This window comes from Suillus bovinus, assembly GCF_016758785.1.
Source record: "Suillus bovinus strain UH-Sbo-P2 chromosome Unknown EDB93scaffold_93, whole genome shotgun sequence".
Classification (NCBI taxonomy): Eukaryota; Fungi; Basidiomycota; class Agaricomycetes; order Boletales; family Suillaceae; genus Suillus; species Suillus bovinus.
In genome coordinates, this window is record NW_024542149.1 from 1 (window position 1) to 131,464 (window position 131,464).

Sequence of the window (131,464 nt, forward strand, 5' to 3'; positions counted from 1 at the left end):
GCCTACAAAGAACTGGGTCAGGCGAGTATTTAGGAAAGATTAAAAAACCGACCAATTCTTTCGAAACACGATTGAGTTGATCATGGAAGAGCTGACTCTCTTCCCTTCTCCATTCCTTCAACTCTCTTGTGTATCCCGGAATGTATCTGATTATTGGGAAGCGTTCTACCATTAACGCACCGGGTCGCATGAGATTTTGGAAGCGCTTGAGCATCTTGTGGATGACGATGATCTCGGGAGCATCTATGGCGGTGGGCGTGGACTTTCCATACATGACACGCAAGATGACCGAAGCAGCATAGCTTGAGTTGAATGCATAAGTAGTCATGAAATCAGCCATACAGTAAAACATACCGATTCGCAGCTGCTTGGTGTTCTTTAGGGTTATCAAGGATGTCAAGGATGACATCACGGGCGGCGTGCATCTGGATGGGCGCATATGATTCTGCGGCCTTTGCTTGAAGATGAGTGTGTGCGGCTCTGAATGATGTAACTTGAGCAAAGGAGCTGTAAAGAGAAGATATGACGCAACTTGCGAAGTCTCCGGAACTGCTCTCCTGCAGGTGCGAGGATCATACGTAGGCCGCCAGACAGAATCTCTCCTGCTGCGACTGCGCGGGGGCGGTCCGCTAGAAGACCACCTTCCTTTTCCATGATGTCGACAGATTCCTGTTCGTTCGTGTGAGTATGTAATTTAGCGTTAGTTCGGAGCCATCTTACCTGGTGTCTGCCGATGATAATCATCACCTTGGGCCCGACTCGAAGTGAAATAATCGAACCATAGGTATTAATCCATTCAGCGAATTGTTGAGATTGACTGTGAATGCGTTCACTGTTAGTGGGAACGAAGAGTCGGAGAGTATGTGCTCACTTTTGTCTTGGGAAAGCGGTTCCGAATAGCCAATGTCCAGGGGGTCCAGGGGGAAGAGGCAAGCGTGACTTCGATCGTATCTTATTGCGGAGTATACCGCCTGCTATTACGAGAGCGACTAAAGCACCTAGGGCCTTGAATCCAAATGTTAAGTCGGACATAACTTATAAGGGCAAATACAGTAACTTAGTGGAAGGGGAGGAAGGGAGGAGGGTGAATGTGTAGAACAGAGACTAGTGTTTTATCTTATAGTCGAGGAGCGGGCAGTCGACCATCCAGTGCTTGAGCACTGGTAGTTGTGCTAATTAAGTTAGACCAAACCTAAAGAGTAATATATATAGGAGGCCCCCAGCCTCCACAATTTTATCCATGTTGATTTTTCAAATCCCGACGTTTCTGATCATGCAGCATTGGTCTAGGACTGTCAAAATATGCTTCAAGTTTATCACTCACTTGGAAGTTTGAAACCGGTAAAATTCTATTGCACAAGTCCGCATCGTACATGAGTCTACCGTTAACCTCTATCCGGGGGGCCTGCGATAGACTAACCGCTAGTGCGGCTTTAGCAAAGGCGTAGCGCTAAGCCAGTTGCCATGCACGTCAACTAGTACATATACCGAATCGCGATGCAAGTCGATGCGAAGTGATCCTCCGCGGTGTTCGTAGTAGATATATACGTCGAGTCGAAGGTCTAATCGTCCTCACTCAAGTCTCGTGAGACGCAGACTTAGGAGGATTAGCCAGCAATTCGAGGACCCCGTTGTGAGGACAAGGGGTCCTCATGGATTCGAGACACCGAACTCGAAACGTACGTAAAGTACAACGCTTTAAAGTACAATAGAACGAAAAGGGTGGGAATAGGGAGGGTGCGCAAAAGTACTGCTATAGATACGAGTAATTCGAGTGAGAAGAGGCAGAGAGTCTCCTTTCGAACCGGTCCACTAAAGGAGGTGGCAATGAGGATTGCGCAAGTCATATTAGTCATGACTTGAAGTGCACGGGGCAGTAGCCTGAGGAGGCAAAAGGGGCAGGCCCTAGACCAAGGATCGGGAAATTTTTCGGTTTTAACCGAAAAACGAGTCTGCTGAGGAGCACGCTCGTCCGATTACCCTGGTATAAATGAAGTTAAACTCGATTAAATAGCGTGTCTGAGAGACTATTACCTAATTGGATCTGCGAAGAGCTTCGAGTTTGAGGCGTGCTCGCCAGCCTAACAAGACGCATAGACTCGCAGTGGTTGGCTCTGCTCAGATGAAGGATGATAGGCTGCTATGCATATGGCCGCTCTAGCTTCCTAGTACAAACTAGTACTTAGCGTATGTTAGTTGATATGGGTACCTATACTAGTATTCGCAAAGTTCCCACCCTATATATTTTAGTATCACACCGCCACCTATGTTATTTGGAATTCTACAGGTCCAGGTGGTCGGTGTTACCAGGTGTGCGGAATGAGTCGAGCATGTCCAGGCGTCGCCGAGAAGTACTAGTGATCAGGCCAGGACCGGCCTAGCTTTAGCTTTTGATAGGTATCACCATCATCATACCCGTATCTGGCATATCTTCCAAGTTCCCACCCCGGTCTGAGCATCGCAACGCCGCGGTGTACGTGGGTTACCTTGTTTACAAGGTCACTAGACCTGTGGCTGAAGAGAACCAAGACTTATGGATATCTACGTCAGTAAACAAGGTTCCTGCCGATGAAGTTCGGCTTTATCCTTTGAGCGAAAGTGAACTCCCTCCACCCGAGTCAGGGATGATCAACCCCAATCATGTAAGCTCCAGGCTCCAAGTCGTTGACAAAGTTTGATGAACGGACCTGACAATCAACTCTTTGTGACCGGTATTAGTAATTCAGGCTTGGTCATGCCCCGAGTCCATCATTCGAGCAACCATACGATTCAGTGCAGACACCAGACTTGGATGTTTGCTCATTGCTCTGCTAGTTGCAACTGAGTCCCATGAAGCCTGTCCCCTGATCAGCAATGAGTCTTCCTCCTAGGACGTAAATGGAACAACTTGCAAGACGATATCAATGAAACTGGCCTTTTAATATACGAAGGCTGTAAGAAAATCAACACAGCGGTTGTCTTCGGTAACAGACACTAACACTCGTAACATCAGCATCCGTGGGTCGCAGTGCATTGCAAGCAACATCCAGTCTAGATCGCGCCACGACACGAGTGAAACGAGTCTGACTTCGATTGTGACTTCGTACCGGGTGGTCATCCATCTAACGAAAGATTTTTTTCTTCTATGGAACCTCTCCGAGTCGCAAGAAACCAGTGATCGGCCCAATATACGTTAACCGTACGTCCGTAGATTTAAGAATAACAGATTACGACCAAATTGCCGTGAACAGATAATTGCGGCCGGACTCAGTCGAGTCTCCACCAATCACTTGTACCGGGACCGCTGCCCCACCGGAAAACAACGTAAACGCATAAGTAAGCCCCGGGGAACTAGTTTTGGCTGATACAACATACGGTGTGAGTCAAGAGTCCGACGAACAGCCTACGCACGGCAGACCGTACGTGCGCGTGAAGAGTTAAAGGTTGAACGTTCTGAACCTTCGCACAAGTAAAACACGAGTGAAGGCTTCTATTGTGTTTAGTTATAACGTTACTGCCCGCCGGTACCGGCCGTGGGATTATAATTTTTTCATTGATATGATAAGATATTTAGTCACTAGTAGTGTAAGGATTCAACGTTGGGGTGAAGGGTGATCTTGTCGTGGGCTACTAGTGGATTCGGGAACCTTCTTCCGTGTCGCATATACGGTCCATGATCCAAAGAAGGCCAGATTCTAATATTAATGTCCTGGAGTTCCTGCTTGTCCTCATGAACGCCGGGCCTTCCCGCGCGCGTTTTGCTATCGAGTAGAAGAATTCACAACGATTGCCGAAAGTCCCGTCTCCATGTCCGAATGTTCGATTCAATATTCAATAGCCACAACGATCGTAAACCTTGTTTGACATGTCGCGAAGGTAAAAAATTAAAGTAGAACTTCACGGATGGACCAAGGTGGTTTGAAAACTTCGACAGCATTCATCCGCCAGCCTGTCAGGGTCTCCCCATGCAACCACGCTGAAGAAGCTTTTGCGAAGCTTCGATGAACCATGCGGTTACCTTTAGATATGCATTTTTTCATTAAAGTTGATCTTCGCCGTGGTAGACTAACCGCGGTGCCTATATCATTTATGCGACTTTGCCGTAGGTCCAAGTTGTACTACTAGTACGGCGTTTTGTGTTATTGAATCCGAGGGTGGACCCTTGAATTATTTTTCACAATCGAGGGTAGCATTCAATCGAGAGGCCACCTCAGTCTGACAGAGGCCCTCAGTATGAGCTATCGAAAGGATAGTCAAAGGGGTTTAAAATAACTAGACCATATTCTAGGATTTGTGGCCTGATGATGATCAAGCCTCTGGATATAAGTACAGCATCTTATCTCAGCCAAGTTTCGGGTAACGCTTACATACAGCAAGGGTTCAACAGCGTGTGAAATATCACTGGGGCACAGTCAGGATATATAGACGCCTTACTTAGTTCCTTACTACCTTCAAGATCTACGAGCCACAAACTTTTATCCCTCCCTTTCATTCAGGTCTCTCTCTCTCCTCATCCTGTCCGATAATGCGCTTAGTAGGCAGTCCAAAGATTGTCCGTCAGATCCGTGGTTTATTGACAGCGATATCCTCAAAGGTCCATGCAAAACGGTAAGTGTTTCATCTCCTGATACGTCCCATAACTCGACCCAGGGCAGATCGTACGCCCTCGGTAACATCGAGCAATCACCTGTGTACTTTGTTTCTCTTCTCAACTTTCTAATGTTTCTTTTTACAGGCTAAACAACTTCTGCGACAAACCACAGACATCATTCATTCATTCACCCGCACTCGACCTTCCCTATCTACCAACCGAAATATGGCTCATGATTCTGCGCGAAGCCACAACTATGAACTCAGACCCCCTCGACATCTCCCTTGGTCTATCATTTTTGGAAACCCCATGCGAAGTCGCAGAATACCATGCTGCCATGAAGATCAAGCAGGACATATCGCTCGTAAGCAAAGCATGGAATAGATACATGCAGGAATACCTCTACGAGTTTGTTTGGATCAGTCGAGCCAGCCAAGCAAAGGCGCTAGCACTAACCTTGCTTACCCAATTTATCGAGGGCAAACCTTCGAGCGGCCACTACATTCGCCGATTACACATGGAAACACCCGTCCTCATGCGGTGCGCCACGGATGATATCCGTACCATTCTCGATTACGCACCCCATCTCGTCATCTATTCTGATCATCACTCAGTGAGATGTACGCGTTACTCGGAGTTTATCGATGTGCGCTGTTCCCCGGAACAGATGGTTTCTGTTCTTGCGAGTTCGAATAGCAAACTCCGAAAACTTTCTCTCACAAACTATAGCGATGACCCATTCCCAAAACATGTGTCACCGCTCCTCCGGCGCACTGCAGCTAACCTCGAATACCTGGAACTTTCATCGTCCACTATACCCCTTGTTTCTGGTCACCTCTTCGCATCAAAATCCCCCATTGTTTCTCTTCCTGTACTTCAGTCCCTCAAGCTGACCCTCGACAACACAACATTCGCGGTGCTTGCGGCATGGGACATGCCAAATCTGCGAAATGTGTCAGTAGTCTCTTCAGATTTTGGCTACGCAGGTCCTGGATTCGCTTATTTCTTCGCCGCCCATGGCAAAAAACTACACCAGCTGGAACTGGGACATTCGTCTTCGCTCGTCGTCGAGCACTACCTATCACTTCGCCCTCGACCTGTGCAACAGATTCCATTAGCAGAGTGGTGCCCCAACCTTAAAGAGTTCATTTGTTCTGCGGACGCAGAGTGGAACTGGCAGAACCCAGATTGGATAGCGCCGCACGTCCTCCTTCCTGGGCACAAGAGCCTTGAATTCATTGGCATCCGAGATATAGATAAGCGCCTCATGGATGATGCATCTGCTTTCCCTGCAGATAGGGAAGATGAAGCGCCATTTTTCCCATTGGTGGAGCAAATCTCGTCACTACTCTTCAATGACGCCTTCCCATCTTTGCGGTACATCCGTGACTTGAGTCGCGCATCCCATTCAATGCGCGTTGGACAGCGTCCCGAGACGCGAATCTTGAAGTTTTGGGCCAAGATTCTAGCTCGTTGTGGTGAGCGGAAGGTCTGGCTTGAGGATTTCCGAGGCGTCAATATTACGTTGCGGGATCTGAAACGGGTAGGGCTCGACCGTATGGCAGGTGCTGGTAACCTCGCCTAGTTTTTTTTAGTTTCATTCGCTTCTGTGCTCTCTACATGCATACCCTCCTTTCCTTATCTTCCACTTTGTGTCGGTATCTATCTGCGTCACTGTCTGTTTATCACTGTATCAACCACTCGTACATGCATTCCTGATTCCCCACATAACCATACATACTACAAATACCACAGCACTCCTTTCTTGGCACTCTTCACCTTTTCCATTCACTCTGCGTCCCTCCTAGCATCTGCCCGCGCACACCTCTCTATCCTTGCTTTCCGGTTCGTGGAGTTGGACGCCTTTCCATTGGACAGTCTTTTTCTTGGTCGAGGGTTGTAGCATATCACCGCATCACATCACATCATACATATTATCATACGCCCGTTTCGTTGTCGTTCGTTCATTTCTTTTGCTCATTGGTACTAGTAAGATGGAAATAAAACAACAATTTTGAAGATTATTTTAGGCTTGGTAACTTGAAAATTAAGTCACCTAGATCTGAGATCTGAGATCCGTGAATTACTCCACACTCATCGTCAAGACACTCGTAACAATCTATTCCATCCGGCGCATTTCGTCTAAACAAAATGGTAAGCACCTTTTACTCATATCCACCATTCACTCATCGTCCTCCAGGACGCTGACATCGAGCACCTGGTCCTCTCAGGCAAGCTCTTCGGTACAAACTCACGCTCCTCCTCACCCGAGCGCAGCCCCTCCCCAACCCTCTCCTTCGCATCCGCATCCTCCGACTCCTCCCACCGCCAACCCGATGTCCCCCAACCCGAATCCATCGGAATGGGTCCCGGACGCACAGGCGTCAAAGGCGTCATCCGCGATCAACACGAAGCAGCTGCGCTCCAAGCCGAACGACGCGCGCGCGAGATGGAAGAAGTGCGGTGGCGCATGGAGAGGGCTAATCTGGGCGGGAAGACTTTTTTAGAGGAGGAGAGAGAGAAAGAGGCGTTGGATTTGGATTTGGATTTGGATCTTGAGAGGCGGACTAATGCGCTTGGTCTTCGTAAGACGGGGAGGTTTGGGCATCTGAGGGAGGTCGGGCGTGGGGGGTTTGTGAGCGCTGTTGAGAGGGAGGATAGAGGTGTTTGGGTCGTCGTTCATTTGTATGAGTCGGTGAGTTTTTTTTTTTTTGTTTCTTTGATGTGTTTGTGGTGTTTGAAGTTGATGGGTTTTTTTGGGGGGTCGTAGTCGTTGGATCGGTGTTTTGTTCTTGATGAGATGTTGGCAAGGCTTGCGAGGATGTATCCTGAGACGAAGTTTGTTCGTGCGCGGGCGGCTGCGCTTGGGTTTGCGTCTACTGCGTTATCGTCTTCGTCTTCTCGGGTGCGGTCCAAGGCGAATAGGATGCCTGGGCGATTTATCGATGAAGATGAGGAGGACCCGTATGCTGACGGGGTTGATGAAAAAGCTTATTACGATGACGACGACGATGAAGGAGAACAGGAAGAGGACGTCGATACCGACATGCTACCGACACTCCTGGTTTATCGCGACGGTGAGCTCGTGCATAATTGGGTACGCGTAGACTGGGAAGCGGGACAGGCGGGCGTCGAAGATTTACTCGCAAGGTGACTGATCTTATTCCCGTATCTCATTTCTCATTTTCAGAACCTCACGCATCGTCATGTTTTTCAGACGAAATGTTATCTCATCGTTCAGGTCGACTGGCAATTGCGGTCTGCCGGATGATGACGGGGATGATTTGATATGGAGCGACGAAGATGATACTAAGGAACGATGACACGCGAAATCGGGGATCTTGCTGTTCAAAAATATGGTACCTGTCTTAATTGCGTCTCCTAGCTTTGGTGGACCGATTTCCTGGTATTGATATCGGGTGCATGTGACCTGATACTTCAAGTGAGGACATTTCATGTACGCAGTACTGTAGTCTGTTCCTCAGGACTCCACGGCAGTGCATCGCTATCATGATGGACGCGGACAATTGGTTTGCTAGGACCCGGTGTGGTTGGTACTATGTATATGTAGTATTGTCGGTATCTGCGAAATCGGTATTTGACTACTAGATGGATCTGAATATAACTGTCCGTTCCTTGGATATATTTCTGGCTTCGGCGCATTTTAACATAGCAATACATGTTTGCGCCAGGTCATGCATCGAGGACTTGTCCTAGCCCGGTGCCTGGCTGATGGAACGTGCCGCTGGAGGGTTTTGACGGTTCCTGATGGTATTTGCGGTTCACACGCAGTCGGCAACCTAGATAGAATACACAGATGTGAGTGCACAATAGGAATAGGATCAGTACTTAGTGCTTACCAAACTCCAAGAGCTCCAAGTCTCGATGAGTCATACTTAAATTAGTCTGGGCCTGTCCTATTAGTAAGCCATCCCACTCGGCTCGTCACATCTTCATTTCAAACACCAAATACACGGAGACCCTCACAGTATCCTAATCATAATGCTGTTACCCACCCTGATTCATCACACCTCTGTCCGATCCATGAATGTTTGATGCGAGTCAATCATCCAGACAAACATAATAGTAACGGTGACAAGCACACATCCCTCCGAGTCAGTTCTGAAGACGACGTTCGCGAAAAGCCCTCATTCAGACTCGAGTCAAACTCACCCGAATTCGCACTAGAACTTGCGCCTGAAAATAACCATATCTTGCAAGATACAGACTCTGCCGCGGGCGAACTTTGATATATAGGGCTCACAGTAGCAGTTGGGCGCTGCGCACATGGACCCTGTCCATCCGAGAAGCAAGTAGTCTTTTTTTGATAATGACGGTGGTTTGCGCACGCTCTGCATTGCTTACTGAATGATTCTCGCGGTGGCCGCTCAGGCCATTTCTAATGACACTACTGAAATTGTGGAGTGCTCGTTGCAGATAGCGCTGAGGAGCTGCAGGGCACACTGCAGGAACCCCCTATCCCAGAAGCCATTGCAATGCGTCATCGTGCTGGAATGAAGCTCTGGATTTTCGCTGGATTTTCGCAGGACATGTAGCTATGGATGGATCGAGATTGATGAGTGTTTTTTCTGCTTTCGTTTCGCGTCTCCCAGATCATAGTTCAGCTGCAGCCTCCTAAAGTAGGATATGGACGTCATGATTTCATCTGGCGACACTCCTGAAGGCATTGGCAATTGCTGCGGGGCCCCACCTGCCTCGGAAACAGTGGAGTGCAGCTTTATCTTTGGCGCTGAAGATTCCTGTAAGGTTCGTTCACCCTCGGAATCTTGTTGTAGCAAGTTTGTTCACGGACAGAATGCTGCAAAGCCTACGTGATCCCCACCCGCAAATTCGGTAGGCATCCTAAACACAATTCTTTTTACTCGGCATCTGACGTGTGCCTGAACAGTGATGAGGTGTTCATGCAAGATTATTTTGTAGTTCAGCGCTACATTGATAAGGCGTTCGCAACTCGGCAGTGTGCATTAGTCTCCCCTAACAGATTATAGACGAATGAAAATATCATTTCTCCGAACTATGAGTGTGCATGTTCATTTATTGTTTTTGACGCGTCTAACCAACTACTATTACAAGAAATATTATCTTCAACAGCCTCGACGCCTTGACTGGTGCCTGAATCGAGAGTCCGTTGTCAGTCCATCGATCTATGCTTGGACCTCTAGTAGTTGGCGTAGACCTCTTCGGCTATTGTTGAGAGGATTCGGAGAATCAAAGGCAGCAAGCAAAGCAAGCACCCTAAAGCTCCTCTCCATGGCTGGTGAGGCTTTGACGTGATGACGTGAGCAGCTATGCGCTTATCTTGCTTTCAGCGATTTTGCAGCGAACGCTGTGTTGTAAGTACTCTACATTCAGCGAAAAACATATCATTTTACAGTGATGATGAACAATAGCCATGTTCCAAGTGCTAGTGGAACAAAAATGTTATGTCAGCTATTGTCTACAACGAAGCAGCCGATCGAGTCAATGGCGCTATGAGCTTAATGACTGGACGCTACCACAGCAAAAGACCTGAAGACCTGTGGGTCTGTGGACACTATTGGTTATATATAAAGGGTCATCCAAATGGTCGAGGGATACCAACAACTCTCAATCATGCATCACGCTCTGAAAGTCAACGATATCGTCTACGAGATCCTGCAATATGTCAAGCACTCCAAGTCGGACTTGCGAAGTATGGCAATGACCTGCTCCACGTTCTCATCACCTGCTCTCGACATGCTGTGGTGTCAACAGGACAATTTGATACCCCTCGTGAAGTGTCTCCCGCAAGACACTTGGAATGTCTGTGATAATGGCGCTATTGTGAGCGATGTCTTCCATTTGAGCCTTGACAAGACGATGCTAACCGCACTCCAATTTTTAGATTTTTTCACGCGAACCGCTACTTCCGGAATGGGAGCGCGTCAGAATCAATGCGGCAAGGATACGCAAGCTTATGGTCACGCAGCACGATCGTTCCCTGAAACTAAGTGGCCCTGTCCTACGGCAACTTTTCGCGCTGTTCCCGCCCGCGATGCTCTTTCCTAGATTGCGCACATTGGATTTCAAGGCGGTGTCCCTGGATTGGCTAGACGTTGGTCCAGCCTTCTTCTTATCTCTGCTTCGCCAATTCTTCTCGCTTCAACTGGAAAACCTCCAGTTTGAGATACCGAACGGCGTCACAACATACGAGGTACAGCAACTTCTTGGTGATCTTTCTACAGACGCGTCTTGCTTGCGACAATGGGCGATACATCAGCCCCACCAGCTCCTTCCGTTTATAGTCCCTAAGCTACCGAAGTTAAATGGATTGACAATTGGCCGAATCCCCACGAACCTGATGAGGCAAAATATTGCCAATATCCAGCATTCGCGTTGTCTCCAAACCCTGACTTTAAGCATCTATGGATCAAACAATATGGAAATCCAACCACCAGGCGATATCCCATTTGAACTCGGTGCCCTCACACGGCTCAATCTCTCTGGCGTCCGCTTGGCAGATTGCATATCCTTCCTTGATCAAGTTACCATGCCGCAATTGATAATCCTCGATATTTTCTATTACAGAGCTGCTAAACCAGCCGAAATCACCGGGCTCATCAAATCCTTATCTACGGCTTGCAACACATTTGCATCCCTGAAAGCCATTGCTGTGGTCTCCCATTCGTATCACAACTTGAACCTTCTTGAGCCTGACGACCAACTCCATTCCGACATTTTCCGGCCTTTACTGAAGTTCAGAAGCCTGCACAGTGTTCAGTTCACGAACGTCGGAGAATACTACCTTGATGACGAGTTCCTCGAGGATATTACTGTTGCGTGGCCGGATCTTCATATATTGAGATTTGCCGCAGGACCGCATGCTCGTGGTCGGGTCACCCTTACTGGAATGCTTTCGTTAGCGACAAAGTGCAAGTTCTTGCGATTCCTGCAATTATCATTCGATGCAAGGCATTTTCCGACACTTCCCCGTGCGTCGGATGGAAACCTGGAACTTTGGACCACGCAAACAACCTTCCGCTGGCTGCATGTCGAATGCTCGAAGGTGTCGGAGGCATCGCATCTTTATCTCTTACTGGCTGTGCTGTTCCCAAATCTAGCTTGTCTCTTCTATCGTCCCCATTGCTCAGGCGCTGATCCGGCGTGGGGTCGATTACAAACTGCATGGAAAAACCTGAAGATTCGACGAAAAAATTATCCAGACGATGCAGTCTCCTGGGCAAACACGCTCCTGCAGATACAGCCTGGGTTGGATGGCGAAATGAGAGATGAAGAAGAAGAAGGGGAAGGGGAGGAGGGGGAGGAGACCGATGACGAGAACTTACCTTGAGGATCAACAGGAGGTCTCAGTGTGACCAGCCGAGACTGTTTATGAAATAGTACGAATTGTATATTCCTTTGCTCTGTATGTATATCAATATCATGATGTTCCTGGTGTTTGTGCTTCAGGCTGAAGGTAGCAACGCTGCGGTTTGTCTACTGTCCAGAATCACTGTTTGCTGTTTATATGTCTAGTCGCCGCTTTCAATGAGTAAATCTGATCGTTTTTCTGTGGTTAGAACGCCATGCAACATACACTCAGGGGTCTTCGTGCGTATATCGGTTGTCAAAACTGATCAGCTGGACTGAGTTTATTCCCACGGCTTCTAAGTTCTGACACCACTCATCTGAATGCTAGCAAATACGGCGGGCGCAGGACGTCGCCTTGTCTTGTGGGTCTGTGCTGTTTGTGAGCTCAGCGCTAGCGCTCAACGATGGCATCAAGATTCCTGTGCAGTTCTGTACGTTACGCATTCAATCATTGACACCCAGCGTCACATGCACTGTTTATCTAGGTTCCAATTACTCGACGTGGCCTAATGAAATCAGTCATTATCGCAATTCATCGCGGTCTTGATCGTGTGATTTGTGGCATGTCCGAGTCGCAAGTCCCCAATGAGCGTAATAATATCGTTGGCGTTTCACTTGTGTAGTGCAGTTCGATGGGGAATGAGTCGGGAGTTTATTCACTGAAGCTGCAGAGAGTTAAGACCGACTTCATATCTAAGTGAGTACAAAGGGAGTTCCATAAGTAGTACTACTCCGAACCGGTATAAGGGAATTCCATGGCCAGTGTCCGTGGCCTTGGCTGAAGGTCATAAGATGAAGCAGTGAACGGCAGCCTGAAAGTAGTCCTCCTTCATATCAATGTCTCATCCAATCCTGTCAGAATTCGATATAGTTTTCGCTGGAGGTAAGCGAATATCATCTTGTGGTAGTTTTCCCTTTTCACATATCATTTTGTATAGGTGGTACTACAGCCTGTGTTGTTGCAGGTCGCTTAACTGCATATGATCCCTCGCTGAAGATCTTGATTCTGGAAGCGGGTGAACACACCCTCAATAAACCTATTCACGTGCAACCCTACCAATATCCCTTTAACCAAGCACCGACGAGTACCACAGTCACATTCAACATCGGAAATCCATCTCCCTATCTCAACGGCCGTGCACTGATAGTCCCTTCCGCTCGTTGCGTTGGTGGAGGCTCATGTGTGAATTGTGCGTCGCATACTTGCAACAATGAAATAAGTCTCTGATAATTAGACAGCTATGGTATACACTCGTGCACCTGCTTCAGACTATGATGATTGGGGAGCCGATGGCTGGGAATCTAAAAATTTGATTTCCCTCATGAAGAAGGTCTCGAATGCATTTCAATATTCGTTCGCATTGCTTATATTTTCAATTTATAGCTGGAGACATATGAAGTGCTGCCAGATCGTCCGACTCACGGCTATGATGGACCTATCAAGGTGTCCTCTGGTGGGTGTAATATAGGTATCTCCGAAGAGTTTATCCGGGTTGGCACAACCTATCATAAGAGGCAGTATGCCGACGATACCAATGATTTGGAAACATGCAATACATATAGTGTGAGTTACGATGTTCCTTCCATAATGGCAACCACTAACCAAACGTGCTTCAGCCATGGCATAAGTGAGTTCCTGTACTCGTAGGTTATCGTCAATCTTTGGCTCATGTATAAAAGGTATATAGATGGGACAACCGGAAGGCGTTCGGATGCCGCTCACCATTATGTCTATAATCAAGCTCACAACCCAAATTTACAAGTCTGGGACGGAAAACGCGTGAAGCGTATCATCTTCGAGTAAGTGGGCACCTAAGGTCGCAGCAAACCATTGACGACCTTTCCAAATGAAAGGGACAAGCGTGCTGTAGGTGTCGAGTTCACCAGCGACACAGTGTCTTGCCCAGACGCGGATCAGTCGTCGAGTATTGTAAGAGCATTGAAGCTTGTCGTTGTCTCTGGTGGGGCATTCGGTTCCCCGGCCATTCTGGAGAGGTCCGGGATCGGTGCTGAGGCGGTTCTCAAGCGGTGCGGTATCGAACCATTGGTGAATTTGCCTGGCGTCGGGGAAAATTATCGAGGTGCACTTTATCTGTTCATTTTATGAGCTTGACTTAGGACAGTCAGATCACAATATCGCCTTTGTTCCATACTTGGCTGCTGACGAGGTTGTCACTATGGATGCTCTCTGGTATGGGGAGAGTATCCTACAGGGTAAGCATGCTCTCACTATGATTTCAGCGATTTACAACTACCAAAATGTAGAAAGCCTTGCGCAATGGAACAGCAGCGGCAAATCATTGATTGCACAGAAGTTGGTGCAAGTCATTACTGCTGGTATCATGCTGATTGATACCCCAGTGGCATCGATTCAAAAATCAAGTGGCGTCCTGATGACGAGGAATTGAAAGTCATGGATCCAGTTTTTCAACCACGCTGGAAGGAGTTCTTTCGGGACCGCCCAGACAAGGCCGTTGCACTATTTGGTACTCTTGCGGGGTGCGTGCATATTGGCTGACTATGATGATATGACAACACTCACGAAAGCTAGATATGCGTCACAGATTCCGAGGCCTTCCTCGAGTATCCTTCCTCCTCGCAACTACATGAGCACCGGTTATTACACAGTACTGCTCTCCAACTGTTTCATAGTTTTTTTCTGAATCTCTCCAATAGCTTTACCCCATGTCCGTCGGAAGCGTTCATATCAATGTAACAGAGAACGACAAAGAAAGAATGGACTTTACTACAGGCTTTCTAGACGAGTGAGTGGACGCATTTCATTTTCGGGCGCTTTGTGTAACTCCGACACTTCGCACAGTCCATCCGATATTGCCCCTCTTGACTTCGGGTACAAAAAGACACGCGAAATATTTCGACGCATGGCTTCATACAGAGGTGAAATTGCTGCTGGACATCCTAATTTTCCAGAGGGAAGCGCTGCAGCCTGCAGAGAAGCGTCCGGGCCAGTTGACATCGATGCACCTGACATTGTCTACACTGCCGAAGATGACGAGGCGATCAGTCGATTCCACCGCAACGTCGGTGAGTCCTGACTTTCCATCTCCATTGTCGCGGTAAAATACTGAATCGGACATCAGTGCAACCGACAGGGCATTCAGTGCGTGCAGCTGAAACTTTGATTATTTCATACTTGATCTTTGTATTTGTAGCTCGGGACTTGTGCCATGAAATCAGAGGCAGATCAAGGAGTCGTCGACGCTCGGCTGAATGTATATGGCGTGTCAAACCTCAAGGTCGCAGATATGTCCATCTCGCCATTGAACGTTGGCACGGTGAGTACTAAACAAGGGATTGTTGATGTGCGATCTAACATTATATACAGAACACATATTCGACGGCACTTCTCATTGGAGAGCGGGCTGCAATAATCATTGCCGAAGACTTGGGTATCAATTGCGTTTAGACAGACTTATGTCGATAAATTTATGGTGGTGCTCGGCCAAAAGTTCCACGTGAGCGTGCGTGGTCTCGATCTTTGCCCTTTCGAGCCGGATTGCTGCACGAACGGCGGTCGTGACAGTTAGCAAAGCAAATGCGCGGAGTTTGTATACGAGTCTATTCTCGCGTGAACCGATGGACTCGTCCCCCCTTCAACAGCGCACCAACGAAAAGCTCATGGCTCACGATGTTGAATCTGCCCAATGATTCTGCATTGCACTACCTATGTATATAGGTAAGCCTGTTGAGATGGTAGACACGAGCACTGAGCATGACTCCACGTATCTTGCGCCAGTCTTCACATTCAGCCGGAATGCAACAGCTGGATCATGTTGATACTAGACAGCGTTAGTCCTCAGTCAGATAGAACGGACTGATATTGGCAAATACCTAGACAGCGTTAGTCTAGGAATGACAAGTAAGTTATGTATGTATGGCGTGATAACGAAGAGCGGCTTACCCTCAGTCAGATAGAACGGACTGAGGGAAGGAGGGAATGAGGCATGAGATATATATATACATAGTCCGTGTTGGTATTCCAACTATCAACTCCGCCAAGCGTGATTCGTATCGTATAAGGCACACTGGCGTCAATACTCCTCCTCGATGCGAATCACGAGAGAACTCCTCCTCGATTGCATTATCGGAGGCCAAGGCATGATCTAAGGTGCTCGAAATCTTTTCGTGGTAAGGGTTTGGTAAATATGTCGGCGGTGTTTTCCTTTGATTTCACATAGTGCAGTTTGAGACGACCTTGTTCAACGTGCTGTCGAATGGAGTGATGCTTGATATCGATTTGTTTGACACGCGCATGGAATGATGAGTCTTCGGTTAGAACAATACTGCCATTATTGTTGCAAAGTAAGGGAGTAGCGTAAAGCTGTGGGAAATTGAGTTCTTCGAGCAGGGTATGCAACCACTTGAGTTCGGATGCTGCTTCAGAGGCGGCGACATATTCAGCTTCGCAGGTGGAGAGAGAAACAGTCTTCTGCTGACGTGCGCTCCAGGTGATCATACCACTGCCTAGGGTGCAGCAGTAACCGCTGACTGATCGGCGTGAATCAACACAACTCGCCAGATCACTGTCAGTGTAGCTGAGTAAGCGTGCAGTGTGCTCCCCTCCAAGAACAAGCACAGTATCCCATGAACCTTTCAAATAGCGTACAACACGCTTCGCAGCTTCCCAATGGACGCGACCATAGCAGTCCAAAAATTTGCATAGTTGCTGAACTGTGTATGCGATATCCAGACGAGTGCCGATCGCCAAGTACATTAATGAGCCAACGAGGGAGTGATAAGGGGTGCAGGCCATTAGCTCACATTCTGCATCGGAGGAAGGTGCGTGATATTTGCGTGACAATTGGAGACCAGGTTCCATGGGTGTAGAGACGGGTACGGTGTCTTTCAGACCAAATTGTTTGACAATTCGATCGATAAGGGCACCCTGAGAGAGACTGACTGTGCGAGCAGCGCGGTCACGTTCAATAGCGATTCCCAGACAGAATCGGGCAGCACCAAGATCGGAGATGGTCCACTTAGTATGGAGCTGTTCCTTAAAGCCAGAGATCACTGCCTTGGAACTCCCGATAGTGAAAAAATCGTCAACGTGAATTGCAATGAGTAGGATGCCAGCATCGGCGCGACGGTAATAGATGCAGTGTTTACACTTAAGTCAGGTGAATCCCCAGGAGAGCATCACCTGATTCATAGTGCGATTCCATACCAGTCCGCCCTGCTTCATACCATAAAGGCCCCGTTGAAGTTCCCAGATGTGGTCTTCAAAACCGGGCTCTACGAAACCTTCAGGTTGTTCCATATAGCATACTTCATCTGGATCAAGGAGACCATAGAGGAAAGCCGTTTTAATATCGAGTTGATCGATCTCCCAATCGAGTGCGGTGCCCAAGTGTGCGAGGACTCGGAAAGATTCTAGCCGGGCGGTGGGAGCAGATGTTTTCGTATAATCTTGACCCCAAACGGCAGAATACCCGCGACAGACATATCTAGCTTTAAAGTGGGCAGGCGCACCATGTTGATCACATTTTAGTTTAAAGACTGGGTGTTCCTTCATAATCTTTCGTCCACGAGGCACGGAGAGCTGGGGCACGAGCTTGTACACACCAAGTTCGCAAAGTGAGGAGAACTCCTCCTGCAGGGCTGAAGTCCAGGCAGCAGCATCGGCAGATGCCATGGCTTTGGAATAGGTCGATGGATCATCGGGGTGCTCGTTGTCGAGATGATCTGGCATGGCTGAAAAAAGTTCAGCAAGGTGGGCGAGTTCTCCCTCTGACACCATTGTGGCTAGGACATCTTCATCGGGCAGGCAAGAGGGCATTGGCTTGAGTGCATGCAGACAATCAGCTGCAGCCATGGAGGCAAGGATCGCACACTGAGTCGCGGAGGTATATGGTAGGTCATTGGCAGCCTGTAGACGCTCGGACGGAGCAGGTACCTGGGAAGACCAATGAGGTAAGATGGGAGGGGGGTCACCAGTGTCAGTTGCGTCAGTAACGGTTGTCCGTTGGGACAAAACTGCACCAGGCGCAGGAGAGCTCTCACTAAGTGTTGGGTTACTAGCAGTGGGTGGTCCAGGCACATCAACTGGGACACTGCCGGTGGGTGGAACAACGTTAGTGTCAACAGGTGTGCCCAGAGTAACTCCTGGATGCAAGGGAATGTCACTAGCTTGGTGAGATTCGATGAAGGAAACATGGTAAGAAACAAACACTTTATGAGTTGCCCGGTGATAGCAGCAATAAGCTTTGGAGTCGAGGGAGTAGCTGATAAGGACGCATTCAACTGAATGATCGAAAATTTTAGGATTGTGTCGATTTTGAATGAGGACGAAGGCGCGACAGCCAATTTCTCGGAGATGTGAAAGGTCCGGCTTATGAGCAAACCAGCGTTCAAACGGGGTGTGTCCTGACTGCGAGGCTATGGGTGTACCATTAGACAAGTAACAAGCAGTGAGAACAAACTCGTCCCAGTGATTGGGGGGCAAATCACATGCAGAACACATAGCATGGGCCTTGCCCATAAAAGTATGATGTAGGCGTTCAACACGGCCATTCTGGGCAGACGTGTATGGCGCGGTAAATTGATGTTGCGTGCCGCGGGTAAGGAGCCAGTCACACATAGACGCAGATTTGAGCTCGCCGTTATCGGATCGATAAAGCCCAACCTTAAGACCAGTTTCAAGTTCGCAAGCGTGCTCCCAGGCAAGGAGAGCAGGAAATGTGTCACTCTTAGCAGCAAGGGGAATGGCCCAGGAGTAGGAGGAAAAGTCATCAATAATGTTCATAATGTACCTATTCCTTGCAGCGGACATTGTATCTGGGTGATCCATCAAGTCAACATGCACAATACCAAGCTTTCTGCTAGCGCGATCCCCCACCCGAACTTTTGGAACATTAGACTTGGTCTGTTTGCCAAGAACACATGTGTCACAAATGGGTGGCTGGGCAGAAAGATCAATGGGCATACCGGTTGCATTGCCTGAATGCGCAAGGTCGTATACTGCACGGTAGTGCGCATGACCTAGGCAACGGTGCCAGGATTGCAAGGTAGGCTGGCATTGAGCGAGGTAGGCATGGTCCGTGGACAACTGACTGCCGGACAGCGCATACAGATGGCGCGAAGTAAGATTGCCCGTAAGCATGTGAGTGCCACTGCGGGCCTGAATCCAGCAGGATGAAGCATCAAATGATGCAATGCACCTGTGGGCAGTGCAAATGGCAGACATGGAGACAAGACGTACAGTTGCAGCGGGGATGAAAAGGACATGGTCGAGTGTGAGATGAATTCCCTTCGCGATGATGAGGTGGATAGAGCCGATACCGACAGCTTGGATGGAGGAGCCACCAACTCCGCTGACTGATCTGGGAGGTACAGGTCATAGGGAGTAGAAATCGGACTCAACATTACTGATATGCACAGAGGCACCACTGTTGAGGAAGAAAGGAACAATGGATGGGTCAACAACGGTGCGTAGACGCTGGTTGGGAGCCTTATAAGTGATGCCGGCGAAGTCAACACTCTGTGAGTTGACGCGCCAATCCACACTGGTTTGAAAGTCACCAATGGTAGCGAATAGTGCATTGTACTCCTCATCATCAGAGCCGGGGAGCTCATTGATATACGCGGATGGGGTGGGATCAAACACAAGGCCCACAAATTCCTGTGAAGTAGAAGGTGCGGAGGATGGTGCAGCAGAGGACGTGGCCATGTAGATGGCTTCACTGGTCTCCCCATCAAGCAGGTACGCACGTCCCCCTTGGTCATAGCACAGACCGCCAGGCTTACCAGTGGCTGCAGCCTTGGGAACAGGCTTAGCAGTAAAAGAACCTCCCTTGGCAGCTGCAGCGTCATGGGCAGCGCGTTTTCGCACTAGCACTTCATCGTGTTTGCCTTCCATGGCCCCACCTTTGCCGAAGCAATCTTTGGCGAGATGACCCCAGCTACTGCAAGTAGTGCAGCACGAGGAGTGACCAGCAACATGGCATTCTGAACAGATCTTCCCCAGACGCGCGTTGCGACCGTTGGAGCCCTTGGTGGTGGAAGTGGCCATAGCCAAGTCTGCAGACCCCTTCATCTTCTCCGTGTCGAGGAGCTGCTGCTCGACATCGAGACAGGAGCGAATATTGGAAGGTCCTGTAGACAGAGGTGGAAGTACTGGTGGAAAGTGAGTCCGTGATGTGGTTCCGGACATGAGGCAAATCGTCGGCCATCGCGTTCAACATCATAATGGTGAGAAAATTGTCTTCCTTTGGTATCCCTATAGCATATATGCGCCTGATGAGGTCGCCAATCTGAGTACCGGTGGTGGAAAGCCGTTCAGAACGACGATAATGAACTGCCAGGGCTTGTTGGATAAGGAGGATTTGAGCAATTGGTCCGACTTTCTCGTGGCGCGATTTGAGTGCAGTCCATGCTAGGAACACGTTAGTGAAAGGACTGGAGAAACTCTTGCTCTTCAGAGCTGGAACGAGTACGAAGCGCAGCAATAACACAGAGGTTATTGAGGTCCCAGGTGGCCGCACCTGAAAAACCAGTGACGGGATCTGGACAGGAGATGACGCCTAGAAGGTACCCTCCACCGTGCTTGAGGAGTAGGTAGTTCTGTAGTTTGTCAGACCAAACCCCCCAATTGTTCTGACTGCGATCGAGAATCTCGATCTTCTCAAGATCTGTCTGACTAAGGGTGATGGCGGTAATCAAAGAAGGCATAGCCATAGTATTAGGTGTTGCAGTTAGGGAACTCTTAGATCGAGTATGGGGTTGCAGCTTATTGGCTCTCGACATTACCAGTGGTGATGGATCGAGAACAAGGGGGGAGAGAGACGTGAGGTGCCAAAATGGGGGTTTATCCCTATATATATAGGGGAAGGACGTGCGCGTATATGCGTCTGTGCGCGCGTATGCGTCTGTGCGCGTGCGTGCGTCTTAGTTAGGAGTGCTTGTCGCCCGAAAGGGAAAGCAAAGCACGATAAATGAACTTCTCAAAGTGAAATAGGTGAACGACGATGCACGCCGATGACGTGCGTGTTCGTTACGTGCTTCTATTTAGAAGCGACTGCGTCTAGAAGGTTTCCGCTCGCTCGTTTATGAGTGAGCAGGGCTCATAACCTGTTGATACTAGACAGCGTTAGTCTAGGAATGACAAGTAAGTTATGTATGTATGGCGTGATAACGAAGAGCGGCTTACCCTCAGTCAGATAGAACGGACTGAGGGAAGGAGGGAATGAGGCATGAGATATATATATACATAGTCCGTGTTGGTATTCAACTATCAACTCCGCCAAGCGTGATTCGTATCGTATAAGGCACACTGGCGTCAATAGATCACGGTTGGAGCCAGGAAAAAGACCATCCCAAAGTCTTGACTTGGATATCTTGCCAAACTCCTTGGCTACACGGTAGCCGCCGGGGGAGTTGTTCATCTACGCCCCCTATACAAGTGCACGGTATGGCAGTGATAGCATCCTTGCCACTGAAGAAACCAGCAACACAGGAAGTATCGAGACGGAAGGTTTTAGAATCAGTTAAGACATGTCAGGAATTTTGAGTTTGTTATCAAGTTGTCCGTCATTATAATATACTGCGGGCGGCTCCATTGCATGTTTTGTAAGGAATGTCACTCTGCTAGCCACGGACACCAGCTATATGGAATTCCCTTTGTACCGGTTCGAAGTACTACTTATGGAACTCCCTTTGTGCTCACTTACATACAAATAGTCGGTCCCTACTTTCTATAGCTCCAGTGAATAAACTCCCCCTCACTCATTCTCTCTTGGTCCGAATCATTCCCCGTCGAACTCAATCAATCAGCCTTACAGTTTTAGAACCGGGAGGCAAAATAGCCCTTGCTGAAAGTTTGTGGTGGCGAGCACAGTCAAACACTCTGAACCCTTATCACATCCGAGTGATGTGGGCTTGAAGCCCTCTCCTGATGGCAGTACCAGCGTTAAAAATCAATGTAGAATTTCGCAAAGACGAATGATCATGTTTCCGTTCGAAGATGTTATACGATCAGGTCGCGAATAGTTCGTCATGTGGAGCGCTCTGAACCTTGAACCCTTCTGATTCTGTGCAGCATGGATGTCAAAGCTCCCCATGTGGTATCCATGCTGGCACTAGAATATGATCCTGTAAAAGCGATCAGTCCACAATCCCGACTCAAGCCAATGTTTTATTTTGCTCCAGCTTCGTCTATCGCAAATGTGTTCAGGTCAGAGACGACTGGGAACCTCAATTTGGCAGAATTGTTATTGCTATTGGCAGAAATTTCATCAGGTGACCTGCAGCCTGGAGCGTGTTCAATTGATTACGACCATTAATTATTTATAACCTGCCGTTGCTGGAGTCGTATCATGTTTTAGTTCACGATATGTGAGTTCTCCCGCATGATTTACCCGCGTTTAAATTCCGAATCCGTCTTTTGATGACTTGACACTGTGACAGCACTTCCACTTTTTACAATTCGGAAATCAAAATTGCTCCATTTATGCAATTTGCGCTGTTAGCAAAGAACTTTTTTTTTTTTTCATTTTCTGCTCCCTCATTTCTGCCGGCCATACCTGCCGCGGATTTATTTTTTTCATCCTTGTTTATTGTCCGGTGGAGCGGGGCCCTATGCTGGACAGTACCTATAGTATGTATATGTATCTAATATAGTGTGTGCGATGGCGTCTATGATATTGGTCCAGGCTTTCGTGAAGACGATAGGCGCCGTCTAAAGGCGTGAGTTGGGTTGCGAGTGGCTTTCCAATCATCACCCTCTTTCTCTCCGAAGCCTCTCCGAAGATGTTGATGAAACGGCGAGTGCGAGCGATGAACGTGAATACTAGGGATTTGATGCATTCGTCGACATTCAGTAGGTGTTTCAGTTGCTGTGCTTTGGGTCCGACTGCCGCGGGCTTGTGGCTTCGCTAATCGAGGCTTCTGGCGACCCAAGGCCGGGTCACTGACGCGTCCTTGGTATGCAGGTTCTGCCGAAATTTTTGGCACAGCAATGACGATTGTGCTCATAAGTATATGCAAGATATAAAAGCTGGCAGTCATCGTACATTGTTCCCCATCCTTGAATATATCGTTCGAGATCCCCTTGGCAAAAAGTTCCATATCGCCTCGCAGAAAATGCGTTTGTCCTTCCTCACCGTTGTCATTGCTTTGACAGCATCTGTGTTTGTCAGTGCATGCGGCATGGCGTTTGACGATTGCAAAGCAAGTCCAAATGGTTGTTGCAAAGACTTTGCTTGTACCGAGCATGTCGTGAGTATGAGCAGGTCGCTGTGCAACCAGGATTCAACCATATGACTCACTTGCGCGCCTTAGGATGGAGATTCGTACTGCATGGCGAAACCGGTTAAAAATTGAGCCGGCATCCTGAGCAGCACGTCGTGACAAGTAAGTCATGTTTCCGCTTTCGCTTTGGTATCATGGTTGACGGTGCAATATGTTGAGTTCGTAGCCAATCAATAGTCGTTTTGGACAGGTGTTCATGCTCTCGAATAATGTGGATGTTTGAAAAGGGGTGTGGGGGCTGACTGGTGGGTCTTCAGTGAACGTTTGAACCTGCGAACAGATGAGATTGGTATTGGAAGCAATATATCGATACTGCTGTATTTGACATTTTCGGGCCTTTCACGATGACAAACCTATCGTAAATGTGAATACCCGCTATAACGTGGTATGCCAAAGCCAACTTTCCGAGAAATGGTATGTATGCCTGCGAAATATCGTAGTGCAAGTCACGTCATTAAAGCTGTCTGGACAATCCCTTTACAGCACCATCAAAGGAGTGCACACTATACTAATGTGAGTTGCAGTTGATGCTGGACTGATGAAGGGTGTGCTCACATCTTGGATATCCCATGTCTTCACAGCGGCTGGTTAGCAATCAGCCCTGCATGGTAGTGCGCACCGGCCTATCTCACAATACGAGATCACAAGTGCACCAGAGAAAGGCGAATATCGCAAAACCGTGAACGTAATGCAAATGATTCCCTCACTTCCGTCCCCAGGTCTATTAGACCTACAAGAAAAATTAGCACTGATATATGGGTGGTTGGTATTCAGAATGCAAGGTAATCATAAATCTGGTGATACATCAGAGCCGTTATGACGAGACTGAAACGATACAACTTACTAGAAATGCTGATACAGCAGCTTCAGAATAAAAGAGAATTGTGAATAACGACGAGCATTGTCATCGGCCGACCTCGTCGTTAGTCACTTATACTATGATGATTAGAGGCATTAGAGAATGAATCTGAAAGAGCACAAATAAATTTCTAATTACCTAGTTTGGGTAATTGTAAACCGAAAGTGTCCGAGTCCGAGACTAACATTTTCGAGTGACACAACAGGTGAATGACAGTCTGTAGCTTAGTGAGCAAGCTGTTGAGAATAAGTACTGCGGTATGCACTGCAACACAGCTGTGATCATGGATGGCATGTAGCAACGACGGTGAGTACGAAGGCGATCGAACTGATGATTATCTGATTCCGAAGCGCTGGGTAGAGGCACTGGGAAAGATCCGGGTGAGACGCCCTCTGGAACACGAGAATCAAGGTACTTATGCCTATGGGACGAGTGCCAGTTGACGGATTGAATGAAGTGTGGTGGAAGGCAAAAATTAATTAAGATTTTTCAGAATTGGAGCATGTCGTTGACCCGTTGACCGAGTCTTCCACAGAAATATGTACAGTGGTACTGTCACATGCACATGGGAGCAGCTGCCTGTTCAGTGCGCTGCGCTTCTCACGGTCGTCACATTGTGACGGGCCATGTCACTGCAATGTGTAGTTCAACCGTCGACGATAGTACACGTTCGAAACATCAAACGATATTTCACAAAGACATTTCACAATCAGTTAGTGCACTTCACATCCGGTCACGAACAAACCAAATCCTTGGCGCAAAGGATGCTTCAACAGTCCCATGGGCATATGGCAACTCACTCTCATAGTAACGGTGTAAGGTGGCCTCATGTACACTTTGCCCCCAGCGGGTAGCTCTTGAGCAGTTGCATTCGTTGAACGCGCATGTGACGCCGCAGTTGAACGTTGAAGTCTCGTTCCGAGTATGATCTAATACACTCAGGTTCATGCCAATGACTCGCAATTGTATTCATTGGCTCAATCGATGGCTAGCACTCAGGCGTTTAAGGGACGGCATGCGCGTTGCCCACTCCTACGGATCTGGCACTTGTGACTTAACACAGATGTTCCGTCACTTCCGAATAATCAAAATAATTTGGGCATCTGACTCCTCGTGTATGCCTCATGTGTCCACAGCTGCGTAAACCCATTGCCCAATGAATCTAGATCATCTAGATAGGCCGAGTTCACACACTGCAGTCATCGTTATAAGGCTACAGCAACGCTTCCGAGTCTTCATCACATTTACCTTCTCATGGATCCTTCAGAGATAAGACAGAGAATCGACCGCTTTCGAGCCCTCGTTATAGGAAGAGCGAATGCAGGAAAAACTACTATGTTGCGGAGAGTTTGTAACACACGGGAGAACCCAGACATATACAACAGCGCCGGGGAAAAGGTATGCATCTCGATGCCAGTAGGAGGAAGGTACCGAGGACTGAGCAATGAACATCAGATCGATCCGACAGTTTTGATGGCATCCAGAGAGGTGGGGTGTGCTTTCAATAGATGGTGGCATGAACTGATGCGTTCTCAGCGCGGAGAACATGAGATCGAGAATGAACTGGTGTTTCGAAACAACCCAGGTTTTATCTTTCATGATTCACGGGGGTTTGAAGCAGGCGGCGAATCCGAATTCGACATGGTTAAGGCATTTATCGCGCGCCGTTCTAAGGAAACAAGATTAAAAGATCGACTCCATGTCATCTGGTAATTGCAGGTGATCAATTGCCACATGCGCTACCTCACGATTTCAACACAGGTACTGTATCCCAATGGACCAGGCATGCAGGTCATTCACCCAAGGCGAAATCAAATTCTTCTCTCAGTGCGACACCAGCAACAGTAAGCTTTTGTATCCGACCGTCGTTGATGTTCGATTGATGCGCAGAATCACAATCCTCAGTTCCAGTGATAGTATTGTTCACAAAGTTCGATGCCCTCTACGATGAAGCATACGGTCAGCTGAGATCGATGGGAAAATCGATGGAGGAGGCTGAAGAACTGGCACCGAAGCACGCGGAAGAGTCATTTGCTAATGGGCCACAATTGAGGTTTCTATACCACTCCGAAAAAATTCGACACCCTCCAAAATGTCATGTATGCCTGCCTAGTAAGCTGCTGATCGTCGACTTATTAATCTGATGCATCATGAGGCTGATTTGTTAGACATGGATAGGGAAGATGCAGATTGCGGGTCACTCATGGAACGCACGGCTGAAACTCTGGACAATGAAGTGCTGAAGCAATTATTCGTCTCGACCCAGCAGACGAACCTGGAGATCTGCATGAAATATGCAGTTCAGATGTAACTACCCATAGTCTCATTTACCTGCCGCGAGCGTTAGCGACTGACGTCGTCCAGATCACTCCTGAAACGTTTGGGCTCTGCTGAGACAACAACATCTGGGGATCATGAGAATATGATACAGATATTGGGTGACTGGTTTCCACATATTTTGGTAAGTCTACTGGAAAGTTTCGAGGTTGACCTTATTCATGTTGAGCAATTATTTGCAGGCAGTACGTATGTTAATCCTCCTTCAAGCTCGAGTCATGCTGATCCGAGTCGTCGCCCGCTCTTCGCAGGATGTGAGTCTGTCGATCCTCCTTCGAGCTCGAGCCATGCTGATCCGAGTCGTCGCCCGCTCTTCGCAGTATGTGAGTCTGTCGATCCTCCTTCGAGCTCGAGCCACGCTGATCCGAGTCGTCGCCCGCTCTTCGCAGGATGTGAGTCTGTCGATCCTCCTTCGAGCTCGAGCCACGCTGATCCGAGTCGTCGCCCGCTCTTCGCAGATTGTGAGTCTGTCGATCCTCCTTCGAGCTCGAGCCATGCTGATCCGAGTCGTCGCCCGCTCTTCGCAGGTTGTGAGTCTGTCGATCCTCCTTCGAGCTCGAGCCACGCTGATCCGAGTCGTCGCCCGCTCTTCGCAGGCTGTGAGTCTGTCGATCCTCCTTCGAGCTCGAGCCACGCTGATCCGAGTCGTCGCCCGCTCTTCGCAGGCTGTGAGTCTGTCGATCCTCCTTCGAGTTCGAGCCACGCTGATCCGAGTCGTCGCCCGCTATTCGCAGTATGTGAGTCTGTCGATCCTCCTTCGAGCTCGAGCCATGCTGATCCGAGTCGTCGCCCGCTCTTCGCAGTATGTGAGTCTGTCGATCCTCCTTCGAGCTCGAGCCACGCTGATCCGAGTCGTCGCCCGCTCTTCGCAGTATGTGAGTCTGTCGATCCTCCTTCGAGCTCGAGCCACGCTGATCCGAGTCGTCGCCCGCTCTTCGCAGATTGTGAGTCTGTCGATCCTCCTTCGAGCTCGAGCCATGCTGATCCGAGTCGTCGCCCGCTCTTCGCAGGCTGTGAGTCTGTCGATCCTCCTTCGAGCTCGAGCCACGCTGATCCGAGTCGTCGCCCGCTCTTCGCAGCGTGTGAGTCTATCGATCCTCCTTCGAGCTCGAGCCATGCTGATCTGGGTCGTTGCCTACTCTTCGCAGCGTGTGAGTCTATCGATCTTCGAGCTCGAGCCATGCTGATCTGGGTCGTTGCCTACTCTTCGCAGCGTGTGAGTCTATCAATCCTCCTTCAAGCTCTAGCATTCCTGACCAAAGCAATTGATTATCGATCAACAGGAGGTCAGTCTATTGATCCTCTACTGACCTTGAGCCACTGACCGAAGAAATCACCGATTCGTTGACAGCTTGTGGGTGTGATCATGTTCCATCGACATCGTGCCTTCTTCACTGATGTAATTGTTGCTCTGTTGTCAGGGTGTGAGCATATCAATTTGCCATCGTCCTTGCGCCATACTGATCAATTACATCGCTGCTCCATCAACAGATCGTGAGTTTGGTTGATACACTACGAAGCCGGAGTCATACTGACTGTAGACACTGCCCATCCAGTCACAGTATGTAAGTGCATCGATCCGCAGTCGAATTGGAAAATCGCTGACCAATAAAAATGTCGATCTCCGTTAACAGTTTGTGAGTGTGTTCATCTGCCTCGGAGCTGGAGCGTTGCTGATGAACGACATCGCTGATCCATCAATTGATAGGACGTTAGTTTCTTCATCCTTCTTTGATTTCGGGCCATGCTAACTGAAGATGTTACACATTGGCAGCATGTGAGTGTATCGATTCTCAGCAGAGGTGGACAATTTTCAAGTTTCTATCATGATTTAACCAGCTTGATGTGGAACACGCTGCAAACATGCGGTCTAGGTTACTCTCTGTGGTATGTCCAATTGGTCGCGGATTGTACACACATTTCTGATGTTAGGAATGTGTCAGGCCTCTGGCTCATCAGCCTTGGAGAACATTGTTCAGCTCGGTTCTGGTGAATTTTGAGTTACGTTGCGATGAACCTTCTTATTATTGATCATTTAGCCGTTGTCGTTATCTTCGAACACTCTTTCTACATTTACGACAAGCAGCGCTACCTTCAGGACCAGCAAGAGTCCGTTCGCTCTTTTGATGTTGCTCTGGAACAGTATATTGCATCTTCGCATGCAGCCGCTGTCAAGGAAGGTGTGAGCGCTGCCGTCAGAGCATATGAAGAACGCGTGAGGACTGCTTCCCACGCACATCAAGGAAACTTGCCTGCTTGGACGGCAAAGTTACCGTTTGAACGCTTTCAGAGGAAGGCAAAAGCTTTGCGCTCTCAAGCAAAGGCGGACTTCATGGAGACTATTCTTGAACTCACTTTAAATCATCGTCTGCGTATGTTTTACTGTCATGTCGTCGCGACAGTCCCGCTGATGTACTTGTCTTCAGCGAGACCTTAATTCTGGGAAATGCACACAATGTTCCGATTCGGAGTGGATCTGAGGTGTCTTGGCGGTTTCTTAAATGGTCTGTCGAGGTAGATTCTTCAGAGTGTGGAATTGTACGACATAGCTATATGACCACGCCAGCCTCGTATGACGTATACGCAGATCGGGTTCATGACTATTTCTTTGATATTTTGTTGATCCTAGGGATACATACAAGTAGCTACATCAGCCAATGTCTGTTTTTCTTTTCTTCCCTCTCTTGAATCCACGTCAACACTTAATCGGTGCAAATCCTTCCGAAGATCCGGTAGCAAAACAACTCGTCTGAAGACGTGGCCCATCCGAGTCATCGTTGGATAAGAGGCTATGCAATTGATCATCGCCCATTTTTGGATAGAAAAGCCTCGGTCAAATCCTAGAGGATGGTTAACATGAGTGTAACTCCATATCTAGTGCGCATTGATTTCGAAAGGCGCGATACCGGTGCGTCTCTAGATCAACTTTAGGCTGCAGCGTGTGACGAATTGAAGGAGGCCTAAGAAGACACCATCAGAAAAGAAATTATTATGAGAGATTGAAAATATACCCATATAAGACTGACGTGCAGGCACGCGGGGTGGGTTTTGACATGGCGCAAGTAGTAAGTGTGGAGGGTGGCGTTAACACGGGGGCCGCGAAGATGTTGAGGTGAACCTGTTGTGATATAAGTGGTCCTTGAACGAGCCTGAATAGGTTTAACACGGCACGGTTGGGACTTGACACGGTAGTACTGACTTGACAACTTAAAGGTGGGGTCAAGGCTTCACACCGCTTTTGAAGCTTTGAAGACCAATATTCAAATCAGATCGTTACTTACTTTCATTAATATATTCCAAATTCCGAGTAGCACGAACGCGGAGGATAAGCGCCGTAAATGTGTTGAGAGGTGAATGCAGCAGTCTGAGAGATGGACATTCAGATGTTGATCGTTGACGAGAATTCATCGAATTGATTCCGAGCAAGATGGGCCTTTGTGACAGTCACGATCTCACATAATTGTATCCGTACGAGGAACAAGGAGGTCGACGAGGACGTGATGTTTACATAAACCCTGGGTCATACATATCTTTGATCTTTGGCTGTGGGCCGGAGCGGAACCTTGTTTGCAACCAGTGTGAGAATCGGGGCGCTTATCAGAGAAGTGCTGCGTTTCAAGCAATCAGGCTGCCCAGCTAGCTGCCCTTCCAAATCCGAACAACAAACCATGTCTGCAGGCTATATGCCTCTCCCTCAGACCAGCACCCAAGGTATTTATCATAAAAAAAGATGTATTTCCGCTCACAACCATACTTCAAGCACTACACGACGACCGTAATGATTGTTCGTCTGACGCCGACGAAGCATCAGTATATGAACCCCTAGTCCGTTCAGTCCTCGCTCCAGAGCAGGACGCACATGCTGGCGTCAGGAAAGTCGAGGCTGCACAGCGTGTATATGGCCGTTACTCCCGTTGGTGTCTCTTCGTCGGGTACGTGTTGTCCCCCCGTGGAAACCACTTTCAAGTTTCACCTCGTACAGCACGAGCATCTAATAAATTGCTTGCTACTTACAGTCTTGGACTTGCGTCATATATATACTCCCTTGACGCATCGACAACTTATGCATACCTTACATTCGCTACTTCATATTTCGGCGAGCACAGCCTTATCAGTTCGATCACCGTCGCCCAGTCGCTCATTGGTAATTTCTCCTTATCATCCCCGACCAATTATCGATCGAACATTCACAGTTGCTGTTGGTAAACCTGTAATCGCTAAAGTCGCAGACGTCTCTTCGCGAGGCACCGCTTATGTTAGTGTGTGTAAGTGCGCACTGTATTTATCAAGCGCTCGTTTGACGTCGTGCTTCTAGTGATCTTTTACGTTCTCGGTATGTTGTTTGTATGGAACTCACTGCAATTGTCGTTGATATCGTGGTCTACCACTGCTAGGCTATACCGTAATAGCTTCTGCCCCTAATGTTAGTGCCATAGCTGGGGGCATTGTACTGTACGCCGTGTATGTGTCAATTCTTGTCTTCTTATCATATTTTTACTTATCTTTCTAGTGGATACACGTGAGCATGGGCCGATGACGCCACTATTCTGGAGATTAATATTCTTGCCCCAGCGGATTGCAACTACTCACACAGATTATCATCGCTGACATCACCACCCTCGCATGGCGTGGACTTGTCGTCTCCCTCGTCTCAGCACCATTCCTAATCAATGCATTTATCGGCTCAATCATATCCTCTGCAGTCCTCAAGAGTATTGGTTGGAGATGGGGCTGTAAGTCTGGGGCATTATTCCACCTTGTCACCTTCTCAATTGCATGGTGTGATGCATAGATGGCATGTTTGCCATCCTTGTCCCTGTCTCCCTTGCGCCCCTTATTATCACTCTTCTGTGGGCAGAACGTAGGGCCAAAAAGCTTGATATTCTCGACTCCTCAAAATCACGCAGTCGTAGCAACTCAAGACAGCCAAGCCTCCCAGATAGTTCTGGATCCATGATGGCTCACTTCCTTCGGTCCGCTGAACAGCTTGACCTAGTCGGACTCGTCCTTCTCGGGCTCGCAGTTTCACTGACCTTACTTCCATTGACAATTAGTCGGACTGGGGCAGGATACTGGAAGAATGGTGCGTGGTCAATATCTTATCTTCTCAGCCAGGGATTTACTAGTGCGCACGAAACGTAGGCTCGATCATTGCAATGCTTGTCATGGGAGTTGTGCTTCTTGCCGTGTTCGCAGTCTGGGATCTACGTTACGCTAGTAGGCCCGTGATCGCTCCGCGGTTTGTCAGGAATAGAAGTGTTGTATGTGCGGCGTTCATCGGCTTTTTTGACTTCGTAAGTATCCAGTGGCGTCATCGTTTATTGGTGAAACTAATTATTCGATGTTAAAGATGTCATACTACCTCACGTATACGTATCTGTATTCATTTGTCCTAGTAGTGAAACCTTGGTACCTTTCACCTTCTGCCTGTGAGAGTACGTGTTAACCTAGCCTCTGAAGGTCCCTCGTAAACGCGACGTACTTCATTCAAATCCAATCTGTTGCACTGACATTCTTTGGCATTCTTGCGGGTATCAGTATGCGTTTCCTCCATCGCTACAAGGTATGTCGCTATCATTCATCCATTCAATAACCCAGTCGAGCTCAACCTCACGCGGTAGTATGTACTCGTCATCGGACTCGTGATCCGTCTAGCGTAAGTCTCAATCATTCCAACCAAAATTCCTGACCTACGTATTCTTGTCAGGGGTGTTGCATTGATGATCCATTCGCGTGGTGGCAATGCCTCAGATGCTGAGCTCGTATGGACCCAAATCCTTCAAGGTTTCGGCGGAGGTTTTGCCGCTGTCTCTTCACAAGTAGGAGCACAAGCATCCGTGTCTCACGCAGACGTGGCGATCATCACGGCGGTCGTCCTCCTAGTGACTGAGATCGGGGGCGCAGTTGGGAACGCATGCGGTATGTTCACTCTCATGCGTATCTGGTGTCGTTGATTAGACGGGAACACAGCCGGTGCGATTTGGTCGAACACAATGCCATTCAACCTAGAGAAGTATCTGCCATGGTTGACCAACGAGGAGCGCGCAGAGCTATATGGGAGTATAAAGTTAGCAGCGTCTTATCCGCTTGGCCATCCCGTACGTGAGGGCGTCATCAGCGGTGCGTTCGAACTAGTCGCGATCAATGCAAGTGCTCACTGATCATATTTCAGCTTACGACGACACGATGAGGATCATGGTAATCGCAGCCACCGTATTGAGCGTGGTGCCTATTTTGCTCGCCCTCGTCATGCCGAACTGGTACTTGGGGGACAAGCAGAATGCGATTGATGCTGTTGATCTTACTGGAAGGTCGGAGCTCGAAGATGACGTTGAGGATGAGGAAGAGTTGTAGTCTTAGATTTGTTGGGTAAGAATATTCTCAGTACTTTTATCATATGCAGGTGATTGTCGTTGCACGGCTCTACTCACTCCTGATTATTCTTTCTGCTTCTATATATCGTAGTCGTCTACATAACATCGTACATGGGTTTACTGTTAGAGAGAGATGTTTATGTTAGGAATGTTACCTTCGAACTTCAGAATTCTCCGACTTCGGGACAGTGGGTTCAAACGAAAATTGTCTGCAAACAATACCTGCGAACTTCTTTCCCAATTTGGCATTTTTCGCTGTAGCTTCTCACTTGAAAGCTTGATGAGTCCTCTCTCTTGCAAGTAGTGTCGCAATATCACTTGGCGTCCTCTACATGTCAGTATCTTTTCTGTCCCATTAATATCGTCTGATTGCAATCTGGGTCACCTTTCTGCAGGCCCTTTATTATCAAGTTTCCATGCCGCGCTCCCCGAGTGGTTGACACTCGTCGGGCACACCTATCCTTGTTCCTCACGATAAACTGCTTATCCTGTCACTTTTAAAATCCTAAATCATTTCGCACTTGACTCATGATGTTTCTTCAACATCACCACCCTGTTTTTTGCCTGCGTCGCATTCGATGGCGTACCCGATCAATACAATGTCCCCTGCTGAGTCTGAAAGCCCCAGTTATCAGCACACTCTCGCAAGATTCCTCCCTCCATGCATCGTGATTGGAACGGTATATGTCGCTGTCCTCGCTCTACGACACGATGATGATATATACATCCTCTCAACCTTTCGTGTCCGACGGGTCACGGGTTGGTCGTACCCATGCTTCACGAGGCGGGCGTATTTGTTGATGGCTTTGTCTTGGTATCTGTTCAGTGTGCTGTCTCCCTGTCGCAGCATGACTGCATTTCGCACCGCGCATTCTCTACTGTCTCCCATCTTCTAACCTTGCCGGTGGAGGATGCTATCTATTGCTTGACTGTACGCTTTTTAGTCTTAGGATCCATCTCAACCCAGAGTGTTTCATGGCGATACTAGTACGTGTGTACATGATATGTACATTGACAAATGTGTAATTAGAGTATACAGAAGCGTCAAGTCGACAGCGAGAAAATGACGAGTCGGCATGGACTCAAATCAGAGCTACTAGCCTGTATGTTCTGTGATTAACTGTCCTAACTGATCACCACACGACGACACAGGGAACATTTTATGTAAGTCACAATTGTATCGTGATAAAGTAGAAACGTTCAGACTCGACATAGAGCTCTTGAGCCATGAAAAAAGTTGGCGATACTAAGTAGAGATGACACAAGGAATGCATTAGCTGCCCCATTACATAGATGATACAGGTATAGGCTATACAATTACACAAACCAGTTCTCACAGAGTGATCCGTGTTTGAACTCCGTGAAGAAAAGAGATACTATCCAAACCTCCGTTCAAATTGAAGGGGTGATAGGGTCAGGCACAATCGAGAAGCTGTGCATGCGAATCAGCGTATGCCACGTGATCAGTCGAAAAGCAAACTTACGCGTTGCTCCTCCATTCCTTTCCCTCCTTCGCCTTCTCTTCGCGTTCAGTCGTTCGATTGACCCACCCGGATGGATGTCCTTCTTGAATCATCGAAGCACGTTTGTTATGGACAACTTTGAAATGAGACTTGCTCTCCGACGTCTTGATCGATCCAGATTCTTCCTTCTTGTGCTTGAACAGCTGACACTATAGTTAGCGGGATAGCTTGGAAAATCTGTCAATGCCCACATCTTGTAACACCTGACGGCGACTCGATTCCTCCTGTGTCTTTGTCTCCTCCATGCGATCCCTCACGGTGACAATCTGTCCGTCAAGATATTCCAGACCAGTCCTGATTGCCTGTGCAACCGCCTTCTTAATATGCTTCTTGACTTCAGCTGTCACAATAGGTTTAAGGGTCGTATAGAAGAAACTGTGCTTCGCATCGCGGATGCTAAACTTCAGCGAATCCACCTTGACGTGCACATCCTTGACTTTGAAGACGGAGCTGCGATCTCTGTCGGCAGAAACAAGATGGATAGTCACTGTCATGCCTCGTCCACCGAGGACAATGTCCGCTAAGCCAGAGTCCCTTATTTTGGCGAATCCGGTCTTCCTGCGGTAATAAATAGCAACGTCTCGCATATCCGCCTGGATCTGTGCAAGTGTGATTGTGAACTCGTGATGCCGTTCATCTTGAATAGCGTCATGCGGGCTGAACTTGAAAAAGTTATATGCCTCCATGGAAATAATGTTGGGGAACATGTTGCGTCCTTGAAACGTGAGGTTTTCAACAACAAGATCAAGCGCATCGTCCGTGTATTCGACACGCGGAATAGGCAAATATCCAACCTCGAGTGCCAATCTTGTTAACTTCTTGCCCCAGCAGCTGAAAGGTGACGTACCTCGTTCATCATCATAGGTAAAATGAGGTTTCTGATATCGCTCCAGAGGTCGGCCTTAAACTTTAAACTACCTTCGCTATCAAACAGCAAGTCACGCGTTAATCGAGCCCAGTCTTCGCCGAAACGTTTATTCAAGGGGTCTTCTCCCATTGCCGAGAACCACTTTCCAATAGCATCAAAGAGGTTGTCGAAGTGCTCTTTGTACTTGTGGTCCCAGAAATGACGACCTGACTCGAGAATCCCGTTGCCCTCATGGTTGCAATCATCTTCCAGCACGAAGCCCGCCTCAAGTAGGACCTACACTGCCGTGAGTATGTCATCCTGTGTCCATAAATGGCACTTACCTTGCGGATGTACGTGTTCAAACGATGAAACCAGTTCCTAAACTCGTCATCGCGACGAGCATCATCGATGAGAGCATCAGAAGCGTCAAAAATACTACTCATACTGCGACCGTTTGCGAAGCGCTCCAGCAGGGTACGAAGCTCAGACATGGCAGCATTAAGTGCTCTATCCTTCGTGAGGGTTAGGTGGAGTCGAAACATTTACACCGGTACACACCTGCGTGATGGCACTGCTGCGTTCTTTGCCGTGACCAGCAGCAGTTTTCCCGTAGGAGGCATATCGCTCAACTTCGTCGAGGAGCCATCTGATGGCGTCCTGGTAATCATCGTGCTTTTGGCATTCAATTATGACCTTCTTGCCACGATAGATGAACTGATCACGGCGCTCCACAGGGAAGTACTCCTCTGACAGGAACTTGCGTCCTCGCTCGAACTGTTCAGAGGCTTTTTCTCGGTGCTTCTGGGGGACACGTTCAGACATACCACCCTACGACAAATTCATCAGAATAGCGACGCAGATGAAGAAAGTATCAGCATACTGCATAACCGCGAATGCGTTCCTTAAACCCCCGTTTTTTGCTCTCGTTATCTGAAGATGAAGTGTCAAGTACAGCGGGTTCCACGTTCCTTGAGCAGCGGATGAGCACACGACCTGGATCAAAAAGAGCTACCCACCCTTGCTGACGAGTTTGGTCTACTTTTTCTTGAGCGATATCCTGAGCCTCAGACGCTTTGCCTTTGGCCTCATCCTTGACAACATCAACAGTAGCACGGCCCTCGTCAACGATCTGCTTCCCAGATTTCTGCGAACCATCTCCTGTTGTTACCGTGACATCATCAGCGCGGGGGTGATGTGTAACGACTGTGTCAGTTCCGGGAACTTTCGCCTCCAGAACTGGTGTTTCATCGGGGCCAGCTTTGCGTCCGCCCCTGGTAACGAACTCATCTTGGGGAGCAGCCTCGTCGATATGGGAAAGCTCTTCTTCGCCGGGACGTAGGCTCTCGGCGACTTTCGACGCTGCTTTGGCAAGTATGTCTCGTCCAATGACCGAAAAGTCAGAAAGCAACTTGCGGACTTCGGAATTGGTGAGGACAAGGGAAAGAATAGTGCGTAGATGGCGAACAGCTAGCAAAACATTGCATTAAGTACCGCTTCAATAAATCGTGAGCGCACACGCACCAGTCTGGCGATCTTCGTCAATTTTTGGGCGATCGGCGGATGCGACTGCGTTGGGGTCCATCTTTGCACTGTCAAGAGAAATATCGCGAGTATTCCAGATAAAATTCTGGAAAAGTTCATCGGCATTTTTCTCGGCAACTATGATACGCGCAGTTTCAATAATTTCACGAAAATCTTGAACAAGTTTTCGCCCGTCTGAGGACAACTTGCTCTCGTCCACTGGTGATGTCTTCAGCAAATACCGCAATGTTTCGTCTATTTGATGATTATCTGGCATACGCCCTTGGCGAAATGCTTCAATCACGCCGTAAAGGTTGATCTGGTCGACGAAAGCATTGAGCAAAGATTATTACGACTATTTCAATAAAAAGCCACCTTTCTGGAGACATCAGCCTCCTTAGCAGCCTTGTCCGTTGGTGCGGCAACAGAGCCTGCCTTGGGGTGTTCTGAAATATCTTGGGTTGTTGGCGGGAGAGACATGGTAAGGTAAAGAGGATTTATTGGAGTTCTGGCTTGTGTTCTCGACTGGTTTTATCTAGCTTGAATGACCGCAACGCGACGTCATTTAATTCTGTTCATGATCAATCCATGACGTCACTTCTCCTCAACATAATTTCCTATTCTGGATGACTTCTTTACTCGTGTAAACAAATAACAACAAAGAGGTCAATACAAGGTCAATAACATCTTTTGTTTAGAGTGCACTCATCGAGTTCAGGACCTCAGTGTTTAGTACAAATCAACAGGCAGCGATGAACTCAAGCTTCCATATAAAAAGTCTGCAAAGTGCCAAAGACCCATGCCGCATGAGCAAATTAGAGGCAAATGAAGGCTGGCTTGCTGCGTGGGATTCGAATCAACAGAGGACTGGATGTGGTGGTGATATGAAGCAGGGTATTCCTACCCAAACAATGATGGGCAGTATCATAGGAAAATTTGGGTCTCAACAACGCACTGGACGGAGGGCTGGACGGGTGGAGACACTTCAAAAAGAAAGGTAGATTGCCAAATTGCGATACACATGAAATACGGGTGACCAGAACAAAGGAAGCAAGACGCCAGATGAACGGAGCGTCAAGAAGCCAGGTAAACACGAGACAGTGTAGCAATTCAGCAGTGAAACAGTGCCAACCCAGAAAAAGATCGGCAACTTGACAAACATGAGAGAGCAAGAAAACATTTACCGTAAACGCAACCACATCAGTGATGGATTGCGAGAAGATACCAAAACACGGCATGGATGGTGGGGAAGATGACCTAACGAGCTACTGCCAGCCTGCCAGGGCCCTGGACGGCGCAAGGCAGTATGCTGACGATGTTGACGTAGTAGAACCACCCGCGCCACCGGGTAAGCGGTGTAATTATGGCTTAGCTTCATAAACAGTAAGCGTGAGCTTCAAGTTGCTTGTCACTGCCTTGAGCCTAACGGTTAATGGCCTAACGCTTAACGCCCTGGATTAAAAGGATTCTAGAATATCCGGATCGTACGGCGCTAGCCAACCAGGTACAAGGTAATAGTGAAAGCCGAGTGTAGCGGAGCGCTGCTGATGTCTTTTTTAAAGACCCGAAGCTTGGAAGTGTTGCCAAATCCGGCGCAGGAATGAGTGCCGTATGGAAGCCCGGACACTCGTGCTCACTTACCTCATTACAATTACTGCTTATGGTAATCGGACCTCGAGCACCCCACTTTTGTATTTGTAAACAATGAACCTAGGGTTACGCACATCTGCGCTCGACATTTGTGTTTGTGGACAATGAACCTAGGGTTACGCACATCTGCACTCGAGAAAAAGTCCTTATACATTGTAACACTAAGTGTAGCCAAAAAATATAAGCCAAAACAAAACACATAGTGTGATCGATCTAAGCTACTCCGAGTCCTTCCCCAAGTGCCTTAACTGCTGCGAGTCCTCCCCCAAGTGTCTTAAGTCCAAATCCTGGCCATTTGCAGAACTCGTTGCAAACATGGCGTCTCTCGAATTCATTCACCGCCTTCTCAATATTCCCCCCCCCCAAACATATCTTTGCCTTCACTAACAGATGAGTGAGTCATGATCTGAGGGTCAGTCAGTAGTGATGTATTGCCTGTTTGATCAATGGCGTTGAGAATATAGAATACTGGGTCATGGAACACATACCTTGATAGTCGGATATATACACCAGCCCACCCGTCTTCGCGTACTGGATATGTTGTGTGAATGCCAAAAACAGCGCAAAGTCATACCCATCCTGGTCTGGGTCAAGCAGCGGGTCAGGATCCATATTATGGATAAATTTGGTGAAATCTTCGCCCTCAATAACCTCCTCAAGGAGGAAAGCTGTGCGTGTTGTCCCTGTCTTTAATGTAGACTTGCTGTTGCCTTGAGAGTAAGATAGCACAAGACCGGCTTCAACAAACCACACTTGTGGAATAGCGAATGGCGGAGGATCAGATGCGTCTGCAATGGCGTGGTTGATGAAATCATACACAAAACCTAAAAGCGCCTTCGCCCAGTATAGGACGTTGGCCTCTCTGAACAGCTTGGCGAGCTCGTCGACTGCCGCAAAGCGTCCAATTCTGTAGTCGATGCTATTGCCTTGGGGGTACACTTTGTGGAATGGTCGTTTCACAACAACCTTGTGACTCGCGCGTGACCCCAGACCTGAGCTAGGAGGTACCGTCAGTGTTAGCCATCCTCGGTGCGCTGTTTTAAATCCGCCTATTCCAATACGGCCTTCGATGGATGGGTCAATCGTGACATGACCAACTGACGAGTCGGCATTATCCACCGAGAATGAGTGGTAGCGAGTACACATCAAGAGCTCATTGAGGGGTCGCGTGGGGATCAAGTAAAAGTGAATGTTCTCATTCTGAAACTTGGAGACTAACACGAAACAGTGAGTGCATTGAATAAACCAAACGAACTAACATACTTTGTTTGACATCCAAGTCGGCACGTCCGCCAATCTTAAGGGCCTCCCTGAGATCATTGCGATCAGGAGACAATGCAGGAGGTACCCGTAATTTGTGAGGGGGTGAGATTGTGCCAGAACTGGTTGCACGTTCATGCGTTCGTTTGCCGGTACTAGTAGGGACCAGTGAGTGGGGCTTTGATGGGGCTGCACTGCTGGCAGCCGTGTCCTGTGCGTTGAGTGATGGGGCTGCGCTGCTGGCAGCTGTGTCCTGCGCGTTGACAGCCGTGTCCCGTGCTGAGTCGAATGAAGGGATTTTAGTGCTGGCAGCCGTGTCCCGTGCCGAGTAAAATAAAGTGTCTCGGCCTGCCGAATTCTGCACTGAGTCAAACACCGCATCATCTGTCGTGTATGATATTGAAGTGTCCTTGTCCTTGCCCTTGGCATTAGAGGAATGACTTAAACGCTCGGTGTTAGAGGACCGACGTGAACGTGAACGCTCGATAGCCTATAGAATCAAGTATAAGTTAGCATAGACAACGAGTGTGCAATACATAAGCGCACCATCTCAGTATCGTCTTGCCAATTTTCAAACTCTGTCCATTGATGCTCTGGAACGACTACCACTGAGGGTAAATTGCTTCGTCTTGAATGTAGGGCCCTTGATGGAACCTTTGGGACCTTTGCGGCCTGGCTGCAGGCACTGTGAATAGAAGTACGGTATTAATGACTGGTGTGTCGATAGGTCCACCCATCCCGAGTCTCGCACAATGAATTCTTCGTCACGCCATGAAAATACGCCACCAAAAGCACGTAGCTTAGGGAGCACAGTCTTCAGAGCAAGGTCGATAAGACCTGGAGCATCAATGCGGGCATCTATGTCTTTCTTGCCTTCACAAATGTTCTAGATGAAAATACATTAGCACGCACTTAAGAGAGCATACTAAGGAAAGAACGTACTCCAATTGGTACGCCTCTTGATTTCTTGCGCCCCCCTGCTTCGTGAACAGGCTGAAATCTCAAGCGATATGGTTTCGGCCGCCAGCGCAGCACCAGGGGTAGCATAGGCAGCTTTAGCCCATCTGAGACGTTCTCCTGCATATAATCCGTGGTTTGATGAATAACCGACAGCGCCAGTGAGCCTTGATGGTACCAGTGGAGCTGCTGACCCCTGCCAAGATGTAGGGATAACTATATCAGGGCCAGTGTTTGAGCGGTGACGAGGGATAGTAGGTGGTGGGCCCATAGCGGCATTAATCCAGTCAGGAACTGCAACAACAGGAGGAGGATTAATGCTCGCTATTGTGGTAATGTCAGTGCAAGTCCTGTCCTACGAAGGTTGATGCAACTTACACTTCCTTTGGGCAGCATTCACTGACTGTCTGACCATCTGAGGATTAGGCCGGCGATCGCCAGCTGCAGTAGACGGCGCACTAGATGACTGGATACCACGGTGCTGCCAGCAGTTAGAATTATTATTATAATAAAATGCGCATTATTGACTCACCTGTGGGTCTCTTCATTGACGTCACAGACTTCGTCTGATAACGTGCATAGCAGGCTGCACATACATGACAGCCCTGCTTTGCCAGGTTCAATTGTATGCACATAGTGACAAGGTTGGCCTTTGTTGATCTGGGCACGACAAGAGGGCCGCTCACAGATCCGATCTTCGGCAGCGAAGGCGTCTTCAGTGAACTGACAGACAACATTGTCAGGGTTAGCCATGAGAATGAATAGTAGTAATAGCGCAGAGCTGCATGGCTTAAATACTACTCACCCAGTCAATTGCTAACAGTTTTCCTCGGACCAGGTAGAATACTTGAGATACTGCGATGGCTAACAGGCCAATCCTAAAGGACCGGGAACATTGACCACCGGGTTTCATGAGCTTGGCACAGTGAAATAGGACAGTCTCTCACCCAGTCAACGAGAGACTCTCCAAGACTCTCCACGCAGGAGGAGCGGCAATTAGCAACATTGAAACACGATTGCTCTTTTCCTCGGCCCAGGTAGAATACTTGAGATACTGCCATGGGTCTTACCAAAAACCTCATATCTCTTCCTGAGCCCCTGTCCAGCACGAGGCAAAAGGGATCCAAATCCAGTAAAACGGTATTGGTGTGCATCAGCAAGGTATCGTTCTCCACTGGATGAGCTCTCTAATTCAGTATAGCTTTGGCAGGAAACAGTGTTGGTGCGTCGTACGACATTGTTCTCAATTACTCAATGGAGATAGTATTATCTATTCCTCGGGTGACGCATCCGACTCTATCCGACTCGGAGTTGGAGGTACATACCAATACTCAGCTTAAATACCCTGCCGTGCCCTCATCGCTAACATCTTGCATCTCCAGTGCCTCCAGTGCTACTTGCATCTCCAGTGCCTCCAGTGCTACTTGCGTCTCCAGTGCCTCCAGTGCCATAATGCCAAATCAGTGGAAGCCCACACGTATGTCCTGTTGTTCTAGATCAATGCTGCTAACTCCGAACATCAAATTAGCACCTCTGGATATTATCCAACCGCACATACTTCGCCTTTGGAAGGCCTGTCAAACGGACAAGCAGATTGTTGCAGAACTGCAGAAACACTTCAACACACAACGTTATGGTCTAGGGTAAGCTTTACTTTCACTGTCCCTTTAATGTATTCTGACACCATGCTTAGACTTACCAAATTTCTCAAGGTTCGCGAGGGCATGGGACTTCGACGAGCACGCCAACAACATCATACCGTCGAGACCATCCACGAGGCTATGGGTGAACTGCGTCTGACATATCCGAATGCCGGAGCACGTGAGGTGGTAAGTTTATTGTTTCACGAACGAAATATGAGTGTAGCCAGGTAATGTAGTATTTTCATAATTGACTTGTCTTCATCGCTAACTATTGTATCTCTTATGTCGCAGGAGTGTGGTGACATCTTACTTCAACATATACGAGTGTAAGGATGCCATATCCTCTGCGCCCCGACCACTGCTTCACAGAAAGACTTACGGACCTTGTGTCCCGTCAGCCACGTGACTCGAAGGATGCAAAGAAACATCACGCTTCGCATCCGAGTCACGCGGACACAATCCTCTTTCTTACTCTCATTAGCTCATTGTCGTCAACATCCCGCTCGGTCTTTCATCCATCGTTATACGATACCCTTACCATTACCAACTTGTGGACCCTTTTTTCTCTCGTTATATCTTCATATTTCCACCTCGCCGTACCCAGAGCGGTCAAACGAGCTACGAAACTCTCGTCACTCCTGCGCAAACCTTCTTGCTTACGAGCAACATTCATTCAATATTCTCGTACTCTCTTTCGCATTCCTTATTTCGACTCTGTCAGGATCGCCGCCACTCACTCTCCGTCTCTCCCTTTTCGGTTTACGCATACCGAGGACCCTTATCGCCTCATACCTTAAAAAGCACTCATGTACTTTGCCTCAGAATGATAACTTGTCGTCCCCCCATTGATTCAGGCAGTCGTTCGCTATAATACTCTAACCTCTCGTCCTTATAGAAAGATCCTACCGTCACTAACGTATCCTTTTCGTCTCACACCCAAAGCACACATTCCCCTCAGAGCTCGAACCAGCCTTACATATTGGAGCCCACCGCGAGGGGAATTGTCTTAACACCCCTTCGCACTTCGAGTCGGATTCGCTGATCTTCACTGATCTTCTAGTCTGACTCGTCCCATACCCGGTCTCTGGACCACGCTTATCATAATTATTTCAAAGTATTATCACCCTAACGCGCAAATTCGCCGCAAGAAGCAGCCAACTGCGCTGGCTCCCAAGAAGAACAGATCCCGCGCAAACACCATTGACTCTCCTTCCGCCCCATCCTTAGCACAACCGACAATTCTCACCCTTCCTCAGACCCCAGTTCGCCACAGATCCGTTCATACGAACGCAGATACTTCAGAAGGACTAACTGAATCTTCACTATCGGACGACGATACCGTGGGACTACTCCTCCAAACAAATTCCCCATTCCCCGCCATCCCTCAGCCGACTTTCACCTTAAGACCAGCCGTATTCGAAGCAGAAACCCCCACTGCTCCTTCCCCGAACTGAAGGCGTACCCCCAGCGAAATCCCTCCCTCCTATTCCCAAACCTGACTTCCTTCGCGCTCCCATACCCCCGCCAAACACTCCTATTGCCAAAACCACCATGCTCCCTAGCGTCCAAAACATAGTCCCTACCACACCCGCACCAGCTCATTCATCATGCAACCCCACTACCTGCAGCACCTCCCGCCTTACCGAATCCTTTTGCACATCCCGCTCCTAGCACCATTACCCTTCCTATCACCCAGGTCATAGCCCCTGCTGCACTCGTACCATCGCAACCATCACACATCTCCATCTCCGCAGCACCTTCCACCTTATCGCACCCTTTTGCGCATCGTTTTCCCACTACCTCGGTACCGTTAAGCATGTCCAACACATCCAGAGGCATTAACGCTATGCCAGGGGCCAACTCCACTAAAGCCCCATCGTTCAACGGGGAGACCTCGGAATTACTCGAGTTCTTCGAGCTTTTTGAGGACTTAGCGGATGCTTGCACACTTACTCCCGCAGAAAAATGCAAGACAATCGTTCGATATGTGGACATTCAGACGAAACGTTTCTGGGTGACATTAACGGGCTATGAAAGTAAGGACTTCGATGTTCTTAAAGCTAGCATTCTAGCTCAGTACTCCGGTGCCGACAAGGGTCAACGCTATACCATACGTGACCTAGAACACGTCGTAATAGGCAATGTCGACAACGATATATCGACCGAGACCGAACTCCTTCAATATTACCGGCAATTCCGCCCTATCGCGCACTGGCTCGTGGCCAATGGCAAAATATCTACACAGGAACGCGACAGATACTTCTGGCAAGGGTTACCGGCCACTACCCGACGCGCCATTGATAGACGCCTTGAATTGAAAAACCCGACTTATTCAAGGACGGAGGCCACTGACTTCGAAGAAGTACTCAAAGCTGGCCGATTTGTGTTTTCTGACGACGCCTTCGATGCCGATCTAAATGAGCCCATAGCTACCCGGATACGTACTATACGAGAGGGACGTACGGTTAGAGCTAGGGTTTCAGTTCCGTGGGACTCAGATGAAGAAGACGAGAGGAAAGATGCTAGGAAAGAGGTGCAGACTAAACGAGTAGCCTTCGCAGTTCCCCCCACCCCTCCAGCAAAATCTACCATCGACGAAGTGGAAGATCTCGCTCGAAAGATGCATGGGTTAGATATCGGAGATGTCGCCTATTCCGGATGCTACACTCGCCTTGTTTGCCTCGCACCAGCAGCAGCGCATGCATGGGCCCCTCCCAAATCACGACAGAACCTCCCCAACGCTTCCGTTCAGCCCGTCTTACCGTACCTCCCGCTACCACCCATTCATTCATCCTCGGGTAACTCGTCAACTCCAACATGCTTCTTTTGCGGAGGGCCACACGTTATGCGTACGTGTTCAATAGCTGGAGATTACTTACGGGCAGGTAGGATTATTCGAGACGGGCCGTACTTCGCGTACCCTGATCACTCTCGCATACGACGATATGGAGAAGAGACATTCAAGCAGGTAATCGACGCTAGATACGCCTCACCGTGTTCTCCAACGCCTGCTACAGGATCGAATTCAATCCCCCTTGATACTCCTCGCCAAGATCCCATACCCCAAAACACTACTGCGGATATCCCTAGCTCTGCTTTCGTCACCGAATCGTACTTCCTCCAGTGCCAACCGGTCGTCGAGAACCATGCAGTAATAGTGGCTGTCGAGGAAGAAACAGATGAGCAAGCAGCAGAAACCCTTGCGGTGACTAGGTCCAAGTCCAAAGCAGCAGTCACCCAGGAGACTCAAACCACCACACCCCTCTTATCACCACATTCTGCTTCGAATCCAGCTCCTGCACCATCTACCGTCCCTTCATCCTCATCACGCGTCGTACCCGTCGAAACTGTCAAACCCGTTGCTCTCGAGACCAAGAAAGAGCCGGCATTTAAGTACGAATCAAAGGCTGCCTCACCCAACGCCGCTAAACGCCTCTACGAGACCATCCTCAACATGCCCATCCAACAACTGACGATAGCCGACCTATTATCAATCAGCCCGGATCTGAGGAAGGAGGCGGTAGAATACTCACGCACTCAGCGAGTACCAACGCCTGCCACCACACGCGTCGAGAATGCCCTGGCATCAAGCCTAACTAACACCCCCCCCCTCCAAATCGAACATGCGACGCCCCTGCGAGAAATTCGTGTCACACTGAACGGAACTCATTCGGAGTTAGGGCTACTGGACGAAGGGTCAGAGATTGTCGTTATTCGAGAAGATGTCTGGAGGAAAACGAACGCGCCTATCAATCAAGACGTTCACATGCACATGCAAACGGCAAATGGAGGGTCTCAGGAGATGGCTGGATGCTTAGAGATGTTGGAAATAGACGTCGAGGGAATTAAGACATGGGCCCACGCATACGTAGTACCAGACGCTCCCTATCGTCTACTCTTGGGACGACCATGGCAACGATTAGTTCGCCTCTCAAAAGCCGAGGACACTAACAATGTTCACGTTTCAGTACACGACCCTATGGACCCAAATATCACTAGGACCGTCAAAACCACCCCTCGTCCTTGGCCTCATCCTTCCCTTGCCTTAACCGCGGCAGCGCTTCTTTCCATACCATTCCACTCATCATCATCGGCTCTACTCACATCTTACACCCCACTAACCAGCTCGACGGACATCTACCATGCCATCAAATCGTTTGGTGACGTTATCGCTGGTTTCCCAACACAGCGCGACCGAGAGAACAAGATCGAGAGAGCCAATGACCAGTATTGCGCGAATCTCGGTATGAAGATCAATGCCAAACTTGGAGGCGTTAATTCACTACCAGATCCGAAACAGGTCCTGGCGATTCTGCCGACAAGCTCGACGGATACCTATCATACCCAAAAGGCCCCTACTCCTACACATATACCTATACCTATCCCCACCTCTCGTTTCACATACTCCTCATTCTCCGAATTCCTTCTCCAAGCGCATTTCGATATAGACCCCCTTCGCCGCTCCTTTGCCTATAAGAAAGTCGTTAACAAAGTCAGACCTGTCCCTACCACCATGCCAGCGCATGCGCGCATCATCCGTACCTTTCCAGAAGACCCTCTCTTGTCCCTTCCTACCCTCACTCCCACACCCCCAGCATTCTCTCCTGGCAAACGCCTAACGAAGGAACGCATGGACGACCTCGGTGTACTCTCAAACGAGTTCCTGTGGCCGGAAGAACGAAACCTCGCCGCACAAGTCCTATCCAACAACGAGGTAGCTCTCGCTTGGGACGAAACGGAAAAAGGACGTTTCCGTGACGACTATTTTCCTCCTGTCATTATCCCAACTATTGAACACACTCCCTGGGTTCATCGACAACCACCCATTCCCCCCGGCATTCGCGAAGAAGTCATCAAACTCATTCAGTCGAAGATAGCGTCGGGAGTTTATGAAGCGTCCAATAGCTCATATCAGTCGAGGTGGTTCTGCGTCGCAAAGAAAAATGGATCCGTACGTATTGTGCATGATCTTCAGCCCTTGAACGCAGTGACAGTCAAGGATGCTGCAACCATGCCCTATGTCGAATTGTTCGCAGAACAATGTGCAGGGCGCGCTATATACTCGATGATGGATCTCTTCGTCGGCTTCGACCACCGCGCGCTTGCAGAAGAATCGCGCGACATCACCACGTTCCAGACCCCTCTCGGAACGTTTCGTCTTACAGTACTCCCTCAAGGCTGGACCGACTCTCCCGCGGTATTCCAAAATGACGTAGCATTTATTTTACAAGCTGAGATAGAGATCGCCCCCAACTTTCAAGACGACGTAAACGTCCTCGGTCCCCGAACTCGATACGAAACACTTAATGGATCCTACGAAGTCCTCCCAGAGAACCCAGGTATCCGCAGGTTCATTTGGGAACATTGCCTTGACGCCAACAGAGTCCTCCACCGTCTCAAACACGCCGGCGCGACTGTTTCAGCAAATAAACTATTCCTGTGCGTCCCTCAAGTTCTTGTTGTAGGGCAACTCTGCTCCTACGAAGGACGCACACCGGACACAGCAAAAGTTGCCAAGATTCAGCACTGGCCGCCTTGCAACACGCGCACAGAAGTTAGAGCCTTTCTAGGCACCGCAGGTACCATTCGCACCTGGATTAAAGATTATGCTCGCATCACCCACCCGCTAACCAACCTTACCCGCGCTAATGTTCCCTTTGCGTGGACTCGCGAGACGCAGCAAGCCATGAATGAACTCAAAACCGCCGTACTCACCTCCCCTGCCATTCAGCCTCTCAACTATCACTCTTGCAATGAAGTCATCCTCGCTGTTGACTCCTCCTACATCGCGTGCGGTTGGATATTATTACAACTTGATGATGACGGTCGTCGGCGCCCCGCACGTTTCGGTTCAATTACTTGGAACGAACGGGAATCTCGCTATTCTCAGGCAAAAATCGAGTTGTATGGTCTTTTTCGGGCTTTGCGTGCGGCCAAAGTATGGCTTATCGGACTCAGGACATTCACCGTCGAAGTAGACGCCAAATATATTAAAGGCATGTTGAATAACCCGGACGTTCACCCCAACGCCGCAGTCAACAGGTGGATAGCGGGAATTTCCCTCTTCAATTTCAAACTCCGTCACATCCCTGGCAAACGACACAATGGTCCAGACGGTCTGTCTCGACGACCACGAGGAGATGAGGACTCTGACGATGAAGCCCCAGAAGACGTAGATGAAAGTATTGACGAGATTTTGGACAGTGGGATATGGGTAGCAAAGGAGTTTGACTGAGGGACTCGTGGATACGACGAAGAACGCACTGGTTATCACAATTTCAGCACCCACACCTAACGACACCCAGATCCCCTCTGATAACGTCTCTATGCAGCGCGACGAAGACCTTCGCATCATTCACTCCTTCCTCGACAATCTCTCATTTCCCTCGACTCTGTCAAACGCAACTCGTTCTCGCCTCACCAAGCGTGCCCACCAATTTTTCACACGAGGACGACGACTGTGGCGAAAAGAGTCAAGTGGACGCCATCAGCTGGTACTATTCAGTCCCGACAGACTACACATCTTGAAGGAGACGCATGACGAGTTAGGACACAAGGGTTTTTACTCCACTAGACGCACCATCTCCGATCGGTTCTGGTGGCCCGCACTTGATAAGGACTTAGCGTGGTACTTGAAGACCTGCCATCAATGTCAAACGCGCTCAGCCGAGAAGGTCGTCATTTCACCCACTATCTCCATTCCCGCGACTCTCTTTCGCAAAGCATTCACAGACACTATGTACATGCCCACATCACACGGATTCTCCTTTATCGTCCAAGCACGCTGCTCATTATCCAGCTGGCCGGAGTTTAGAATGCTGAGAAAAGAAACTGGACGCACGTTAGGTGCCTTTTTGTTTGAAGAAATCCTCTGCAGGTGGGGATGTATAGAAGAAATAGTAACGGACAATGGGACTCCCTTCATCGCAGCGCTAGATTGGCTCGCGCAGAAATATCACATCCATCATATCCGCATTTCGGCTTACAATTCTAAAGCCAACGGCATCGTCGAACACTCTCATCGCACGATTCGAGACTCACTCGTCAAGGCATGCAACGGTGACATCACCCAATGGCCCACGCTAGCCCACCATGTGTTCTGGGCAGATCGCGTCACGACTCGTCGATCCACGGGATTCTCACCATTTTATTTAGCCCATGGTATTGAGCCCTCACTTCCCTTTGACTTCGTCTTTGCCACCTTCACAGTTTCCCGATTTCACATGTCTCGTCTCAACACACTGAGCTTATCGCAGCCCGGGCTCAACGACTTCTCAAACGTGAAGACGATCTCCAACTAGCGCACATACGCCTTTCAAAAAGCCGCCTCGCATCTGTCAAGGATTTCGAACGGCTGTTTCGCAAATGTCATCCGCAATTATGCCTTTCAGCCTGGAGATTTAGTCTTAGTCCTCAACAAACGAATTGAGGCTGCGTCCAACGCAAAATGCAAACCTAGGTACTTCGGACCTATGATCGTCATCTCACGCTCGCAAGGAGGATCCTATCGTCTCGCCGAAGTGGACGGCAGCATATCAAAACTCAAGTTCGCTGCTTTTCATCTCATCCCATATCACCCTCGCTCCCCCTTGTCCATCGAAGTCACGCAGTTTATCGACCCTCAAGCACTCGCCGGCAATGACGACGAACAGACTTAGATGTGTTGCCTCATTTTATTTTTTCTATTTCTATCCTATTTTTTCTATCTTACTATGCATTACATCATTTAGTTTTATTGTTGGTAGATCGACCGAGGACGGTCGATATTCGAAGTTGGGAGGGGATGTAAGGATGCCATATCCTCTGCGCCCCGACCACTGCTTCACAGAAAGACTTACGGACCTTGTGTCCCGTCAGCCACGTGACTCGAAGGATGCGAAGAAACGTCACGCTTCGCATCCGAGTCACGCGGACACAATCCTCTTTCTTACTCTCATTAGCTCATTGTCGTCAACATCCCGCTCGGTCTTTCATCCATCGTTATACGATACCCTTACCATTACCAACTTGTGGACCCTTTTTTCTCTCGTTATATCTTCATATTTCCACCTCGCCGTACCCAGAGCAGTCAAACGAGCTACGAAACTCTCGTCACTCCTGCGCAAACCTTCTTGCTTACGAGCAACATTCATTCAATATTCTCGTACTCTCTTTCGCATTCCTTATTTCGACTCTGTCAGGATCGCCGCCACTCACTCTCCGTCTCTCCCTTTTCGGTTTACGCATACCGAGGACCCTTATCGCCTCATACCTTAAAAAGCACTCATGTACTTTGCCTCAGAATGATAACTTGTCGTCCCCCCATTGATTCAGGCAGTCGTTCGCTATAATACTCTAACCTCTCGTCCTTATAGAAAGATCCTACCATCACTAACATATCCTTTTCATCTCACACCCAAAGCACACATTCCCCTCAGAGCTCGAACCAGCCTTACACGAGCCAGAGCTTGTCCTCCAGCGTAAGGTCAATCGCCTTCGAAGGAGGCGCTTTTGGGCTGCGGGAGTTAATGACATTTTCGCTGTCGATCAACACGACAAGTGGCTAAGGTATGGTCTCGGCCTCCATACAGGCATCGAACCGTTCTCCGGTAGGATTATGTGGATGTGGGTATGGCACTCAAACCGGAACCCACAGCTGATCCTCAGCTATTATCTCGACACACTCGACACACTCGGGCGTAAGTACTCCCCCTGCTTTGTTCTTCACTGACATTAATCTACTTGCTGCTAGATATGCCCATGGTGACGCAAAGCGACCCAGGGTCGGAAAATTTCGGCATTGCTAATGCACACACAACGCTCCGCCAATGGCACGATCCCGCGCTACAGGGCACTTTGCAACATCGCTGGATGCGACATAAGAAGAACGTCATGCCCGAAATAACGTGGTCTCAAATGTGACGCCGGTTCACACCAGGATTCGAGTCACTGTTGGACCACGGAGTCATGTCAGGTTGGTACGACAGCAACAATATTCTTCAAATGTATGTATCTGATTCGTTCATCTCACTCCGAGTCTGATAATTGCTTTAGGATGGTGTTTCGATGGGTTTTTATACCTTGGTTGCAGCGGGAATTGGACGCATACCAGGACCGAGCCAATAACACCCGAAAAAGGCGAGACCGCAACAAAATTCTCCCCCATGGCGTACCAAACCTTGTCTACAATTCACCCGAGGATTTTGGTGCCTTGAACTTTAAAGTAGGCAACACCACGTCTGCTCGTTTTGTTTGTTCTTACTGTTTTTTTTTTTCACAGATCACAGTTGAACGCGAGGCATTAGATCACGTACGGGATCTCTACATCAATCCTTCTCACGTGGTATTTGACCTCGTTCCACAACCGCTCGGGACGCTCATACAGCGCTGCTATGAGGAACTTGGGTGCCCATCAGTCACAAGGCAGTCTGCTTGGGACATGTATCAGGGTTTGCTCGACGTGCTGCAGGTTCATGAAGAGATACCATCTGCAATATCTGTATTTGAAGATGTCGAGGAAGATCTCCCGCTGTTGGAGAACCAGCAGGACCTACCCTATCGCGAGGAAAACAACGGTACCTACTATATGGGTGGGGTGGGTGGTGGGCTCGGGCTCGGTATGTCATCTGCTCATGGCTATGTTGAGCACAGGGGAGCTGACATTTGCAGGTGACGGACATTTGCATCAGCTAGATAAAATTGCGCGGGAAGACGAGCCTGAAACTACGACTACTATTGATGAAAACATCGTCGGACTAGATCACGATGGTCTAGTCATATGGGAGTTTTCCGATGACTCCAACGACAGTGACGCAGGTGTGGTAGATGAATGGTGACTTACTTTTGTTGATATTCTTTGTTTTCTCGGACACTCGTGCTCTAGCCAGTAAGCTTGGTGTAGCAGTACGAACAGCAATTTTTTGATATACATTGGTTCAATATACGTGGTACATAATATTATTTCTTATCCACGTTGGCGGTATTCGTGGTCCTGCAGAAGCGTTGCCTGTATATGGAAATTTTTTATGAGGTAAGCGAGCACGAGTGTCCGGGCTTCCATAGTGCCGTAGGTTTACTAAGTGCCAGTGAGCCCTGTGAGGGTCAGCTAACGGTGAACGTAAAGAATAACAGAACAAGGCGGGAATATATTTAACAAACGTAGGCCCATCCATACCAGAACGTCAGGCTATGTAATACTGACCGGTAACCGGGAGTCCCACCCTGAAACATTTAGTTCACACACTGTCACCACTGCAAACCGTGTTCTCACCGGCTGGCGTACTGAGTTCTCATGTGTACTAATCATAAGTACCCGTCGCCCGACTCTTCATGAAGATTGTTTTGCCATAGTACGTTTCAATTCAGAAACATCAGAAACACTAATTACATCTTCCGCTCTCACCACTTCTTTACTGGTAGATTATTTTTTCCCAAATCGTCAACGCGCAGTTGCAGGGACACACCGCCTATTAGGTTGTCCCATAGGAATCAAACTGGGTTATGTCACTAGTAGCTTTCGTTTAATTTTACTCATCCTCCCTTCATCTCATCTGGAACCAGTTCCCTTATCTCTTCTCTCCGAGACAAAGCGACGGCCAAGTAACTAGTAGCGATTCACAGAATTCCGTTGCCAAGACCAAGTAGAACCCAAACACAGCAGGCGAATGGTGAACTGGACGGATCCCAACGTCATGCTGAAATGCAGCACTATTGTAGAACACACTAATTTCGTATGTCTTGGTCTATACGCGTAGGTATTGTTACTTCTCATGTTCAAGAGCACCTACTGACGGCTATGACCTGCAGGTGGGAGTATGCAAGATCGTGGCAAATTGAACTTGCCTTGGTATGCAGACGCATACCACCTAGATGGCCTCTGGTAAGTAACAGTTCGTATGCTTGTGTATTGTCACAGAAGTTCCAATCCTATCAGCTGCCATACATCATCGGTCGTATCCTTCTTCTGTTGTCCATGATTATGATGTGCGTATCTTATTCATCGACTGTTGCAGCAGACTCTCATGAACATTAGTTGCTGGCTCAGCAGTCCGACCTCCGCGAGCGTGAATTGCCACAGTGAATACTTCGTTAAATTTTAATCTACTAGACGTGTGCTCACGTTCATCATGACAGGCGCTTTTTTGGCTTTTACTGTGAGTGTGCTATGATGTATCGCCGATTCATCATCTTAATTGTTGTGAAAGTTTGCAGCAAATTCATCCATTGGTTGTTCTTCTCTTAATTTGATGTTGCGACCGTGAGTTTCAGTGAAATTTTTGATTGTTGAAGCCCTTCCTCAACATACACAGATTCATAATCTGGAGACCGTTCAAATTTATCCGTATATTTCTGGTATTAGCCACGATTGGCCACTGGATCGTCCTATTACGGGGTGAGTTGTATAAAGCAATACTGTAATTCAATCCTTAACGCCGCCATCACAGTAATGGTTGCATTCTCCGTCATGAAAATGAATGGCAGTTGTGGTTTCATGGTCATTGATCATGATAATATGACCACTATATTTGTCTACAGTGCGTTCCAGAGGCGTTGTTCCATTCCATCCCTGACGCCTTGCACAGCGATGGGTTATGATATACTGGCGCTTGTTTTGACTATAATCGGCCTCCGAAATATACCATCGTCTAATACAATGTGGGCAATGTTGCGTAAACAGGGGATAAAATATGTCTTGATCACCTGCTTTGCAAATATCATACCAGCCGTACGTGCTACTGAGCAGAATCCAAGATCCATCTGATTCAGTTTCGTGTCTCACCCAAAGGTTGTGGCTTCATTAAATCTGAATAGTAAGTGATGTTCTGTCATTTTTATAACATTTTGAAATTTATAGCACACTAGCTGCTATGAACGTTGTATTTGCGATGCCAGGTAAGTCGTTGCAGAGGCCTTTCAATCACTAGCTGATCATCGTCATCCCAGCATCTGCCATCAGGTCTGGATCTACATATGTTATCATGCTCGCCGTTTATTCAGCTACTTTATAGCACTATCGCATCCAGTCGAATAATTGTCGCTTTCCTAGACCTACAGTTGAGGTACGAGTGTCAAAATGATTGTTTTCAATCATATTCTCAACATTTCCAGCTCCTGCGTGGAAGAGATAAATAGTAGAGATGTGCCACTTACCACCGTGGTGACACTGCCCACGTAAGTTCTTGCTTTGAATTTTACCTTGATTGAATGATGGACATGGCACGCAGCACATCCTCTGTGGATATCCCAGACCTCGTATGATGTTTAGGACACAATCGGTCCATCAGTTTCTGATGACAAACTTGGGGAAGCGGTTCCTTGACAGTAGGGTATTACGGCCTTCACAGAACTGGCCACCCATAGACTGGGTTTTGGGACAGTAAAGAAGGCATCAGTAGACTTCGCCTCTTCCTCGTGCACTAGACTCCATTCTCTTGCTTACTTGACGATTTTGTCAAAGTAGGGAACTCGCAAATAAATTCTTCAACTTGTTTGGGGACGCCGCGGCCTTCTCGCGAACTACTGACATTTGTGAGCGTATCCCCCACCAACAGGATGCGAGGTGTGGGTACAGCAAGCAGCTTGCATCTGGATACCGCATGGCTGACCTATTGTGTGATCTCTCTGGTTCACAATTCGTCCCGGGTGCGACTCAGGCTAATGGGGGTTGATTCAGTTTCCATGGCTCAGTCAACACGTTCACTTCGCATCATCAACGATCGCCTCGCCCTAGGTTTAGGCCGCAGCTGGTTCCTGGATTGTGTGATCGGCAATACGTTCCGAGTCGTTCGAGTCCCTGAAGTACCTACTTATAATCAGCACGTAATCACGTCAGATCCCATTTGAACACCGTGTCAACTTGAATCTGGGAGCCTGAACTTCATGGGAGCCTGGGAAACGACGTGTGTTGGATTATATACGCTAAGAGTATCATGATCTATCTCGAGACGTTGGACGGCGAAACCTCAAGCGAGAATAACACATGCCCACTGGCACGTTCGCCGAAGCCAAGTTCGTCAGGTGCCGCATGCACTGGTTCCGACTATGAAGCTTTGAAGTCCTGAGCAATCTCAGTGGCTAGCTTTCGAGGTACCTCGGGATGATAGTTTCACTACGTAGTCGAAATGTTACCCTGCTCAGGTTATGCCTCCGAGTCTTGGAATTCAGGTTCATCAGTAGGGTAGATTGTGCTACAGAGTACTCCAGCAAATTATGTTTCCCCCATGTTGGCTGATATCGGGCAAAGATATTCCATAGGGTATAATCAATGCTTTTTAGCCAGCAGAACTGGTCTCTAACTACAGTTGAACGCAACATACAGTTAAACTACAACTCACCCAAACATTGTTGGTACCGAACCCAAAAGTACTACAAACTCCGCATCAGATGAAAAACCAGCGGAACACAAGCAACCCGTGTATATGCAACAAATAAAGATAAAAATAAAGATAAAGGGTATAACTACCATGGGATCACACCCTATTTGCCGTGAACTCCACTTCCCGAGCCATTTCGTTCAGAAGGAATGGAATATCGTCTTCGGCTATGCCACATTCCTGCAAGACTATCGTCCAGTTATGTTGCTCGTATCCTCGGTCTTGCTCGAGGCACTGCTTTACCTCACGGCGAACAACATGAGAAGCATTGCACAGCCGCAGAGCATTGTCTAGCTGAAAACTGAAATTATGGTTATGACTGGTAGACCGTTCGCGAAGTATAGGCGAATCGCGATAGGGAGCGGGAAAGTCGGCCCCTGAGTGTTCAGATGCGTTATAAGAACCTTCCCGGCTGGGTAAAAACATGCTAGGAATGTCCGTCTCCGAAGGGCAATGTTCCATGATGACAAGCGGTTGATGGGGTAGATCTTTTCCCGTCTGTGGTGGATGACTGATTTCGCCTCGAGTGATCGTAGATGATTGTAAAGAGAATTCAGGATAGAACATCACAGGTGTACGAGGTCTTGGATGACTAGAATGCGAACTAGAAGAGCTCTTGGAGTCAGACGAAAAGGGTCGATTATTGGCCGGCGGAGGCAAGTTAAATTGCGGAATATGCGAATCATGGCCGTCAGTTGCATCTAGTGGAAGATCGGGGAGGGGGGACGTCGGGGGTGGAGTAATGAATGCAGTTCGGAGTTTTCTTGCAGAATGAGATGGTGATGATATCGACGATGATGGGAGAGTAGAGGAGCGAGAGCGACCGGAACTTGTTTGAAAAACATACGGTGACAGTACGGGCAACCTTCCTGGGGCATTGGTGGGTGGCAGCGAATGTGTCCTCAACGAAGTCTTGTACAAAGCCTCCTCGGGTTGTATCCAATCCTCCTCTATTATGGAGGGGCCTCCATGTTGAATGGACGAATAAGACGATTGTACCCAGCTTTTTGGGGAGGAGGGACCAGGACTTGGAGTTGCAAGGTCTTGCAGGAGCGAAACGCTCTGACGACTGTCAAGGCGAGCCGAATCACGGCGGACAAAGTCGGGTAGGGGTACATCGGGTGATCGTGGAAGGCAGGTAGTTGCTCTAGCATCTCGGAAAGCGGTGTGCAAAGTGATGTCATTGATGAACTACGTGCAGGAAGTTATGTTAACAGAGGGCGGCGATGAGGAAATCTCAAGGCCACCAACTTTCAATTCCAGTTGCCGCAATTTTTTCAAAATGTGTTCTGTCGGTCTTCCTTTCTCTTGCTTTCGTGCTATGTACCTTGTAAGAGCTTGCCTAGCCTTGTCAGTGTCAGTCCCGCAGTTGGCAAGCACAGTGATGACCTGACGTAGTTATTATGTACGAGTATGAACACGGGGACAGGATAACTCACCTCCATTTGGGAATCACCGTTGAAGATAGTGCTCATGTCACTACGGTAGTGCTTCTGCTAGTATTAGCCGGTTTTGATGGAAGTGGATGGTATGATGATAGTGGGGAGGAAAGTGTGCCAGTGTTTGGATTGCCTATAGTATGCATCAACCGTTTATGAGCGATTTGAAACCTTACCGCAGTTTGCCAGATAACCCACCAGGCGGTATGCCAGGACCCACCAAACGCCGTACCAATACTAAATTACATCGACGCACGTTTGCCGATGCAGAAATCAACATCTCTTGTTTTGAAAATGGTCGTCGCGGAGCTCATACACCTTGAGTACCTGCTCCTGTGCACGTGGCGGGTCATCAAGCCTCTTGTACGCGGACCTTGAACCTTTTTCCTAATTTGGCTACCTCCAAAAGTTTACTGGAAGACACTCTGCGAACAACTTGATCATGAGGCTAGAACCGTGTCTCCCATGTGAAGGCTTAATCAACGCAGTGGTCTGCATTCGAGCAGATGGCCGTCAATATTGACAACGACTCGGACATCTTGGAATCGAGCAGCCCTTGAATCATCATCAATGAAACTGGCTTGAAGGTTCAACGTTCAACGTTCATGACCTTTATCCAAGCATTTACAGCACGTTCGTCTGTATTTGCTGCACGTCTAATAATAATGTTGGGTTTCAGGCCTCAACTCAAGGGTTACTTATCAGCTGTCAGCACAGTGCTACGGAATCTTCGGAAGTGTCCCGGCTGCCACTGTAAGCGCGCAGGACAAGGACTACGTTCTCGTCAGAGGACCTTGGAACTACAAATTAAGGCACTTACACGGGTTATAAATTCGCGACCGAAACCTTTGGTTCGGCACCACGCGTCCAGCTGAGCGGTTGCGCGGCTCGTTTCCTTCACTCGTTTCTTTTCTCTCCACCACGAGATCGAGTTCGTCGTTCACTACACTCCTCACTCACTCGAACTGGACATTCCGGAAGGCTACATTTCCCAGCACCTGAACATATCATGATGCACCCTGTGACTGAAATCCCAGCTGGTAAAATATATTCCACCGTATCCGGATCTTCAGCTTGGCGGAACTTGAACATGACAACTTGACAGAACGTTATGGTGCCCCTGAACTCATTGTCACTTGCCCTTGGATCCACTGTAGTTGACGACGGGAACGGAGTAGGGTCACGGTCAGGACTGATGAAACCCGTTTTTCCAGAGACTACAGGGCCTGTGATGCACATCAATTCAGCACAGAACTACGTAAATATGATGTCTACATACTGATGATCAGTCAGACGATTGTCAATTCCCACAGAGCTCCATAATGGGCCCGGCATGAAAATAGAGAACGTTGGAGTGACCCCTCACGTAACCTGGAATTATTTTGAAACCCATGGGCAGAATGGCAGAAATCGGTAAAATTGTTTCGAATGTTTGTCATGATTGTGTTATGGGTGAGGGAGTTTCCGCTGACAGGCGATTGAGCAACTGAATGAGAACGAGCAAGGAATGAGTGACTGTATCATAGTGGTCCATCCGCACTGAGTAATTACCGGGATCGCATGTCAAGACTGTAAAAATTGTGCGTGCACGTGATTCTAAGAACTTAATTATAATATATAAGCCAGTGGCAAAGTTGACAATGTCGTTCCTTGAATCTGCGGCCGTCTATCCTCTTGATCTGCTACATTTTTATGTGTTTGAAACTGACATCGCTGCCCAAGAATAAATCAAGGGAAGAAATGGCAGCATCTCATACCACCTACTATGCAGGCATAAAATACGTCGACATGAATTTGACCAATCAAATACAAGTACTACGCATGTCGACTCACCCAAGTGTACTGCATCACACCGAATCATCGTGAGTCGCGAGTCATCTACCCTGTCAATCATATTCAGCGAATTATCAGAACAAAGAACAATACGCTCAGGCTTACGTTAAAGAAATCGCTATGGTACTTCCAGTCAGATAGACAGACAAGTCTGACGTTTCTTGTCCTCTACATGCTCAGCAACAGCAGCCAACACTAGAGAAATTTCTACGGGAGTGACTCCGCGAGAAGTGGCAGTGTTCCGGTACCTGGGTCGCCTACAACCCTCCTTCAGCCCCGGCAAGTTCTGAGCCAGTAACATCCACAAGCCTTCCGACGAATTCCCCCTTGATGTGAGCGAGGGTCTGGTCAAACGACGACCCTGATTCTGCGCCTCCGTTTGTTTTGATGATACCCTCGATCAGTTCGGGAGAAATGGGAATTATCCCGCGAACTATGAATACAGAGGGCAACGGATATCTAATAAAGGAAGATAACAAGCAAACAAAGCCTCTTTGGGTGCAGTACTCATCTCAGCGCGTGAACGACAGAGGTGCAACACAACAGAATCAGCAAAGGTGCGTCTCCTTTGGCTGAAAAGGTCGGCGAACCGCCTCGGGCAAATCAAAAAGGAATGTGGAATCATGGTCTTTGGGAAGGAAAATACGCGGGATCATCGCTGACCACGTGGGTGACATACAGTGCCTAGTAGTAGTATCGACCGTCATCTGAGAAAACTGAGGATATCCGGTACTAGACCATACATACGATAGATATACACAACGAAGTCCTATAGTGTACGTAGTGTCCATCATCGGGCCCCGCCCCACAGGACGATAAACAGACATTCAAAAAAAATGGGTATTTTATTAACGATCACAGTCTATGTAGGAGATGCGAGGTCAAATTCTTCATGATTAAATTCAGGCCGATAGATACTGCTCCTGCAAGTGCTTCGGGAGTTTGTTGAAGAATCTATTCATATATGAAATCGAAAGCTCAGCCATCAAAATCCGATAGCTTACATTATGGCCAGCTCCGGGGACCCTTTTCACAGACGCTGGACATCTTCCCTGGGAGACGTCTGTCATGCAGTCATGGAAATAAGATGGACTGGTAGAAGGGAGAAAATCAGGAGAAGCTGAAATCTGAAACCACTGATACTGCTTACACGTAATCATGAATGGTTCCGAACACAATATGTACAGGAACCACGCGGCAAATGCGGGTATACTGGTCGGTAGCTTCAAAATGGCTTTCGGTGTCCTGATAAGCAAGAGCTTCATGATGCAAGTCACATTTAAAAGCGACTTTCATTTCCTTTTCGCTCCCATCTTGTATACTGACTGAATAAAACCCGTGTTGCTAGATACGACCGGCTGCTTGATGATTCAAAATTCGTAGATAACATGACCACTCACTTTGAAAACATCAAATACCTCCTGATCGAATTCTGCCCAAGGCTTCCGTTTTCGACAATATTTGGCTGCCTCCTCCAAAGTATCAAACACATTACGTCGACGGAGAGTGGCACTCATGCTTTTTCTTACTAATGCTTCTCTTTCCATCAGGTGAGACATCCACAATTCGCGCGTAAGCATCGAAGGTTCAAGGAGAAACACTGCAACAAATGGTTGATTACACATGGGAAATGCACGTGTGGAGAGTATTCTAATGTTGAGGTCAGCTTCTACGAAAAATGCGGGAAACAGGGTGGCTGACATCGCGCTGGAACCCGCAGAGTGCCCAAATCCAACTAATCTATGGTCACTGAGAAACGGTGATTTTATAAAGGACGCAATCGCCGCTGCCCATTCCGCTATAGCTGGTGTAGGTGTGAGGAGAGTGACAAGGATTCCGTTATGGACTCACAAACGTCCCCCGGCGAGCGGCGCTCGAGTGCAGCCTTGTTGATTACAGCGGCGTCCCCGTGGTTCAACCAGTCGAAACACCAGGCCTCACGTATACAACTTGGCTGCTGTAAATTATGGTGGGAGAACAGATACCGGAGCATCGGTTCCCAGTGCTCCTTGTCTACAAAATCTACGACAGTCAGCCGCACATTTACTTCAGAAAACACCAGCATACTGACGCGCACCAACTCCATGCGCAAATAGAATTGTCAGTCCTTTGGAGTCTGAGAAGGGGGTATAGTATCGTTTAGCGGTCATCTTCAGTCCAGGCGAACCATGACGTGGAGGTGTATCCAACACAAACAACTCAGATCTGAGTTGTAGAGAGGACATAGACGATGATAGATAAGAGGAAAAATGCAGCCCCCATCACTTGCATGTTAGATATTGAAATTCATAGACTGTTACCATCACCAAAAGTGACAAAAAAATTACCGCCATTGGCAGAACACTAGGCCAAAATCAGGTTCCTCCCGTACCTTATCAAAGGGGTGGTCTCCGAGTGCGGTAGTGGTTAGTTGACCGGCAACATACCCAAACTTTATCCCCCGACCTCTGGCACGAAACATTTGTAAACAAAGGTCAGCCACCAGCGGAGACGCCGAAACTTTGCAAGTCCTAAAGTTGTCCTAAAGGCCTAAACCTTCGAGTCGTCATCCTTGAGCATTTGTAAGTCTTAAACCTTGCCCAAACCTCTTGATAAATCCTAAGCGTTGCCAGTCGAAGCAAGTACTCATAAGTATCTCAATCCCATAGGCCTAAATCTTTGTGATAAGCCCTTGTCACCAAGATGAGCCCGAGTTTTTCAGGCGAAAACCCACTACTGCCATGACAGAAATGATTTTCGTGCTAACAGAAACTCATTTCAGTAATGGCCATCTAACGTCCATTTGGGACCCACCAGGAATCATTGGGTCACCTTAAGTTACCCATTCATCAAGTTGAAGTCTTTGATAGATTATTTGCAGAACAACGTGCGTAGTACTCACCGCTAAAGCGTTTGAACAATCGTCGATCAACACTAAGTGAATTCCAAGTATATCGTGTATATCCAGAGTTTTTAATGAGAATGTGTCAAACAGGAGCGATGAGCATGATCGGAGTAACACAAACATACAGTAGCAGCAAGCTCCTCTGACAATTTTGAATGGACGATGATTCAGTTTTGAAGGAAGTGACCTCTGTTTTCTATTCACTCGCATCCCGTTTGCGCTTCTTGGTCTTCCTAGTGTCGACCCGAGAACTCGATGCTACCGTAGTGTGAGCTCCATTGCCACTTGCTGCCACAGCTCTCGCGGCGCTATCTGGCACCTGTGGAACAAAACCAGGCAAGTCATCTGCAGAACGCGCGTGCGTTATCCAGAGTTCCGGGTCAGAAAAATCGATCGCCCTGCCACGCGAGGGACCGGCGGCAGCGGTTGCTGTGGTGGAAGGATAGTGACGAGGGTAGTATGTCCCAGTAGAAGTACGGCCAAAAATAGTACTATTCGTGGTGGCGTTTGCATTGCTCTCTGCAGTGGCGATCTGGTTCGTATTATATTGAAAATAGTATGCATGTGAAAAAGCAGCGACTACTACCTTGTCATCAGCACCGCCCGATTTATTCCTAGATCTGGGAACACTTTCAGTGGGGACGCGTGCTTCCGTGGACGTAGCGGTAGTTGAGATTGAGATTGCCGTATGCGAGGACGTAGTACTAGCACTAGCAGATCTATCCGAAGGGTCGCACCTTACATCAGTGGAGCCTATGGCTGCTGTTGACGCACTTGCAGGTGGAACTACTGTCGATGCAGAGGCAACAGGGCGCGGGCGGGCGGGTATGACGATAGTGATGGGAGCCGATGCGCCACCACTCTGACCCTGACAACGCCCTCGACTGTTGTCTCTATTACCCCTTGTACCCCTAGCACGCAAATAGAGACGACCGCCTCTAACAGGGGCTGCTTGTGCCTGTGCCGAGTCCTGAGCGCCAGTTGTTGCCTCCAACAGCGTTGCAGTGGTATTCGCACGTCCGGCAATGTCGAGTACTGGTGATACATGTCGCACGGACGCTAGCTTCACATTTGAGCTGATGATAGGACCAGTGATCGCTTGTTCCGAATTCCAATCAATTGAGATATTTGAGTTAGCTGTAGACCGAGATGCTGAGTGGGTGTTAGTGGGAGTTACGGGGATGCGAGAAGGCATCACTCTGCCGCACGTGGGACATTTGACACCTGTAAACACGACTGAATCTGCCTCCACTTTGCGTAAGATTCCATGAATCCCACTGAGAGGTGTATCATACAAGCTCCCATTGTTAGGCGTATGATAAATACTGGCAGAGGGTGTGTACACCACCACACCCGCTGTAGAAGGGTTGGGAGTTGTATCGTTCTTCAGTGTAACTTGAGAGACGGTCTTGTGCTTTTCACATCTCGAAGTCGTCGAATCCTGATCTTTCTTCGCTTGTTCTTTCTTCGCCTGATCTTTCTTACGCTGGCGAGCTCTGTTCTGCTTCTCACCTTCGTCTAGTGCTGCTGCCTGCGCTTGTTTGGAAACCTTGACTTGTCTGCCAAATCTTGTCGTCACAGAAAGGTCCACAGGAAGGTTCAATGGTGACCGAGCTGCAATGCAAGGTCATAAATCAGTATCCAACAACCAGTATCTCAGAAATGACTTACGCCGGTGTTGCTCAAGGGTATGGTGAATACGAGAACTGGACTCCACAGCAAAAGGCAATTGCTGACTCATCTCGAAGTCTGATGAAAAGAAGTCAGGCATGGGTTTAGAACACCAATCGAGCCATCCAACCATATCCAAACGCAAAGTCCTCAATATCCAGGCTAGAGGCTCCACGACCATGCATGTTTCCAACTGCTGCATCTGCGATACTATCAATAAGTTTGGTATGGGCTTCATAGAAAGTGTTCGTAATAATCGTCAAAAGCTAGAAGGGGCGATCATACTTAGAGCTCGAGGTATTTTTTGAAAGTGGCTCTTACCACAGGTATTTCGGTTCCCACATTTGACATCCCAAAACGCGCGCGAAAGTACTCTGTCGCCCATCTGTGCACGTCCGTGAAGTTCTCGATCAATTGAGGACCAAGCTGACGAGATGGATCAATAGTATGATTCTCGAGGTGGTTACGATTGGCAAGCAATTGCAAGGCCCCTTGGATAAATTGAGAAGGCTCGTTAAGCTATAGAACCGTCAGTGGGGTGTCTACATGACATGAACAGAAAAAACTTACCGATACATTAACCCTCTGACCGAGCGGCAGAGGAATTTGCCTGTTGGCATAATCCTGTAGGATAGGCCGAGTATGTGCAACCCATTCATCAGTTGACTAGAAGCCGAGTCGTGATATGCAACAATCAGATAGAGCGACACAGCTCACAGAAAAATCGGGTAATGGATACAATAGGCTCTCGTCGTCCAACGAACCAAGATCAGTTTGATGTTGATTAGAAAAGAATCGTTCTTCTATCAAAGCTTTTCCCTTGCCCTTTGCGGCAGCAGACAATCTCCCGTGCGCATTCTTTCTAGGTGGCGAAATAAATTCCTGAAGTGTGGGCTGCAACAGCGGTGGAAAAATGGTTGGCGGTATGCTTTGACTAGATGAGCCAATGCCACCAGGCGAGGGCTCACGTGGTGGGTCAGGAAGATCGGTGGAGTATACGTTGTCACACATGTCACCATATGGCATGAAAGCTGGTGTTGTGGCATCGGAAGAATCGTGAGAGTAGTATGGATCTGCGCCTGTGATGGGTGATACTGACATAGGATTGACGTCAGGCTGGCATTCCTCATCCTTACTGATCGAGAAATCTGGGGTTGCTCGTGATGAGGTAGATGACGCAAGATGATCTACGTTTGGGGCAGCGCGTTGGACACGGTTTCTTCTAACCATCTTGTGAGATTATTGATAATGAAAATGAGTGGTTCTGTCTGCTGAATGAAACTCATACTTATGAAAGGCCAAGTGCTGTGGAACATCAGCACGCAAACATGTTGTCTGTTTCAAAAACAAAGGTGCAAGACCTTGATTCGGCGTGAAAGAGAGCTTTAAACAAAGGGAAGAATATCATGTTACTGGATTGAAAAGGTTTGAACGGTGCCGCTATACAATGAATTTGCATTGTCTGTGATCGTGTAGACGCAGCCTGAGGACATAAATGAAGCGTGTGAACTTCATCAGTATATTCAGAATATTTTGATCTGATCATAGGATATCCGACCAGATGTCCTCCCCAAATCAGCCTCGAAATCCAGCTTTGAACTCCCCGTCGCATTTAGGATGGGATGAAGGAACCATGCGATAGGTGGGCATACACTTGAAACTGGGTACGTAGTCGTTGCAGCAGGACATCACTCGGCCTAGCGCTGACTCACCGTAGCGTGAATCGTCTCATACAGGACAACCCTGAATCACCGAGGTGGAGCGCCGCGTTTTAATGCTTGAGCATTTGCAGAGTCTGTAAAATAAATCTGGAGGGAGGTAGAGGCGGAGAGTGCACGTACAGGTGAGGCGGACATACTCTCCGAACCATTTGCCTTGCAACATGTATTTAGGATAAAGGAAGCACACGACAGATACGCATGCACGCACTTGGAACCGGGGATCCATACGTTACAACTAGCAAGCAATGGATAATCAGTACGTGCTATGTATTTAGCAAGATCGGAGCAAAATCCACGGGAACCTCAGCCCGAATTTCAACAGAGCTGCATGTCTTCTCATTATAAAACTTCTTCCGAGTATAGTTTCAGTGGTAACGAGAACAGGTATAAAATTAACGCGGCTGAGTTGAAAAGGTCTCAGACATTGAACGCCTCCTGTTGCGGTGAGTAGCCCTCTTGACACCATCATCGCATTTCATTGAACCGACATATAATAGCTCTTCCAAGACTTTGTCCGAGTCATAGCAACTTCACGCACATTGGGCAATCAGACTTTTGTCGGTGTGTGGTTTCCTCACATGGTCACATCGTAGGCTGATGCACAGTTATACCAGATACAATCCATACCATGAAGCTCGTTCAAATCGTTTATCTCACAATCCTTGCCACTTCCAGTACTACTATGTTTACCCCAGTGGCAGCGATGCCTCCGAGTCGTGAAGTAATATTCTGTGTATCATACGGCAAAACTAAGGAGGATTTACATTGCACACAAGGGAAATTTAAAATCGCTATGTGTGCCAATACTGCCAGAGGATGGATTTGGAGATGCTGTGTGCCGCCGCTTCATGTATCACCAGATAGTACCTCTTATCACTGTATGAAGTAGGAACAATGAATTTCAGCGGTTCGAGCACTGAGCCAATGAGCCTCAATGTGTGTGCAAGGCATATTATGTACGTGCTATAATTAGACCATCCAGGAGGCTGGGTCTGCGAGACTACATATGCTCTACATAATAATAGGGTCTAAGAGACCTTTATTGATACCGAGAAGTAATGCCTGAGGTGTTGAAAGATGATTCGAGTGGCGCGCGTCTTAGACCAGGAGTATCAAGGGACGTGGTGCATCATTCTCCTATTTTCTTCGCGATTAACATCAGGCTTCCTGGTTACGAAATACGGGTTTATTCACCTATACGACCTCTCTGTCTTCAAGGACCATCTCAATCATGGGGCTAGCTTCTTCAAGGATGGTTTTATCGATCTCATCACGGTGTTGCGATGTGAGTGGTAGGGGTGTCACGATCCTGATGTTGATGAACCTGACATGGTGCCGAGCGTGTCGAGTCCTTTCAAAGGGATTAATGATTCAAGCGGCGCATCTGAGACTACTGCCCTGATATTCCGGTAGGAGAAGTGAGAGACAAAAATGAGATGATGGTACGTGATCAAAGTTGCTATAGTAAATAAGCGCTCACTAGTGTCTTCCCTTCGTTAACTGATCAATAGATCAACTGCCCTAGTGATCCCACATCAAGCAGTCTATCTTAAATGTCACCAAGTTCGTAACATCTCCCGTGCGGTGCGGAGCGTTTGAATTTGTCAAGCATCTGTCACCTAGTACCGCTAGTCCGCGACACAGCCTAACTCGAAAGCCGTCCTCAACTCGAATTTCCTTCTATGGTCTGAATCCTATATCTTTATGCAAGTTAATCATTTGGTACCAATCACCGACTCTCATGATGGCAGTTCATAACGCTCACAACTGCGACTTTCACAGCCCAGGTTTCCTATGCATGTCAGTAACCGCCGGGACGGATAGCACAGCGTCACCTGAAAGGAGAGAATGCTATATATAAGGTCCGTTTTCTGCGCCTGCATTTGTCGTCGCGGTTTCCCCGTTTCCTCACCCAAGAACACCTTTAGCTTCTTTCGTCTTGTGTTATCACTTATACATTGTGTATTCATAGGGTGCAGGCCATCTTCTTCCAGGTCATCTGTATGCTAGCCACTACTATGACCTTCAGGATCTCGTTCTCCGACCTCCTTTTCTTTACTCGTAATGCGAGAAAAGCGCCTCTCATCCCAGAGGGTTTCGTCCTCGAAAAACCTCTGGAGCGCAAAGCTACGTCAATCCAGCTCAAGCCGGAGTCTCCAACATTCCCCTCAGCACTTCCCACCACTTCCCAATCACCAGTACCTTTGCCCGCATCTCCCACCCCAGAGACACCCTTGATGCCAGTCTTTTCGATAGGAAATCCAAGCACGGAAACTCTTGTGAACGTTGTTTCACAGCCCGGGTCCCCAACTCCAATTCTGCAACTCTACCCGCCTGCTAACGAAGCTGTACAGACGCGACGCATATCGTTCGCAGATTGTGCCACGCCCTCGCGCTCCGTGAAGCCTGTCAATGTTATTGACGTGGGCCAGGTCTCGTACAAGCCCTCCGCAGCCGCAGCGGAAACACATGAGCAAGCAAAAGCTTTCAGAGAGGACGTTCCCGACATGGAAAAGAAATCAAAGAGAAAAAGCATCATGCGGAGCACAAAGGCACACCGCTTCTCGGTTCCTGTCTTTTCATCGCTGACGCATCTCACGAATAAGCGGGCAAGTAAGCGGCCATAGACAGCTCAGTCCAGGGGCGAGGGGAAGAAGACCCGGTTGTTGCGATAGCCTGGGAAGTGAGTTCCGCAGAAAGGCGCACTGATGTGAGATATGGTTTGGCACCACGCATGTGTTTGATTGTATTCTATCTTATGATATCTGTAAACTACTAATTACGCGTATTTTCTATGACATGTTACCTTATGCATGACATGCAAGCTATGTCGAGACACTGTGATTCTATGGTACACGATGGACATAAGAGTGTTAATCTGATATCATACAGCTGCACTGGTATAGGTCTGCTGCGCATATCGGCAGCTGTTCTGGATTCGCTACTAATAATGGCAGCATATCCAGAGGCTGTAGGTACAATCAATAGGGGTGACAGGAGAAGGAGCGAGAGCGGAGACTTATGCAGGACAGCCTAGGATTCCGAATTGATGACTGCAAGAATGAGAGGTATCGCTCCTCCCGAACCTCGGGCCTCAGTGCGCGGTGCATCGCTGGAAAAGATAACGGAAATATAAACTCGGTTAATGACCGCAGAAAACAGATGGGGGCCAGCGCTAATCACAGGGGGCCTCACACGAGTGTGATCGAACGCATGAAAAAAATACCGGAAGCAGCAAGGAGCACAAAGCAATCAACGAGCATAAAACCTTCACTTTTCTTTCCAACAAGACGGGGGCGTCACAAGCTAAATAACATCAATAAGGACGACCACTCAATAACTCACTTTCTTGCAGTCCAAACAGTGCAATCGCATTAGCATTACACATAGATCGCCTGACCCAAAATATCGGAGAAAGGAGAGCAGTACATGATTGGTGCAACACCCAACGGAAAGGTTGAGCACGGTCGAGGTGAACTGAGTTCGACTGACAACTTCGGGACAGATAAGCTGAGGTCAAGCTGCCTGGGACTCGGCCAACTCGGCCCGTCTGGTGGCTGAACATAGACCTATCTTCGAGCTAAAATGATTGATTCTGAGACGGGGCCGCCGCATGTGAGAGATATTTGTATACAAGGTGTCCTCGGGTTTCGAGTAGTACCCGATAATTGCCCGATAATGTTTGTTTTGAGGTGTTGATTTTTCCTAGCTTGCGCTCGTATCCGATGCCAATTCCACACTCCTTCCTTCGACACCTCCTCCGCTCGTCACTCAACCTGCATGCATGTGCTGTGACTCGTGTGTACACTCGGAGTGCGGGCTTCAGTCAGCCAAGAGTCCATGTCAATGTCAATAGCCGTTAGAACTCTAATCGATATATCGAGCTAACTTGACGCGTCACATGAAAGGTCATCGATTATTCGGGAACTCGACTTCCGTCCAATTGTTCCGGCATATATATTATATCAATAAGGACAATGCAGTTATAAGCAAGCTTATCTTTTCCCTCGACCCCCAATCACTTCATCATGCCAACTGTGCAACCTCCATGCAAGGTTCTCGTCTCTGGCGCGAATGGCTATATCGCGATTTGGGTCGTGCGTACCCTTCTCGAGAAGGGGTATTCTGTCCGTGGAACAATCCGGTCCGAGGAAAAAGCAGCACACCTCAGGCAACTGTTCAGCTCGTATGGTGATAAGCATGAGGTCGTCGTCGTTGAAGATATCACAAAGGTGCTTATAGACAAGAAAGTCATCGCGCGGGACCTTACTGTGATATATTTGAAATAGGAAGGAGCCTTTGACGAGGCAGTTAAAGGTGTTGATGCTATTGAGCACACAGCCTCCCCCTTTCACCTGAATGCGGATGACCCGGATGGTACATCAACACGAATCAATGCCTTGATTTTTACTCACCTGTTCTTAGAACTCATCATTCCCGCAGTCAATGGCACAGTTGGAATCCTGAAGAGCGCTCTCAAGCATGGGTAGGTGCTTCGTCGTCGCCTAAAGCCGTGCACTGTTAATCATATCGCATCAGGAAATCTGTCAAGCGTATCGTGATTACTTCATCGGGAGCTGCAATTCTGCGTGACACCACAACGCCGTGCACTTTCTCCGAACTGGACTGGAACGAGCAATGTCTGGAAATTGTAAGGGAAAAAGGTCGCGAAGCCCCTAATATGATGAAGTACCGTGCTTCAAAGACTCTCGCTGAGAAAGGTACGGGGTATCAAACATACTCATCATAGGCGGCGATTCTCATATCCCTACAGCGGCTTGGGAGTTCTGGGAAAAAAATAAGGCCAATGTCGGCTGGGATCTCACTGTCCTTAATCCACCTTATGTGAGTTTTTTTTTCGATGTCGGGAGGTCAACCAGAACTCACCCACCCATTTCTCAATGATAGGTCTTTGGGGTATGTCAGAAACGTGCTGCTCGTTGTATTTCCCCCAATTAATTTCACTTCTTCCATGATAGCCCGCTATCGGTGCGGTCCCAGCACCATCCGCATTGGGCACGTCCTCGAAATTGTTCTACAACCATGTCGCCCATCCAACCTCCAGTGGAGCATCAAACGAGCTTCTTGCTTCTGTCGGTACAGCCTGGATCGATGTGCGCGACCTTGCCGAAGCGCATGTCGTCTCGCTCGAGAAGGAAGCTGCAGGCGGCGAACGAATTATCGTTAGTGCAGGTATGATAATTCCGTTCATCCAGCAATGATCAGGCACTTACCTTTTTCCAGGACTTTGGAAATGGCAGGATTTCAGTAGGTGCAATCCGTTGCCGCTGCTTCATCATTCACATGGTATTTTGTAGTTGACGCTGCTAACGCGATCTCGCCGCCACCGAAACTCGCAACAGGTGGTCTGCCGAAGGGCAATCCCGGTACTGGTACTGGACACCCCTCCACGGTACACCTTCTTCACTACAACACCACGAAGGCTGCACGAATCCTGGGGCTCAAGTACCGTAGTATAGCAGAGACGACGAAGGACACGCTGGCAGACTATGAAGCGAAGGGATGGTGATATGTTTCATATCAAGAATTTGAGGCATTTTTTCGCTCCTTAATTGCTTTTGCGTCATGCTTTTCTGAATGGACTTTTTTCTCCTTGATTTGTGATGCAAAAAGTAAACCAAGTCGAAAATAAGTGAGAATTCAGACGACAAGTGGCCTTTTTCCACTTCGAAGCCACTTACTTTAGCCTTTGTTTATTTCACTTTATTGGGTGTGAAAAAGCGACAATAAGTCAAATTAAGTAACTTGTCGTTTTCCTGATGGGCTTGCTACTAGCAAGCTACCTTCCATTCAGTGATGAAAGGAATTGATACATTCATTCTGCCACCAGTGGTAGACCAAGTTACATCGGCGGTGGGATTCAGAACGAACACCTGTTGAGGGCAAAATTATGACCGAGAGGTTCAACTAATTTAGCTACTGGGGGACACGTCATTTCCAAACCCGTCCATATTTGGCAATATAGACTTGCATAGGCTCTCTCCCTGGGTTGCACTTTCCTGTCAAAGTGTTCTTATCGCCTTGGACAAATGGTGGGTATGAGTCACAAAAGGGAAAATAATCCGTCGCTGCCAGTGCCACTGGGGTGAACATGGCACTGGGAGTGGCAAGGATTGTGAGATAAACAATTTGAACGAGCTTCATGGTATGGATTGTATCTGGTATAACTGTGCATCAGCCTACGATGTGACCATGTGAGGAAACCACACACCGACAAAAGTCTGATTGCCCAATGTGCGTGAAGTTGCTATGACTCGGACAAAGTCTTGGAAGAGCTATTATATGTCGGTTCAATGAAATGCGATGATGGTGTTAAGAGGGCTACTTACCGTAACAGGAGGCGTTCAATGTCTGAGACCTTTTCAACTCAACCGCGTTAATTTTATACCTGTTCTCGTTACCACTGAAACTATAATCGGAAGAAGTTTTATAATGAGAAGACATGCAGCTCTGTTGAAATTCGGGCTGAGGTTCCCGTGAATTTTGCTCCGATCTTGCTAAATACATAGCACGTACTGATTATCCATTGCTTGCTAGTTGTAACGTATGGATTCCCGGTTCCAAGTGCGTGCATGCGTATCTGTTGTGTGCTTTCTTTATCATAAATACATGTTGCAAGGCAAATGGTTCGGAGAGTATGTCCGCCTCACCTGTACGTGCACTCACCGCCTCTACCTCCCTCCAGATTTATTAGACTCTACAAATGCTCAAGCATTAAAACGCGGCGCTCCACCTCGGTGATTCAGGGTTTGTCCTTTATGAGACGATTCACGCTACGGTGAGTCAGCGCTAGGCCGAGTGATGTCCTGCTGCAACGACTACGTACCCAGTTCGAGTGTATGCCCACCTATCGCATGGTTCCTTCATCCCATCCTAAATGCGACATTATTGATTTGAGTGCTTCTTCTGCATTGTACCAAGGTCTGTAGTACCGCAGTCAAGCCAAATCATCTATAACAGAGCCCGCAAATCACAGAATAAGCCTGCCCCTGTTGATGGTGTAAATCTTGGTGTATGTTCATTAGAGTTGCATTGAAGTATAAATTTTCACGATTTACCCTAGGATCCACTGAATACAACCACGGCGTGACTCGTGATATCAAAAGGTTTCATGTACGAATCCTAAAAATGATATCAGCAACATCTTTTGAACGTCTTCGGTGATTCGATCGTGACCAGTACGCTGCTTACCCTCATCACATGTGTTCAACATACCTTCTTAAATTCCGATGTCTGAACACCTAGATTTGCGTATGCCACCGGTTTGAATTGGCCCTCAAAATGTCAAGTCGTATTTTTAAACCGTGTAAGTAGATGTTTGTTGACGCCTATTAGGATTAGAAGCTGTTAGAAAATAAAGCCAAACAGCCGTACTGGTGACTCCACATGAGTCGGCCATGAGCCATATTACATCAATCAATTCCTGTTTTTAGAACGCTTTGATCACCACGCCTTTCCAGCACAGAGTTTTGGCCATGATCGCTTGAGGTGCTGAGGTCCACAGGACCCTCATACACGTCTAGCATTACCCACGCGCAACGCGTTCTTGCCTTTCATCCATATTCACAATGGAAACAACTGAAGAACTCCAACAACTCGAAATCACTGCATTAAAATCCATTTATGATACAGATTTTTTTGAGCCCCCACCGCCTAAGGCTTGGAAGGTCTGTCTGCTCATTTTCTTGAATTACTTCGTCAATGTGTATATCCATATCTAGGGAGCCACCAGATTGCCCGAATTCATTATCAAAGTCACCCACCCCGATCCAATTCACGCCTCCAAGGTTTACTTCCACTTACATATCAAGTCAGGCAACCCTGGTGCTTATATATATTTGTCCTAACGATATCTCATCAGACTACCTAAAACATATCCCACCCTTGCAACTCCAATATTCACTATACAGAAGCCTCGCGGTATCGACCATGATCATGAGATAACTCTTCAAAAGGCTATTCATTCTGAGGCTCAGATGCTCCGGGGATCTGAAATGGTCTTCCAGGTGCGCATATATTCACTTGTCCAAGCTGTCTTTGCGTCACTCACAGCGTTTTTGTTGCGACTAGATCATCACATCGGCTCAGGAGTGGCTGTCTGATCACGTCCATCCCGCCATTGAATCCTCCGGCTCTCTTGCCACCGAGATGACGAAGCGTGCTGTGGAAGAAGAGAAGGTATATACGCCATCATTGTCTTACTGAAATGCATTGAGATCTGAATCAGGAACGCAAACGACGAGAGGAGGAAGAGGCTGAAAGGGAGTTCGAGTTAGCAGCTCAACGTGCTGAAGAACTTCAAGAACAGATTCAGGCTGATGCGCAGAGACATATACTTGCAAAGGAGATGCAGTATAAGGCAGCTCGGCGAAGGGCGCAATCTGATGCTACTGAAGTTCCCTCTTCGGGAGACACCCTCACAGAGTCCTTTCCAGATGAAATTGAATTCAGGGGAGTACGTTTCAATGCCGTCAAGATGTTTCATCCGCGGAAAGGTCAGTTTAGTTTGCATCTGTATCATCTAGAATATTTACCTCGTCGAGGAAGAGTGTCTTGGCATCACATACCTTGCAGATCCGTTGTGTGATGACGTGAACGCAACACTACCCCTCGAGGTTCACACCATCAGTTTCAACTCGGACTACTACACAAGCACTCAAGGTCAGATCAATGCGCCTCATTCTAAGGCAACTCCCTGATTTTCTCCAGGGAAGAAAAAGTTATACACAGCAGAAGCTGAAATCCAGAAGCTAATCGATATTCAGCACCCGAACCTTCTAAGTACTCTTGCTGTCAAACTGAACTTTCCTTATTCTGGCGCTCCACCGCGTTTGACCATTCTTTCCGAACAAAGGCCTGCGTTAACGTTGCAAGACGTTCTTGAGGATTGTGAACGTCTTCGAGAAGATCGAGCATCGGTTTGTCATGCAGTCTCTTGAACATTATCGTAGCATTGAGATACTTTGACTCCCCTAGGAATATCTTGGTCAGATTCTGTCCGCCCTAAACGCAGTCCATTCGGCGGACATAATTCACAGAGGTATGACCTGAGTTTTGACCCTACACAATAACTGATATCGATCTAGGTCTTGACATTTCTTGCATTTATCTTGCTACGAGAGAGAATAGAACCCACACCAAGATGGTCAGGATGGGAAAAGTTGGTTATCACGCACGCTTGAAGGACTACCATAAGTCTAATACGTTTGGTAACGGCATATCGAATGTAAACGAGGAAGATTATATACGTCCTACGCCTTGGTAGGTGATGTGGGTACATCAGGGATCTTCATCTGAACGACCATTGCAGGCTATCCAAAGATGTCCTTGAGTCCGTTCTATCATATACTCGGGGACGCGATATACACAGCGTTGGAGTAATTTTCATGCAAATGGTCAATGGAAGAGATGTCATGAGGCAGTTCAGTGATCCCAATGAAGCTGTGCAAGCTGGTAATCCATGTCCTGTCGCTTGTTGTGTGGGAACTTATTTCGCTTTTCAGCGGCTCTTTCTCCTACTCTCCGAACATGTGCGCTGAATATGTTGATGCATGCAAAGAAAGTTTCCTGCTTGAGCCTTTTAGCGGAACTGGCATCAGCAGCGCCTCTCCAATGCCCACGACGAATCGGAATCCCCACATCAATTCCATTCGTTAGTACCGGTAACATTGACAGTTTATTTCCATGTCTTTCACCTCACCTATTCCTCCAGATCTCAGGACGCCGAGACCCAACGGATACTTTGGCTCTCCAGAGAGTGACTACTTCCGAGTTCCTCAGCGCACTGCTCCGGCCAGTCGTTGGAAGGAGGATTGGGAGGAGCTCGAACTTTTGGTATTGTAATGTATATAATTCCCTATTCCCTTGTTGACCCTAGTATCCAGGGCAGGGGTGCCTTTGGATCTGTTGTTAAAGCTCGAAACAAGATTGACAATCGCATCTATGCAGGTATGTGGTTGTGAATTCAAGAAACGGCTATCTAATAGACCTTGCGCCGATGTATAGTCAAAAAGATCCGCTTACGATCAGATAAGGACGACAACAAGCTGTTCCGCGAAGTGAACGCTCTAAGTCGGCTGTCGCATCGTTTCATCGTCCGATATTACACGACGTGGGTTGAGTTCAACGAGTCAAATTCAAGCATAATGTCTTCATACTCTGACACTGGATCTGATTCTTTCACTGAGGGTGCCATGACATCTGTGCCCAAAGCATACGAGAGCGAGACATCTGATCCATTCAAGGTAAAATTGGAAGAGCTGGACGATTATGGCTCCAATAAGACGTCCTTTCCGAGCATCCATTTCACACGGCCCGAGATCAAGAATGATAACCACGAAGATGATGAAGAGGACGATGACAGCGATGGAGATTTTGGAAATCTCTTTTCCTCGGAGTACGAGGATATTCCGAAGGATCCTATCCAGCCCCGAACGTTGTACATACAGATGGTAAGATCTGTACACCATGAGCGTCTCCAATGATTCAATATCTTCTCTCAGGAATTTGTTGAGCGTCAGACTCTGAAAGAAGTGCGACATTCGTTACACAGATTTGACATGAATTGATTGAATGATTGTCGTCTAGCGAGTGGCAGAGGGTTTGTCTGAAGAGGAGGCTTGGCGGTTGTTTTACCAAATCCTCGATGCCTTGGTGCACATGGGTAGCATGGGTATTGTATGTGGAATCTCATTTGACTTTCTGTCTGTTTCTCATGTCACGCCAGCTTCACCGAGACATCAAGCTCACGAACATCTTCATTGGTATGCACTACTCCTACCATCTGTTCTGATATGCTCACCCTTCACTCAGATGGGAAAGGGGACTGCAAAGGTAAGTACTTGAAATGTAAATCTTGAGCACTGGATTAAACGTCATAATCAGTCGGAGACTTTGGTTTGGCGACGTCAAGCTTAGCTGCTGTTGACCCCTCAGATCTATCACCATCTGTTGTCCATTCAGACTGTGAACTGACACTCGGTTTGTCACAAATCGTTCAACAATAATTATCGCTGACACTGAACAGAGGTTGGAACTAAGTTGTACATCGCTCCCGAAGTCCAGTCTAGGAAGCGAGGACCCCGCAATCATAACAAAGCCGACATGTATAGTTTGGGGGTGAGCAAGCTTTGAGAATCCATCGAACATAGCCTTAGTAATTCTTCTTAGATTGTTTTCTTCGAGATGAACTTTCCTTTTTCCACGGGAGCGGAGCGTATAGCTGTGCTCGAAGACCTAAGGAAGCCCGAGGTATACTTCCCTCGAGACTGGGACCTTCACCGTTCCAGCCAAAAACAAAGTTGGTTTAAATCGGTTGACGGTAGTCTAATGCACTGAATCGTTGTAGTTATTTCTGCGCTCCTTCGCCATGACCCCACCGAGCGCCCAACTGCACTGGAGCTCTCACAGAGCCCTCTTCTCCCTCCCAGAGTAGAGGATGAATATTTCAAAGGAGCTCTGCGGATGATGAGTATGTACATATCCGTACGAAGATCGATTATGCTTATGCGCAAGCGGCAGCTAAACCGGACTCTCCATACCACCAGGGCGTGTTGTCTGCTTTGTTTAACCAGCCTGTCAATCATTCTAGAAGCTATTTGTATGACATCGAAGCTGAAATTCCCGAGCACGCGCACCTGAACGACATCGTCGAGGACCGAATCGCAGCCATCTTTAGACTTCATGGCGCAGTTGACATGGAACCTCCGCTTTTACTACCGTTATCGAATGCTGAAGAGAACCAGAACCATGCCACTTTCATTGATCGTCACGGAGAAATGGTTTGCTTGCCAAACAACGCACTAGTACCTTTCGCTCGATTGGCTGCACGAGCCGGCCTGCGAAGAATCAAGCGATTCCATATCACGAATATCTATCGGCCAAAGTGAGTCTCTCCAAGCTCCTTCAAAACGTGTTTTTAATAAGGGTTCCATCTACAGCTCTGCTCCAGGACATCCAAAGGCTACAAAAGCAGCGGTTCTTGACGTCATCACTCCCGATACCAAGCATGGGCTGATGGCAGCTGGTGCCGAGTTCCTCATTCTTCTCAGTAATTGCTTGAACAGTTTCCCAAACCTTGCTCAGAACTACGAGATTCATATCTCTCATTCTAGGAGTATGAAGCCTTTTGTGTTTTCCTGATGTTCACTGACATGGAACTAGTCGCGGATCTTGCTTTGAATCGTATTCCGGAGGAGCTCCGTTCTTCAGTCATAGAAATCATCAATCAGTCGAAGTCTACTGCTCCACAAAAACGAGTATCGCTGTTGAAGAAAGGCCTCTTGAGAAGTACGACAGATGAATTAGAAGCCCTTGCTGAAATAGGTAATGTAAGGACATGTGTCTATGTGCACGAGCTAATTGCAGAAATAGATGAGGACATCGACACTCTTCTATCCAAACTTGAGAAAGTTTCGCCCACCCTTGTTACGGTCATGAAGCCCGCCGTAGAGGAAATCAAGCAAACGATTCAGTTTGCCACATCAGCGGGCTTCTCTTCCCCCGTCTTCTTCCATCCATTGATGTGGGGCGCTCATCACATACATTTCAAGGAAGGAGTGCGCATTGAAGTGGTCAGACGAACTAGGCGGCTGGACGTTCTTGCTGCAGCTGGACGGTATGTAATCTGAGGTTGAAATTGGTGTTGCTTGACATCTATATAGATACGACAATCTTATTGCTCAGTATTCCAATCCGAAACCTAGGTCAGAGCCTATCTGTGCATTCGCCGCACAAATCGCTCTTGAGAAGATTGCAATGGTCTTAGCGGCCTTCCAGAGCACCTCTATCAAAGCACTCATTAAGGAACAGCGGTCATTCGGTTTCTGGAGCCCTCGGAGATGCGACGTCTACGTCCTTTCATATCAGACAGGCTACTTGCAGGACCGTTTAGAAGTTGCTTCTTTATTGTGGCAAAACAACATCAGCGCAGATATCATGTATGATGCTAATCTCATGGAACCTGAACTTGAAAGTCATGTCGACCTGTGCGCACGCGAAGGAATACTGTAAGTTAAAAACATAATAACTCAACATCTACGCTGACGTTTGGCATAAGATTTGCCATTTATCCTCGACCCCGCACCGTGCGCCGCGAGCAGGCCGCTTTCAAAGTGAAAAGCATCTTGAAGGGCACAGTTTACGAAGGTTTGGATTCTCTGAACTTTTTCATCTTTCTGGGCTAATTGAAGAACAGTTTCACGTCAAGATCTTGTCGGCTGGCTTCAACACCAAATTGCTGAGCAGAAACGCGTAGATTTGGCTACCTCAGGCTCACCTGGCTACCCTGATACCCTTATGGTTCTTGCACCATCCAAGGACGCATCTGCCCCTGAAGTACAACTCATTCTACCCGTCGATGCGAAGAAGCAGAAAAAGCATGTCAAACAAATCCTTCTCGATCGAGGTAATGCCAATTACAGATTTAGTAATTTCAAGTCGTCTGACGTTTGTTTAGCGTACGAAAGGGTCGGGCACCTTAAAACAGCAGTGCAGAATGGGTTGCCGATGCTTGCTGTTGATGTTCCAAACGCGGTCTTTGATACCCTGATAAAGAATGCCTCCTGGATCACTGATGAAGAGACCTGGAAAGGAATTACAGCGTCCATGCCAACTATTCACATGGCGTATGCTCAGCAAATTCGTGAAGCAGCTGCTAAGCGAAAAGCTGACGGATTCCCTTACTTGCTCTTGTATGCCACACGAGAGGAGCGTATGCAAATTCTTACTCTCAACTAGCTCTGTTACAACAGTTTCCCGGAACTTGTTTACCTTTCTTCATGACACCATCTACGAAATTTTCGTGTAGTTATGAATTCGGATGCTCTCGCGCAGGGACTACAAGTGTATTACTGGAACCAAACTTCTCGTATAATGTTTCGAAATATAGTACAGTATTCAATTGGACTTTCCTACTTGTTCCAGGCTGTGAAAGTTTCTTGGAACCCATCGGCATTATCGCTAGAGCGGATGACCCCATTCTGTGATACGCTGAGCTGGTAAGTAATACCTATGGTTGATACACTGTATGCAGTGACGTTTGACGCGGAATCGACGTTGAAGATTTGGGCTTGGCAGGTGTTGTTGGTCAAACAGTTCTGGCTATAATTCTGAACGAACAATCGATTTGGATGAGCAGCGAAATATCAATATCAGATAGCGCAGTCCACTCACTTGGAAGAAGTTATAAAAGCCCGCTCCTGTATGTGTGATTATTAGAGGCGTGCAAGAGCAGACAAAGTTGGAGTGAATACCAAATATGATGATGTTGTTTGAAGACTGAATGTACATTCCCCAGGCCATGTTGATCGAACTCGAAAAGATAGGGTCATTGTAGGATGAGACAGTGCTATAGGGTGCTGGCGCAGCCGGAGAGGGTTGGTAATATGGCTTGAGCGGCATAAGATAGAATGAACATGATAGAAAATCAGTCCATACCGTTTCAGTCTGGGCAAAGCCGATATAGTGGTTCTGAGCGTTCACTAGGCTATATTGGTACAGCGCAGCGTGTTCAGCTACTTTGATAAGCATTGTGATGATGTCCCGGTCTGGTGATCACTCACAAGCTAGGTCAAGTTGTCAGGGCAAGATTACAAGAGCCACAAAAGCCACGCACATGTGCCAATAAGCCATACCGGACCAAGAGACTCGGAAAGAATCCCGCGACCCGTGAAGATCGAGATGTCAGAGGAGCCGGAAGTATCAAGGTCGTGGTCGGCAACCCAGACCCATGTACCCTATGCGACAATATCAAATTAGAGAAGTTTGAGAGGCTTTCAATCCTCATACTTCAAGATATGCACTCGATCCAGAAGTCAAATGGATCCCAAGGAAAGCAGCCTGGCAGGCACTATTGACAGAGCCTGAGGGACATTGCGAATACTGCATATTCGTTCCGGCAGCTGACAAGGAAAAGTCAAAACGCTTCTCCATCAGTAAATCTCAAGAGATTTACCACCACCCAACCTGTACCATCGTCGTTAACGCATCTCAAATTTTCACAAGAGAACCAAAACCAACCTAATATGGCTATCCCACATTCCTGCAGCTGCTTGCTGACCAGATGGATCATGCACGTTCCACTCGATCATTATGGCACCAGGAGCTGTGAAAGATCAGCTTCAGAAATAAGACAGATCATTTCCATGCGTACTAGGACCTGCAGTGGTGAAGACCATATCGCTGATCTCCAGGACACCTTGAGAGTTCGCTGCACCTGCTTTAATAACCACACGAGGGTTTTTCTGATCGCTGAAAGCACTCCCACCAGCCATGATGACTGACCAGGCTTCGCCGACGATCTGAGCTCCGGCGGGGATGGTGATGGTATTGGTCACATAATACGTTCCTGCATCGAAGAAGATGATCTTGCATCCAGCGTACTGATGAAATGTGTCAACTTGATTTCGGCGGGGCAAGGTAACAAAACACACCTCATTAAAGACGTTTTGAATAATGGCAGTGTCATCTGTGTAACCGTCGCCTTTTGCACCCTGGCTCTTCATGCTGATGAATTGATTGACGGCGTAGTTCGCATACTGAGGATGAGCCTTTCCAAAGATTCGTCCAGCGCTATCCAAAAGTACAGAGGGCTTGTTCGCAGATACGATGTTTCCTTGTACAAAACTCTTGGACCCACTGGTTCCAGAATACACGTTTCCTTGACCCCAGGAAGCGATTGTCGTGGTACCACCAGCAAGAACGGTGGTTCCGTCTGCAACACCAACTGCAGTGGTAACATTGTTCAACTTAATGTTATTGAGAACGAGGGAGCCGGCCAATCGACCATTGCTCGCTACCGAAGAGCGAACGAAAATGGGGGTATTGGTCACAACTGCATCGATGATAGCCTCTGAACCGACGGTCTAGAGAGTATTCAGCTACTTGCAAATGCAAAACTTGTGAAGGCGAACCTGATTGCTTATTGTCGTTCCACCGGTAGCCAGGTCAAAGCCGAGCTGTTATCTGTCAATTCTCTGTGGTAATATTTACAAGTTCAACGCATACTTGACAATTGTTGATCGTGACTCCTTGAAATGCGAATCCTGGAAGAATGTGAGAACTGCATAGCTTCAATAAGCTGATCGTTACCCCAATTCCAGATGCCAGAGACAGCTGCCGATCGATATGTGTATTCAGTATATGACAACATATTGATAGACGAGAGAACAAACCAGTTGCGGCATTATTGACCGTCAGATTACGAACCGTAAACTGCTGGTTACCGACTTGGATTCCGTACTTTCCTGACAGAATGTTACAAAAAAATCACTAAAGCGATGATACGGATTTACCTCCGTTGAATATGATGTCTGACATGTAAATTTGATATTCTCATTCTTGTATGAAGACAGATTTATAATGCTCACCTCCCATAAAACCACCACTGGTAGTGATAGGTTGGGAATCAAGAATCAAGATAAGAAGGCGAGTATCTCACCTCCCATTCTCCATGAACATTCCTTGGTGTTTGTTATTAGAAGCAGTGGACATCTCGACCACAATATTGATGAGCGAAGTGGCTTGCGAAACCTGCCAGTGCAAACCAATTGCAGAAGTCGATGCAGGGATTTGCCTAAGGTCGATTATCAAGTTGCGAATGGAACGATAGCTAGACGTTCATGAGCTATGCTGCACCGTTCGGAGAAAAAAAATGGCGCACAAGTTATTCTGGTTGGTGAACCATTGAGCGCCCCAGCCATTGGGAATGTAAGGATCAGCATCTGGGTAGAATTTATGTAAGACGGCGTCCACACTGAAAATGTCGGATCAGGTACCGATGACTGCAAATCCATTGAAAGACGAGTTGGCAAGGAGAGTTGGAGGTTGCTTTGCATCTCCGATAATCTGAGTGTAGTAGTATGTGTCAATCGCCGAGGAGACGAGGTAAGTCCTGTCCGTTGGTCAGCAGGCATCTCTTGATGTGAACGAACAAACATACCCCGCAGGGAAATACACGATAGCCGGAGTAACGCTAAATGCCACAATCGGTCAATGTATTCACGAAGAATCAGCGACGCTTTGCACTGACGTAGAAGAATCACAAGATCCGCCGCCGCAACGTCCACCGGAGGACATGGCCGAGCTGGAGATACGAGTAAGTTAATGCTTGGGATAAACAAAATTAACCTGCTTGATAGCAGCAGTATCATCGGTGAAACCATCACCCTTGGCTCCGAAATCCTTGACATTCCTGAAAACCTGGTAAGAACTCGGGTCTGAGTTGAAAGCCGAAGTTCCTTGATGCTTGATGGTCTGAAACCAATACGGATCACCTGGACCCGCTGTTCCACTACCCAACGGTGCTGAGCAGGATGTGCCCAACCCAGAGACGAGAGCGGATAACGCTAACAGTGCACTCAACAGGAGAAACTTTGAGTAATGCGCCATTGCTTTCTTGAGGTGATAAAATGAAAGTACTGAGGAAAGTGGGCACAAACCAACACCCCTTTTATATTGCTGAGGACAATGAAGTAGACAACTAGCAGAATTGGGCAACCTCATGATTAGCTATACCTCAAGAGCCGACAGGAGGGTATGGAGTTAATGAACAACCCCATGACATATACTTCCGAACAGAACGCTTTCATTTTGGGGAATCTGACCCCATATGATGGCAAAGCTTATAGCAAGTGTACCATGAGGTACCACGGAACTACAGTTCGTCCATGAAGGTGATTCCTACTAACACATGAAATATGCATTTCAATACGTTCGGAATGGGCTCACCCGGTATAACATAGCCCTTCATTATTACCACAAGAGACACTTGACAATACTAACCAGCAGATTGCCAGAATCCCAGACTTGTAGTACTTGTATTCTTGCTTCGCGTATGTTGAACATCAGCTCGTCCCAGATGATCTGGCAACCGAACCCGTTGTGCAATTAGATAGAAGGGCACAGCGTGTTGGAAACTTCAAGGCCATCCGCGAGCAATTCGTGCACCTGAGAACAAAGAAAAGGGTAAGAATATGCTTCACTCGCTTCTAAAGCTGCTCGAAAGTCAAGACCAAAGAGGTAATGTAATGTTGAAGCTTTGCTTTTGAAACTCCGCGGTCCTTCAACAGGAACGATAATCACAATTCGTTTCCCAGTAAACCCTCCTAGACGTCTTTCGTTCTGAAAAGACATGGTGTTCATCATTCTGCAAGTGTTCAAGGTCGCCAGCCCTTGCACTTGATGCTTATTCGTTTACCGGATGAACACGATGTCTTCAGGAAGTCAATACACCAAGACAGCTTGTCTTGTGACGAGTGAGTGCCCAGAACTTACCATGATTCCGGATCCAGTCAGGACCTCCTGACAATTGCCAGCCCGGATCTGTTGGAATAGCAACATAACAGTAATCACACAGACGCTTGCAGCATCGCGGGTTGCCAGTGCACATGAGCTTTGTCCCTGATAGTATCCCCTAACTTGTCGACTATTCAAGGAAGACCTTCCCTCCTTCTAATACTGCTTCATCCCCTGAGAATCGATCTTCGGAGAGATCCAAGTCAGCATTCAGTTTTTTCAGTCTTTTCGTTAACCGGATACCGGTACCCTCGCTTTGACATTCCGCAAGTGGTGAGTATCTTGCAGTTGATGTTCGACGAGTCACAAGTCGTCTGAGTCACGAGTCGTCTTCCGACTGATCTTTATTGAAATCAGGAAGCTGTCCCACATTAGGGGACTGGACGAGATTAGGTGGATACCAGTATATCTTCAGCAGTATTGAGAGGCAATCTTGAAGACATCATCTTCTGCCAGCAAGGGACCGCATGTAACTGGTGCAAGTGTAGTACAAAACAACACTGATACTCACTAGTACTGTGTCACTCGACAGGGTCACAAGATTTCTGGTCGTGTCGACTTGCCAGTTCCGACCGATGCAGGTAATACTTTGTAGGCAGAAAGCTCGGGCCGATCGAGGAAGGCGCACAATGATAGGCACTCTTGGCTTAGAATGGTGCCGTTTATACTACATCCTTTGTTTTTTGGCCAGTCGAGGAGGGAAAAGTACTCTGCTTTTATGTCACATTGCAAAACGCTCACTACATTACTTCCTAAACCAAGCTATACCAAAATGCACGCACGAAATGGACCATGATGGACGCTTCCGACAATACATAGTCTCAAAAGGTTATGTACATATGCCATGGCTTCTTTCGTATGCCATAAATCCAACCTGGGGAAAAACATAACCGACAACGGCTATGGCCCATGGGTATGCAATAACATTGTCTTCGAATACCCACCTATCTATGAGCGCATTCTAGGCCTTGGGTTCTAGGATTTGAAAAGCCCAGAACAAATATCCGGGCAGAATCATTTGCTAGATACTATCCTGGACAAACCATGATTAATCTGTAAGTTCAATACCACTGAAATGATCTGACAGCTGACAGCCTGCCAAAGCCAAATGGGAAAGACTTGAGACGGGGACAAATGCGCCCGGGCCCGTATGGTTCAACCCACTCTGGGGGTTAAAGTTTTCGGGGCCAAAAAAAGCAGTTGCATTATGAGAAATAGTAGCCCACAGTTCAAGGAAGGTAATGTGTAATAGGCACTGTTAGGGAGGACGAATCAACAATTGCACAGTAGCATATTCTGTACGACGGCGGCAGCCTGAGAGGTTTCGACCGATGATGACTTTAGCTTGGGCATCCTCCTTGGTCCATCATCGCCTAGATTTTGGTTCATCTGGTGTAGGAGTACTTGCATCTAGTATGGTGCTCGTGTATTCGGCGACGTCATTGGATTCCCTCCAAGTGTGTTGAACGATAGTAAACGGTCACAATTCGACTTATTTGAAAGTCCGAGCAGTGAAACTTTATTCTAGCAGTACCATAAATTCGTACTCACTGGCAAGGCTGCAAGCGCAAACTTGATCAAGTCTAGTCTAAGTGAATATGAGTCTAAATACGAGGTACAAGAATAAATACACCTCAGCGAGTAGGAACAAATGCTGAGGGACCGCGCGAAACATGGTTACATAACGGTGGCTGAGTGACGAAACTCAATTCTGGGTGAATCACTGTATAGTACCGTGACCAAGAAGCAAGAATCACAGAAAGAGTAATGATGAACCTAGATGTTAACGCCAGTTTCACATCACATCGTCACGACCGTGGTCAACGTGATCAAGGCAATCAGTGGAATCCTTCAACTCTTCCTGTTCAGGTATCGTCTTCGAAAAACAGACATCAATCATGCCTGCGCTGCGCAGGTTAGCCTCTGTCGGATACTCCACATCTTCTAGAACTTCGTTGACAGAAGCTGAATGACGGCCCAGCCACAAGAGTTGCAATACACCTGTCTTCTCGATGGCAGCTTGACTGTTGCTGGATACGCTATATGTTCTTGTCATATATAAAGCGAATGCCATCATGATCGCCGACGCAGATATCGCACAGGACAGCTGAATTAATTCATCTCCGATAAATTTCTATGGCGTGGATACTATCGCGGACTCACAGGAAGAATATTGATCTACAACACGGTTCATCAGTCAAATGCAAAAAGGTCCTGTGCAGTCCAAACCGACATTGAGACGTAGACCAATTATCTCCTAGTCGACATAGGTCATTCCGTTCCCAGATGGAAGTCCTCCATTAGACGAGCCTATTTTCCCTGCTAAATGTGGGGCATAGCATAAGCAAAAGTGAAAGCAGGACAATGCTGGCGAAAGTCGGGTCCGCTTACCTATCCAGATGATTTGAGCGGCTACTTGTGCAATAGCAGCTTCGAGTTTATCCGGGCTCAAAACAGCGGTAGGAACGGGAAGACCCCACAGCGAAGCTTGGGAATACTCGGCGGTGAGATTTAAGCCTACCAATGACATGATATACCTATAAAATCGAACCATAGGTAAGGGATTGCAGTGTAGGAGTGAAGACAAGGTCTTAACTCATCCGCTATTGAGGGTTCGGAAGTGACATTTCCTTCCACTACTTCCGCAAATGAGTACCCACTGCTGCTCGATAAAGCCAGAGCCTGACCGATCTTGGGTATGTTGTACATCATCAAACTGTCTTGACCACTCGAAATGAGCTTTGACACACCACGGATTGCCAATCATTAGATGTCCATGTGTTAGTCTCCCATGGCTGCCCAGATGATTGCAAGGCAGACACGGGATTCTGCAAACTGTCGGTTTGCATGTCCAACACTACTCCTGCGCTCATGGTCGATAACGAGCATTGTATAAAATAGACTTCGAGGACCCCCGCTGCAAAATATCTATGTTATCATGGAAGTATTACAAAGAAGCCGACGCACAAGAATTCCTCATTTCCCAAGGTACTGGTACAGCGAGCGTCCCTTGCACTGAGGGATCTATGTCTAATAGTGTAGACACCATCAAGACGACGCCAGCCTGGTTTTGAATATTGAAGGCCTGATGTGAGATAAATGTCAGGCAGTATTCACGACGAGATGGATTCAGAGAAGCCTCACGTCGCTAGCATTTGGAGAAATGGGTACGGGGTCAACCACTTGTATCAGGTCCGACCCTATGGACATTTCTAAACACGAAGAAACCCATTCAAAACTGTGATGACGTACAGGGAACACCCTGTATGAGAAATTGAAGCAACGTTTCACCGCCAACAGAAGAATATGCCATGATCACCGGATAATTTTGAGTGTAATCCACAGAGTACGTTATATTGGGAAGTATTCCGCAACGCGATGTTATCGTTGTTGCATTTACGATCGCATTTCCTGATGTAGCATTTATTTGTGGGGTGTCGTAGACTGTAGTATTGGATAATCCAGTAAAGGCCACTCCAGGCAATTGATTCAAAACCGGTAAGGATGCAGTAATGGCAGACCAGTTCACGTCATATATGGAGGAGTAGCTTGAATTGGCAGGGAAATATGCTAGGTTGTCCGGCCATGCCAGTGTTATTGGCACAGAAGTCGTTATGATTGTATTGAATGTTTGTAATTGTAGAAGACTGGAAGAGGTGACGTGTAGCACAGAAATGCTTGCAAGGTAGACCGTTACAGCAGAAGTCATCCACCATGAGGCAGGGATGCCAATTTGTTGCCAGACACTACTGAGTGCAGAGCCGATGCCCGCCCATGCACCAGAGATATCGTGAATGGCTGTCAATTTCTGACGGCGTACTAGCATCCTTGAAATTGCTAGCCGTTGGATGAGGAAGAGTAGGACAGCCGTGTAGATCTGGATGAAGCCTTTTGATTGGTACGTCTATCAGCCAAAGAGGTCACATACTGTGTAAAAGGCTTGCAGTGAAACGCTCAGTACCACAGACCAAAAATTGCTGGTCGTTGGCGTATATGTGAGGGTTACATGATGTTCCCAATGAGATATATAAGAGATGACAAGGACAACGTGTATCCCGACCAGTATGGCATGCAGAGCGTAACACGTAGAACATGATCTATCGAAGAGCATTTTCAAGTGAGACATCAGTAAGGCTGTCGGAACAGATGGGATTGGTATTTAAGGCAATATATTGTTGAGTATCGCAATAATCAACATAAAACTGCCGACCACTTTCATGGGGAATGTCTGACATTGAAGAAACACCGACTGGCAAGCATGCGGGCGTGGTAGCCAAAATAGCTCTACAGTGAGCTTTTAGTTGAATAAATGTAAGAAAAAATGCGGATGCAGTGTCAAACACAAGCTGTGCCATGCCAAATATCATGATGCGGACCCAGCCATGAGAACAGACGGGTGCAATATCATATGCGGAAGTGAAGGACGGTTTCAAAGGTGATGCTCGTGCATTGGCATCGCTTGACCTTTACACAGTATGTTTTCGCCAGCTAAAGATGACTGTGACACGCACATAAATTGTCCTGAGGTAAAAAGTATGATCATACTAAATAGACCTTCCTACCTAGTTGATAAAGATAATCGCAGACAACACGTTTTCGCGCTCTAAGTTAATCAAGTCAGGCTATTTGTGAACACCAGTAGAACCAAGCTAGGCGTGCGATGCGTAAGAGTAACCACTGACCATTATAGTGGACGGGCTTCCGACAATACATAGTATCAAAAGGTCATTTATATATATCTAGGATTGCCCCACGGCTTCTTCCAAATGCCTCACATCCAATCTAGGGGAAAACAGGGCCGAAAATGGCCGTGGGCTTCTAATAACAGCGTCTTCGAATGCCCACCTATCTATGGGCGCATCCTTGACTTCTAAGATTCGAAAAGCCCAGAACAAATATGCAAGAGTGATCAACATAGAATCACTTGCTAGATACTGTCCTGGGCAAACCCTGATTTATCTGTTAGTTCGGTATATCACTGAATCGATCAGACGACTGACCGCCTGCCAAAGCCGAATGAGAAGGACTTGAGATCCTGACGAATGCGCCCACATGGTTCAATCCATCTCTGGGGATCAAAGTTTTCGGGGTCAGGAAAAGCAGTTGCATCACGAGAAATAGCCCTGTAGTGTGCAATAGTCACCAGTAAGTTAGGGATGACGAATCAACGATCACACCAGTGACAGCCGTAGACTGTTGCTCCAGCAGGGACCCATAACCCTTTCTGTACGCACAAGTATCAATCCGCAATCTTATATCCAATCCAAGTTTCAAAAACACCAACCCATACTATATCCTTGGTGGCACGATGGGCAAAACCTGTGCCAACAGTCAAAAGTCGCTGACAACGAAAGGAAGATGTTCTACCGAGCGGGACGGTAGGCCTCCAGCGTAATGATTCATGCATAAACGCGCGCAACTCAGTAAGACATTGGACATCTTCGAAAGATGGAGCTGTGAGTAAGAAATTGAGTATTACCATACCCGAACCATAAAAGCGAGACATACCTCGTTCTCTACCCACGACTGCATCTAGCTGTTCTTGTACGCGCGCTTGCGCCTCGGGATGACAAGCCGCAGCCAGGACAGCAGTGTTGATGGCCGCAGAAATCTAAGCATGAGCTGTTCATTCCGCTCACCAATCAAGACGTCAATTATTTACATTGTCAACAGCGGCACCAAAAATCGTCCCCGCCAGAGAACACATCTCAGTTTTCGATAGCTGATGCCCATGTTGCTCAAGAAGTGTACGCATGAAAGACGGCCCAGCGATACCACTTGCCTGAAAGAGATATCAGGGCACAAAACACACATCGCAATAGAAACACGAGTCACTATCTCATTTTGTACCCGCTCCATCTGCCCTAGTACCAGCTCATGCTCTTCACGAGACCAGGCCTTCAACTGGAGTCCATACCAAGGTACGTACCGCAGGATAGGGATGCGATCAACCAAAAAAGCACCGGGTTGCATAACAATTCCAAAACGTTCTGCCGCAAGCTTCATCCCTACTACCTCAGGATCCGTGTTCGCGGTCGGCATCGACTTCCCATATGTCATACGCAGGATGACCGAGTTCGAAAATCTACATTGTGGCGGTTTGGCAAAATCAATAACTATAGGAGGATACTAATAACCCACCGTTTCACATGTTCCTGGTGTTTCTCTGGTGCTTTCAAAACATCGCATACAAGCTGTTTCGCATCTTCTAATAATATGTCTCGGTACGCTTCTATTGCTCTTGGTTGTAACTGTGCCTGTGCTGCTTTGCGGAACCGACGGAACCGTGACCCAACAGGGATAAGGACAAGACGCATACTTTGAGAAAAAATTTCCCCAGCAGCTATGGCCTGGGGGCGGTCAACGAGAGCACTCCCTTCTTTCTCCATAATATCGTTGGCTGTCTAGAGGGCCGTGAGTCCTTGTGAAGCATGGTATCCAACAACTGACCACGTACTTCTACACTTCCAATGATGACTGAGACTTGATTTCCCTGACATACAGAGACGACCGGTCCATATTTTTGTATCCATTGCATCATTGTAGGAGTCACACTGAAGCAAAAATTGAGCAGTTTGTTGAAGCACAAACACGACTCACTTGTTTGATGGAATAGCACTGTCCCAGAACCAAGTTTTTGGAGGTCCAGGAGGTAGCGGGAATGCATGTTTGGCAAATAATCTTGCTCTGCAGTATTGGCCAAGCACAACAACAATCACTACTCCAGCGAAAACAAAGGTATATGCAGAACAGAACGACTCTGAATCGAGCACATCGACTGTCATGATTAGCTACTATGGATTGAATAATCACAGTTTGAGTGAGAGATTCGTCGACCAAGTTTGTGCTGCGTAGTAGCGGTTTGTTCAGCCCTGGTTTAAATAAGTATGTCATGCATTTTGTGGGCAGGAGTCCGAAATCCTGCCAGCTGGTTCTGCCAGGCGAATGGCATAGATTGGCAGACACCAATCGGCTGGCGTAATTCGGCAGGATGTCGACATACAGACGATTACATGTCCTAATTCTTCAACTTACCATATGGCCATAGTGAACCTTTCTGGAAACATGTAGTGTTTTTGCATTAGATACCCCAGTCATGGTAATTTCAATCATGGCGAGAAGGCCGACAACCATTCAATTCTGGTAGTAACCGGTCCGGTAAGCTCGGATTTTCTTCGCATCTAAGGTTGCGATGTCCGGCCCCCAAACCATCTTGTAAAACGATAGACGCGTTTGAGGCACTGGTAAAGGTTTGAGTAAATCTTCGTTACCATCATGTTCATCAAAGGGCCTTGCCGCTGATGGCCATGATGATTCGTCCACGTCATGCACGGGCCAGTCACGGGACCCAGCCAGGCATCGATGTTAATGTAGCTGCCGACCTAAAAGTCAATTTTGCGTGGGCACTACCACTCACACCTCAGACGCAGAACAATGATGGCGACACAATTCTTGGAGGTCCTGACTTGATGAGACCCGGACAGCATTTTGCCCTCCTAGAACACGAGAAAGAAACCATGGAACGTGACGACGCTGACTCGGAGATCACGGTAGTTGATCACACGACCCATGGGCCATTTGTCATACATGCATGTTTTGAAAATCAATTTTGCCAAGTGGCACTTCGGTGTTGCCGTGTCCGGAATTGCCCGAACTTTTGAGTCTAATTTCGTTTTGTGCTTCTTCCTCATACTCAGTCATCATAGCAGGTAAAGTTTTGTGCAGCGCCCTTTTACTCAAGGAGGAAAACGGGTCACCGTTTGATATGAATGTCCCTCATGTCGGTCCTCAACAAACTATGCTGTCCTTTGGAAGCCACTGCATTCCCCACATCAACTTTCCGTTTCTGCAGAGGGAGAGTTGTCAGACGACCGGACGCTACTAGTGTCGTTCCTCACAAAAAAAGGGACACCTAGAACGCTACGGTTAAGCAAAACGGTGCTAAAGCAGAACTTTACCAGCCGGATCAATGACGAAGCCCGCGCCATACTGCTCAAATCCCCACGTCAGGCAACGATCTCATCCATAGACCCCTCAGCTCCGCCGAAGAAGTTCGCGGAGAATAACGAATTACTGCCAAGATGACACAGCTCACTTATATTTCAACTGTTTACCTGACACGTCGCACTCAACAAATGTTTTTGAAGCACTTCAACGGAACCATCAGCAAGATGCAACGAATCAGTACACCACTTCCCATTGACATGACCAGCGTTCACGCGTCACTGAAACGTCATGCGCAAGCGAGATCGTCCCACGACGATGCACCCTCAAATATATTCTGAACGAAAGGAAATGAAGGAAAGCGGCCCTAAAGTACATTGCCAGCACGAGAAAGCACCTTCGGAGATGTAACTTCCCCTAAAGATACGCCATAACTCTCGCATTCAGATGGCGTCTCTGTCCTTGCGCAAGCCCGGACCATTGCATAGCATAGACAAACGAAATACATAGAAGAACATACGATACGAGTACGATACTGTAAGTAGTGTCCGACATAGGGCAAGCCCCCAACGGACAATCCAATAAAAATAAACTTTCTATTCCATCCAAACCGGAATTCGTCAGAGTCTAGACGGTGAATCGAAGACAGTTTTCCAATTACGTTTAATGGTTGTCAAGGATTGACGCTAGCCCCGCGCTCGACCTGCAAATGAATTCCTTTGCTCACGGCAATCAATTGTACATGGTATCATCGAGGGTGGAAACCCGAAGAGATACGCTGTATCTCTTTCAGAGACAGACGAAGAACAAGACTGTACTTATATTAGACTTCCTGAGTTGCTACTGTAAACACGAGATATCGCCAAAGAGCGGATTGAAGTGGTGTCATCGTATGTATAGATGTTGTGAAATATGGTATATGAGACGAGTTCTGGCCGATGTCACTCGTCGCCTCGTTATGTCCCTCTCGGCGCTTTTACCTATCCCGATGCTCTCCCTACATTTAACACCACATCCAACCTGGGAGGAAACATGACCGCAAATGGCTGTGGGTGTGCAATAACATTGTCTTCGAATGCCCACCCATCCATGGGCGCATCCTTGGCTTCTAAGATTCGAAAAGCCTGGCAGAACAAATGCGCGAGTGTGATCAAAGACAATCACTTGCTAGATAATGTCATGGACAAACACTGATTTATCTGTTAGTTCAGTACCAATGAATGGATCAGACGACTGCCTGCCGGTGCCTGCCAAAGCCAAATGGGAAAGACCTGAGATCCGAACGAATGCGCCCGGATGGTTCAACTCATTTCTTTGATTTCTGGGGATCAAAGTTTTCGGGGTTACGAAAAGCAGTTGCATCACGAGAAATAGCTGTAGTGTACAATAGTCACTCATGAGTTAGGGATGACGAACTAATGATCGCACCAGTGACAGACTGACAGCCGTAGACTGTTGCGCCAATGGGGATCCGTAACCCTTTCTGTACGCACAAGTATTAATTCGCAAGCTTATATCGGGTCCTGATTTCTGGAACAGCAATTCCACATACCCACATTATATACCTCGTGGCACGATGGGAAAAACCTGTGCTAACAGTTAAAGGTCGCTGACAACCAAAGGAAGACAATCTACCGAGCGGGTCGACAGGTCTCCAGCGTAATGATGACATGCCGCAGCCAGGATAGCAGTAATGATGGCTGCGAAAATCCAGGAATGAATTGTAAACCCCGCTCACCAACCAAGACATAAATCAGTCACGCACGCGGCACCAAAAATTGACCTCCTCAAAAAGCATCTCAGTTTTCGTAGCTGATGCCTACGTTGCTCGAGAAGGATACCCATGAAAGACGGCCCACCGTTTCGCATGTTCCTGGCGTTTCTATGGTGGCTTCAAATCGTTGCACAAGTGAAAAATTGGGTCTTTCGCTGATGACTAGTCAGCACGTCCAGAAACAAGCCAAATACTTCAACCATTGATACAACAACCCGTCATATTGCCGCCGTGGGATGTAGAGCATACACGCAATAAATATGTTTCATGGACAGGGATTGTACTTACCACCGCCTTCGTCGATATGAATGCGCTTCTTCGACTTCCCGCCGGTTAAATACGTCCCCATACCCTTCATCTAGGCCCCCGTGCACAGTGCTCGGCGTCTCGCTGCCTCTCATTTCACGCTGCTTTCGCCGAATCAACGCCAGCGCACGTTCGCGTTCTGATGATTCACGTGTGAGGCGTATAGTCGTAGCATCCGAGGGTGGGGGAGGTGGTTTCATCTTATCATTTGAATCACTGCGGCCAGGTTGCGTGCGATGCTTGGAACGATGCCACGACGGCTGAGGGACAGGGGAAGAATTGTGGGATGAAGAACTCGATGCAAGCTGATGCGTGATGGCTGTGAGAGGGTCGTTCATAGTCTTCGAAGCAAGATCCCGCATCCTGAGATATTGAGGGGAAGTTGTAAATGTAAGGCTGGAGAAGTATGAGCTGCATACCTTGTGCGTTCACTCTTCTCATCTTCCCCATATTCCTTTCCCTTATCGCGCTCGCTGTACCATGGTTTGAGGTCCTTAGCACTTGGAGCTAGCGGCACGCCCTTCTCAGCCTCCAGCTGTGCGGTCTTCTTCGTCGCCCGCATGGCAGTGATCATTTCTTGCTAGCACAATATCATAAATATATGCGTACAAAACGCCAAGAACAAACCAACCTGTTCTAAATCCTCAAATAGATTGATATGACCTTGATTCGAGTCCCTGGCAAGGATAGAGGCCTTAGCGTCCTCTATAGCCTTCATGTCATCCTCTTTCTTCTTCCCTTTTCCTTTTCCAAGTCCTGCACGCTCTCGGAGGAGGTCCAACCGAGCCTCTGCATCAGCCAGCACTACCCTTCCCTCGGCCTCAGCTTCCTTTTGCGCAGCTTCCTCTTCATCTTTCCGTACACGTTCGATATTGTCCCGGCGGTAGGGATGGTATGATTTATGGTGAGCTATGTTCAGTTTTCCCATGGCAAAAGCGGATGATATAGTATTGTGCGTATAGTAAAGATTCCAGAACAACTTTGAGGCTACATGCTAATAGCACGCCACAAGATCCTGAATAGATTCCCACGCACAAAGGCGTATAGCGCATGATGATGCATGATGCATTAAGTGAATTTTCGAGTTCTTTAGATAGACGCCTTGTACTCCCCCGGTGCGCACAGTTCCCTAATCAGATTCTCGTTGATCCTCTTCTCCAAACATATCTCAAACGGAGCAGCATATATGTTTGCAGTATCCGAGAAAGCAAACGGATCAATCTTCGCTGCAGGATTCTCAGAAAGACGGAAAGCCCAGAGAATGAGAGCCGTGTTGATGAAGAGAGATCGATTTGCGACATGTTGACCAGGACAGACTCTTATATTTCCAAGTAAAGCACGATGAGAACGGGTCGAAATATGAGCGTTGCGACTCACCGGCGGCCAAAGCCAAAAGCGAAAAACTTGAGATCACCGCGCACACGACCTGCATCGTCGATCCAACGCTGAGGATTGAACTTTTGCGGTTCTGGGAAGACCTCAGAATCGTTTGCGATAGCCCTGAAAGACGAGCGTCAGACACAAAGGTGAGAAAACGAAAATGATTGCCTACTGACCAAAGGTTGCCAATGACAATCGCGCCTGCAGGAATGAGGTAGTTATTCCAAATCAGGTCCTTAGTAGCGCGATGCGCAAGGCCTTTAGTGCAAGGTCGTCATTAACCGTCGCGGCATCAATGCAAATAAGATGTACCTCCGAAGTTGACAGGTCTCCACCTCAGACTCTCGAGCATGAACGCGGTAACCTGCGGCAGCATTTCCTGATCGTCAAATGTCGGCACTAATAAGTAGCTATCTTAGTCAGTAGATGGACAAAGAAAAAGCGCAACCTACGTCGCGTACGCCCCACGACGCTATCAAGTTCCTCTTGTACACGAGCCTGTGCATCAGTGTGAATGGCAGCAGCCATTATCATAAATGTGATTGCAGACGCAGTCTTCAAAAGTGGTCAATTTAGAACGCGATGCAAAGTAAGACCTTACCGTGTCAGCACCGGCCCCAAACATTCCTCCTGCAACGTATGCCAGTTCCTTGTCCTCAAGCTGGTACTCTTCCTGGTGTTCTAAAATGAACCTCGCAAAAGATGGCCTTGCAGTGCCCTCACGCTTCACAGGGGTAAGCGAAGACATCTGTCATCACAAAAAAAAAACACAAACCATTTGTCTTCGCACCGCGTCCAACTGCCCGTTATAAAGAGCAAGTTCTTCTTGGTGCCATGTCTTCAGCTGACTCAGGTAGCCTGGGACGAAACGTAGGATTGGATACGTATCCACAAGGTATGCTCCAGGCCTCAGGGCTCGACTAAGACGCCCAAGAGACTTCTTGACGGCAACAATTTCAGGGTCTGTGTACGAAGTCGGAGTAGTTTTTCCATAGGTGAAGGACATGACCACGGAAGCTGAATAACTGAATGCTCGGATCACCATCTGCACCGCACAAGCAAGAAGTAGTGTTCGTACCGCATGGCATGACCTTGGTGGTTCTTTGGATCATTTAAGATATCTAGAATCAAGTTCTTCGCATGCCTGGTCTGGATTGGCTCATAGGTCTCCGCGACCTTGGGTTGCAAGCTTGCATGCAAGACCCTGCTTTACATTTAATATTGTTGGTTGCACCTGATAGAGACAAGATGTATACCTGCGCAGCCGGCGCAATCTCTCACCAGTGCCCTCAAGGACTATTCTCAGCCCGCCAGATAGTGTCTCTTGCACTGCAATAGAATGCGGGCGGTCAGCAATATGTGCTCCCTCTTTTTCCATGAGATCAACCGCGGCCTATAATGAGATCCGCTTCATGCCTGGCTAGAGGACAAAGTGCTTTTTGCTTACCTGATGACGTCCTATAATCACGAAAATCCTATGGCCTTGTTTGAGGGAGAAGACAGGTCCGTATTGCTCTGTCCATCTCGCGAATTGTAACGGCGCACTACGTGAGGGGTTAAAGACGATCATGCGATGTTCCTTGACAAAGACTTACTATGACTTTGGCATCGTATTTCCTAGAAGCCAACGTCGAGGCGGTCCTGGCGGTAATGGCAACTGCCTTGCGGCCTGATACTGTTGCTTTACAAACCAGAGGCTGGCCAAGACAACAAGGGTGCATACAATGATAATCGCCATTAAAATAATCAGGCTTGCTAATACCGGCGCATCTTATAAGGATGTTAGAAGCAAGGGAAAGTGATCAGTGGGAACGTCTCGTCAGCTCGTGTGGCTTTCACGTACCGTAGAGTTATGACAATAATTCCGCATGAAAAATTGACGTCCTTTGGTTTGCGTTCGCAGCCTGAGAGTTGCAGTCCAAAGAGGTGGCGAGAAAATGTAGTCGTTGACCCTAAAATAGGGGACTGGTTTTTTACTTTTGGTCCAGGTTTATGTTCCCTTTCTCAGCCAAAATTCCCTGTTACGCCTGCCCTTGCTATTTGCTCACGCCAAGGCCGACGTCTCATGTCACTTTTTCTATCCGCACTCTGTGCCAATCAAATCAGGGACACATAACGTTCGTCTCGTATTGACTGGAGAAGTCAGTGCGCGTGCAGTATCCGATTCTACAAGCACATGCTACAACTTGAACGCTCGTTCGTTCGTTACATCTCTTCATTCTCGTTCTGTGCTCAAAGACGTTTCCAACCAAAGTTCTCGTAGCTTCTGACGTATCTCTTCCTCGGGACGGTGAGTAATTGATTACCTTTTGCATCCCACCCCAAAATTTCGAGTTTCATGCGACATCGCACAGTCGTTTGTCGTTTCGATCTGTCTTACCCGGCTGGCGTGTTCCGTTTTGTCGATACATCCGTACATGCATGTTCTGATCGAAACTTTTCCTTTTTCTTCAAATATTTTTGAGAACCACTTCTGATCTGCATGCCGTTCCTTGGCGTCCTAGTATCGCAAAGATGGACTGCGTGATACTTTGTGAGTGTATTCTTGCTCAATGTCGTGCCGATCTCTTTCTCACATTTTCAAGTGTCTTAGCAAGTCTCGGACACGCTTCAACAATTCTACAATGCAACACGATCACCAGCGACATTCTCGATTACCGACACGCTGTCAAAATAAATGATCGTTCATCTCGAATCTTACATGCTGCGACCTCGTTTCCCGACTATGGCATCTTTTGAATAAAAGTGCGAGGCGCATGCGTGGTTCATGCGTATGGTACTCCACGAAGTCAGTTGGAGGTAGACCACAATTCTGTGTTTTTTGTGCTGTGTCCTCTTGAACACGCTTGGCCAACTTTTTACAAGTTAGCATGTTATGTTGCTACTGACGCTCGACTTGATTGATGAAGACAACGATTTGCTTGCACAGGATTCTTTCACACGTCTTGTTTCCCGAATCCCTACCAGATACTCGGAAAGCCAGGGAGGAGCGCCGTGTGGAAAGAGCTGCTCGTGAACTTTGAAGCAGGTTCCAACGCGAGTTAAAGGACGGCAAGCGACTATAGATTGCACTCTGATTAGACGTGACTGTCAGATGAAGGATCTCTTTATCCGCACAGACCCCATGAGGGCGCCAAAGGCGTGATGCAGGATTTACACAATGACAGAATCGAGGATACCGAACCAATAGATTGCCAGAAGGTCTTCGTCATCGATTTCCTGGGGTACCTATTTGGCGAGACTGTCCTGGTAGAGGACAATTAAAGAGGCCAAGGCAGCATTTCAGCATACCTACATCAACCAATTTCTGGCATTAATATTGGGTGTCTATTACGGAGTTATCTCACCGCAAGTTCCCGATCAAACTGAAGTCGATTCGTTGAGGTAAGCTTCTAGACATATGTTACCTCAACGTCGACACCGGCATCGCACAAGCGCGGTACAATGCTATCATCTGCAGCCGGTCGTTGACAAGATGATCCCCACATATTTTGACTATCCTGCCATTGGCTCCGGTGATCTCGATTGCGTCTCACATATGTCCATTTCCGACAAAGTCGAGGAGGAACTGGAATGAGTAAGCGTCGCGGTGCATCACTCGCAAGCATAATTTGATCTAGTGCCCATCCTACATCGCTCTTCTCAGCCTCAATGCAAAATCGGAGTTTAACGTTGCATTTCCAGAGAAGGAGCCAAAGCATGTCAAAACAGACGGATGTCTGCGGATCTATGCTTCTGGAATTAGCGAAAATAGGGATGTTAGTTTGAGAAGGATGGAGACACACGTCTCCATTCTTGGGCCAACATCCCTATTTTTGTGAGGGAGCTGTGATGGCTTGTCTCTCCAGAAGGAAGTACAATCCAAACGACTCTCGAAGCACTGGTCAAATTTGGTACTGCCAGGCTACGCAATGGACAGTGAGAACCGCAAGGTGCAGGATAATTTAATACAACTCAAATTATGATTATACGACTACAGTAAAGTAAAGTGATTGCGTGTATGTTCCTCATAGATGTATGATAAATAATATTGATCGTAGCACCACTGGTGCGCCAGCTCCCAATTCCTCTGCTCGGTCTGTTTCTACCCTTGGTGACTCTGCGGTTTCACACCTTTTACTCCCCCGGTGCACACAGTTCCCTAATCAGGTTCTCATCGACCCTCTTCTTGAAACATATCTCAAACGGAGCAGCATGTATGTTTGTAGTATCCGAGAAAGCAAGCGTGTTGATCTTTGCTGTAGGATTCTCAGAAAGGCGGAAAGCCCAGAGAATAAGAGCCGTGTTGATGAAGACAGATCGAGTCGCGACATGTTGACCGGGACACACTCTGACATTTTCAAGTAAGACATGTGTAGGGGTCGAGATATGAGCGATGCTACTCACCGGCGGCCAAAGCCAAAAGCGAAAAACTTGAGATCATCACGCACACGACCTGCATCGTCGATCCAACGCTGAGGATTGAACTTGTGCGGTTCTGGGAAGACCTTGGGATCGTTTGCGATAGCCCTGAAAAATGAGCGTCAGACACAAGGGTGAGAGGACGAAAATGATTGCCTACTGACCAATGGTTGCCAATAACAGTCGCACCTGCAGGAATGAGATAGTTCTCCCAAATTATGTCCTTGGTCGCGCGATGTGCAAGGCCTGTAGTGTAAGATCGTTGCTCATTATCGCGTCATCACAACTCAAATCAGACGTACCTCCAAGGGCGACAGGTCTCCACCTCATACTCTCGAGCATGAACGCGGTAACCTGCGGCAGCATTTCCTGATCGTCAAATGTCGGCACTAATCAGAGGCTATTTCAGTCAGTAGATGAACAAAGAAAAGGTGCAACCTACGTCGCGTAAGCCCCACGACGTTATCAAGTTCCTCTTGTACACGAGCCTGTGCATCAGTATGAACGGCAGCAGCCATCATCATAAATGTGATTGCGGAAGCCGTCTACAACAGTTGTCAAGTCGAGACTCGATGTAGTGTAAGAGCTTACCGTATCAGAACCTGCCCCAAACATTCCTCCTGCTATATATCCTAGTTCTTTGTCTTCCAGTTGGTACTGCTTCTGGTGCTCTAAAATGAACCTAGCAAACGATGGTCTTGCAGTCCCCTCGCGCTTTACAATGATGAGTGAAGAGATCTGTCAGAACAACGAGATCACAAACCATTTGTCTTCGCACCGCGTCCAACTGCCCATTAAAGAGAGTAAGTTCTTCTTGGTGCCATGCCTTCAGCTCGCTCAGGTAGCCTGGGACGAAACGCAGGATTGGATAAGTATCCACAAGGTATGCTCCCGGCTTCATAGCTTGACCAAAACGCGCAAGAGACCTAATGACGGCAACGACTTCAGGATCTGTATACGAAGTCGGAGTAGTTTTTCCATACGTGATGGACATGACCACGGAAGCCGAATAACTAAAATGCTCGGATTAATACCTGTACTGGGCGGACAGAGGTAGCGTTCGTACCGCATGGCGTGACCTTGATGGTTCTTTGGATCATTTAAGATATCTAGAACCATATTCTTCACATGCATGGTCTGTATGGGCTCATAGGTCTCCGCGACCTTGGGTTGCAAGCTTGCATGCAAGACCCTGATTCACATTTAGTCCCGCTGGTTGCACCTGAGAGAGACAAGATGTGTACCTGCGCAGCCGACGCAGTTTATCACCGCTGCCTTCAAGGACCACTCTCAACCCGCCAGATAGTGTCTCTTGCACTGCAATAGAACGCGGGCGATCCGCAAGATTTGCTCCCTCTTTTTCCATGATATCCACCGCAGCCTATGACGCGACCCACTTTTCACGCCTGACTAGACGACAAATTGCTTTGTGCTTACCTGATGACGTCCTATGATCACGAAAATCCTACGGCCTTGTTTGAGGGAGAAGACGGGTCCGTATTGTTCTGTCCATCTCGCGAATTGTAACGGCGCACTACGTGAGGAGTTAGAGATGATCATATGATGTTCCTTGACAAAGACTTGCTATGACTTTGGCATCGTATTTCCTAAAAGCCAACGTCGAGACGGTCCTGGCGGTAATGGCAGCTGCCTTGCGGTTTGCGATCGTTGCTTCATAATCCAGAGGGTGACCAAGACAATAGTGAGGGTACATGCAATGATAATCGCCATTGAAACGGTTGGGGTTGTTGATAGTCACTATACCTCGCTACTTTGCAACATGTTAAGTATTCCAGAACAGAGCTGTGATGAGCGACGGGTACACCGCTAAGATTATAGTGCATGATTACACTGGCTTCATACTTAGCTTATTAGGGTTCTTAGTCGCGGTACTAGCACTCACTTGGCAACTGCTAGCTCACAAATTCAAGTGACTCGCACGGATCCTGTGTAAGTCATGTACTGCCCTCGATGCTTCGATTTGAACAGTCTTTATAATCAATTATGTAATCAATCGAGCATCCTTCCAATGATACCCTTGACACAGAAACGTGCACTCTTAACATTTACATCAACAGTCGGGTTCATCAACATCAGACGATCTTCCTATGACACTCCTGCCGCTCACATCAGAACACCGTGATGAGATCGATCAGATAATGCTCAAAACTGTTCATCCTGCCATCTTCGAGATTATCCTTGAAGATGATTCAGAAGGGTCTGAATATTTGGATTTCCTGCTTGCCTCAGTCATGTTAGTATTCGTTTCCGTGGCCAGTACATCGCTCAAAGGCCAATACCTGAAGGATAATGCCGGTATTGCCATGGCGGAGGAGGCATTAAAGTGATACCCTAAATTACAGGGAATAATGCGCCACGCCTGTCAGATACGCTCGTTCTCCCAAATCGCTGACCTTGGTGAGAGATCGTGTTAGCGACATAGATGTCCCTATGCTGAAAGTTATTAAAAACGCAGAAATATTTCAAATACCTCAAGCTAGCGATCCCCGCGCGCGGTCGTCTTAAGGTGAGAGACTTTGATCTTGTGAAACCTATAGTCATATCTCAAATCAGTTATATCCTAGATGACGGCCGGTTGGACTTCCTTAACGATTCATTCGCAGGCCTTACGTTGGAAAGGCAGTGAACGGCTTCTACGAGTACCTGAAAAATAACAACATGAAGTTTAGGGGAAGTGGCATGGGCAGGCCATACTATGCTAAGTTTTGTTCGATCGTCCAAAGTTCCGGTACAGGAAAATCAAGACTACTGACTGAGGTCAGTGTTTTAAAGTGCATATTCATATTAGGTGGCTAAAGCATCGAATTAGCTCCGGCATATCCTAAAAGTAGATCCGATGCAAATATGTGTTGTAGTATACATATTCGACAATAAGTGAAAATTGTGCATTTCCCGTAGTTGTACTACACGTTCGTTAAGTTTACATATTACAAGTTCCTGGATAAACGTCATTCACTCCCCCGGTGCGCACAGTTCCCTGATCAGATTCTCATCGATTCTCTTCTCCAGACATATCTCAAACGGAGTAGCATGTATGATTGCAGTGTCTGAGAAAGCAAGTGTGTCGATCTTGGCTGTGGGATTCTCGGAAAGGCGGAACGCCCAGAGAATAAGAGCCGTGGTGAGGAAGACAGACCGATTCGCGACATGTTGACCGGGACAAAGTCTACCATTTTCAAGTAAGGCATAAGAAGGGGTCGAGATAAGCGATGCCACTCACCGGCGACCAAAGCCAAAAGCGAAAAACCGGAGATCAGTGCGCAAACGACCTGCATCGTCAATCCAACGCTGAGGATTGAACTTGTGCGGTTCTGGGAAGACCTCGGGATCGTTTGCGATAGCCCTGACAGACGATCGTCAGACACAAAGGTGAGACTACTCAAATGATCGCCTACTGACCAATGGCTGCCAATAACAGTTGCACCTGCAGGAATGAGGTAGTTATTCCAAATTATGTCCTTAGTCGCGCGATGCTCAAAGCCTGCAATGCAAGAACGTCGTTCTTTATTGCGTCATTATCACTCGAATAAGACGTACCTGCGAGGGCGACAGGTCTCCACCTCATACTCTCGAGCATGAACGCGGTAACCTGCGGCAGCATTTCCTGATCAGCAAATGTCGGCACTAATTAGGAGCTATCTCAGTCAGTAAATGAACAAAGAAAAGGCGCAACCTACGCCGCGTACGCCCCACGACGTTATCAAGTTCCTGTTGCGCACGAGCCTGTGCATCAATGTGGACGGCAGCAGCCATTATCATAAATGTGATTGAGGAAGCAGTCTACAACAGTCGTCGAGTTAAGATGCGACGCAATGTAAGAGCTTACTGTATCAGTACCAGCCCCGAACATCCCTCCTGCGATATATTCCAGTGCCTTGTCTTCGAGCTGGTATTGTTTCGGGTGCTCTAGAACGAGCCTCGTAAAGGATGGTCCTGCGGTCCCCTCACGCTTCACCGTGGTCAGTGAAGACACCCGTCATCACAACAAAATCACGAACCATCTGTAATCGCACTGCATCCATCTGCCTCTTGAAGAGAGCATATTCTTCTTGGTGCCATGCCTTCAGCTGGCTTAGATAGCCTGGCACGAAACGCAGGATTGGATACGTATCCACAAGGTATGCTCCTGGCTTCATAGATTGACCAAAACGCACGGAAAACCTATTGATGTCAACGACTTCAGGATCTGTATAAAAAGTCGGAGTAGTTTTGCCATAGGTGAAGGACAAGACCACGGAAGCTGAGTAACTAAAATACTCGGATTACCAACTGTGCCGCATGAAAAAATGATAATGTTCGTACCGGAAGGCATGACGTTGGTGGTTCTTTGGATTATTTAAGATATCTAGAACCAGATTCTTCGCATGTTTGGTCTGGATGGGCTCATATGTCACCGCAACCTTGGGTTGCAAGCCTGCATGCAAGACCCTGCTTTATATTTAGTCTCACTTATTGCACCGGAGAGAGACGAGATGTGTACCTGCGCATCCGGCGCAATTTCTCACCGCTGCCCTCAACGACTACTCTCAACCCGCCAGATAGTGTCTCTTGCACTGCAATCGAACGCGGGCGGTCGGCAAGATTTACTCCCTCATTTTCCATGATATCCACCGCAGCCTATAGCGAGACTGACTTCATACCTGGCTAGAAGATGGATTAATTGCTTTGTGCTTACCTGATGACGTCCAATAATCACGAAAAGCCTATGGCCTTGTTTGAGGGAGAACACAGGTCCATATTGTTCTGTCCATCTCGCGAATTGAAACGGTGCACTATGAAGTTTTAGAGATGATTATATGATGTTCCTTGACGAAGACTTACTATGACTTTGGCATCGTATTTCCTAAGGGCCAACGTCGAGGTGGTCCAGGCGGTAATGGCAACCGCCTTGCGGCCTGATATCGTTGCTTCACAATCCATAAACTGGCCAAGACAACAAGGGCGCATGCAATGATAATCGCCATTGGAGTGGTCTGGCTTGATGATGGTCACGATGCCCCATTTGCAACACGTTTAATACTCCAGGACAATCGGAGCTGTAACTTGCTGAAATATGGATGGGTGGTACCGGCGAGATCGGCGAGATTACACTGACTTAAACAAACACGCTTTCAATCCCTGCAGGGATCAATCGGATATCCGTACTGCGGTTCTTCCTTCCATGTTAAGCTTTCACGTACTAAGCCGCATTAATAGTATAGGAACTTGATGAACACCCCTGGTGATTGACGCGCGAGTGCCAAGACATTTCAACTCCATCCGAGGATTGAGGTAGAATCTGGTGGATTTTCATGTCGCTCTCGATGATCCCATCGTGCCATAGAACCGTTGACAAAATACTATAAGGGAGGTCGATTTCAAGTCGTAAGGGTCAACCTCTAAAATAAAATTTGGTACTCCGAACTTACGCCTACCTTGGTCAGCTGTTGCTATAACGACCTCGCATTCCCCGCACGACGCACGTTTCCCCTTCAGGTACGTGTGGTGAAGTTCATCGCGCGAGGTGAGCGTTCTCTCATTTCCATCCTCGTCAAACTCACTTTTGGTAGGACGCATACGGCCACTCACTTTTATCCCCCCATTCTCTATCATGCGGCCCTCATTCTACTCGTGATGCGGGGAGCGGGCACTGGCAAGTCGCCACCAGCACCAGACTTTCTCTCCTCCCAATCATCTTCGCCTGCCGACCCATCCCTTCCCTCAACACCAGTACATACCTGCCCTACTCACACAAAACCAGCCGCCGTCATACCACTTCAATCTACGGATCGACCTGCCCAGTTTAGTGTGCTGGAGCTTGGGCGTGGTGCTGGCTTTCCTGCACGCCTCAGGATGGAGCTTACACCTACCAGCAATAGTCGGTTGAAAATCGAGCTGGAAGGCTGAGCGGCACATCGCGAAAGTGAGTCACGTTTCTGGTATCATGCTTGATAGTACAATACTTGACTTGGAGTCAATCAGCACAGTAATTTTTAGACAAATGTTCATACTGCTCTCAAACACTTGATTGATAATGATCGATCGTGACTAGTCTTTCTCGTGGTTCACTAAGCTCGACTGTCGAAACAAATAATGATTACTGATGATGCATATGGTTAATATTGCGAGATTATATTATGAAGATTGTGCAGCTTCAATCTGTTGGTCTAAGGTTGGCCTCGAATGCTAGGAGCTCATGGAATTGTGTGTGCGCGCGTACGAAGGAGCCACAGAAACGCTACTTCGTTGTCGATCATAACAGACCTGCTATATAGTCAAGGTCACGGGCGTGGGACGGCGTGAGCAGTGCTTCATACCTCCCAATGTTAATCATTAAATTAAACAGCAATGATGATCCGATCTGTTCGTCTCGACAACCTCTCGAACTCAAGCTTGGTGGTCACGAGCAAGACTAGGTCGATAATTTTCAAACATCCACATAGTTGCTCGAACAGTACGAAAATTTGTCCATAAACTGTACTGATCAACTCCAAACTAGGTATTGCACCATCAACCATGATACCAAAGTGAAAGCAGAAACACGATGACCTACTGTGTCGATATGCCGTTAGAGCTACTGGCTCATTTCGGAGGATTATAGCACTTCATAACTTTATGCTTGAAGGCATGCAGGTGAGTTATGTGGTTGAATCCTAGTTGCACAGGCTCATACTCACTTTGTTAGCTCCACAACGCATGTGTTTGCAGCACTCTGCATCTGTTTGACAATCGTATACGGAACACGTAGGCTCTTTATGTGGATGTGCACCGACATACATAGATCCTGTCAACGCAACAGCAACGGCGAGGAGCAACAAACGCATTTTATGTTCGAGGTAATATGGAATATTCTGAAGGGGATCTCGAATGATATCTCTGAAGATGGGAAATACCATGAAATGACAGCCAGATTTTATACCCTGCAGATACTAATGATTCTCATCGATCTGGAAGAATCGTTGTTGCTGTCAGATGACATCAATTTTGGTAGAACTGCAGGACCGTGCCTTTGCGACCCTTGTATCATGACCAGCCCTTGCTGGTGGCGTGTTGTGTTAGGAGTGTAGTTCATGATATGTGAGTTCTTCCGTATGAAATCTTGATTTGAACCGTCTCTGGAACGGTCTTTTCGCACTCCACTGATATTCTGAGGGCCCGGGGGATCTCGATGGAATGGTGAAGCCAGAGTATGATCCAATTCTGCTGCTACATTGCGCCCTTTACTAGGTATGTGATATTTATACCCCCAAAACTGCAAGAGTTATCGCGTTTGTATTGTCGCTCAATCAAGATTTGAAGATCTGAGATAATTCAATATTAGTAATGATGACGAGGGAGAGGGAGAGTGATATTGAATACTGAGATGGGTGAACGGAGTGGAGAGACTACTGCAGATGAGGGAACTGGAAACACAGTAAGAGCTTTGAGAAACGAATCAGATATGGAATTCAGAGGCGAGCGGACGCGAGGGAGGGAGCTAATTACAAATAGAACCGATCTCAGTACTTGGAGCAGAACTCATTGTATGTACCTGACAAATAGAACCGCTACGTGAACATTAGTTATGTGTGATGTGCGACTAAGTGCTGGTACTCATATCTCAGTACTTGGAACAGAACCGAGATGCGTCTATGGATCTGCTTGTAGCTATAAGGTAAACTGAATAGGAACACAGGGGGTGGTATATTAATCAAGAACAAGGGAGGGCATGAGCCACTGTCAATGTGCGTTCATCTGTTTCCGCTTTAGCATGCGCTCGTGCCTCATGTCTCGGATCCATTGGCCTTTGCCGCCTTGGTACTCTCGGTACTCGACACTCCCTCTCGAGCGCAAGCTAGGCTCATCTGAGCTCGAAGGCTCTAAACTTTGAAGGTGAGGGCAAGGGAGTGCCTTGGTGAATGTGTCCACTATGTTTTGGTCTGTCCAACAGTAGAACAAGGCGAACGTGCGGCCGTTCTTGACATGGGTGCGGATGAAGTGATACCTGATGGCAATGTGTTTGGTCCAGGGTTGGAACTTGCCGTTTGTCGCTAGGGCTATGGCGGGTGCTACACTCGTCAGAGCGATATACTTAGCTTCTGCAGTGGACAGGGCTATCAGTGCCTGTTTGCGAGCGCTCCACGCATCAGTCATGTCCAATTTTCTCACAAAGGTCTCAAACTTGTGGTCTTGTGGCATTCCTGTAGGGTGTATTGTCTGGGCTGATGTTTCTGTCTCTTCCATTCATTCTCTCCCATCCACCATTCATTTGCCCTGAAACCCTGCAGACCTCCGCAACCAGCTATGCGGTCCGAGGAAAGAATTCAGTGTACGAATGCATTGACTGGAGTGTTGAGCAGCGATCTCGGGTGGGAGTGAGTATTTTTTTTTTCGGGTTAGAATTGGACCGGCCCCGTCCTCATTTACTTCTCTACTCTCTTATCGTTCTACTTCGTTCCTCACCCATCATGTTATTTCGTACATCTCCCTGCAGCAGTGCACCCTACCTCGCACCCTCCACGCATAGGGTTCCGCACGGGTAACACCGCGGGTCGGAAACTCAACACCGTACCCGTACCCGCCAACACCGCACCCGCCACGGGTACAGGTACACACCGACCCGTAAGCACCGCGGGTATATGAACAAGAATAGTGATTCAACGACTCAGACAACAAAATAAATATTGCTATTTTTCCTCATCAGCCTCGTCAGCCTCGACTGCGCTTCGCTTCCGTTTCTGACTCCTTACAGAAGCTAAAAGGTCCTCCATCGCCAGAAGATCACATCTGCCCCAGGCTCCAAGGCAGAGAAAGGCGCGAATTGTTGATGGTGCGAGTCGGTTGCGAGTAAAGTGAAGGAGCTGCCGAGCCTGTGAGAAGACACGTTCAACTGCGGTTGATGTCGCTGAGCAAGATAATAAGTGCTGATTGGTTGAAAGAAGATTCAAGGGTGGCATACCTGGGACAGAGAGATAGTCTAGGGCCATCCGATGTAGTGTCGGATAAGTACGGCAGTTGTCTTGCCACCATGCAAGTGGGTCCTTCGTCTTCACAGTTGGTAATCAAAGGAACTCCTCCAGTTCACTACTAGTAGTGTGAGATATGGAACATGACCTGGTAGACGAGGCATCAGATGCTTTCTTTGGGAGCTTCAACGTGATTTTCATGGAGAGACGGCGAGTGGACGTAGTACTAGTGACCGTTCTCAAGTTTTTGCCTTGGGCCTATGGCAGTAACCCAAGCTTCTCTGTAGTAAAGTGTCAGCTCGATAAATTGTTCAATAGAACGAATCACAGGGCGCAAAAGCCATGACAGAAATCAGTATAGCATTTAGTTGTGATCCTCAAGCTCTAAGAGAATCAGACAAAGGCGGCACGGAGAATCAGTTCCTAATTTGGTAGGTCATACCCGTCCAAACACCGTCAACCCGGGGTGTGCCCAAGGGTATGAATATCGTACACCGTACCCGTACCTGCCAAACCCGTTAGCATATAACCGCGGTGTTACCCGTACCCGTGCGTTTCCCTATCCACGCACGACTCGATGCAAGACTTGAAGAAGAGCCGTTGATGCGTCCGACAGGAGTGAACGAAAGTGCAGTGGATAAGTCGATGAGACAGCAAATGATTATAACCAGCCGTCGCCCTGTCTCCGATAACCCTAAAACTCTCCAAGTCCCAAGTCAACTTCATTTTCCTAGTATATTACATCAATCTTTGTATATTGTGAAAGAATGGAAAAACACTACTATCTGAGACGGACTGGCCACTTCAGGCTGTGGCTCAGACTCGGAGTCTTCTCCCCGATGACGGCGTGCTGAGACAGGTCACTAGTCGAGCACTGTGTGACTGGCCATACTATTTCCCGGCTGCGACTCGTCAGAAGACAGCCCTGTTAAAAATGCTTGAAAGTCTTGACTAAAGTGTGGCTCCTGCCGCGTCCTGCGCCAGAGCAAGGTGGGGAGTATGTCTGGTGTAGGTCTTGTAAGACACTTACTTGAGGACTCCATGGCACCAGCATAAACAGTTGCAGTAGTACTCTTTGAGAGACTTTGGAGTTCTGGGCATAGCAGCGAAGACCGTTGGGAAACGGAGACCAACTTGAACACAGCATAGAGCAGGAAAACAGCACAACGAACTTTGCGTTATTTTCCTGCATTGTGCTGTGCATGACGGGGCTTGTGTGCGAGCCAGATGTGCAAATTTGCGAGATTGCGAAGACGAGGTATGAGATAAATAATATGTTTTGTTCAGTTTTCTGACGCTGATTGTCCATGATTACAAATCTGTAATTAAGAACATCAACCGCCACATCAATACCTCCACGGACCACAATGCAATACTCCGCGACCACCTTTCGCCACATTGGCTGACCAAATATGTGGGACTCAGTTCGTTCTTCTTTCTAACAGCCACCACCTTTCCCACTTTACCACCCGTCAGCATTAACACCCAGTTGCGTTACTTGAGTCAACTTTAACTGCCATGTCCCCTGGCGAAGCGCAACCCGACCAGCCAAACTTGGCATCTACTCCGCCACGCGCTAATCCATCATCTCATGTTTCTAACCTCAAATCCACGCCACTTAGCCGAGGAGCTTCCGCTGCCAGTGACCATATTGGCCTGATCGGCGCCAAGTGAGTTTTACTGCTGTCATGTTTGACTGCCACCTGAAGTTCATGCAAGGATCAATCAAATCCGCCCATGGATTGAGCGGGACATCGAGAAAACTAAGACATGCAATATCGACGTAATGCTAGGAGACCTCCTGCAGCGTGCCTCTAACGATCCAGAGACTCCACAGCCCGATCTACTGGACAAGTGTCTCGATGCTGTTCTAAAGGTTTGCAATGGGAAATTTTCCACCAAGGAAAAACAACCCGGCCAGATATTTCGTTCTTCGGACATCGCGCAAAGTCTTAGGGATTAGTGAGTGCTCTTTCACTGTTTGGGGGAATGTCGCGCTCATAATGAAAGCAAGCTCGTTACCGATGATTGAAACCAAGTCCTACGCGCCTTTCATCAAGGCGACGAATACCGCGCTTGCCTGTCTCGAAGAGATCCCCGTTGAGGGAATGCGCACCGCTTCGAATGACCTGGATATGATCTGTCAGCGCAATGATATGCCTATATACCAAAAGCACCAGACTGAGAAATCGAAACGGATACCCGACGTCTTCATCCTTCCTTCAAAAAGCTCGAAGGAGGCGTCCTCAGGTGTAACAAATTCACCCTGGGACCATAGGGTACAGGATGCAGCAAAAAAACCGAAAGGTGGGCGAATCTTCTGGAAAGATGTGCTCGCTTCGATCGAATTCAAGAGAACCTCAAATTTTGAACTGGAGGGGCCCTCTGCTTCGTATAAAGTAGAAAAATATACACCTACCAATCCAGAATATCGGAAGGTCCCCGTGCGGGAGGCGTCTGTCGGCCCTGCGACTGGAGTGTCAGTTCTGCAGATCCAAGCCGAACAACCTGCGCCCGATCTTCCAGGTAAGCCATGCATCAGCTATTCAGGGTTCAAACTAACCCAGCACAGCCCCACGCCGTTCGAACTGTGACGATGTAATTAATAACACGAACGGGAGCTCCAAGCGCAAGGCTGAGGATGGTGAGGAATCCGCCGCCAAGCGAGCCAAGACCACCAACACGGACGCGGACCGCCCGCTAGATGTGACTGTCCAGACAGCACTTTACGCTGCCGAGATGTTTGCAGCAAATATTGCAGTCACTCACCTCCTCAATATGATCGTCGTCGGTGTGTTTTCTTTCGTTCGTCCCATGCTTGCGTTCTTAGGTTTGCTTCTGTAGATAACATCATCTGGATCTGGTATTACGATCGACAGGGGATTATTCAAAGCTCCGGTATCAACTTCATGAAGGATCTCCCTCGATTCATGGTGCTGTTATACGCGTTACAACGTTTCAACCTTGGCGACTGGGGTCGGAACACGCAATTCGAGGAAGTTGTGGAGGAGGGCGTGCACAAAACCATACTTAATGGCGTGGTTGTGAAGGATGGCGTGCACAAAGCCGACCTTGGCGGCGTGGATCTCGTGATTCACACCAGCTCCAAAGAGAGAGTGACTCACTACGGGTTGCGAGGACGCGCAACCAACGTGTTCCCCGTCACTAGCGAAAAGCTCTCCGCAGAATTCCCAGATATCAAGAAAGATGGGATGGTAGCCAAAATCTTTTGGGCGGAAGAGGACCGCATTAGCGAGCCGGAAATCTTGAAAAAGGTTGACGAGATTGCCGCAAAAGAACCGGACGTCGAGGGCCATGTTCCTCAGCTGCTTTGGTACTGCAAGTTCCCCAATCCGACCTGCGCAGTACGAGAAGCGTTTGGGATTCCAGAAGCGAAGAAGGGTAGCCGCGTGCTCTACATTCTCGTGTTCCGCAAGCTCGACCCCATCACGGCGCTCTATGGCATAGAATTGTTCGATGTTTGGCGTCAATGTATCCTATGTATGTGGCTCGTCGCGTTTTATGAGACTCTCCGCTGAAATAGTGTGTTCAGGCCACATTGCTCTCTGGAAGCGAGGAGTCTATCATTTGGATGTCAGCCCTGGCAATCTGATGTGCTACAAGAAAGACCGACGCTGGATCGGGGTCTTAAATGACTACGATCTATCATCATTAAAGATTAACGCGGGTCCTACGGGCAATGAACGCACGGGCACAGTGCCGTTCATGGCGCTTGATCTCCTTACCCCTGAGGGTCAACGAGGCGAAGTTGCACACTTGTATCGTCATGATCTGGAGTCATTCGTATGGGTTCTCGTGTGGGTTTGTCTTCGCTACGAGAATGGAGTTCTGCTGGCCGCATCATCTCGCCTCCTTGATGATTGGGCAACTGTAGACCCCGTGACATGTGGCGAGAAGAAGAGTCGATTTCTAGATCGTTTTGTATATTTCGAGCGGGACTGGATGGATCCCCATATTTGGAAGTTGGTGGAAGACAGTTTGGAAGTGCTCGAAGACGATAAACATTCTCAAGTGAAGAACAAAATTGCCCAGGCACGGAAAGCAAGGAAAGGCATACACACGGACGCCGAGGAAGACAAAGAAGAAGAAAAGACAGGTGAATATGATTTATTTCACGCGCTCACGGCTACCGAGAACTGGAAGAGGGCCTTTAAGAGGCTGTGCGCTTACCTTCCCGAATCCGAGTCATAACCGTTGTTCAGTAGTTTAGTTTTGACCAATATAATCACGCAGTGACCAGTCTGGGCATGGTCATTGAGGTCTGGTACTCTTTACTAGTCATGGAAGGCATGGACTTGAATTAGAATGGGTCATTTGGTGATTGTTAGTTTCACATCTGGGTATACTTGGTTTAAACGTCCACGATTTACTGGGCCACGAATGCACAGATAATCGCTATGCAAATATGATACGGCTCGAGGGTCGTGATATGTCTGACTCGGTATTTCCATAAGGCTCGATCAATAGTAGATTCAAAAGCCTTGTGTAGGTCTTGAAATGGTTAAGAATTGTGCACTGCAAGATTTAATCGTTGCAAACACACCTCTGATCAGTCTTTTGGTAACTTGAAAGGTCCCTTTGCAGCCTTCTTGCGGTCGCCCACAAGTAAAGTCACAGTGCGTGCCTCCGAGAATACGTTCTCCCGTCGTAACCTTGCTCGATGACGGTTTGAATTTTGATCTTGACTTTGACTTGAGGTCTACGCGTTTTGGACGTGCGATGATCATCTAGAGGTGCACCCGACGTATTAGCAACGCTGAGAGATCCGGATGAGGGTGTGACGCAGATGATGCAGTTGTCTTCTTTTTCTAACGGGACTTCATTGTCAGAACTAAGAAGATAGTGATACAAATTGATCGTCGAGGACTCACGATGCGTTTGTGCAGCTTTGCGTTCCGCCCCATGTTGATGATCTAAAGGAGATTCAGACAGCGCTCAGTGGCAGTGCTGATGGCTCGTCTCAGTTTGAGCTGCCGCCCAGCCACCGCTGAACCAATGATTGCTATAGCACTATCTCATTCAAATCAATAATTCTACTCTAGTTCTGTGCTGGAGCATCACCGTCAATACAATCTTGTTGATTACCCATCAGGCGCTTGTCCTTCGTTTCTAAATTCTCTGTCTTTCTTCCTTCTACATTTTGCTTTTTACCCTCACAAATGGACACGGGTAGCACAATTCTGCGAGCGATCAGAACGGGTCACCGTCCTCTATCCAATCGTGTATGTGTCAGTTTTTGCGGTCGATGTTTGAATTTGACTGTTGTCCTCGATCGCACACTCATCAAATCATCTTCCACATCTCCGAGCAACTCAGTCGCCCTGGACGCACCGTTGGCATCCGCTTTACCTGCTCGAGCATAAACGACAGTGTTAATGAACATTATCAACGTCTACCTTTATTTCGACACCCTTCGCTGTGGCCAACAATCGTGCATCATCCAATAATTGTGGTACGAGTCTTATCGGGCCCGGGCGTATTATTCTGCTTCTTGTGTGCTCCCACCGCTAATCATCTTTCTCCTCTCGCAACATTTGTCGACTCCTCTCTCTGAAGATCTGATGTCCGGATCAAACGATGACTCGACACGCTGTTCACGGTCCTACTATGGTACCCGATACCAGCTTCTGGCACAATTTACCCCGCATTCTTCAATAACCCGGGAAGGCGTCATCGAAGATCGAGTCCGATCCCCCAGTAACAATTAGCACAGTGACGAATAAGGAGTACTTGCCGTTTTTTTTTACCCAGAATAATAATGGCGAATTTTGTATGCTCGTCTTTGGAGACCGGGAAATCTTTACACGTCTGTGACGGTAGGCTGTTCACTGCAGACATACACAAATGAATATAAATCCTGCTAACTTGTGATCTCCGAGCTGACATGAACCGTGCAGTCTTGAATTCGTCTAGGATGCAGGCCACTGTTGACAGCTACCAGGGTAGACGACGAAAGTCGTGTCACATTCCAGGGACTTGGTTTGTTCCCAACCTCTTCGTAGACTCGCCTGTGAACGATGCCCTGGGGGAACAATCAAAACTTCAAGCAACCCACTAATGCGAGTTGTCGTACCAGCCCGATGGAATATGTAGAGAGTCATGAAGAGGCATCCTCCTTCTATCATGATACCAGTGTGCAGTATGCCGAAGTTCGTTCACTGCAGATGATCTCAGACGTGAGGTTGAGTCGAACAACCTGGTATCTCTCTGTACGCGCGAGGTCGTAACCACTTATCACAAAGATTTCGATGGAAAGACTGCGGCTGCCATGAGAACTTCCAGTTTGAAAGTGATCTTCTCGGCACTGACGGTAATGACAGGAACACTGATCAAAGCGCCTGCAGTGGTCACTGGATGAAATCAGTCTTCAATCCGTGTTCTTACGAATCAGCAGGAACATTTGAGTTTTACCCAGTTTGTTTCGGCGCATCATTCAGTCAGACAACCGTAAATTCATGCTTAGTATTGGGTATAAAGATTGACAAAGAATCAAAGAATCAAATTGTACACACGATATTGCAATGAAATCATCGTTACGTGGAGCTAGCAGGAATGATGTTAGCAACTGCGAGGGGATGGTAAAGACTCAGAACTCACGTATCTCGGCAACTCGACCAGCGTGTTCCATGGGCCATGCGGCTTAAATCAAGCTCAGGACATCCTTTGGGTATCACCAATGAAGTCCAAGGAGTATAAAATGCATGTCGGGAGGCGGGAGGTACCCAGAAAAGGAGCCGACGACTGGGTCCCATCACCCATCCATCAGCTTGCAGCAAGAAAGGGGTTGAATCAGAATCATGATGAGAGGGGGGTTCGAGCAAGTCAGCGGGGTTGGGCAGAGCGTGTTCCAAACTGGATGAGAAAGAAATGAGGCGATTGTTACAGGTTGGTATGACACGGCTTTCTTGGGTGGGAGGTGCGGTGCTTTGACACAACAGAGATGCGGAGGAATCTGGCTTTCTTGACTCGGGGGATTGGGTGGAGCCGTGCTTTGATGTAACGGAGATGCGGAGGAATCTAGCTCTCTTGACTCTGGGGATGGCTGCACTTTCACTACACCCCACATCCGCACAGTGTGATCGTCCGAACCAGATGCGATGCGGGTACCATCCGGTAATAACGAAACTGACAAAACCCTTCCAGTGTGCCCCTTCAAGGGCTCGCCCAATGGCTGTCCCGTCGCTGCATCCCACATCCGCACAGTCTTATCCGATGAACCAGACGTGATGCGAGTACCATCCGGAGAGAATGAGACTAAGTAAACCTCTCCAGTGTGCCCCTTCAAGGGCTCACCTAATAACTGTCCCGTCGCTGCATCCCACATCCGCACAGTGGTATCGTCCGAACCAGACGTGATGCGAGTACCATCCAGTGAGAACGAGACTGAGTAAACCGATCCAGTGTGCCCCTTCAAGGGTTCACCCAATGACTGTCCCGTCGCTGCATCCCACATCCGCACAGTCATATCTGACGAACCAGACGCGATGCGAGTACCATCCGGTGAGAACGAGACTGAGTAAACCCAATCAGTGTGCCCCTTCAAGGGCTCACCCAATAGTTGTCCCGTCACTGCATCCCACATCCGCACCGTGTAATCCGATGAACCAGACGCGATGCGAGTACCATCCGGCGAGAACGAGACTGAGTAAACCGATCCAGTGTGCCCCTTCAAGGGCTCACCCAATGGCCGTCCCGTCGCTGCATCCCATATCCGCACCGTGTAATCCGATGAACCAGACGCAATGCGAGTACCATCCGGTGAGAACGAGACTGAGTAAACCCATCCAGTGTGTCCCTTCAAGGGCTCATCCAATGACTGTCCCGTCGCTGCATCCCACATTCGCACAGTCTTATCCGATGAACCAGACACGATGCGAGTACCATCCGGTGAGAACGAGACTGACTTAACCTCTCCAGTGTGCCCCTTCAAGGGCTCACCTAATAACTGTCCCGTCGCTGCATCCCAGATCCGCACAGTGGAATCGTCCGAACCAGACGTGATGCGAGTACCATCCGGTGAGAACGAGACTGAGTTAACCGATCCAGTGTGCCCCTTCAAGGGCTCACCCAATGACTGTCCCGTCGCTGCATCCCACATCCGCACAGTGGTATCGTCCGAACCAGATGCGATGCGAGTACCATCCGGTGAGAACGAGACTGAGTAAACCGATCCAGTGTGCCCCTTCAAGGGCTCACCCAATGGCTGTCCCGTCGCTGCATCCCACATCCGCACAGTGTTATCCCATGAACCAGACGCGATGCGAGTACCATCCGGTGAAAACGAGACTGAGTTAACCGGTGCAGTATGCCCATTCATAATGGTCTGAGCTACCGTCCAGTTCAAATCACAACCAGATGCTAGACGAATGCTATTCGGAAACCTTGCCGTGAATTTGCTCGCCATGGTGGAGTTGACGGGCGAGAATGGGAACGCTGATAGATACAGATGTGGTGTGCTGTGCAAAATCATGGCGCCGAACACTTGAATGAATCTTTGTACGTCCATCGTGGTGGACCACAAATCTTCGTATCCAGAACGGCTCTGCATCTATTTATGAGCTGTTCGTCCGACACTGCTTCATAGGCATGTGTTTACCTTCAGCCACTTGGCAACTAGTGGAAGCACAATAATTGCACCTCTGATTGCATTAAGAATTCCGAGTGTTTCGATCCAGAACATCTGTCGCTCGTCGTCGACGAGTGATTTTATTTCCTTTGCGAGCTTGTCGTCAAAATCTGTTGTTTGGACATGCGTGGCCCAATATCGGCAGGAATAGGAGAGATGTGGGGAAATAAATGTTTTGATTCGTCGAGGCAGCTCCGTGTCTTAGGAATTAGGGAGGTAGGACGACTTCAAGTCACAGATATTGAAGCGAAGGCCATTTTCCATCACTCGTAGTGACGCAAATGCAAGGTCGCGTTGTTGTGCCTTCGTTCTCTCAACGAAGAATTCTCCGCTGGATGATTCGTCCATCAGGAATTCTTGAAAAGTCACATGAAGAGGTCGGATGGGGGTATACGAGTCGGTGGTACCGCTGAGGAGGGATCCCATGCGTTTTATCACTACATCTACTTCATAACGGTCGTGGTCCTCTGGGAAATGCTGCCGCATAGCGTTCAATGAAGCCAAAGGGAGGGGTTCGGATGTGGCAATATTTGGCCCATCACGGAACGAAACTTCGCTACCGCTTGCTCGTAATGGGCCGCTGTGTACTTATCCTTTGGCATGATTTCTGTTAAGATGAGCCGATACATATCATACAACAAGTTTTTCTGCTCCCCAGGATTGTGGTTCACGACGGCATTGAAACAGTCCATTGAGGATAAGCCAGGGAGGTCTTCCCTAACGTATTCGCATGCAAGACGTGCCCACTCGAAAAGTCCATCGGCTTTCGCAGCGAGGCTTGCAAACTCCTTGCGCCCAAAACGTGGCAGCCCTTGTAGCTTGTCAGATACAAAAGCACGGATGTCGCACTCCGCTACTTCTGCTGGAATCTTGTCCATGGACAACCGTAGAATATGATCAGCACCTTCAAATTCCTTTTCGATATCATGAAGTGGGCGAAAAGTGACGAGAATCCGAAAGTTGGAAGGGAGTTCGGTGATTTGAGGAAATTCATTGTCCTGAAGTCTACCGGCAAGTATGCGGAGGAGGTTACGCCGCGTCTCCACTCCGCCGCTCTCATCCAGTGCTTCGATCACGATCAAGACAGGCCCTACACTTGACCCAGAAAACTTCTTCAGCGGTTCCATGAGGAGCTTCCGCCACTGTTGGATAATGTCCGTCGTATTCTTGAGAGAGTTTGCGTTCTTGACTGCATCCGCTAACGCTCGTTTCATCCCCGGATCACGATCGGCAAGATCGCGCGCGATGGTGGAAAAAATCTTCTCATGGCGACGGTCTGCTTCTCTGTGCCGATCGAAACAAAAACACGAACCAAGGCCTCCCGTCTCTTCGAACCAGTTGGCAATAGTGTGGGCAACGGCTGATTTCCCCTTGCCTGCAGGGCCGGATAACCACATGACACGCGGAACAGAATCTTCGCTGCTGTTGATCCACTCGGTGATTTCGGAGAGAATGGCCGTGCGAGTGCCTGACAAACATCGCTTCGCAGTATTTAGTCCTGCGCCCGCTGCATAAGTCATACCGCTGAGATCGAGTATTTCACCTTTGAGGGTATGAGTAGAATTACAGTCAGAGACATGCATGAATCCTCACCCGCAAACTGGACAAAGATAGCTACGTCCCGATGAGATTGATCGCGAAATTGCTGCATAAGTCCATCCAAGGCATGGTTGTACCTTGTGATGATATCGTTTGTTTCTGCGACGATGTTTTTACCTACTCTCACCCCTATTATCATTGGAAGTATAAGACTGGTGTGCGAATGCAATAATCCAATGACTCACAGAAGCTTTTCGTCTTTGAGTATTCCCTGATGAAACGGGCACACTCGAGTCTGCTGAGCAATCTTTCCGATGACATCACGCATCGATTCAACCTTGGAAAGATTATCGTCTTGGGTAATGAAACCATAAACTTCCTCTAATTTTTGAAGAAGGCGATCTACTGATTCGTCGCGCTCCGCTTGAGCAAGAATAATCTATATGGAACCATGACCTCTGAGCAGGAGGTAGATCTCCGAGAAACATAGAACGTACTTTGGCTGCAGCAGAAAGGACACCCAACGCCATCTTTGCGTATGGGTGCACCTATAACTTGATTAGTTCGCTACCAACTAAGGAGAGCAGCCCATACGTCTGCGATCTTGTCAATGGCAGTGTCGAAAATTTTCAGGGGTTGGAGGTAATTGGTCTGGAAATTATCTACGGCAGTGAGGCCTGCTGGGGCAGTGTTGACAGCAGATATCACAGGCTGCGCCGGTCTCCAGGGTGTTTTCACGTGTTCTAAAGCCTCGTGGGCACCATGAAGTTCGGCACCAACTGATTTAGGACCAGGAGTTTCCTCTATGCCAGAGGGGACGTCGAGAACCTGCGCAATAAAAAGAACGGAACTGGGATTATAATTTCAAGCACCTACCTGGATATTCTCACTCGATGAAGCACCTTGACGTTCGACATTCTGGATCGCAGGAATACGCTTGCGGGAACACTTAAAGCGTTTCTGCACAATGTCAGCCAGAATCAGGAAACCCAGCAGTCTACCTACAGAAAGTTTCTTGGTGATCTTTTTCGCAAATTTCCAAGTACCCTGCTTGACTCGACTACTGGGCTGGCTCTGGACGAAAGCGTCAGGAGCAACGATGTATTTTATAAGCGCTCATCCACAACAAGCAAGCTTTCGAGACTACATACCGAGCTTTCAGGAATGGTTGCTTCACAGGTTTCTGGAGGAGGATCTGGCCTATTGTCACTCATGACAGCGGACGACTACTGCGAGCCAAGTGGGGGTGCAAGAAGTAGGTGGGAGAAAGGAGAGGACCTCTAGCAGCCGAATACTGTTGACCGAAGCATGCCATGTTACACGTTCTTCAGCGCTTACTGGCCTATTCAATCGCCGGCATAGTAAGGCTCCAGCTGGGCTTAAGCAGTCTACACCCAAAATATCTGGTCATCCGAGTCAATATTTTCCACGCTCTCAGTAACTTGATCAAACTGATCCGATGTTCTTCAAGTTGTTTTGGGTGACGCTTCTCCGCTAATGAGCTCCGTGATCTTCTTCAGAGTTATGGTTTGGACACCAATGAATATCACGAACGCCAACCCAGAACACGTGTACTAATGCCCTGTTTTGTCTTCTCACATAATTTTCCTTCAGAAACTGTGTTCATCAGTGGTGAAGGGGCTAATGCCAAACAGCTCCATCCCGGAGAGTTCAAGGCGTACAGGGACTCGCTGGTCATTAGTTCTCCTTTTCTCCTCTCGTCATGTTTGAGGGCCATTTTGGAGGGTCTTGAAGCTTGAAGGCCGAACAAACCATTTCTGCATTGGGTTGACATATTACTGCAGGGCGGTAGGAGATTGATGAACGAGAGTGCAAAGCATCAGTGTTCACGTGTCACTGGACATCAGCACTCGTCAAGGTATGCATCTTCACTCAGAGCATTTAATTTTTAACTGCAGCTTAGTCCCATCAGTGATCACAGCGCCGACATGCATGTGATTTGACCTTCCAACTCGTATGATCTTTACCAAATATTCCTGGCATTCCTGTGGGTTTCCGTGGTTTCTTGCCAACTATTGCCCCCACTTGCAAAAGTCACATGCGCTCCATTCGCAAGTTTAAGCCTCAGGGTACTTGCTAAACTTCTGCGGCAAACTCCAATGTCTACGTCCAACTTTTCGTCATACCTCAAGTCTCGAAGGGCGGGTTTACTAGGTGATAATGGGGAAGGGTGTACAGCGGTAATGGGCATTGGGCAAAGAGGCGGGCTGTATGTTTAACCGTGTTCCGTTCGTTTTCAGGCCTCACTGTTGTCTTGCACCACATAGATCTCGATTCTCGCGCTAGTGCACTCGAATATGCCTGGTTGCGATCGTATACATAACTACATCTAAAGGAGATTTTGTCCTTAGGGCAGATGATTTGTACGTCTTTAGTCTCGCTGGAATCAATCACCTTTTTGAAGAGCTTTATTGCTCTGCTTATGCTATTCCATCACAGGTGTCGCAGTTTGCACTTTTGGATCACAACGTCCTTCACACCAGATATGGATCTGCAACAGGCAGGGTTGTTGCAACGATAGATAATCATGAGGATGAAGAACAATACGAGGATGCTAGTACAGATAGTCGAACCGGATGGAAGTTGCTCGTCTCTTGTTGCAAGATCGTATCAATCATACCCCATCTTCATACCCCGAGAATTGTCGACGCTCTTGCTCAGTGCTATTTTGATCGATACCCAAGGTATAAAAGAGCAGGAAAAGCTCTGAATGTCGACAGGGAGGCAGCTGCGTTTGTAATTCCCCAGTCCCTTTTGGCACACAACGAAGAAGTCTCCGCATCATCGGATAACCAACTAATCACCCATCTCCCTTCTGTTCAGTTTCTGTCCACTGACGTTGGGAGAGAAGAAGCCTACCACATCCCATCGCAACGCGCGGGACTTGCTGCGGAGAGACTACAAAAGTACTGCATTCAGCGTGCCTGCATCCGAGGATGTGAAACAATCTTTCAATGTGATAAGAGCGGGTCTTGCCACCGTCCCACTTCGCCTCTCCGCGTTCTTTGCATCATCGACATATCCTATAAAAGGAATTCAAAATTGGCTCGCCGAAAGGGATCTTAGTGTTCTCGGCATGCTCACTACTTTTCGGAGCAAGAAAGGCAAGGGAAGGCAGGAGCAACTTTGGATAGTTCAAAGAAACTTTGGCAAACCCTCGAATCAAGCAAAGAGCCTGAGCTAAAAAGCCTTGATTTCTCAAAGTTCGTTGGCAACGCCAACGGGGCTGACGAATTTCAGGTTGATGATGAAGAAGTGACGGCCGATGAAGCGCGATTTGTGCATTCATTTGTTGCGAGGGCGTGCAAGCAGGGCGACGTGAGCGCGACGAGGTAGCAGACTGCCCCCATTGTCCGGAGACTTATGGAAGGGCTATAAACTCACGAGGTAATTGTTTGACATAGTCCGAAACTCTCATACCTGATATATTCGATGCATATGTATCAAGAAATCCAATGGACCCATGCAAATCTAACGATCGTTGTGTCGGATTGTCCTTTCGTTTCTCCATAAGCAATTAGAACCTTTTGCCCTTCATTCATGCCGGGTTGCATGTCCAGCCTACGCATTCGAGCACGGTAAACTCTTGGAGCCTTTCCTTCAACCAGGGACCTTACCACGCTGGGGCTCACAATCCACGTCTCATTAGTCATGCCGTCCACAACATCCACATCCACATCTTGTGGAAACTGTTGCTCCTTTAAATGACCTTCGTCCTACCTCTTTCCATCTTTCCAACTACTCACATCACACCATGAGTAACGATTTCCCTGCACTCGATTGTCCAGCAGTCGTTAATGATTTGGCTCATCGTCTGGGCTCTTTAACTCATTTTCTGGACGCTATCAATGACGTTATGAAATTCGGTCGCTTGGAAGACCACGAATTACAGCACTACAGTCGGAAGGTCGTGCCCTTATAATCGAATCATCTTTTACAGTCAACTGACGATTATCTTTTCGTGCAGATCATCGTTCTGACAGAGGTAAATATAAATTCAAGGCTCGCAAACTCTTTCGATAATGCTCTCGGTTCAAGAACGCGCGGATAACTCTCAGACGCGAGGGCGTGGCCTTGTACATTTTCGTTCTGTGTTCAGAAGAACTTTTGCCGTACAAGTCGGCATACTTCAAATTACTTCTTTGGATCAGGCGTCGCAGACCCGCGTTTCCTGCCGACATGGGGGGTAAATATCAGTCGTTATTTTATCGGACTCCTTTGTTCACCATTTGTACAGATCGAATCACTTCGCTCTTGTTCGTTTTGGAGAGCAACTTTGTCATACGATGTGGGGGAGTCGACACTCGTACCCAACTGGGCATCGAGGAGTTACTAGTGCCGAAGAACCCACTGGCCGCTCGTGAAAGGACCATCCAGACTGCAGTGAATGCTGCCGCTGGGTCTCCGACACGGGAATCATACGCGGCGTCCGATGTTATGTTAGGTACGTGAACCTACTGCGATACGTATTCAGGAAACATATATTAACACATGATTCGTAGCACCGGATGCTTTGGCGAAAAGACAGCAGAGAATCCACCAGCTTAAAAAATACGTCAAGTCAGAAGCTGCGAACACCCGTCCAAAAGTGTCTCGTCAATACCTGCCGAGCGACACCTTCTGGGCGCCTCCTGTCCCTCGAAGGCCATTCGTTCGAACAAAAGCCCACAGCTTTGAGGCTGATCCCGAGAGGAAGAAATCATCTCTTGAAGATCTTCTCAAAATCCGAGATTTTGACCTGGACTGATTGCTACCACGTTTTATTTTATCACAACCCAACAATCATCTTCCTTTTGCTACATGACTGTTTCCCAATTTCCAAAGTTTGAATATTGTAATTGTATATCCAGTACCTACTAGTATCCCATTATGGACAGACAATCCTCTTCCCTCGGCTGCCACACCACTAGTCGTTGATATTTAGAGTTCTTCGCCCCATCCTACCTATGTTCATAATATCATCTTTCTACTCCTTTCATTTGTAGATCTCGGCTGGAGTTCGTTCTGACTACACCTCTGACCTGCGATCATTATTGCGTTCTCATACGCTGATAGTTAGTTTGTCACTTCATATTGCACTCTGCCACGATTTGTGAAAGGCAGAGTCACGCCAGGCTAATATTCACGCAGATACAGCCAATGTCGATTCGCACTGAAAATCAAGGTTTAATCATAGGTGTGAAAGTACAGAACAAGTTTGATGAAGCTGGCGACGCTATCGACGTTGGACAGTAATACAGGCAGATTCTAAATACATTCTCACGCACCAACGCGCATACATAATTTAGACACATCGACAAATGTATTAACTGGCTTTCAAGTTCTTAGATAAATGGCCGTTACTCCACCGGTGCGCACAGTTCCCTGATCAGATTCTCATCAACCCTCTTCTCCAAACATACCTCAAATGGAGCAGCATGTATAGTTGCTGTATCTGAGAAAGCAAACGTGTCGATCTTCGCTGCAGGATTCTCGGAAAGGCGGAAAGCCCAGAGAATAAGAGCCGTGTTGATGAAAATGGACCGAGTCGCAACATGTTGACCGGGACATACTCTGAAATTTTCAAGTGAGCTATAAGAAAAGGAAGAGAGATGAGTGATGCCACTCACCGGCGGCCAAATCCAAAGGTGAAAAACCGGAGATCACTGCGCACACGACCTGCATCGTCGATCCAACGCTGAGGATTAAATTTGTGTGGTTCTGGGAAGACCTCAGGATCGTTTGCGATAGCCCTGAAAGACGAGCATCAGACACAAGGGAGAACATAAATGATTGCCTACTGACCAATGGTTGCCAATAACAGTTGCACCTGCAGGAATGAGGTAGTTATTCCAAATTATGTCCTTAGTCGCGCGATGCTCAAAGCCTGAAATGCAACATTATCGTTCATCATCCATCATCACCAGTCAAATAACAGTACATACCTCCAAGAACGATGGGTCTCCACCTCAGGCTCTCGAGTATGAACGCGGTAACCTGCGGCAGCATTTCTTGATCATCAAATGTCGGCACTAATCAGGAGATATTTTAGGCATTAGATTAACAAATCAGAGGAGCAACCTACGCCGCATACGCCCCACGACTTCATCAAGTTCCTCTTGTACGCGAGCCTGTGCATCTGTGTGAGTGGCAGCAGCCATCATCATCAATGTGATTGCGGATGCAGTCTACAAGAGTGGTCAAGTTAAGTAAGATGGGATGTGATGCAAGTGCTTACCGTGTCAGAACCAGCCGCAAACATCCCTCCTGAAACGTATGACAGCTCCTTCTCTTCGAGCTGGTACTGTTTCTGGTGCTCTATAATGAACTTAGAAAAAGATGGCTCTGCAGTTCCCTCACGCTTCACAGTCAATGGTGAGCGAAGATATTTGTCATTACAATAAAATCACGAACCATCTGTCTTCGCACTGCGTCCAACTGCCCATTAAAGAGAGCAAATTCTTCTTGGTGCCATGCCTTCAGCTGGCTCAGGTAGCCTGGCACGAAACGCAGGATTGGATACGTATCCACAAGGTATGCTCCCGGCTTGATGGCTGCACCAAAACGCGCGATAGTTTTATTGAGGGAAACTATCTCGGGGTCTGTGTACGAAGTCGGAGTTGTTTTTCCGTAGTTGAAGGACATGACCACGGAAGCTGAGTAACTAAAATACTCGAATTACCAACTGTGCCGCATGAGAAAATGATAATGTTCGTACCGGAAGGCATGACCTTGGTGGTTCTTTGGATCATTGAGGATATCCAGTAGCAGATTCTTCGCATGCTTGGTCTGAGTGGGCTCGTAGGTCTCTGCAACCTTGGGTTGCAAGCCTGCATGCATGACCCTGCTTTATATTTAGTCTCACTGGTCACACCTGGTAGAGATAACATGCGCACCTGCGCAGCCGGCGCAATCTCTCACCGCTGCCCACAAGGATCATTCTCAACCCGTCAGATAATGTGTCTTGCACTGCAATAGAACGCGGGCGGTCGGCGAGATTTGCTCCCTCTTTTTCCATGATATCCATCGCAGCCTATGGCGAGACCGACTTCAGGCTTGGCTAGAAGATCAATTGCGTTATATGCTCACCTGATGACGTCCAATAACCACGAAAATTCTGTGGCCTTGTTTGAGCGAGAACACTGGTCCGTATTGTTCTGTCCATTTCGCGAATTGAAATGGCACACTGCGTGAGGCATTAGATAGAGATCATGTTAATATCCCTCGACAAAGACTCACCGTGACTTGGGCATCGTATTTCCTAGAAGCCAACGTCCAGGCGGCCCAGGCGGTAATGACAACCGCCTTGCGGCCTGGTATCGTTGCCTCACAATCCAGAGGCCGGCCAAGACAAGAATGGTGTATGCAATGATAATCGCCATTGAGATAGTAGAGTTTGCTGATAGCCAGGATGCCCCATGCCTTTGCAACTTAAATACACCACTGGAACAGGCTGTAATGAGCGATGGGTACGCTGAGATTACACTGCGTGATTACACTGACTTACAATTCACAAATGCACCTGCACGGATCAATCGGACTCGGACATGTGCCGTCACGGGTCCATGAGTAATGTACTACGATCCTTCTTCCGCGTTTACGTAGGAAAGGTGATAGTATAGGAACCTTGGATAACTAACCGGTGATGCGCGAGTGCAAAGATATTCTGACCCCATCAGATGAAGGGAGATCTTCATGTCGTTGTCGGACTGAATCCAGGATATTGGTCCTTCCACAAGACAGTAGGTTTACAAATGGCTCCAAGGTCAACCGTTTCGGAAGCAAAGTGGGTCATCATTCTAAAAATAAAGTGTTATAATCCGAGCATCGGCACGCATAAAAGAACATCCATGGACCACGACGAATACCGAATACATTGTACTTAATCGCAACCGACGCCCACGTATGTATTATGCTTTACAAATGACAGTAGTACTTGCGAGTGTATGGATTATTAATGTGATGCGAAAGGTTAACATGATACATAGGAAAATGCGACTAGTAATCGTGTCGTCCGGCTGGACCTGCAGCCAGTGGAATGTCATAATACAGGCGTAACATAAAATCATGTGATGGCTAACCAAACCACGAAGTGGAGCCATTACCACGGTACAAACTTGAGGTTTCTCAGTTCCCTCTGAACGTCTCTAATATCAGATCGATTCCACTCGCCAACCCAATCGCTGTTTGCCCGAGTATGTGAGATAGCTTCAGGCCTTGGAGCGAAAGGTATGTTTTGTGGGTTGGGCACGTCGACGGACATACTGCGTCGCTTCCTGTTGCGCACGTCTTCTTCTGAACGTAATTGAGCAGGCAGCACCTGCGCTGTGACTAGTTCAGGAGGCACGTTCTCGCCTAGATGACGTGCAAGTTTTGCCATCCGTTTTCTCCGCAACTCCGCCGCATCAAAGCTTGGCGTGCGAGGCGAAGGGGGAAAACAAGCAGAGGATACGCGAGCTGAGGAAGGTGTGGGCGGTAGTGATGTACGGTGGGAGTCGGTGGGCAATACAGGGATGGTGTTAACGCGGAGATACAATGGTCTGGGTTTATCTGCTGATTTTCTGCCGCGCGCTGGCAGGCCGGGTGGTGTCACCGAGAGAGACTCTGTGCTCTGCATGCTCGAAGGTAGTGAGACAAGCGAGGCGGACGGGGAGTGGAAAGATGCCGTCGAAGCCGAGCTAAATGATGTTACAGACGGGGAGCCTTTGTGGTAATGCGTGAATATGGAGCCCTGGCGCTTCAGGGCTTTGCCCGTCACTGATTTTTTGTTACCCCCGACGGGGAGAAGTGTGATAGGAACGTCTGCCTCGAGGAGGTAGGGTGTGGTGCCCATAACTGCCCCCAATTTACGCGCAGAACGTATGAGACGCATGCGCTGTTGTGAGTCAAGGACATTTGTAGTAGGTGGAGGACATGGATATGTGATCGTCGAGATCGCGGTAGAAGACATTGCGCAGCAGGAAATTAAAGGGTAGACAGGTCTTAAGTGAGCGGCTTAGTAGGAGCAGGCGGTAACCGATGGGGCAATAAGATTCACAAAATCGAAATACGACTGACGAAGTACGCAGTACTTGTCTAGGCTGTTCTTAAAATCAAGTTGGGCAACGAAGGAAGTGAACTAGTTGGAGAAGTGGGTTGATATAAGCCAAAAAGACAAGTCAAGCAATAAACCTTGTTACAACAATAAGCAGCGCGCTGCCAACGAGGCCAAGCGAACACACTTATGTAAAGAAGAACAAAAAAAATCATACAATTATTATTGTTCCGTATTAGGAGCGGCAATACAACATATTCCTTTTTCGTAGATCTACGTATACTAGATTCAGGTAGTGAGGCTCCCCTGCCATTCAGTCACCAGCGAACTCTCCGCAAAACGGCTCATGTCAATACAGTTCGATGCGATATTCTCCGACAAATGCTCCACATCTTGTTCCGCCGTCGCCAATTCAAGGTAATCCAAAACATGCGAACCCTTTTCTTCCGCAAGGCTTTCTGCCCTTTGCTTCAAAAAGAGAATCAAGAGGTCACGATGAGCTGAAGCAAGACACAGGCGAGTAAGCACAGGGGCCGGGCGGGGATCATCGGGATCGGGATATATATTGAGTGCATGGATGAGACACTCCTCCGGGTTGACGAGAACGAGACTTCGAAGGCGCAAACATGTCTGTAACATGCGGTAAGCCAGAAAAACACGACCGTCATAACGTTGTTGGTTCAAAAAATCGTCGTCTTGCAAGAGGGCAGAGAAAACGGGTGGTAGCCTAAAATGTTCAAGTACAAGCGTTTCAACTCGTTGAAGTTGTGGGGCCCAGACATAAACCAGATGTTCGAGAATTTCCGTTGAAGAAAAGTTGCTAAAGGGTCGAAGGGCATCCATGTTCTGGAAATCCTGATTGTTCAAGCGTCGGGGCCGGGGCCGAGCGAGAATTGAGCGAGAGACGTCACATAGCTTGAGATGCTTCAGCGCAGGTGTCTCGAAGTGAAGGAGAAAAGTTATAGCTTCCTGCTGGGATAAATAACCGAGCGTAAGGTCAATGAGCCTAGGCAAGTTCGACGGCAACTCGTCCACGTCGGGTAGCCTCCCAAACCGCTGAATGGCGCCTTTGATTTCGAGCTTTTCCAGAGTTTCTCCGTTGATTGTAAGGATGTTTTTCAGCGTATCCATCGAAGGTCGGTTATTCAAGGCCATGAAATTAATCGTTAAGGATGTCAGCCGCGTTAAAGACCATTGAGGCCATGAGACTGGGATCCCAGAATATGTGGCCCGCGTCAATCTTGGGAGCAAATTGTCCGTTACCTGTGCGAACTGTTCTTCATGTCCGCTAGCCAGTATACGAAAGCGTAGTGTGGGTAGTAGCGGTATGGTCGAGTCAAAGGATACGAATGTAGTGCCAAACTTCATTTTGTAGGTCTCCAGATTCTCCATTGGGGCTGCCCTTAAACGACTCATGATGATCCATGCAACTTCTAATGAATTACATTTGATCGAGAGATATTTGATGCGCGGTAACACCAGGCGGAGCCAGTCCATTATTATTCCTGTGCCTGATCGAAGAACTTTGGAGTTGTGTATAGTGAGCAATTTAAGTCGAACAAACAACGGAAAGACTCCAGAGCGGAAGGCGAACTCCCTTGCACGAATAAGAGATTTGTTGACGATAGCAAGCTGTACATCCGAGTCAACATCATGCATATTATCGCTCGTGATGGTGATATCCGTCCACAGAGAGGAGGAGCTGATAGCGACGTTGCGCCATTTTCTGCAAACATGCGATACCAAGACCGCAAAATCGATGCGTTTTTGGGAGTTGCGACAGGACACGCCCAACTTGAATATGTCGTGGAGAGTCTCTAGAGGCAACTTATTGATCGGACTCGTGCGCTGGAGTGCGTTATTTGGAGCAGGAATTTGCATGTTGCCAGAAATCCTTTTAGGTAGCAAGTTGAAATCAAAAAGATTACAGGTGTTACGAGGATTCAGAAGGGAACTTTCCCGTGGAGAAAAGAGCGGTTATAAGAAAATGATGGTCGACAAGACTTACTTATATACCGTCCAAGGCAAGTCCAAGTCACTAGCCACATCTTGAATGACATTTGTCCGCAGCCCACAGCGACAAAGGTCATTTCATGACTGCACATACATACTTTGTTGCACGTTCGTTGATATGGTATGTTGAAGAGGGCGCGCGACTTGTTCTGTGCTTACCGGGGTACTAAGGCCTAAGTCAAGCCTAAGTAGAACTAAGGTTCCAATTTTGTGTTGCTGCTCCGAGCGCGTGAGAAATTTGAAATTGGACAACGGGAGTTTATTGATACCCGGCCGGCTTGTCTATAGCGCTTCCTTTGAGTAGTTGCTTGCCCAGGCGACTCGGCATATTTCAGGTGAAGTTTCATGCATCGTCTCCAGGAGCAAATGACTGAGGGCGCTAGCCTCATCCTACGAGACATTGAGGCCGTTGTGATGTAGCACATTCCCGAAAAACTGGCGCAGCTCCGAGTCACGAATTTTCCGTATTGGCAGCGACAGATTTATTGAGAGGTAGAGTACAGTGTAGGGCAGAATCACAGTACGCAGTTGTCTCTGGATTTGTTGTCCTAGTCGACGATCGACCCATCGTCTAACGTCAGGTTCAAAAAGTGCTGCATAAACTCGAAGCGGCTCGGCACAAAGGACCGTGGAACAAGAGCGGCATCACCAAAGATGTACAGCCACAAGCTTGGGGTCACGATAATCCTGATTTTACAGTGCGGTATACTGAGTAGCATTGGTGAAATTCGTTCTTTTAAAAAAATTCCTTTCTTTCAAATCGCACATCTTGATAACCCTTTTGCAAACAGTTGTAATGCCCAACTGCCAGCAGAAGTTTGCGTGTCACAACTTGGTCCATAGTAACGGATTTTATTTACATGTGGAGCTGGAAAAACAGAAGCATACACCTACTTCACCCATCTACTTGGAAAAATTGAAGTGCGGGACAAATTTACTCGAGTAGCTGCAAGTCACGGTAATAGCCGCTTGCCTGAAGATAGAAATATCGTTCATTTGATAGGCATCAAGAACAATGATGTAGTACTTACCACATGTCATATAAAACCCGCTGAGCAGGGCCGCTGATATATGACCCCAATAGCATCAAGACAGCAGTGCATTTCATGATATTCTTAACAGCCCTTCTCCGCCTTGCCAATGCCCATTTCTTGGCGCCGACTGCCGTATAGTGGTCCCAATTCGGTCTACGAAGGAACCACCACAAAGCCATCCCAGTCCAAGGAAAGGGGTGGAATAACTTGTCTGTACCATTCGTACGCACCCAAGAGTGGCAGTGTACGTATACCGAGCGAGAGAGACGATCTTGCAGCTTGGCATTGTAGGTATCTGTGGGTGTAGCTTTGATAGTGAAATATGAGGCAGAACCAGTAAGGACCGGCTCTATGAGTTCAAGGATGTATGCAACCTTGCGACAAATTTGAATAGAAAGATACAAAAATCAAGGCGTACTTACTTGCACTTCCGTGATGAACGTTGACGTTGTACGCGCTCCAGTATTTGGTCCTGTGATATTACCTTAGGCTACAGTTGATGACGACATGCTCCACTCTGAACTCACCAGCTATCAAGTAAAAGTTTGGTATGTCAGGAACTGCAGTCCCGATGTATGCGGTAGGGCCACCATGCGCATCATAATAACCTTGAACAGTAGCTCCATTCAAGCCTCGAACGTGCACCGGGTACCGCTCCTGTTTCTGAAGTTGGCATCCAATAAAATATTCGATCATATATAACAACTCACGCCAGTGAATCCAGTCGCGTATACAATGACATCGAATGGTAATATTTCACCTAAAATGATGTGAGGAAAGTGATGATATCATCAAGGGCTCACACACCAGTTTTTGTGAGGATGCCCTTCTCCACAATTTCAGCGATTCCGTCGAAGTTCAATGTCACGTTAGGGCGATGAAGACTTTTCAGGTAACCATTGTCCGCGACTGCATTTAATGAAATGAGAAATAATATATTCCAGGTTCAACCACTGCCGACGAACCAGTCCGCTTGCAACCTGGAGCTGTGGAACAGGTGAGCACAAGAACAAATTCTTTGATCAGAATACGTACGATAATCGGGAATCATATGGTCATGATATTTACTCGGT

General features: G+C 47.9%; 39 protein-coding genes across 39 annotated transcripts; 16 read left to right on the forward strand and 23 right to left on the reverse strand.

Annotated features, from left to right (window-relative positions):
* Nucleotides 1-52: 52 nt before the first annotated feature.
* On the reverse strand, nt 53-1,032 carry EDB93DRAFT_1108054 (cytochrome P450; the record flags this gene model as incomplete). Its single annotated transcript, XM_041447796.1, has 5 exons — nt 53-302; nt 355-507; nt 533-669; nt 721-817; nt 872-1,032. Coding segments are annotated over 5 exons (798 nt in total), but the record flags the coding sequence as incomplete, so codon positions are not given.
* Nucleotides 1,033-1,527: 495 nt separating this feature from the next.
* On the reverse strand, nt 1,528-2,049 carry EDB93DRAFT_933272 (uncharacterized protein). The gene is made up of 2 exons (XM_041458000.1): nt 2,035-2,049; nt 1,528-1,981 (listed from the first exon to the last, which is right to left on the reverse strand). The coding sequence occupies exon 2, from the start codon at nt 1,854-1,856 to the stop codon at nt 1,608-1,610; it is 249 nt and encodes an 82-aa protein (XP_041302502.1). The 5' UTR covers nt 1,857-1,981; nt 2,035-2,049; the 3' UTR covers nt 1,528-1,607.
* Nucleotides 2,050-4,350: 2,301 nt separating this feature from the next.
* EDB93DRAFT_1177704 (uncharacterized protein) lies at nt 4,351-6,594 on the forward strand. Its single transcript, XM_041450571.1, has 3 exons — nt 4,351-4,475; nt 4,529-4,587; nt 4,715-6,594. Exon 3 carries the CDS (start codon nt 4,803-4,805, stop codon nt 6,153-6,155), a length of 1,353 nt encoding a protein of 450 aa, XP_041302503.1. The 5' UTR covers nt 4,351-4,475; nt 4,529-4,587; nt 4,715-4,802; the 3' UTR covers nt 6,156-6,594.
* Nucleotides 6,595-6,764: 170 nt separating this feature from the next.
* Nucleotides 6,765-7,893, forward strand: EDB93DRAFT_1094291 (thioredoxin-like protein; the record flags this gene model as incomplete). Its single annotated transcript, XM_041446585.1, has 3 exons — nt 6,765-7,265; nt 7,341-7,720; nt 7,788-7,893. Coding segments are annotated over 3 exons (987 nt in total), but the record flags the coding sequence as incomplete, so codon positions are not given.
* Nucleotides 7,894-10,183: 2,290 nt separating this feature from the next.
* On the forward strand, nt 10,184-11,900 carry EDB93DRAFT_1108057 (uncharacterized protein; the record flags this gene model as incomplete). The annotated part of the gene is made up of 2 exons (XM_041447797.1): nt 10,184-10,393; nt 10,455-11,900. 2 exons carry the CDS (start codon nt 10,184-10,186, stop codon nt 11,898-11,900), a joined length of 1,656 nt encoding a protein of 551 aa, XP_041302505.1.
* An 857-nt stretch (nt 11,901-12,757) lies between these two features.
* On the forward strand, nt 12,758-15,659 carry EDB93DRAFT_1311350 (GMC oxidoreductase-domain-containing protein; the record flags this gene model as incomplete). Its single annotated transcript, XM_041454833.1, has 16 exons — nt 12,758-12,803; nt 12,859-13,110; nt 13,160-13,251; nt 13,305-13,484; nt 13,538-13,548; nt 13,601-13,720; nt 13,775-14,001; nt 14,039-14,134; nt 14,186-14,234; nt 14,282-14,419; nt 14,472-14,547; nt 14,597-14,685; nt 14,742-14,965; nt 15,022-15,041; nt 15,094-15,216; nt 15,267-15,659. The coding sequence occupies 16 exons, from the start codon at nt 12,758-12,760 to the stop codon at nt 15,345-15,347; spliced, it is 1,824 nt and encodes a 607-aa protein (XP_041302506.1). The 3' UTR covers nt 15,348-15,659.
* Nucleotides 15,660-21,000: 5,341 nt separating this feature from the next.
* Nucleotides 21,001-21,321, reverse strand: EDB93DRAFT_1094251 (uncharacterized protein; the record flags this gene model as incomplete). The annotated part of the gene is made up of 1 exon (XM_041446581.1): nt 21,001-21,321. One exon carries the CDS (start codon nt 21,319-21,321, stop codon nt 21,001-21,003), a length of 321 nt encoding a protein of 106 aa, XP_041302507.1.
* A 3,749-nt stretch (nt 21,322-25,070) lies between these two features.
* Nucleotides 25,071-26,355, forward strand: EDB93DRAFT_1311378 (GTP-binding protein; the record flags this gene model as incomplete). The annotated part of the gene is made up of 6 exons (XM_041454834.1): nt 25,071-25,442; nt 25,500-25,532; nt 25,581-25,753; nt 25,806-25,888; nt 25,935-26,143; nt 26,200-26,355. The coding sequence occupies exons 1-6, from the start codon at nt 25,299-25,301 to the stop codon at nt 26,353-26,355; spliced, it is 798 nt and encodes a 265-aa protein (XP_041302508.1). The 5' UTR covers nt 25,071-25,298.
* Nucleotides 26,356-26,578: 223 nt separating this feature from the next.
* EDB93DRAFT_1331821 (uncharacterized protein) lies at nt 26,579-27,563 on the reverse strand (the record flags this gene model as incomplete). The annotated part of the gene is made up of 1 exon (XM_041455225.1): nt 26,579-27,563. One exon carries the CDS (start codon nt 27,561-27,563, stop codon nt 26,598-26,600), a length of 966 nt encoding a protein of 321 aa, XP_041302509.1. The 3' UTR covers nt 26,579-26,597.
* A 562-nt stretch (nt 27,564-28,125) lies between these two features.
* EDB93DRAFT_1311390 (uncharacterized protein) lies at nt 28,126-28,840 on the forward strand (the record flags this gene model as incomplete). The annotated part of the gene is made up of 5 exons (XM_041454835.1): nt 28,126-28,158; nt 28,221-28,268; nt 28,325-28,370; nt 28,421-28,753; nt 28,808-28,840. The coding sequence occupies 5 exons, from the start codon at nt 28,126-28,128 to the stop codon at nt 28,816-28,818; spliced, it is 471 nt and encodes a 156-aa protein (XP_041302510.1). The 3' UTR covers nt 28,819-28,840.
* Nucleotides 28,841-29,872: 1,032 nt separating this feature from the next.
* On the forward strand, nt 29,873-33,010 carry EDB93DRAFT_933650 (major facilitator superfamily domain-containing protein). Its single transcript, XM_041458001.1, has 16 exons — nt 29,873-30,092; nt 30,142-30,313; nt 30,398-30,525; nt 30,575-30,646; nt 30,697-30,714; nt 30,776-30,842; nt 30,892-30,900; nt 30,954-31,114; nt 31,174-31,464; nt 31,524-31,675; nt 31,732-31,790; nt 31,842-31,944; nt 32,003-32,037; nt 32,089-32,300; nt 32,352-32,501; nt 32,554-33,010. The coding sequence occupies exons 1-16, from the start codon at nt 30,050-30,052 to the stop codon at nt 32,733-32,735; spliced, it is 1,854 nt and encodes a 617-aa protein (XP_041302511.1). The 5' UTR covers nt 29,873-30,049; the 3' UTR covers nt 32,736-33,010.
* Nucleotides 33,011-34,235: 1,225 nt separating this feature from the next.
* EDB93DRAFT_1094278 (uncharacterized protein) lies at nt 34,236-37,129 on the reverse strand (the record flags this gene model as incomplete). Its single annotated transcript, XM_041446584.1, has 9 exons — nt 34,236-34,421; nt 34,470-35,072; nt 35,126-35,422; nt 35,470-35,640; nt 35,687-35,956; nt 36,009-36,096; nt 36,145-36,595; nt 36,650-36,968; nt 37,025-37,129. 9 exons carry the CDS (start codon nt 37,127-37,129, stop codon nt 34,236-34,238), a joined length of 2,490 nt encoding a protein of 829 aa, XP_041302512.1.
* A 1,758-nt stretch (nt 37,130-38,887) lies between these two features.
* EDB93DRAFT_1052697 (uncharacterized protein) lies at nt 38,888-39,358 on the reverse strand (the record flags this gene model as incomplete). The annotated part of the gene is made up of 1 exon (XM_041444709.1): nt 38,888-39,358. A coding segment is annotated over one exon (471 nt), but the record flags the coding sequence as incomplete, so codon positions are not given.
* Nucleotides 39,359-49,950: 10,592 nt separating this feature from the next.
* EDB93DRAFT_1255444 (uncharacterized protein) lies at nt 49,951-51,060 on the forward strand (the record flags this gene model as incomplete). Its single annotated transcript, XM_041453783.1, has 3 exons — nt 49,951-50,334; nt 50,561-50,837; nt 50,891-51,060. 3 exons carry the CDS (start codon nt 49,951-49,953, stop codon nt 51,058-51,060), a joined length of 831 nt encoding a protein of 276 aa, XP_041302514.1.
* Nucleotides 51,061-51,105: 45 nt separating this feature from the next.
* On the forward strand, nt 51,106-51,974 carry EDB93DRAFT_1255445 (uncharacterized protein; the record flags this gene model as incomplete). Its single annotated transcript, XM_041453784.1, has 4 exons — nt 51,106-51,143; nt 51,193-51,361; nt 51,419-51,755; nt 51,808-51,974. The coding sequence occupies 4 exons, from the start codon at nt 51,106-51,108 to the stop codon at nt 51,972-51,974; spliced, it is 711 nt and encodes a 236-aa protein (XP_041302515.1).
* A 620-nt stretch (nt 51,975-52,594) lies between these two features.
* On the forward strand, nt 52,595-54,657 carry EDB93DRAFT_934867 (uncharacterized protein). The gene is made up of 16 exons (XM_041458003.1): nt 52,595-52,647; nt 52,699-52,888; nt 52,945-53,017; nt 53,072-53,121; nt 53,171-53,214; nt 53,272-53,291; nt 53,343-53,395; nt 53,448-53,530; nt 53,583-53,672; nt 53,721-53,863; nt 53,924-53,948; nt 54,001-54,030; nt 54,082-54,094; nt 54,147-54,197; nt 54,247-54,309; nt 54,363-54,657. Exons 2-16 carry the CDS (start codon nt 52,803-52,805, stop codon nt 54,394-54,396), a joined length of 858 nt encoding a protein of 285 aa, XP_041302516.1. The 5' UTR covers nt 52,595-52,647; nt 52,699-52,802; the 3' UTR covers nt 54,397-54,657.
* A 655-nt stretch (nt 54,658-55,312) lies between these two features.
* On the reverse strand, nt 55,313-57,284 carry EDB93DRAFT_1177816 (uncharacterized protein). Its single transcript, XM_041450572.1, has 3 exons — nt 56,951-57,284; nt 56,763-56,900; nt 55,313-56,702 (listed from the first exon to the last, which is right to left on the reverse strand). Exons 1-3 carry the CDS (start codon nt 56,984-56,986, stop codon nt 55,608-55,610), a joined length of 1,269 nt encoding a protein of 422 aa, XP_041302517.1. The 5' UTR covers nt 56,987-57,284; the 3' UTR covers nt 55,313-55,607.
* A 2,239-nt stretch (nt 57,285-59,523) lies between these two features.
* EDB93DRAFT_935106 (Alpha/beta hydrolase fold-1) lies at nt 59,524-61,275 on the reverse strand. The gene is made up of 7 exons (XM_041458005.1): nt 60,855-61,275; nt 60,635-60,796; nt 60,485-60,587; nt 60,184-60,433; nt 59,934-60,127; nt 59,788-59,875; nt 59,524-59,737 (listed from the first exon to the last, which is right to left on the reverse strand). Exons 1-7 carry the CDS (start codon nt 61,006-61,008, stop codon nt 59,639-59,641), a joined length of 1,050 nt encoding a protein of 349 aa, XP_041302518.1. The 5' UTR covers nt 61,009-61,275; the 3' UTR covers nt 59,524-59,638.
* A 1,090-nt stretch (nt 61,276-62,365) lies between these two features.
* EDB93DRAFT_935104 (uncharacterized protein) lies at nt 62,366-64,855 on the reverse strand. The gene is made up of 7 exons (XM_041458004.1): nt 64,056-64,855; nt 63,909-64,004; nt 63,660-63,857; nt 63,469-63,604; nt 63,339-63,416; nt 62,876-63,281; nt 62,366-62,819 (listed from the first exon to the last, which is right to left on the reverse strand). The coding sequence occupies exons 1-7, from the start codon at nt 64,566-64,568 to the stop codon at nt 62,801-62,803; spliced, it is 1,446 nt and encodes a 481-aa protein (XP_041302519.1). The 5' UTR covers nt 64,569-64,855; the 3' UTR covers nt 62,366-62,800.
* Nucleotides 64,856-65,556: 701 nt separating this feature from the next.
* EDB93DRAFT_1177886 (uncharacterized protein) lies at nt 65,557-65,987 on the forward strand. The gene is made up of 2 exons (XM_041450573.1): nt 65,557-65,620; nt 65,674-65,987. The coding sequence occupies exon 2, from the start codon at nt 65,688-65,690 to the stop codon at nt 65,946-65,948; it is 261 nt and encodes an 86-aa protein (XP_041302520.1). The 5' UTR covers nt 65,557-65,620; nt 65,674-65,687; the 3' UTR covers nt 65,949-65,987.
* A 149-nt stretch (nt 65,988-66,136) lies between these two features.
* Nucleotides 66,137-68,096, forward strand: EDB93DRAFT_1108068 (uncharacterized protein; the record flags this gene model as incomplete). The annotated part of the gene is made up of 5 exons (XM_041447798.1): nt 66,137-66,344; nt 66,449-66,501; nt 66,771-66,859; nt 67,032-67,672; nt 67,966-68,096. 5 exons carry the CDS (start codon nt 66,137-66,139, stop codon nt 68,094-68,096), a joined length of 1,122 nt encoding a protein of 373 aa, XP_041302521.1.
* A 991-nt stretch (nt 68,097-69,087) lies between these two features.
* EDB93DRAFT_1255451 (uncharacterized protein) lies at nt 69,088-70,589 on the forward strand (the record flags this gene model as incomplete). The annotated part of the gene is made up of 9 exons (XM_041453785.1): nt 69,088-69,291; nt 69,349-69,436; nt 69,485-69,545; nt 69,599-69,780; nt 69,834-69,904; nt 69,968-69,976; nt 70,039-70,252; nt 70,304-70,327; nt 70,378-70,589. The coding sequence occupies 9 exons, from the start codon at nt 69,088-69,090 to the stop codon at nt 70,587-70,589; spliced, it is 1,065 nt and encodes a 354-aa protein (XP_041302522.1).
* A 1,893-nt stretch (nt 70,590-72,482) lies between these two features.
* Nucleotides 72,483-79,004, forward strand: EDB93DRAFT_1177929 (kinase-like domain-containing protein). Its single transcript, XM_041450574.1, has 30 exons — nt 72,483-72,747; nt 72,802-72,890; nt 72,942-73,086; nt 73,151-73,258; nt 73,308-73,575; nt 73,628-73,741; nt 73,790-73,998; nt 74,057-74,120; nt 74,167-74,341; nt 74,391-74,533; nt 74,584-74,742; nt 74,793-74,914; nt 74,965-75,028; nt 75,086-75,531; nt 75,583-75,612; nt 75,668-75,757; nt 75,807-75,843; nt 75,893-75,913; nt 75,965-76,060; nt 76,107-76,198; nt 76,250-76,379; nt 76,428-76,550; nt 76,601-76,964; nt 77,020-77,195; nt 77,243-77,404; nt 77,453-77,696; nt 77,743-78,087; nt 78,138-78,226; nt 78,276-78,485; nt 78,537-79,004. The coding sequence occupies exons 1-30, from the start codon at nt 72,649-72,651 to the stop codon at nt 78,815-78,817; spliced, it is 4,695 nt and encodes a 1,564-aa protein (XP_041302523.1). The 5' UTR covers nt 72,483-72,648; the 3' UTR covers nt 78,818-79,004.
* On the reverse strand, nt 78,789-82,468 carry EDB93DRAFT_1311475 (glycoside hydrolase family 55 protein; the record flags this gene model as incomplete). Its single annotated transcript, XM_041454836.1, has 21 exons — nt 78,789-79,188; nt 79,253-79,278; nt 79,333-79,468; nt 79,517-79,593; nt 79,695-79,815; nt 79,868-79,960; nt 80,095-80,183; nt 80,232-80,460; nt 80,512-80,943; nt 80,992-81,036; nt 81,086-81,123; nt 81,170-81,193; nt 81,253-81,324; nt 81,373-81,390; nt 81,448-81,464; nt 81,519-81,689; nt 81,741-81,801; nt 81,856-81,971; nt 82,020-82,052; nt 82,110-82,163; nt 82,212-82,468. 21 exons carry the CDS (start codon nt 82,466-82,468, stop codon nt 78,991-78,993), a joined length of 2,307 nt encoding a protein of 768 aa, XP_041302524.1. The 3' UTR covers nt 78,789-78,990.
* A 2,701-nt stretch (nt 82,469-85,169) lies between these two features.
* On the reverse strand, nt 85,170-87,707 carry EDB93DRAFT_1340264 (uncharacterized protein; the record flags this gene model as incomplete). The annotated part of the gene is made up of 10 exons (XM_041455446.1): nt 87,303-87,707; nt 86,627-87,251; nt 86,519-86,574; nt 86,342-86,459; nt 86,125-86,291; nt 85,971-86,065; nt 85,766-85,911; nt 85,641-85,693; nt 85,538-85,552; nt 85,170-85,508 (listed from the first exon to the last, which is right to left on the reverse strand). Exons 1-10 carry the CDS (start codon nt 87,498-87,500, stop codon nt 85,170-85,172), a joined length of 1,812 nt encoding a protein of 603 aa, XP_041302525.1. The 5' UTR covers nt 87,501-87,707.
* A 162-nt stretch (nt 87,708-87,869) lies between these two features.
* On the reverse strand, nt 87,870-90,159 carry EDB93DRAFT_1311483 (cytochrome P450; the record flags this gene model as incomplete). Its single annotated transcript, XM_041454837.1, has 10 exons — nt 87,870-88,324; nt 88,375-88,497; nt 88,552-88,598; nt 88,659-88,828; nt 88,883-88,985; nt 89,037-89,156; nt 89,210-89,459; nt 89,516-89,778; nt 89,832-89,928; nt 89,975-90,159. 10 exons carry the CDS (start codon nt 90,157-90,159, stop codon nt 88,114-88,116), a joined length of 1,569 nt encoding a protein of 522 aa, XP_041302526.1. The 3' UTR covers nt 87,870-88,113.
* A 2,260-nt stretch (nt 90,160-92,419) lies between these two features.
* EDB93DRAFT_936303 (uncharacterized protein) lies at nt 92,420-93,526 on the reverse strand. The gene is made up of 6 exons (XM_041458007.1): nt 93,381-93,526; nt 93,084-93,247; nt 92,954-93,018; nt 92,875-92,905; nt 92,747-92,801; nt 92,420-92,692 (listed from the first exon to the last, which is right to left on the reverse strand). The coding sequence occupies exons 2-6, from the start codon at nt 93,185-93,187 to the stop codon at nt 92,486-92,488; spliced, it is 462 nt and encodes a 153-aa protein (XP_041302527.1). The 5' UTR covers nt 93,188-93,247; nt 93,381-93,526; the 3' UTR covers nt 92,420-92,485.
* On the reverse strand, nt 93,377-94,326 carry EDB93DRAFT_1094259 (uncharacterized protein; the record flags this gene model as incomplete). The annotated part of the gene is made up of 3 exons (XM_041446582.1): nt 93,377-93,761; nt 93,818-93,978; nt 94,030-94,326. 3 exons carry the CDS (start codon nt 94,324-94,326, stop codon nt 93,377-93,379), a joined length of 843 nt encoding a protein of 280 aa, XP_041302528.1.
* On the reverse strand, nt 94,258-96,775 carry EDB93DRAFT_936755 (cytochrome P450). The gene is made up of 13 exons (XM_041458008.1): nt 96,622-96,775; nt 96,502-96,548; nt 96,374-96,453; nt 96,226-96,322; nt 96,035-96,171; nt 95,857-95,982; nt 95,554-95,803; nt 95,380-95,502; nt 95,231-95,333; nt 95,091-95,177; nt 94,955-95,036; nt 94,776-94,898; nt 94,258-94,716 (listed from the first exon to the last, which is right to left on the reverse strand). The coding sequence occupies exons 2-13, from the start codon at nt 96,514-96,516 to the stop codon at nt 94,488-94,490; spliced, it is 1,452 nt and encodes a 483-aa protein (XP_041302529.1). The 5' UTR covers nt 96,517-96,548; nt 96,622-96,775; the 3' UTR covers nt 94,258-94,487.
* Nucleotides 96,776-98,894: 2,119 nt separating this feature from the next.
* On the reverse strand, nt 98,895-100,910 carry EDB93DRAFT_1094272 (cytochrome P450; the record flags this gene model as incomplete). Its single annotated transcript, XM_041446583.1, has 11 exons — nt 98,895-99,108; nt 99,165-99,287; nt 99,344-99,425; nt 99,482-99,568; nt 99,622-99,724; nt 99,771-99,893; nt 99,943-100,192; nt 100,246-100,371; nt 100,424-100,560; nt 100,617-100,713; nt 100,771-100,910. 11 exons carry the CDS (start codon nt 100,908-100,910, stop codon nt 98,895-98,897), a joined length of 1,482 nt encoding a protein of 493 aa, XP_041302530.1.
* A 1,062-nt stretch (nt 100,911-101,972) lies between these two features.
* Nucleotides 101,973-104,271, reverse strand: EDB93DRAFT_936088 (cytochrome P450). The gene is made up of 11 exons (XM_041458006.1): nt 104,022-104,271; nt 103,876-103,972; nt 103,681-103,817; nt 103,503-103,628; nt 103,199-103,448; nt 103,027-103,149; nt 102,887-102,980; nt 102,738-102,824; nt 102,600-102,681; nt 102,421-102,543; nt 101,973-102,366 (listed from the first exon to the last, which is right to left on the reverse strand). The coding sequence occupies exons 1-11, from the start codon at nt 104,162-104,164 to the stop codon at nt 102,153-102,155; spliced, it is 1,476 nt and encodes a 491-aa protein (XP_041302531.1). The 5' UTR covers nt 104,165-104,271; the 3' UTR covers nt 101,973-102,152.
* A 5,191-nt stretch (nt 104,272-109,462) lies between these two features.
* EDB93DRAFT_1233706 (uncharacterized protein) lies at nt 109,463-112,414 on the forward strand. Its single transcript, XM_041451314.1, has 6 exons — nt 109,463-109,794; nt 109,844-110,086; nt 110,139-110,650; nt 110,697-110,915; nt 110,969-111,625; nt 111,678-112,414. Exons 1-6 carry the CDS (start codon nt 109,643-109,645, stop codon nt 112,334-112,336), a joined length of 2,442 nt encoding a protein of 813 aa, XP_041302532.1. The 5' UTR covers nt 109,463-109,642; the 3' UTR covers nt 112,337-112,414.
* A 2,180-nt stretch (nt 112,415-114,594) lies between these two features.
* Nucleotides 114,595-115,434, reverse strand: EDB93DRAFT_1213274 (uncharacterized protein). The gene is made up of 2 exons (XM_041451063.1): nt 114,743-115,434; nt 114,595-114,688 (listed from the first exon to the last, which is right to left on the reverse strand). Exon 1 carries the CDS (start codon nt 115,338-115,340, stop codon nt 114,897-114,899), a length of 444 nt encoding a protein of 147 aa, XP_041302533.1. The 5' UTR covers nt 115,341-115,434; the 3' UTR covers nt 114,595-114,688; nt 114,743-114,896.
* A 3,117-nt stretch (nt 115,435-118,551) lies between these two features.
* On the reverse strand, nt 118,552-119,524 carry EDB93DRAFT_1108078 (uncharacterized protein; the record flags this gene model as incomplete). Its single annotated transcript, XM_041447799.1, has 6 exons — nt 118,552-118,749; nt 118,808-118,858; nt 118,905-119,138; nt 119,187-119,270; nt 119,316-119,384; nt 119,462-119,524. 6 exons carry the CDS (start codon nt 119,522-119,524, stop codon nt 118,552-118,554), a joined length of 699 nt encoding a protein of 232 aa, XP_041302534.1.
* A 2,561-nt stretch (nt 119,525-122,085) lies between these two features.
* Nucleotides 122,086-123,078, forward strand: EDB93DRAFT_1340270 (uncharacterized protein; the record flags this gene model as incomplete). Its single annotated transcript, XM_041455447.1, has 5 exons — nt 122,086-122,238; nt 122,299-122,316; nt 122,370-122,517; nt 122,569-122,775; nt 122,834-123,078. 5 exons carry the CDS (start codon nt 122,086-122,088, stop codon nt 123,076-123,078), a joined length of 771 nt encoding a protein of 256 aa, XP_041302535.1.
* Nucleotides 123,079-123,517: 439 nt separating this feature from the next.
* On the reverse strand, nt 123,518-125,605 carry EDB93DRAFT_1213278 (cytochrome P450). Its single transcript, XM_041451064.1, has 11 exons — nt 125,550-125,605; nt 125,400-125,496; nt 125,207-125,343; nt 125,029-125,154; nt 124,725-124,974; nt 124,549-124,671; nt 124,396-124,498; nt 124,256-124,342; nt 124,116-124,197; nt 123,941-124,063; nt 123,518-123,884 (listed from the first exon to the last, which is right to left on the reverse strand). Exons 1-11 carry the CDS (start codon nt 125,561-125,563, stop codon nt 123,671-123,673), a joined length of 1,356 nt encoding a protein of 451 aa, XP_041302536.1. The 5' UTR covers nt 125,564-125,605; the 3' UTR covers nt 123,518-123,670.
* Nucleotides 125,606-126,083: 478 nt separating this feature from the next.
* Nucleotides 126,084-127,533, reverse strand: EDB93DRAFT_1233716 (uncharacterized protein). The gene has a single exon (XM_041451315.1). It carries the CDS (start codon nt 127,258-127,260, stop codon nt 126,412-126,414), a length of 849 nt encoding a protein of 282 aa, XP_041302537.1. The 5' UTR covers nt 127,261-127,533; the 3' UTR covers nt 126,084-126,411.
* A 99-nt stretch (nt 127,534-127,632) lies between these two features.
* EDB93DRAFT_1311537 (uncharacterized protein) lies at nt 127,633-129,388 on the reverse strand (the record flags this gene model as incomplete). Its single annotated transcript, XM_041454838.1, has 1 exon — nt 127,633-129,388. The coding sequence occupies exon 1, from the start codon at nt 129,223-129,225 to the stop codon at nt 127,633-127,635; it is 1,593 nt and encodes a 530-aa protein (XP_041302538.1). The 5' UTR covers nt 129,226-129,388.
* Nucleotides 129,389-130,260: 872 nt separating this feature from the next.
* EDB93DRAFT_1255467 (uncharacterized protein) lies at nt 130,261-131,442 on the reverse strand (the record flags this gene model as incomplete). Its single annotated transcript, XM_041453786.1, has 8 exons — nt 130,261-130,330; nt 130,389-130,765; nt 130,814-130,863; nt 130,919-131,048; nt 131,102-131,151; nt 131,199-131,300; nt 131,357-131,377; nt 131,427-131,442. The coding sequence occupies 8 exons, from the start codon at nt 131,440-131,442 to the stop codon at nt 130,261-130,263; spliced, it is 816 nt and encodes a 271-aa protein (XP_041302539.1).
* Between the last annotated feature and the right edge of the window lie 22 nt (nt 131,443-131,464).

Bases quoted from the DNA above. Each gene is read 5' to 3' on its own strand.
- EDB93DRAFT_1213278 (XM_041451064.1), bottom strand. The intron at 124,672-124,724 runs GTTCGTGATTTT...TTGACTGTGAAG, and splicing joins ACGCAGTGCGAAGACAGATG to CGTGAGGGAACTGCAGAGCC. The intron at 124,198-124,255 runs GTATGTACTGTT...GTTGCATTTCAG, and splicing joins GAGACCCATCGTTCTTGGAG to GCTTTGAGCATCGCGCGACT.
- EDB93DRAFT_936303 (XM_041458007.1), bottom strand. From the start codon at position 93,187: ATGCGAAACGGTGGGCCGTCTTTCATGGGTATCCTTCTCGAGCAACGT. The intron at 92,906-92,953 runs GTAGATTGTCTT...CTGTTAGCACAG, and splicing joins GAGACCTGTCGACCCGCTCG to GTTTTTCCCATCGTGCCACG. The intron at 92,693-92,746 runs GTGCGATCATTA...TGTACACTACAG, and splicing joins CGGCTGTCAGTCTGTCACTG to CTATTTCTCGTGATGCAACT.
- EDB93DRAFT_933650 (XM_041458001.1), top strand. From the start codon at position 30,050: ATGTCTGCAGGCTATATGCCTCTCCCTCAGACCAGCACCCAAG. The intron at 30,314-30,397 runs GTACGTGTTGTC...TGCTACTTACAG, and splicing joins CGTTGGTGTCTCTTCGTCGG to TCTTGGACTTGCGTCATATA. The intron at 31,791-31,841 runs GTACCTTTCACC...TAGCCTCTGAAG, and splicing joins GTCCTAGTAGTGAAACCTTG to GTCCCTCGTAAACGCGACGT.
- EDB93DRAFT_935104 (XM_041458004.1), bottom strand. From the start codon at position 64,568: ATGGTTAGAAGAAACCGTGTCCAACGCGCTGCCCCAAACGTAGATCAT. The intron at 63,858-63,908 runs GTAAGTTTTTTC...ACGGTTCTATAG, and splicing joins GTCAGAGGGTTAATGTATCG to CTTAACGAGCCTTCTCAATT. The intron at 63,417-63,468 runs GTTGGATGGCTC...TCTTTTCATCAG, and splicing joins GGACTTTGCGTTTGGATATG to ACTTCGAGATGAGTCAGCAA.
- EDB93DRAFT_936755 (XM_041458008.1), bottom strand. The intron at 96,323-96,373 runs GTAAGTCTTTGT...CCCCTCACGTAG, and splicing joins AATACGATGCCAAAGTCATA to TGCGCCGTTACAATTCGCGA. The intron at 95,334-95,379 runs GTAAGGTCTTAC...CCACTTTTGAAG, and splicing joins TTGGGGCCGGTGCTGACACG to ACTGCGTCTGCAATCACATT.
- EDB93DRAFT_933272 (XM_041458000.1), bottom strand. From the start codon at position 1,856: ATGACTAATATGACTTGCGCAATCCTCATTGCCACCTCCTTTAGTGGA.
- EDB93DRAFT_1177929 (XM_041450574.1), top strand. From the start codon at position 72,649: ATGGAAACAACTGAAGAACTCCAACAACTCGAAATCACTGCATTAAAA. The intron at 73,576-73,627 runs GTCAGTTTAGTT...TCGTCGAGGAAG, and splicing joins GATGTTTCATCCGCGGAAAG to AGTGTCTTGGCATCACATAC. The intron at 78,486-78,536 runs GTAATGCCAATT...ACGTTTGTTTAG, and splicing joins ACAAATCCTTCTCGATCGAG to CGTACGAAAGGGTCGGGCAC.
- EDB93DRAFT_1177886 (XM_041450573.1), top strand. From the start codon at position 65,688: ATGAAGCTCGTTCAAATCGTTTATCTCACAATCCTTGCCACTTCCAGT.
- EDB93DRAFT_1213274 (XM_041451063.1), bottom strand. From the start codon at position 115,340: ATGTGGGATGCAGCGACGGGACAGCCATTGGGCGAGCCCTTGAAGGGG.
- EDB93DRAFT_936088 (XM_041458006.1), bottom strand. From the start codon at position 104,164: ATGGCGATTATCATTGCATGCGCCCTTGTTGTCTTGGCCAGTTTATGG. The intron at 103,449-103,502 runs GTACGAACATTA...CGAGTATTTTAG, and splicing joins CACCAACGTCATGCCTTCCG to TTACTCAGCTTCCGTGGTCT. The intron at 102,682-102,737 runs GTACGTCTTATT...CTTGCATTGCAG, and splicing joins GAGACCTGTCGCCCTCGCAG to GCTTTGAGCATCGCGCGACT.
- EDB93DRAFT_1233706 (XM_041451314.1), top strand. From the start codon at position 109,643: ATGTCCCCTGGCGAAGCGCAACCCGACCAGCCAAACTTGGCATCTACT. The intron at 109,795-109,843 runs GTGAGTTTTACT...AGTTCATGCAAG, and splicing joins ATTGGCCTGATCGGCGCCAA to GATCAATCAAATCCGCCCAT. The intron at 111,626-111,677 runs GTATGTGGCTCG...TAGTGTGTTCAG, and splicing joins TTGGCGTCAATGTATCCTAT to GCCACATTGCTCTCTGGAAG.
- EDB93DRAFT_1177816 (XM_041450572.1), bottom strand. From the start codon at position 56,986: ATGAGCACTATCTTCAACGGTGATTCCCAAATGGAG. The intron at 56,901-56,950 runs GTGAGTTATCCT...TAACTACGTCAG, and splicing joins ACGGTGATTCCCAAATGGAG to GTCATCACTGTGCTTGCCAA. The intron at 56,703-56,762 runs GTTGGTGGCCTT...TCCTGCACGTAG, and splicing joins TGCGGCAACTGGAATTGAAA to TTCATCAATGACATCACTTT.
- EDB93DRAFT_1177704 (XM_041450571.1), top strand. From the start codon at position 4,803: ATGATTCTGCGCGAAGCCACAACTATGAACTCAGACCCCCTCGACATC.
- EDB93DRAFT_935106 (XM_041458005.1), bottom strand. From the start codon at position 61,008: ATGTCCTCTCTACAACTCAGATCTGAGTTGTTTGTGTTGGATACACCT. The intron at 60,588-60,634 runs GTGAGTCCATAA...CACCTACACCAG, and splicing joins CCGCTCGCCGGGGGACGTTT to CTATAGCGGAATGGGCAGCG. The intron at 59,738-59,787 runs GTAAGCTATCGG...ATATATGAATAG, and splicing joins TCCCCGGAGCTGGCCATAAT to ATTCTTCAACAAACTCCCGA.
- EDB93DRAFT_1233716 (XM_041451315.1), bottom strand. From the start codon at position 127,260: ATGTCTTCTACCGCGATCTCGACGATCACATATCCATGTCCTCCACCT.
- EDB93DRAFT_934867 (XM_041458003.1), top strand. From the start codon at position 52,803: ATGGTGAACTGGACGGATCCCAACGTCATGCTGAAATGCAGCACTATT. The intron at 53,122-53,170 runs GTGCGTATCTTA...CATGAACATTAG, and splicing joins CTGTTGTCCATGATTATGAT to TTGCTGGCTCAGCAGTCCGA. The intron at 54,198-54,246 runs GTACGAGTGTCA...CAACATTTCCAG, and splicing joins TTCCTAGACCTACAGTTGAG to CTCCTGCGTGGAAGAGATAA.